General features: G+C 39.0%; 1 protein-coding gene and 1 long non-coding RNA gene across 5 annotated transcripts; one reads left to right on the top strand and one right to left on the bottom strand.

The window, feature by feature from the left end:
• The first annotated feature begins 50,258 nt into the window (after positions 1-50,258).
• On the top strand, positions 50,259-96,378 carry SLC28A3 (solute carrier family 28 member 3). Of its 4 annotated transcripts, XM_080574721.1 has the most exons (19): positions 50,259-50,620; positions 56,692-56,866; positions 57,731-57,832; positions 62,475-62,557; positions 66,768-66,859; positions 68,333-68,522; positions 71,064-71,208; positions 72,861-72,974; positions 74,467-74,544; positions 79,982-80,062; positions 81,138-81,218; positions 82,276-82,401; positions 83,582-83,712; positions 85,040-85,208; positions 86,990-87,187; positions 89,927-90,008; positions 90,820-90,918; positions 92,647-92,770; positions 94,511-96,378. In XM_080574721.1, the coding sequence occupies exons 2-19, from the start codon at positions 56,756-56,758 to the stop codon at positions 94,623-94,625; spliced, it is 2,121 nt and encodes a 706-aa protein (XP_080430847.1). In that variant the 5' UTR covers positions 50,259-50,620; positions 56,692-56,755; the 3' UTR covers positions 94,626-96,378. The 4 variants fall into 4 exon arrangements, with proteins under 4 accessions (XP_080430847.1, XP_080430849.1, XP_080430848.1 ...); XM_080574722.1 differs by lacking the exon at positions 56,692-56,866 and having other exon boundaries at positions 50,263-50,620; XM_080574723.1 differs by lacking the exons at positions 56,692-56,866; positions 57,731-57,832 and having other exon boundaries at positions 50,262-50,620.
• On the bottom strand, positions 72,981-74,293 carry LOC308185961. Its single transcript, XR_013943851.1, has 2 exons — positions 73,761-74,293; positions 72,981-73,605 (listed from the first exon to the last, which is right to left on the bottom strand). It is a non-coding gene; the product is annotated as an uncharacterized lncRNA (long non-coding RNA).
• Positions 96,379-103,003: the final 6,625 nt, after the last annotated feature.

Below are 103,003 nucleotides of genomic sequence, written 5' to 3'. Positions count from 1 at the left end.
AAAAAGAAAAGAAAAAGAAAAAGAAAAAGAAAAGAAAAAGAAAAAGAAAAAGAAAAAGAAAAAGAAAAAGAAAAAGAGAAAGAGAAAGAGAAAGAGAAAGAGGAAAGAGAAAGAGAAAGAGAAAGAGAAAGAGAAAGAGAAAGAGAAAGAGAAAGAGAAAGAGAAAGAGAAAGAGAAAGAGAAAGAGGAAAGAGAAAGAGAAAGAGAAAGAGAAAGAGAAAGAGAAAAGAAAAAGAAAAAGAAAAAGAAAAAGAAAAAGAAAAAGAAAAAGAAAAAGAAAAAGAAAAAGAAAAAGAAAAAGAAAAAGAAAAAGAAAAAGAAAAAGAAAAAGAAAAAGAAAAAGAAAAAGAAAAAGAAAAAGAAAAAGAAAAAGAAAAAGAAAAAGAAAAAGAAAAAGAAAAAGAAAAAGAAAAAAGAAAAGAAAAAGAAAAAGAAAATTATATTGCTTAAAGTATATTTGTGAAACTCAGCAGCTCAGCAACAACAGACATAGTTAGTGAAGAAAATTTACTGCAAGGGATAACTAAACCACTAGCACCTCTTTGCCCTTAATCTTTGCCTTTTGCTCTTAGCAAGAAGCTTATAGAAACTTTCCAAGCTTTTGTCAGATCTCACTTTGAGATAACGAAGGAGAGAATACTTTCTCTCTTTTTGTGTAAATTATGATTTTTATTCTCTCAGATACAAAGAAAAAGTAAAGGTAGGTTGTATGCCTCCAGTTGAACATCTTCCTTCTGACAAAATTTAAAATAAACTCATGCTCAGAATTCAGTAAACAGTCAAGTGAGCTATATTCAAGCCTAAGTGTCCTTAACAGGTTGTATTTTTTCTGGAAGAGCACAGCAGGTATGCTTGGCTGGAAGTGACAGGACCCAATAATTGTTTCTCTTTGTTCATACATGCACACCCAATGAAGGCAGAAACACAAGTGAAGGTTTCTGGGTCCAAGATTGCTCTGCATTACAGACCAGGATGCAATCCAACCTTAAAATGAAATTGAGCAAATTAAGTCCAAAGGACCTCAAAGATCATCAACTTCCAACCCCTCTGCCATAGACAGGGATGTCACCCACTAGATAAGGTTGCTCAGAGCCTCTTCCAACCTGGCCTTGAACACCTCCAGGGATGGGGCATCCACAACCTCTCTGGAAAACCTGTTCCAGTGCCTCACCACCTTCTGAGTGAAGAATTTTCTCCTAATCTCTAATCTAAATCTCCCTTATTTTAGCTTGAAACCATTCCCCCTTGTCCTGTCACTATCTTTTTGAGCAAAGAGTTGCTCTCCATCTATTTTATAAGCCCCCTTTAAGTAACGAAAGGTTACAATGAGGTCACTCCAGAACCTCTCCTCTGTAGGCTGAACATCACCAGCTCTCTCAGCCTTTCCTCACAGGAGAGGTGCTCCAGTCCCTCGATCATCTTTGTGGCCCTCCTCTGGACCCACTCTAACAGCCCCACATCCTTCTTGTGCTGGGGGCTCCAGACCTGGATGCAGCACTCCAAGTGGGGCCTCACAAGGACAAAGTAGAGGGGGACAATCACCTCCCTCCACCTGCTGGCCACTCCTCTGCTGATGCAGCCCAGGATGCAGTTGGCCTTCTGGGCTGCAAGCACACACTGCTGGCTCATGTCAAGCTTTTCACCCACCAGAACCCCAAGACTCTCTTTGTAGGGCTGCTCTCAATGAGTTCTTCTATACTCATGTCTGGGATTGCACTTTGCACTTGCACTTGCACTTTGATTTGTTGAACCTCATTAGGTTTATGTCTCAAGTTTGTCCACGTCCCTTTGGATGGCATCCCTTCCTTCTGTTGTATCAATCACACAACTCAGCTTGATGTCATCTGCAAATTTGCTGAGGGTGCACTCGATCCCACTGGTTATGTCACTGATGAAGATATTAAACAGCACCAGTCCCAGAACAGATCTCTGAGGTACACCACTTGTCACCAGCCTCCACTTGGACATAGAGCCATTGACCACCACTCTCTGGGTGCGGCCTTCAAACCAGTTCCTTGTCCATGAACAGTCCACCCATCAAGTTCATATCTCTCCAATTTGGAGATCAGGATGTCATGTGGGACTCTGCGAAAGACCTTACAGAACTCCAGGTAGATGACATTAGTCAGTCTTCCTTTGTCAACTGATGCAGTCACATCATCATAGAAGGCTACCAGATTGGTCAGGCATGAATTGCCCTTGGTGAAGCCATGCTGGCTATCTCAGATCACCTCTTTGTTTTTCATGTGCCTTGACATTGCTTCCAGGATCTTGCCAGGCACAGAGGTGAGGCTCACCAATCTGTTTAGTTCCCTGGGTCCTCCTTTCAACCCTTTTTTAAAATGGGAGTGATGTTTCCCTTTTCCCCTTGATCAGGAGACCCCAACAACAACTTGTCCTTTATTGATGTGTTTTTTAACTCTCACCCATAAGCTCTCAAGCTGTCTGTGCTTCTTTCTCAGAGGCAACTCTTCACAATCAATCCCTTCGCTAATGTAAAGGGCAACATCCCCTCCTTTCCTTTTGTCTATCCCTTCTGAAGAGTTTGTAGCCCTCTATTTCAATGTTCCAGTTATGTGATTCATCCCACCACATTTCCGTGACAGCAATCAGGTCATATCTGCCTAATTGCACCATGGTTTCCAATTCCTTTTGCTTGTTTCCCATGCTGCATGCGCTGGTGTAGAGGCACTTCAGCTGGGTTATCAGTCATATCACATTTCCAGAACCCTTCCTGATTGCATTGGGACAATTCACAAGTATTTTCCTGTTGTTACTTAGGGTGACAGTGTTCTCAGGTATGCTTTCTCCACTCAGAGATACATCCCCTTCCCCCACTGCACCCAGTTTAAAGCCCTCCTGATATGCCAGCCAGCTTACTGCCCAGAACATTCTTGCCCAAACTGGTCAGCTGCACTCCATCTGACATCAGCATGCCCAGTCCTTCAAAAGTGTGTCCAAGACTGTAGAACCCAAAGCCTTGGGCATGGCACCAGCCTCACAGCCAATCATTCATTCAGCCCGTTTGTCTCCTTCTTCCTGGGTCCCAATTATCAACTGGGAGGACAGAGGAGAACACTACTTGCACTCCTGATCCCTTCAACATCTTTCCAGGGGACATAAAATCCTTTTTGCTATTTTGGAGTTTCCTTATGAGAGCATCGTTTGATCCTACTTGACAAAGTAGGAAGGGGTAGTAGTCTTTGGAACCCACCAGACTTGGTAGCCTTTTCATAATACCATGAATATGAGCCCCAGACAAGCAGCAAACCTCTCTGTAGAGATTGTCCAGATGGCAAATGGGAGCCTCAGTGCCTCTCAGAGAGGAGTCTCCAATGACTAACACCTTTTGTGCCTTCTTTGTGCAACTCGTTTTGATGCAGTTGGGAGACTGAGCCAACTTTGTGTGGTCAGCCTCTCTGAGTTCCTATGGTTGGTCTTTCTGAGGTCTTTACTAGTTCTCCCGGAGTCTCCTCTCTCTTATTTTAGAACACCATATCTATTGTGCAAGGGCACTTCCAGGGCAGGGGGAGACTCCTCCTCTGGCTCCTATCAGAGAAAAGGGTCCACTCTCCCTCATCCTGTGAGTCTTTCAGAAGTGCTCACTCTTGGCTGCAAGTTTGTTTACTTACCCCTGGTCTGGACTTAAGGCAGGGCTGTTGCTCAGAATGTGTCATCACTACATATTCTCATTGAACCCATACCAGTGGATATATCACTTTATAAAAATTGCTTTCAATATGGGACCTTCTTTATTGGCAAACCATTGATCATGCCCATAAGATCATGTCTTGATCTTAAGAGTGTTGTCACTGCTTTCTGCTGTGATGTTTCCTTGTTGTCCCTTGTCAAGAATAAGACAAAGAAAAGGACAGGCGGTGGAGGATTAATTCCTAGTTTGGGCATGGTTGAAATGTGGTTTCTGAGTAGCATAGTAAGCAATTGAATGTCAAAGCAGATACCCTGAAAACAAGACATAATCTTGTTTGATCATGTAAGAAATACGAAAAGATATGTCCTCCCAAAGCAACATCAATTGTTTTAATGGTGAGCTCAGTAATTCAACAAAATGCCTTATATATCTAAACATTTGGCTCTGTCATTCTTAGTTATACTGAGATCTTTTAGGAAGTATCCTGTCACTGGAATCAACAAGAAGACAAATGAAAAAAGGTATCATTTCTGCAGTTCCCACCACCCATAACAAATTTTCCATAGGAATGGAAGATACCACCCTTTTGTTTAGACTCATCTGCTAAATATATTTGTGCTTGTTAGGTTATGTTATTTCTAAAATATCTGAGACCTGTCTAGGAAGAATAAGAGATTCTATTTCTCCAAGAGCTGCATCTGTAATGGATTTAGGCAGCTTGTGAAAATATAATGTCAAATGAAGCTGCATACTTTCAGTGCTGAAGGATGATGAGAAATGACTTATAGCGACACATATTTGTTTAGAGCAACTTATGTCCATTTATTACTACAAAACATTCAGGCTGTTTTCTCTTGCTTAATTGTCATGCTTGATAAAAGGAGAACAGAGGCTGATGAGACAAGATGTGACCACAGAAGAAAATTTCATAAAAATACTAAAATATTAAATAAAAATTGATGGAACCAAATTCAAGTATAAAAGATTCAAGATTTTCAAGAATGGTGGCCAAGAAGGTGTTTGCAGTACCTTGCAGTCAGGTATCCATCTATCATCTATACAACATGATTTTAAAATCTTTTGACTATCTAGATACTCTAGAAGATCTCAGAAATTATCTCTAGACATTTTGAAACTTTGCTACTAGCTTTTCATATTTCTACCTACACTGTAAGAATGCATTCCCGTTAGAAACATCTTCAAAGCCTTAGTAATACAAACGGGACAAGCATATGAACTAATCAGTGTAATACCAAACTGCATGAACTATCCTCTCACCACAAACTGTTCCTAGGTGAATATATTATCCAGCTCAGGCAAGGTACCAGAAACTATACAATGGACAACAGTATCCAAAGCATTAATAACACGACACCACATTTGTTGCTGAAACAGTTTTACATCAGTCTGCTTTGTTAGAGATTATGGGGTCAAGTTACTTGATGAGACAAGGGAAGCAGTTGCTTCCAAACACCAAAACACCACTGTTTGACAGAAAGGAAAAGAGGGATAAAGTATTAACTAACATGACATTGGGCAGAATGGAGCAGATGCTATGTTGACCATATACAATTTTATGGACCTCACAAAAAGAAAGAACTTGTACTATAGGTTCACACAGTTAATAGCTACACGAAGTTAACGGTATGTAAAATAAAGCAAGTGAACTCGCGACAGGAAGTAAAGTCATCTAGAAGCAGTTTTCATTGCTTTGTAGTTCCAGCAATGCTGCTGGCGTGAGAATAATGTTTATACTTTAAATCCTCACAGTCTACTTTTATTTTATGGTCTTTTTTAACTTTCTGTTTTCAGATTGTTTTATTGCAGATGGAATTATGTCATATTTTTACCAACTGTTGAGGCATAAATTATTAGCTGGGAATGTTCTTGTTTTAAATGTTTCTGTTTAATGCAAGAAAGCAGATATTGTTGCAGATTTCAATATGCTTCTCCTTGCGGATGCTCGGTTTCCTCAACTTTTAGTGTTGAACACATCATTTTTTCTGAAAATTTAGTGTTTGTTCAGACAAAAATATTTTGCTTTATAGACTTGAACTCTCTACTCTTGCTTAGGCAGCTCTTTATGCCATCTGATCAAGTTCTTATCTACCTTTCTTTTATAATGATCTCATTAGCCTCGCTGGAGTTGTTAATGAGATTTAGACCAGAAGGTTGTCACTGCATTATGGTTGTTCACATTCAAAAACACCCATGAATCTTTTCTGTTTTCATTCCCATGTGCATACATGTAGGGTATTTCATGCAACAAATGATATTCATTGACCAGAAACTAGTCTTTTGCACTTCAGCTGGCAAGTACATCTAACCCTTCATGTCATCTGACCTTCTGTCTTCATCCCACAGCAGAATGGCCTGGGTCACCCAGATCACACTAGCTTATCAGGCCCTTCTTTGGGGCTGTCATGGCACCCACGTCCACCCCTGTCCTCTTCTGTTGTGCTTTGCCTAAAACTGATGCTGGGAAAAAAAAAAAAAAGGCAGCTCAGGAGAGGCCACACAAGGCAGATCAGCTAATAGTTAAAATAATGGATATCTCTAACCAGAGACAAAGCAGTGCACCATCGTTTTGAAAGAAATGGAAAAAGTGTACAAAATTGTTTAACAATTGCTGACACAATGTGTTAAGATATGCAGTGGCTTTTTTTTGGAGGGAGAGGGGGGTCGCTACAACCACTAAGACGATAAATAATACAGAATTCTGTCAGGAAAAAAAATAAATCTTCTGATCAGATAAATTTATCAATTCAGAATAAACACATTTACAGCAGCAACCACCACCAGGAACAATGCATAGCGTTACTTCTCCCACACCTGTCAGCATCCTGAAAATGAATTAGAAAAAAAAAAAAATTAACTTTTCTAACAAGCAAAGTAAGTCACTGCTAATTAGCAACACATATTCTTTAACGGTAAATCTACAGGTGGTAAACCAATGTATTCAACAGAGTACATGTAATAAAATTGTTTATCATGCTAGCTAAAAGCAAAGCACAAAACTAGAGCCTAAGATAGGAAGGCAGAGGAATTTCAAAGTCACTTATGAGCCCTTATATAACACGTTATTTGCATGCAAGTCAGTTTGTGACAAGAAAAAAGGTAGATAAGGGAAGTGTTCTGTGTTGTAGCAGCCCTTTCTTCTTCACTTCAATAAAACGTTATCTCACATAGTGGGCCAGATGCCAACAGCATCTTGTGACATGGCTGTTGGTGAGTCTCCTCCACTGTCATGGTTGTGATGGTGACAGGATCCCCTGTGGAAAATTCCTGCCATGAGGAGCAGTTCAGGGCCTTAAAGCAGCCTAATCCATTCTGGATTCCTTCAGCGTTTGATGTACACAACTGACTTTGCAGTTGCTAAATTTATGCTTCTGCTGGTATTTTTACAAGTATTCCTGCATCTTTGTTGTTCAAATTAAATATGAATATTCTCACATTGTCCAGAAAGCATTTGCCAAAAATTCTAATTGCGAGTGTTAAAGTAGTTCTGAAGAGATTAAACTTGCAGCCACTTTACTGCAGGCCACAGAAATGACCCTAGTGTTTGACTTTTGTCTTCCAGGTTAGAAATTCAAAGGAGAAGGAAATTCCAGATAAAATACTGGAACTGAAGGGATGATCTGGCATTTTCAGTACTGAAAGCAATCATGTTTACTGGATATCCCAACTGTTTAAATTCTATACGATTTCTGAAGGTAGAGAACCTTAAGAATTTAACCATCCACAGCAAGTCATGCATGGTTCAGAAGATAAATGAACAGTTTTTCTGTGCTCATCAGAACTTCTTGAAAGACCATTAAAAATAAAATAGTTTCCAAAAACAGTCCCAGCTCAGCTCTTGCAGATAAAAGTTTTCGAATTTTCTTGGCTCCTCCTACTGTGTAGGGCACACAGATGGTATTTAAGAATGACACAGCTTTGTGAAAAAAGAAATTCCAGCCCTCACCTAAATACTAACATCAAGTACTTTACAATAATCACATGAATATGTTTGATCATAACTGTTTAAATAGAGAAAAATCACTGCTTCACAACGCAAGAACTAAAAATCGATTGTCAGAAATTAGGTGGCCAATTAGGTAACATCATCAATCCTCCTCCTTCCATGCAGACCAAAGCAAACTCTTCTAGTCAACAGTGAGAAAAATAGTGCTTTATGAAGACCTCATACTGAGCTATTATAATGGCTTTGGTAATTGAACTGACACCAAAATAATCACCTAAATAATACACCCTCCCTACATATAAGCTGCCAAACTTCCTCCACCTCTAGGTTTAAAAAGGCTGTATTTTCAGAATGACACATTAGTTCCCAGAGATCTGTTTTCTGCGTAGCCCTCCTTAACTGGCATTCAAAAGACTAACAAAGCACCTGTTAAGTTACATTATGTATAGTAGGGTAACCATGCCTATTTTATCTGATTGCCTTCCAAGGGTGATGTTGGTAAAGTAGCTGACATTAACTCATTCTCTAACTGGAACACAGATAACCTATTTGGCCTGTAGCTATTCATTTAGAAAACCAGCATTGGAAAAGCAGAGATTCCTGTTTTCTGAATCCTCATAAGGGTTAAGAATGTGCTGAACACATCCAACTTTTCACTCAACAGAACATCACTAGTGGGAGACTGGTGGTTGCAGCACTGTGGGATGGGAGTTCATTTCTTGCTGTGAATGGTGACATACAACCTGAAGCCAAACAGAGTGGAGCCACAGCCTGGAGCAGGGAGCAGGCTAGGTGAAAAATGGCTTAGTTTGTTCATTATTGTCATCTAATGAAAATTAGTTCTGCTCATGACAACTTCCACAGAAATCTGGATCCTGGCAGGCACTTGTATTAGTCCTAGCCAGGCTGGACTGGAGGTGGGTTGAAAAAACTGCCTTCAAAAATGTAACATGAAGTTTGATTTCTTCTGGGAGCAAGAAGTCTTCTCCCGGCTTGCTACCACAGCTGGTTAATAGCAATTCAATGCACATCAATGGCTTGAAATGGCTGTGAAGGTATTTTGCTAATTTGTTAGTAGATAATGCTAAAGTAGCAAGATCTTCAGGGCCATTTGATTATAGCAGTGGTTCCATGACAGTTAACTTGATGCAGTTTAAGGTTTATATTTGGCAGTTAATAAAAACAATTGACCATCTTTGACAGCAGATTGTTTCCTTAAGGGTATATAAACAATCTTTTAGCAGAGTCATCCAATTCAGCCTTGGTAGCTTTCCTATATGTGATGAAAATAAACGTGACAAAAATACCATAATGAATCACTGACTGAGTATCCTACTTTACAGAACTATGTAAAGCACTGGATGTGAATTCCTTTGCATGAAGTTAGGAAAAGGTCAGCACATCATAAGTATCTCTTCAATATACTTAAAAGTAAAATCATAAGAATCACATTTTTGATGTTTTGTAGGGTTTTAGTATCTCCTGGAATGGCTTGACCATCAAAGGACCTTTTGGTAGCTACCATCCACTTAAAAAACAACATCTGGAAAACAGTTTTCTTTTTCTTATTAATGCTTCCATGATTTTCCATGGAAATAATTATCTAGTTGTGTTTCAAGAACAAACTGCTTCTTTACACAGTGAATTTCTTGCCACCACATTGGTATTATAGAATTCACATGAATTATAATCTCAATTCGCCTGAGGCTTTTTAATATTAGTATTAGTATTGATATTAATAACAACAACCACCAAACTTATATGAGAGCTTAATGCCTGTGATTTCAATAAGGAAACACTTAATATGACCACCTGAAAACAAAAATTGCTTAGCATTCCTAAGTGATAAGTGATTTTCAGTTTGCAGTCAAAACTATCTTCCCATACTCTGTCTCCAAGACACTGTTAGAGAAAGTTCTTTCATTTTACATTATACTTATGAAAAACTGAAATACCTCTTTCTGTACATTGCAGTTAATCAGCATCTTTTATTTTGCTTTTTGATGCTTGCAGTGGAGAGTCTTTTGATTAGTCAATCAATTGATCCCTAGGAGCCCCATATGATTTTAGGATGATTTTTCAGGAAGACTTTAATATGGTGTCTTCCTAGCCTGTTACCCAAATATACCACTGCTTTCTATCAGTTACGCATGAATGTTCTAGTAGAACTTACTGACGAATCTTGGCACTTTCAAATAAAATGGGTTCAAGATTTCAGCTTTCTCAAGAGCTAGGTCTATATAGCCAATTGTCTTTCATTACAAAAAGCTTTCAACAAATCCAACTTTTTAATGGTTAGTACAGAAAAACACATCAAAGTGTGGAGAACTTTGTGGGTGTTTCACTTAACTTCTATAAAAGAATAAAACTGCCAAGAACATGTCTTGTTTTATCCAGAAGGTTTTGACTTTCAAACCATGAGCTCTCAAGAAAAACCCACCCTGTTGTTTGTTGATAATATCATAAACATTGTTGCTAAAACACATTCCGTTCATTTTCAGTGTTTGTCAGTGGTATTTCAATTGCATGCATATGAGTGATTCTTAGACGTGTTTCAAGAATTCATCTAATCCATGCAAAATTCTTTGGAATGAGTACTGTTACACTTTAAACACTAAGCTTGCAGAACTAGGGTCTATACTTAAGTGATTCCCAGAATTTGAAACTCCCTCTAGACATAAGAACAATGTATTCTAATGAAGAAACAGATTGTTAATGTTTTTGTTATTTCAGAGGTACTGATAGCTGCACTCTGAGGACGAGAGAATTCTAAAGTAGGGAGAAAAATGAAAACACGGAAAGATTAGTCTTACGCAAATTATCCATTCACTTTACTGTGAGTCAAGAGCTGTATGTATATCAAGAACTATAGATGCTTTAAGGTAGTAAAAAGAGTAGAATTATTCATATGACCTTCTGGTGTTGTTAAGCACTTAACCATAGTATTATCAATTACTTGCTGTAAGAACATAACTTCATTGTTGCTGAAAGAAATAGTATATTACATAAGATAACATCAGACTCCAATTTCACCATTTACCTTGATTTTTCACTACTCCCTCACTAAAATAAAGTTAGGTTTTATGTTGAACATATACTTGCTGTGTATAGTATTCTCTGTTACAATACTATGAAACCTATTTTCAGCTTCCAGTGTAATACCTATACAATGAAATATATATATTCTGTGTGTTATCACCATGTACAGTGATGATGTGTGAATAAATCTTAAATTCCTGGGGGAAATATAGCTTTTAAAATTCAGATAACTGAAAGGTCTGTATTCAAGAATGCTAACACATTTCTCAAAAATATGGTGGTATGTTTGAACCTTTGCTAAATATTCTGCATCTGGGAGTGAAGACAAAATCAAACCATTTTGACTGCTACATTTAGGAATCTCAAAGGACAGCAGTTCTACCACTAATGCAAGTAGAGACAGCCAAAGCTTTGGTCAGGTGTATGAGCAATTAGGCAGACTGGATCAGGTAGCTCCAAACCACTCAATGCAGTTAATGTTATCACCAGTTTGCTGTCTCATCTCTTTCCTCCTCCACTGTTATACAAAGGCACTCTCCAACATGGTTTTCTATCACCAAGAAAGAATTTGGATGTTTCACCATTTACACACAGAGTGACATGAAGAATATTTAGGACAATAAATAAATGCTGCAACAACAAGCAGAATGGAGACATCCTGAGACGCAGTGACATATGCTTACACAGTCAACAAGGGACAGAAAACTGTTCCCATCCCTTTCAGTACTTCCTAAGTCTGCTAAAGTTCTCGGTGTTCCCCAAATGACAAACATTTCATTTTCAACAAAAAAACTATGGAAATATTTAGCTATGAAATCATATTTCTTGAAGAGGATATTTCACCTGCTTCTACCTTTGAACAGTGATACATCCATTCTGTACATCCAAAGCTTTTTTTTCTTTTTCTTTTTTTCTTTTTTTTTTTCTTTTTTTACTTAAGTGAGTTTTGTAACACAGAGTATGTGAGATATATGTTAAACAGAGGATGTACCCACCTTATAATACATCATCAATGTATGTCAAATGAATTGCCCTTCCCACAGCTGCCTTGAAGTGTAGAACCATCGCCTTTAAAATGTTCAACAGTGAGATTAAAGGCTAGTTTCTCAGTTGCACAAAGCACGAAAAATGAAGGATAACTGGGTTTTGGCCCAGTTCAGTGCATTTGCTGACTGGAAGTTGCCACATCTGCATATAGATGTTTCTTCCTATAGTTGTCATTGCAATAGTAATTGTACTGGCTGTAGTAGGCTTCAGTGGCAGTATCTGGGAGGACAACAAGATCATCTAGTTAATGAACTTTCATATCCTACCACTCAGAGCACAAAGTGGATAAAACAACCCTTTGGAAATGTCTCCATTTTCACCACACTTTTATTTTATAAACTTAAAATCACCTCCTGTGTTTTGATGTTGCTTTAGATAGTATATTTTCAAGCCTCTGTTTTACTTTCAGAGGTAAACTTAGGGTTTCATATGCCTTATCACAAAGATATAACATGTGTGTGTTTTCATCCACCCTCTTGGAAACTGATGGAACTGAGCACTGACTCTAGTACTTAATTGCATACTGAATTACAGCACTTAAGTCATAGAAAAAAATGGAACAAAAACAGACATATCAATCGTGTTTGGAAAATATGTAGGTGGGAAAAAGTAACAAAATAAAAAGATTCATTAAGAGAGACACACTAGTTTAAGATTTTTCAGAATTCATTTCTCTATCAGACCACATTCTTTTTAGTGTTTCATAGAATAAAGCTAATTCTGGTTAAATACTAAGTAATGGTATTTTGGTGCATCTTGGAGTGATTTGTAACTTCTTATAGAATCACAGCTCTCTGTAGTTTCCAAATATTGGTGTTCAACGACTCAAATATTTTTAATTTCTGTGGAAAAGTGTTTAAGATGTAGTTACGAAATTAATTTCTGGCCTAAGAAGTCACATTACTCAGGGCATTGAACTTAGTTCCTCACTTCATGTAAAAATGTATGTGTAAATACAATAGGAGTGAAAATAGAGCCTGAATCCAGTTTTTAAATGCAAAACATGACAATTATTTCCATGCTTTTATAGATAGATTTTATCATAGGAATAGATGCAGTAACTGAAGTTATGAAGTTATCTAGGTTATCTGTCTAAGTTATCTATCTGCAGTTATCTAAGTTACCTATCTATATTACACTATCTATGAAGTTACGTCTACTTTCACAGTCACTATGTTGCTACTTATTCATATGTCCTCGTTTTATTTCATGTTCCATATTTAGTAAAAGATCTTCCTAATAATTCCTTCATAAGTGAGAATGGAGACATTTGATTTGTCACATTAGCAAACTATAAGAATCCAAAACCATGTCACAGTGCTGTCCCAGCCCAGGTTCCCTCACACCAAGTGTCTGACTTGTACATAAATCCCGTGCTTCTTGACAAAGAGAAAAACCCTGAGGTTTCATGCACACACATGCAACTTGGTGTGATAGCACTTTATCACTTTATTTGGTGTTATTCTCTACTACAGTACTAAACTACTTTCTAAGTGCAGCAGTTATGTCTTCGTGGAAATTGCAGTTAAAACTTGGGAATGGGGAGCAAGAAACTTTCCTTAGTTCTTAATTTAATTTATCAAGATCAATTAATTTTTTACAAAGGAGGGCAAATATTTTATCTATATCACATCTCTTTTCGTCCCTTAAAAAGATGGCTCAGGACATCTTCAAATACAGGAATGGAATGTATCTCACATAGACAAATATGCTTACTTCTGCAAAAAGAGGGTGGGAACTAGTGCAAAGGCTTCACATTTTCCTGAGTTTACTTATCAGCCATAATTACCCATTTCCTCTGTTGATTTTTTATTTTTTTTCAGAAAGTTCCCTATAATCTCTCTTTGATAGAATCAAGATCTACTCAGCTGTCTCAGGACTTTTCATTGATACAGTCCAGCCAAAGAGAGAAAAGAAACAGTGGCTTGCAATTTAGGCTATCAATCAGAGCAATCATTTCACAGGATGGGACTTTTTAAGAAGAACATGGTACTTCTGATTATTAATGCCTTTGCCTTTCAACTATAGGTGAATACAATAAAATTTCACTAACAAGGAATGAGATATGGCAGACAGATAATAGCAGATGATGATTGCAGTTCAGACATCAAACGCATACACAATGTGTGAGAGAAAGGGATCAGGGCAGAATTACCTCAGTTCTGAACAATATCACGTTGGAAGATACAGAAAATACTGCAGCTATTTCAGTTACATGGGAAATGCTCCAAGTTGATATTATGACTTAGCTTGCTTCTGCTATCTAAGGGAAAAACAACAACACCTGAAGCACTATACTTCCTGCCATTAGTTTAGCAAAAAGATTGATGCTTCTCTCACTACAGCAAGTACATATCTGGGCCTAAAGCAGGATATCAAGACTTCCAGCTATCTGGGTGCACCTTAATTTTGCTTAGAATATGAAACAACACACCTGAAGATACATTTTATGTGCTACAGTTCACAAAATCTAAGCAAAAAGTACATTTGTGGAGGGCCTGAAAGCAAAGAGGAACCCATCTGGTGTTGCAGTGGTCAGGACAGATTTCCTCTCTAACCCACCATGCACACTCCCCCCATTCCCAAGAACTTGTAAGGATTTAAGTGGGAGGTTACCCTACATCTTTTGTAGTGAGGGGGTATCCCATGGGGACAATTCCCTTCTGCTCTGGATGGAAGGAGAGAGAGAATCTCCGAAGTCGGTCATTGTTTCAAGAGGCGCTTAAAGGGTTCAGCCACAGCATTTCTTATGAAAACCCTGGAATGCAGATGTAATAGCTAAAGGATTAGTGAACCCCTGAGCATCTGGTAATCTAATGCTGGGGTTAGGCCTTTATGGATTGCTGGGAGCACGACTGCATCATGAAGGTGCTCTGCATTTCCTCCCTGTTCATAATGCCACAGCATTTGTCTAAACAAAGCAAATCACCCTTTGGGCTGATTTGCAAGTTTACCCCCACTAAATGGCGTAAGGCCTCTTTCCTTGCCTGTTGGGACACTTTGCACCAGCTGTAACTTGCACAGGAGCTTCAGGGTTAACTCCATGTGGAGGATATTACAATAATCCCATCGGGAAGTAGGTGCTCTGAGCCTCGAACATCAGCTCTGAGTACTAATTTTGTTTTGCTTCCTCCTGTATGGAGTCTTTACTCTCATGAGCTGACTTCTCATTGCAGCCGGTCTGGAAGATCAACTTGTAGTGTGTGAAACCAAAAGCCACTAAAGCTGGTTGGTCTTTAATGTTCAGGTCAGCAGTGAGGTCTGCCTGATGCATGCAGTACCGCTGGCTTGGAAGCTCTTGCCTTCCAACTGGCACTATTATGGGGCTTGGGGGTATTTGTTAACAATGCTGGTGTTTCATGTGGCACCTCCTGGCTGCTCTCTGAGGGCCAGGAGCCACAGGGAGAGGCAGAGCAGGGCCTCACCCTAGGTCAGCCCCACCACCCCAGCCAGGCAGAGGAGCAGCCAGGGGGCACTGGGGCAGCGCCAGCCCCCAGCATCAGATTAAGCTGACCCAGAAAACAGGGGTGGGCTTCTACCAATGCCTGCCCACAGGGCGTCTGGGAATCTCTTCCCATATCATTATGGGCTCTGAGCTAGCCCCGGGCCCCAGCAGCCAAAACTCCTAGGGGCAGGGGTCTGATCTTTGTAGGATCTGGCATTAAGAACGAGGGGTGTAAATCTCTTAGGCCCAGTCTTTGAACTGAACAGAGGAATCAGTGGCATCCCAATCCTCTGTTCAGGTATCCTCCAGAAATCCATTTCTCTTTCAAAAAAATATTCTATGTGCTCATACACAGATCCTAAGTATTATGCAAATCCGACTCTATACTTCTTGGGCAAAAGCTTGTGTTTTTTTTTTTTAATACTAATCAGAACATACTTTGTGTTTGACTAAGATAAAAGATGAGTAATAAAGCCAGTTTTTCTCCCAAAATTTTCAGGATCTTTCTAATTGTCAATGTTCCAAGAAAAAAGAAAAAAAAAAAAAAAAAGGAAAGAAAAAGTGCTATTTTAAAATCTTTTCTCAGAAATCTAATAAGCAGAAAACTGAACAAATACTCTCTGAAGGTTTTAAACTTTCAGAAGCAAAACTTTTACCTACCTTGTCCTATGCATTGCAAGGGAATTGAAAAAGAAATTTATCTTATTGGCTTCAGTGCAGCTAAGACAAGTTTAAATCAGTGAAGACGTGGGAGAATCAGACCATGTTCTCATAGCTAAACAAGCTTGTACACAAAGTTTGATGGTAAGTAAAAACAAAAAATGGACTACTTCCTGAAGAACATGCATACAGATCTTGATTGTTAGTGTCCTAAATATAAAGAAGATTCCAGATGCAGTATTATATACCAACAGGCTTCTGTTATAAAATTTACACAGTTTGCAGTCCATGAGAGTTTGTTTTTACTCAGTTTGTAGAATAGGCTAAAACTCCTAGCATGTAGCACATAGGCTCAGTTAACTATGGAAAGATACACCTGACTCCTCCAGAGTCCTGCTCAATGCCTTCTCATGAAAGTGAGAAATATACTAGACGGAAAATTATGTTGAAGACCAGATTCAGCAATTCTGCTCCCATCTGACTCCTGAGCAGTGTAAATATTAGCTTTCTGGACTGCACTGCCGAGCTTTAAACCGCTCTGCACTGTGACTCTGAAAATGGTCTTCAAGCACCTTGATACTTTGCATCTGTTATGCATTTACTTTTCAAGACTACTCAGGAAAATAAAAATGTCAGTTTTCATCTTGTGCACCATATGGCTCAGGCATTTTAGATCTGGCAGCTTAATCTCACAGATCTGGCAGTTTAAGTGTCACTGTGTTTTTTTTTACTTTTAAAACAAAAAAACTCCCCTCTAATACATAGCACAGTATTAAATGAAAACCTCCATGTACTGTCTAGTATGGTCCCAATTATAAATGTTGGCACAGGGGTTTGTGCTGAAGAAAAGGACTTCTGGGTTCTTAGGCAGAAGACAAGCTTAATTCACACATGGAGTTCATATCATAAGGGATGCATCTCAACACAGTTCTATATCATTCTCCTCAGTCAACAGCATACCCTCTTAACCTGTAAACTACTGGGATGCTTTTGTATTATGGATTCAGACACAGCTTTGCAGAACTGACCCCTGAGCTACATTGGGCACCATGAATGCAGTATTAACAACAATCTTATATTTTCAGCTCCAGTGCTATCAATGGCTTTCCCTTAGGTGTTGCACACTCTGTTAAGTGAAAACTTTGCCTGTTTGGATATTAGCTGATGTGTATGATGAGCTGTGTACTCACCTGAACCAGGTCTATCTGGGAAGATGATTAACTCTCTGTTGTGTCTGAACTCATAAGCTCCATAGAACAGCAAGATGGGGATGTGTACTTAGATGCACTTTCTCAGCTGCATTTTATTATGTAGCTATTCTCTGACTCATAGAAATAACAAAGGCCAAAAGTCACATTTCCTTATTTTGTCTCTATATCACAAGCCTATAGGTAAATGTAAACACAAAGCTGTAGTTTTCATCTGCCACTTGTTAGCTGATGTGGTAAACTTACTGCCTTTGTAATATGATAAATCTTCTGTCTGGTTTATTATTGTTAGTGTCTGCTATCAATTATTCATAAGCATCAGAAATAGAAAATTCTGTTTATTGTAATTGCATAACAAATTACAATCCACCATGTATGAGACAAGATAATTTGGAGTTTGTTTCCTACGTATTAGCCATCTTCACTCAGAAGTAAATTATTTGTATTTTACAAAGCAGCCAACAAAATCAATTCCAAGTCTAAAAACACAGTAAGGCAAGAGAGGGAAGTTGGGCAATTTGATTACTGCTGAGGTATAATAGGCCAGGGCACTTGCATGAGGCTGCAGAGCTGGATTATCATTTTAAAATGATAAGAACTGTTTCACAGTGAGACCTGCAATCCCTCTAATCCAGCTTTCCATTTCTGAATCTGACCAGCAATGCTTCTGAGGAACATACAAGAATGCCACAGAAGAGGCAATGTATCAAAAGTCCTCTACAGCTGTATTCATCTAAGCTCTAACAGAACTCAGCTTAAAATCTAGAGCCTCTATTTAACAAATCTGTTCCTTTCTAAATGCCCACAGTTGTGACGACTCCAAATTTTGAGGTCTTAACTTCCTAGTCTCATTTTTAAACATGCTGAATTACTACCCTCAGTTACTTCAGGTAGTGATGAATTCCATGAGCTCATTATATTGCACCTGTGGAAAAGAGAAGTCTTTACCAGTTAGGAATTTGATACCGACCAAAACTGTGACAGAAAGTGTAGAAACTACTGCTAGATGCAGGTGAAGATATACGACTATACAGATCAGTATTATTGTGCTTCCTATTCCGATCCTCACATTTTTTCTGTCTTGCTTTTTCCTTTGTGTTTTGTTGGGCTCTCCAAACAGATGCTCTGTTCCTTGACCCATGTCTATAAAGAAGTTAGTAAAATATAGGAGCTAAAATATGGAAGTTAAGTGTTTTCCTTTGACGGTTATGCATTTGTCAACACTGAATTCTGAATTCTGTCTGCCTTCTTCCCGCTACAGAGGGAAGGTGACAGCCCCTCAGCATGTGAATCTGATCCTTGTTTGAGTTTCTCAGTTCAAAGGCAGAGCAGGGCTCAACACAGCAAATCAGTTCAGGGAAGCAAAAGTGATGTCTTCTTCCATTTACCTGTACTTCTTCTGCCTTAGAAAAAAGATGGCTAATTTGTATTCTGTTGAATTTCAAAAACTTCCACTGTCTTCCAATCCATTAAAAGCCACACTTACTTGAAAGTCTGGTGGTTCTGCTTGAGCTGTCATTTGAAACACCTCACCTCCTTTCTACGTGATGTAGAAGAAGGGATCATGCCAGTGCACTACTGCAGTAACATAGCTCTTACTCATTTCCAAAATAGTAACGTATATTTATATTGTATTACAAAGCAGGTGCTTAAGAAAACTCCTGCAAAGCACAATGCATGTGTAACTATTAATACTTTTTTTTTCCATTTTTAAATTATGAACTCTATAACTGTGTTCAAATTGCTGTATTAAAAAAAATAAAAATACAAAGCTATGCAGTGCCTCAGTTTAAAAGCCTTGTCAATTTGTCATCTTGGGATTTCATGTCCATCAATCTTATCACTGAAACATGTTATGTTCAGAACAATCAATGAAGAGTCCTGTCCATAAGAGAGTAATAGCTTCTAGAAATCTGAGACCAGTACTACAGATAGTGGTTACAATAAACTAATAGAAAATAAATGGAAGGGTACAAGAAACCCAGGAGAGCCCATAGGAAAAGGATAAAATAAAATAAAAATTATCTTGTCAAGCATAAAGTAAAGATGAAATAGTGTTAGTAAGGACAGGAAAAAAAGAGAAAAAAAAAAAAAAGAAAAAAGGTAAATGCAGGATGACAGTAAAGCATACAATTAAAAGAAAATGTGAAATATATAGAGCCAAAGGAACAGTATGCAGTCTTCTTGCAGGTGCTTTAGAGATTAGGCTTCATTGTCACTGCAAATGAATCAAGTCTGCAACATAATCACACGTGAAAGCATCTTATCTTCCATCTTATTTCTCAGACAGCTTTGAGAGTGCAATAGACAAAAGACCGGAAAAAGGAGAAAGGAATCTTGTTCTGCAAACGCTGCTTCTTTAGAGCACTGTTTTGACTAATATTAGTATCTGGCTAAACTTTGTGCCTATGAACTGTAATGGATAGAAAACTGGAGTCATCTTACCTACTAATAAGATGGTATGAGTGTTTTTCTGTAGGAATATGTCTCAGACCTGCTCTGGAAGCAGAACTGCTATGGAAGAGATAAGTCAGTGATGAACAATAGCCAGTCCTCGTGGGTTTTGTTAATTGTTAAAGAAGCAGCTGATTATACAGATTATAGGTAGGTCAACAGTCAGTAACTCTAAAAAAAGTCCTGCAAATAACAACAAACATTAATATAATGCTTCTGGTGATCTCTCTTTACCAAGCACAGCTGGCATTAAGTTTGCAAGGAGGCTATCAGAAATACGATTTGCTTTTCATCAGTGAGCTGAATTGGTGATCATACAGGAAGGTCCTGTCCCTATCAGGTACCTACTTCTCCCGCAGTTGAAGAAAAAAGATTTTTACCAACACATCTGCTATTTAGAAGCCTAATTGCTGTTCACCTTCTCTAGAAATTATTTTTTTAATAAACTTCCGCGTCTTGAAAGTTTAATTTCTATCAAAAAGATTATGGTGGTGTGGAATAATTGCTTGAGATGACTTAGAAATAAAGCTTATATTCACATTTTAAAGAAAAGGTACGGCATTGGACAAGCTTCCAGGGCAGAGTGTAGCTGCATTCTACAGAAATTCCCAGTGCCTCCAACCTTAGATGTCGACCACACGGGGGAAATTTAGTGTGCTGACTCTAAGAGGAACTAGGAGGGTAGAGAGGAGTAGAGACACAACAACCAGGCTCTGTAACACGACGGGAACTTACAGGTACATCGGAATCAATAAGCTGCATATTTGCTACCCTGGGCCAACCGCCAGCCATGTTTTTGCTGCGAAAAAATGCTGTCCTTTTGGTAAACTTGTTTATTATAATATCATCATAATATCAAAATACACCTCCATCCCAAAGGCTATCCACCTCCAAGGTGTAACAATGCCTCATTGAGCTTGCGTTTTTATTTTTTTCTAGTCTATACCTTTACAAGCAAAGCAAGAGAATTTAGCACCAATCGTAATAACGGTATGTTTGACTAGAGTCACTCAAGCTTCACCTGACTGATAAAAAATGATATATATTTGCTTAAGGGAGAGAGGATGTTAGGGAAGATATCATCAGGAAAGTGAAGATACCATCTCAAAAGATATCTTCTGCCTTCTGGGATCAGTTGATGGGCTGAGCCTCTCTTCCCCCAACATTGGGATGTCTTTGGGTAAGATTTGAACACTTGATTGTACCAAATGCCTCCCCGGGAATCTTAGAAATCTCGATAGAGTTGCTTCATATCTTTTAACATATTTGTAGCCAGGCTGTATTACTCATACCTTTGGTATTTGCACATGCTTTGTAGACAGTGGATTTATCACCAGCAATCCAAAGAACCTATGTATCTGTTGCTTTAATAAATTGCACTGCTCATTAGTCTAGCCATGGTAGTTTTCATTGAACACAAAAAAACTGCATGGTAGTTCATGGAACACGACTAGACTGAGGGTGTGTGTTACGTTATTTGTGCATCCGTAATCGTGATAGTTCAGTACATGGAACAGGACTGGAGTTACAATGGCTATTTGGGCATCACTCCCAATTACTTTAACCTTTAATGCAACCTAATTTAACCTTTAATGGCCTCCTAAATCCCACCATTACTCTTGCAAAACATCTCCTGGAGTCTGAAAATAACACTTTTACATTTAATACAGTGTGTATAAACTGTTGAGGATTTATGCATCTATTTTATCTTTTATGCATTAACAACTGATAAAATCTGATGTTTGTGAACACTGTTAGCTAGGATCCTCTAAAACAGAAATGCTGTAAAATGTGAATCCCCTTTGGCTTTCATTAATTCAATACAAATCTGAAATTTGCAGATTCAGCAAGGTTTCCTGGGGTAATTTAACTGGCCTTGCATTGATTTGTTTCACTTGGACAAAGACAGAAACACCACAATTGCAAGTATTGTGCTTGGAGGTCACTGACATCCTGTCAAAAGGTGGCGTGCAATGAGATACTATTCTCATCATGTTTGGAAATAAAGACAGTTGACCAATATGCACAAAATGATCTCTCTGACTGTTATGTTCTTACCAGTTGATGTTACAAAGTCAGCAAAAGTATTCACGAACACTTTGAAAGAGTGCAACTTGCAGAATCTGCAAACAATGTGCCTAACTAGCAATATGCCAAATAAAAACTAATTTCCAGCTGTGAAAGACCTGACAATTGTTTTCAGATAGTAAAGAGATCAGCATCTTTGTACCTCATCATATAAATAATTATATCAAGGCAGTGCAAGTAGCTCTGTAAAAAAAAAAAAAAAAAAAAAAACATGCAAAGAGCCTTCAAGCTCTTCAAGCAAGTCTTTGGCCTGAATTATCAGTGATACTTGAGTAAAGCAGTAACTGCTGAACCTGATTCACCAACTCTCTAACTATTCTACATGGCAGAGTTATGTACAGTCTTAGTTTGCCTATTACTTTTTAAATGCAATTGTTTTGATATCTTTTTGCCTAATACTGAATGAAAGACCCGTGTGCTTCCAGCATTGTGTTGTGTGGCTGTCCCTGGACCTTCATCCTTTGAGTGGCAGCAGAGAAAACTCTCCCTAAAGGAGACGTCTATAATAAAGCAGCAACTATGATACTGGTCTACTAGGGACCATGAACATGTTTTCAGATTTCTAGCAGCTGCTCAAGTTTCAGCTGACACATTATGTTGCTGCTACGCAAATTTAGATCTAGAATGGCTGCATCCCCTCCAATAATAGCACACCTTCTTTTAGAAAGTAGTCACACCCTCAGATAAGAAGGGAAAATATCTGTGTGCCCACAACTAAAAGAACTGCAAAGGGAGGCAAAGAAAGAGGATTTGGGGTTTAAGTGTATCCTGTAAAGCACAAGAATGAAATTTGTGGGTCTTAGCTGTTTCTCCATAGCCATTTTTATGTTAATAAAAATTCTTTGCAGAAATCTCATGACTTCTTTGACTGACTCATCTTTGCATGTATCCAAAAAGCAGTTTTTGACTCAAAGGCAAAAATTCTTGTAACACTGCTATTACTGGTTAGGAACACACCTTGTCCTTTGGTTTCCTTCCTGAGGGGGGAGGAAAAAAAAAAAAAAAGTGAGGGATTTTTTTAAAGAGCTTTGTCTACTCATTGTGAGGAAATGACTGTTCTGTAATTTGCTCACTAATTCACACTGCCTGGCTGAGGTATAGAGGTTACTGTTACCAATTTTAAAGAAAAATACAAATGAACCCGTGAATGGGAGCAGTCTTTTAATGCACAGTCTGTTATAAAGACAAGATGCTCTGTGATTCTATGAAATCTATGATTCTAAGATTTACTCTTGGTATTAGTTCATCTATGAACAAATATATATGTATATATTATTTTCCACTTATCAGATATTGAGAGCTAGAAGAAAGGAATAAGGAGATACTAGGCACAAACAGTTTGTTCTCTTCTCCTTCACAGTGGGGTAATGCAGCTTTATTGACTGACAGGCTCTCCTCACTTGCAACCTAACTCTCCTACTTGTTACAGAAGTCTGTACATTAGATCCCCAGCTGGTGCAAAACAGTGATCTGATGTCTTCATTGGAAATGCATCAATCTGCACCCTTTAAGAGTCAAACTATTCTATTTCCTATATTAAATGGCAAAACTGAAGCCAGTGAAATTCATATTTGTCTTACCATCAGCAGCATGAGGGTCTTGATGTTCCCGCACTCAAGAAATTGAGATTTTGGGCTAAATCTTATCCCATTTACAAATAATTTTACAACATGTGAGATTACATTTAAAAATAACCTCCATGTATTAGATGAGATTCTGATTTAAAGGTGAATTCATGATTGTGCCACTCTGTTTTCAGTATTATTCATTGCCGTATTTCAATGGCAGCTAATTTCCTCTCAGTGACAACATGCTGAATATATGCAAATTACTTCACAAATTAGGACTTTGCCAAGATAATTCTTCACTTAAAACATTAACTTTCTTAGCTTTCTTTAAAACGTTTTAATCTCATACCATTTTTCTTATTGATTCAAAGATAGTAAAAATTAAACACAGCATTGCTTTTATTGGTGTATGTGGTTCAATTTCTAATGTGGTTATTAAGGAAATGCTTTGTTAAAGAGCTTGCATTATTTATCTGAAAGAATAATGAAATCATAATTAATGTACACTTGTGGTACCAGATGAATTTCAAACAGAGAAATCCTCCTGTTCTTCCCTGAACTACAGGAGGCATTTCACTATCAGTGAGCTAAGTAACCTGCATTATCGCATTAGTAAGTTACCCTCCAATTAAAGAAACCAGACACAGATAAAATTTCAGCAAAAAATAACACAGTATCTGCAAAGTTCACTATCGTCTTTCACTGACCCCTAGATTTCCAGCAATTCCAGTCTCAGTATAAGTGAATTTACATCTGTTCCTGATAGGTGCAATTCCAGAAGATGCTAAAATCTAAAGTTCACCTTCCTCAATCCAGTCAGAGGTGATACAATATGACATTAAGACTACTATCTTAAAAGTTTCTGAAATCCAAGTATGAAGCCTTTGCCAGGGAGAGGGAAATAGATTATTTAGCCAGAGCTTTCTTCAGAAAGCATTAGGGACACTGAGCTTCATTTCTCATTTTACCAACATTCGACATACTTAGCTCCCCTCATGATCTGAAGTTTAATTGTTTGAAATTCATCTTGCTGCTGATGGTGTATTGTAGCTTTTTTTTTTTTTTTTTCCTGAGCAAATACAAAAGGGATGCCATAGACTAAAGTTGCCTTTTCAGTGGATATTTCAACACTGGCAAAGGTTGAAGACATCAGAATTGCTTTTTGCTTTATTACTTTACAGATTAGATTCTCTCCCTTTCTATTCCTTCCATATGATTTACAGTTTTAGGATATAAAAACAGCTCAAGACTTTGCCCTTCAAGACCTACAAATAGCATACAATTGCAAAGCCTAAGAAGCATTTACAGCTCTGTATCAGAGGCTGTGCTGTGAGCCCTCTGAGTATTTCTACTTTCCACCCTAACTGCAAAGATGATCTCAGCTTCTCCTGGAGCAGCAGCCAACCCACTGGAAATTACAGCTTCCATAACAACAACAACAAGGGAAGGAAGGGAAGGGAGGGAAGGGAGGGAAGGGAGGGAAGGGAGGGAAGGGAGGGAAGGGAGGAGGGAAGGAAGGAAGGAAGGAAGGAAGGAAGGAAGGAAGGAAGGAAGGAAGGAAGGAAGGAAGGAAGGAAGGAAGGAAGGAAGGAAGGAAGGAAGGAAGGAAGGAAGGAAGGAAGGAAGGAAGGAAGGAAGGAAGGAAGGAAGGAAGGAAGGAAGGAAGGAAGGAAGGAAGGAAGGAAGGAAGGAGGGAAGGAAGGAGGGAAGGAGGGAAGGAGGGAAGGAGGGAAGGAGGGAAGGAGGGAAGGAGGGAAGGAGGGAAGGGAGGAATTTTCTCTTCTAAATGAAAAGTATTTAGGACACATTGGCCCTGATTCATCAAAGCACTTCAGCAAGCATTAAAAATCCATTCATTTCAAAAGCATAATTGTTAACACATTTAAAATACTAAGGCTCAAGCAAGTGAGTTCTACACACCAAATCTAGAAATTTGTTCTTTCTAAAAAACTGAATTTTTTTTCACAGATTTTCAATACATAATCAATTTATAATGAAGGAAAATGACAACTGATGGAACATCTTCTGTAAACACAGGCTATCCATAAATTTCTGGCTATTCCCAAATTCTGTTAATTAATTTAGTTTTCATGATTCGTAAATCAGTGTGTAACCAAACTTTCATCTCTTTTGACACAGCTCTTTTAGAGAGTTTGACATATTCTATTTCAGTTCTAAGAAGGCAACTACACCTGTCTATATTTCATATAAGCTTCATAAAGAGAAATAGTTTTGTCATACATGATTTCTAAAGCATTCTGTTAAGCTTCCACTTTACAGATTACTGGCTAGCTTTCTTAGATCAAATTAAACTGCTGTTATGGAACATAATGTGGTATCTGCAGAGATACAAGTATAATTTATTTCTGTCTTGTGACTGCAGACTGCTGGGATTTCTATATAGAGGGGATTTGATAGTGCTCTCACAAAACTTATCCTTCTTTAAAATTTTAAAAAACTTATTTGTTAAAAGTTCTCCAGTTTCAATTGTTTTTTTCTCATGTTCATTCACAGAAGTAACACAATGATTAGGAATATTTTTCCCCTTCAACACTTAAGAAACTGTTCATATTGTTTTTAAGATAGTGACATTATAACCATTGCCAGCCATTGAAAAAAAAATAAAGCCTGAAATTGTACCTCCCTTTTAAAGAATAAATAGTTGTTCATACATTCTTCACTTTTGCACATCTACAATTGGAGCCAAATGAAAAAAAAAAAAAAGCTTTCCCATGGAAAATGTGAAAAACTGCTAGCATTTTTTTTTTTAAACATTGCCTCCTCCTAAATCTAGCATTATTGCCATCCACAGCTATATTAGTAGAGTTCAGCATCAGAGACCTTCGCTATGCCCCATTTCCTATTATAACAGCTCTCCCACTTTAGTCAGAGCAGTCTGGTGCTGATTTCTTATGAAACAAGCAATTCTTCACACCTCATATTCCACATGGTAAGCATTTGGTCCTTTGTGCTATTCAAGTAATATATAGTACTTGATCTGGATTAGTATGCTTTTAACCTTTTCAGGGGTCCAAAGTAAGCAGAGTGGACCTGTCAGGCTTTTGTTTGTTTCAGCACTTAGTTAACTAAGAAAAGTCCTACCAATAACTGATACAGAGAAAAGAAGAGATGACATAGCCCTGGATCAGAGACGTGAGAGTGCTGGTGCCTGGGTGGAAGTAAACCCTACACATCAGTGCCAGCTAAGAACAAGAATGCAGCAACACCAAATAAATTCAGATTAACCTGTCAAGAACCAGCACTCTTTCCAGAGCTAGCTAACCCCAGTCCCAGATATTTCTGCCAGCAGTAGTCATGACCTTCCCTTCCTGCTAGGATTAGCCCACCAGCAACTGCAGAGCCAGATGAGGGATCAAAATTGTTTTCCAGCGGTGCTTTTTAGTAGTACTAGATCTTCATTCTGGCTGTGCAGATAGATGTGTGCTTTAACCAGCTGCCCAGAAGATGAACTGACCCTTCTGGAGGCAAATGAGAGTTAGACCAAGATGTGCAGAAAGTAACACACTTTGGACACTCCTGTTTCCCACGGTCTACCATGCTGACTTTGCAGCTCAGGCTGCAGCTGCTGTTCATAGGCTTTTGCCACTCTTTGGGAATTCAGTATAACTTCCCCTACACCTTCTGTTTTGGTCTTCATATATTTCTGAAAGCAATGTATCTATTATAGATTGAAATCTAGATCCGTGCAGAGGACCAGCACAAGATTTTTGCACAGCTGTAGTCCAACTATGAGAAACTACCAAAACAAGATATGTATGGCAATGGCCAAAAAACACTGCTCAAATTCAACAGGACTTCAGCAATACACAGTTTTGGTCACCTATTGCTACTTTTCTCTGTGTATGTCTATAGCTCCACAAATAACCCTGCTAGAAGTCTTAGCTGCAGTCTTTTTTCCTTGTGGCAAATAAGTAATTGTCTCTAGATGAAGAAACCATAGTTTTTTTACAAAAGGCTAGTATCCTATTAATGTCTAATTATAGAAGAACGCATCCTATTCCCACTTGAGTCAGGAAGAATTGTATCACCCATTTCAGCAGAAGTATTCTAACACAATACTGATTTGCAAATTATGTCTTTATTATACACTGGCTAAATCTGAGTTTCTAAACTAGGAATAATTATTTTTGTAAATACGGAAACAGAAATTTGGAGCTCTTCTCTCTATTTAGAATAAAACAGAATAGTTCAGTTGGAAGGCACCTACAAAGACCATGAAGTCCAACTGACTGACCACTTCAGGGCTAACAAAACATTGCAACACATTATTGAGGGCGTTGTCCAAATGCCTCTTGAACACTGACAGGGACAGGGCATCAACCACCTCCCTAGGAAGCCTGTCCTAGTGTCTGACCACCACTATGGTAAAGAAATCTTCCCTGATGCTCGGTCTGATCCTCCCCTGGCACAGCTCCGAGCCATTCTCCTGCGTTCCATCCCTGGTTCCCAGGAAGCAGAGACCAGCACCTCCCTCTGCACTTCCCCTCCTCAGGGAGTTGTGGAGCCATGAGGCCACCTCTCAGCCTCCTTTTCTACAGACTAGACAAACCAAGTGTCCTCAGCCTCTCCTCGTAGACTATACCCTCCAGCCTGTTCCAGTGTTTGACCACCCTCACAGAAAAGAAATTTTTCCTAAAATCTAGTCTGATCTTCCCTTGGAACATATTTGTGCCATTACTGTGCATCCTCTCATTGGTCACCAAGAGCAGAGACAAGCACCTCCTTCTCTGCTTCTCCTCCTCAGGAAGTTGCAGAGAGCAAAGAGGTCACCTCTCAGCCTCCTTTTCTCTAAACTGGACAAGCCAAGTTTCCTCAGCCTCTCCACATAGGACATGCCTTCCAGCCCCTTTACCAGCTCTGCTGCCCTCCTCTGATGCATTCAAGGACCTTTCTTTTTATATTGTGTAATACTCAAGGTGAGGATGCACCAGTGCTAAATATAGCAGGAGAATTACCTCATTTGACCAGCTGGCTATGCTGTGTTTAACGCACCCCAAAATGTGTTTTGCTGTCTTGGCTGCCAGGGCACACTGCTGGCTCATGCTGAACCTTCTGCCACCAGCACCCCCAGATTCCTTCCTGCTGAGCTGCTCTCCAGTCACTCACCTCCCAGTCTGAACTTGTGCCTATCATTACTCCATCCCAGGGGCAGCAACCAGCCCTTCACCTTTGTTGAACTTTAGACCGTTAATGATTGCCCAGTGCTCCAGTCTATCTAGACACCTCTGCAAGGCCTCTCATCCCTCCAGGAAGTCAAGAGCACTTCCCAGGTCAGTATCATCAGCAAACTTGCTGAGGATGCACTCCACTCCTGCATCCAGATCATTGACGAAAATGATCTGAACAGAACCAGACCTAGAACTGGGACCTGCAGAACACCACTAGTGACTGACCATCAGCCAGATGTAGCCCCATTCACTACAACCTACCATCAAGCTAGTTCATCACCCAGCATAGCATGAACCTGTTTATCTCACAGGCAGACAATTCGTCCAGAAAGATGTCATGAGGGACAGTATCAAAGGCCTTATTAAAATACAGAAATATTATATCCACTGACTTCCCTTCATTCGCTAAGTGGGTGATCTTATCATAGAAGGAGAACAAATTACTAAGGAGATCAAATTACTATTATAAACCAAACTTTAAAACGCAGACATCGAAATGCTTAAAACCACATTAGTCTTCCTATATAGTCAATCTTATAGATGCTGAAGGTCATAGAGTCTACAGACTTAATTAGTTTAGAAAAGAAATATGGAAAACATACAAGAAGTTAAGGCATATATATATATAATGTATTTTAATTCTCTTGGCATATATTTTAAATATCTTAATTTGGCTAAATTACAGTCTTACTGAAATAAAAGCAAAATCCCCACTGATTTCAACTGAGTCATGTTTTGGTTGAATTATTATTTTGATCTTTTGAATTTATATTATACGTGCCCATTTTCTTTTATGTGAAGTATTTGTATATTAACATGTGTTACTTATTTACCCTTTTGGTCATTTGAACATCTAATAAATACAAGGTACAATTGTCATTATTAAGTTTCATTTATTCTTGATCTGAATAAGTGCGAATAAACCTAGGGTTACATTTTCTTCTTCAAGACTTCCATAAATACCAGTTTTCCCATTAACTTCCATGGTATAGTATCATTTTGATTGATTGAATGTAGGTATCAGATCTGTAAGCTTTTATTAAGACTATTTTAGAGAAATTCTTTAGTTTTATGTAGGCACTCTGTGGCATATTTGTGAGCACAGTTTAGAGGTGAAGGCGTATATGGGGAGGAATAAGCAATGTGATAGCTTAAAAAATAATCAGAAGTAGTCCAACACTGCATTAATACTTTCCGTTTCATGCATTTGTAGGAAGCAGATGACAGCCATGTAAGTTCCTAAAAGAATCCAATGTCATCAAGCTTTTATCACAGCTGAGATATGATCCAGAGGTTAAATGGTCAATTATGTGTCTGCAGCAGCCCATTGGGCAATTTTCCAGTCAGATACATCTACAGTCATCATTGCTGAAGTTCAGTGGTATCTGAAAATTTACACCATGTTCACAGAATATAAAATGACTGTAGGAAATCTCATGCTGAAGAAAACAAAAATGGGGCTATCTGACTAAGATTTTTTGCAGAGCCTTGTGTCACTTATTTTATCCAAACTTACAGCTGAATGATATCATGTGCTTGCTGTAAACAACTTTGTTCCTTCTAGCAGCTCTGTATTTTGGTGTATCATGGCACAAAGCACCTGCTAATATCCCACTTAGAGCCATTACAAAATAATCAGAGGGGCAAATGGGATATTGCCTGTAGCACTGCCTGGCATTGTGCAAATGGCCCAGGCAATGGGGTTGTGCTCTTCTGCATTCTCCCAGCTCTTACATCAGGATTCAATATTCATGTGAAGAGGGTAAGCCACCTTACCTGGTTGCTCCCATCCCTCTTCCCCACACCAGCCCTCTTGTTTTCATCCCAGCTCTACCAGTTGTGCTCTTCCAGCACAAGCAACTGTGTGGCAAACCAGATCAGGCAATCAACTTGACAGAAAAATAATTTCTTATTCTAACAGAGTTAATTTTTGGTTTACCACACCACCAAACACTACACTGAGATGGCAACGAGCGGCCAAGTAAACAAATAGAATCATAGACTCATTAAGATTGGAAGAGACCTCCAAGACCATCTGGTCCAACCATCACCCTACTACCAATGTTACCCACTAAACCATGTCCATAAGCACCATGTCCAACCTTTCCTTAAACAACCCCAGGGACAGTGATGCCCCCAAGTTCCAATGCCTGACTGCTTTTTCTGAGAAGAAATATCTCCTAATTTCCAAACTAAACCTCCCCTGGGGCAACTTGAAGCCATTCCCTCTAGTCCTATCACTAGTTACCTGCAAGAAGAGGCCTACACCCAGCTCCCCACAACCTCCTTTCAGGTAGCTGTAGAGAGCAATAAGGTCTCCCCTGAGTTTCCTCTTCTCCAGACCTGACCCAGCCCTGAGTTATGTGAGGCACTGCAGCTGCTGCTGCAGGAGAAGTTGCACACAACCACTTTCCTCAGCCCCTGAGGCACCAGCTGGGAAGAACGGACAGCAACATAGGCTGCCAGAAACTTTCCATACAACTGCTGCAGGCTGTTCAGTGAGAGTTATGCATTAGACTACCTCCTTCCTGGAAATTCTGATGTTACTGCTTCAGGAAGCACAACATGTGATTTAATACTCACATGCACCAGTAGGGAAGTTAACCGCTAGTACGTATTTCTTATCTTTGACATGTCAGAGCAATCAAAGAGAGCCTGTATTACACAGACCTATATAAGAAAGAAACTAATTTGTTCAGAAAATCCACTCTATTTTCCATAAATAATAACATCTCATGCTGTGCACAACTCACTTCCAAGCTCCTGTTGCTCTGTCATGTGTAACTTTTATCCTGCGGTCATGTTTATGCCAAAAGTGGCATCATCTCTACTGTCACCACACAACACACAGGTACACCAAGCATTTACAGAGGTGACATATCTCCATCATAACTTTGTCTTCACCCCAGCTGAATACATTCCCATACAGTGTATGTATTCAGCTATCAGCTTATAGGCTGGTGTTACCTTGTAAGGTGAAATCTGTGTCATCTTGACTTGGCCCTTCTATATACAGTATCAATTTTGACTAAAATAATACCTCTAAGGAAAAGGGGGAGAGGGGGGAGGAATTAATTAGAGGTAATTTGGGATTTCTTTTTTCTTAAAGGTCACACAAACCAGTGAATGAAACGAATTCAGAAACTCAAAGTCAGTTTATCTGTTTGGTTAGAAGAAGAATATGGTGCTGGAGTCTCTGAGCTTGCAAGTGTTTTTACTTTCATGTTTTATGTTTTGTTCTCCTGAGCCTCCATAAATAAGACTCTAGAAGCCCATTTGCTTCATTTGAGACATTTTAACAGAATATTGAACAAAGCATTAGCTCCTCAAAGAGAACTACTACATAATACATTTATGGATTTAAAAACTGGTATATGCTCAGATTGTAAAGATTTATGTGCTTGAGGAAAGAAGGACCTAATGGATGTAATTTATATTAAGCATGTGAGATTGATACCCTAGTTTATTGATGGCAATAATCTATTAATAATTGAAATACAGTTCCTTCCCTATTATTTATACATACTCTACAACATTATTCATATTTATTTTGCAATGGTTTATCAGTATCATCTGCACATCTCTAGTAATTATGTTTTTGTAAAGATATATTTTTAGGGCTGTAATGAATTTGCCTCCAACTTTGAAAACTACTGGCAAACATAAATTTAGAAGTTTAAGGCAGTGTTTTTTTTTTTTTTTTTTGAGACCAGAAATGGTGTAGATATGGACAATATACAACTATAAAAAATGCAAATAAATATCAAATGAGAAACCAGTGGACTAAAAATCAAACGAGAGAGGCCCATGGGAAGAAAATTAAAAAAAAAAAAAAAAAAAAAAAGAAGGTTAGCAGCAAGTCTATCTTTGGGACAAGATACCCACACACTAGAATAAGGTGACATTAAACTCCTTGCTGGGTTATCTGTCTTATAGATACGCTTAAGCATGATTTGTATCCAGGGTCTGGAGTGAATATATTCAGCTTGCAGTTGGAAAAATGAGATGAAGAAATGTATATCAACCAGTCATCTCCTGTTTGACCTGAGACTTTGCAAAACACCAGTGGTTCTGTTTCTAAACTTGATCAGAAATATTTAGACTGAATAGACAGGTGTTTAATTCCCCTAAAGGGATAAAAGAAGTGAAGCAATATTTAAGTTCTTTTATGAGCCCTACACAGTAGGATGCTGTGAGTACATTTCTTACAAACAGACTCTGAACAAAGTTTGCTAACTGCTTTCTTTCAAAAAAGAGGTCCCTTCATATTATGTAATATCACAGTGAATAAAGCAGTCACGTAGGTGAGACAGCTTGAGTTTCTAGCTCTCCTCAGTCTGAGAAGGTTCAAGCCACAAAAACACTAACCACCAGGTCAACAGAAAACATAAAGAGAAGCCTAAAAGTATGGACCCTTCTCCTACCATTTTAACAAGTAAGTTGTCTCTTTCTGACCCAAGAAATTTTATACTTTTCTACTCAGTCACAAACTGTGATCAGGAGACAAGATTTCTTTGCATGTAGACAGCCACGTAGTCTAGGCACACATGTTAAGGACCTATATAACCCAAGCTTTCCCTGTTGAAGAATCTTTAAACAGCACTGAGTAATGTCTAAGTAAGATGGCTCTCAGCAATTCCTCCAGTAACAGGAAAAAAGATTGCAGCACACTCCTGTTTTCAGGTATTTCCTATTGGCTGCTAGGTATACAAACTTTCTGGAGCACTGCTCTGAAGCAGGAATTGTCCTTATGGACTACAAAAGGAAACAGGAGCTTCAGCTCTGGGTTTGATATTCCATTCGTGCACCACACCTTTGACTTCCAGGTGTTTATGTTTATTGATTTGAATTCTCAATCAATTCAAATCTCTTGAACTCTTCAAGTGGCATCAGATCAGCTCTTCAACATCCTCCTATATACTATGCCAAGAAGAGCACTAAAAAAAAACTATTCTTCAAGAACAATTTGATGTGAACATTGCAGTAATTACTCTACTATCTCATTTCAGACATACTCAGTTTTAGCTCACTTACAACATGATTTTAATGAGGTGCTAAGTCTTTCAATTAAAGACAATGGCTGGGGAGAGACCCTTGCTCTTCACAGATGTGCTACTTGGATATTTCCCCTTCTCTACTCCCCAGCTGTTAGCAACTGCTTGTCTGATGGAGGTTGCCACCCTGGCAGAAAAATGTGTGTGTGACTGATGCTTAATCCACTCCCCGCAAATCCAGCTGCACTAATTTAAACAGTTCATACAATGGTTTGAATTAACTTAGTTTATTTTGCATGATATGGATTAGGGGGTATTCCAGCATCCCTTTAACCAACCACGACTGTAGGAGGTGGAAATTTCAAACCAGCCAAGAAAGACAACCAGAGGGAGCAAGCAGTAATGTCTTCAGCTGATGCTTGTGCACACAAAAGTGATCATCTCTTCATAAAATCAAATGAAGTTTCAGAGGCAGTAAAACTGAAGATTTTCACTACTGAATTACCAGATATTATGCATTTGATTTGAATCAGGTGTGTACACATAATCACATTTTTATCAGATTAATGATGATAAGCAATCTTGATCCAACAGAAAGTTAGAGAAGTATGATAAATTATACTTGATCCAAAATAAAATTGGTCCTTAACACCCCAGACAATATGCATTAAAATCACTTTGTACAAGGTAAGTGAATTTATATTGTTTCAGTGCTTTGTGTTAAAAAATGCATTATTTTTTGACTTGTGTATAAGAACTCAAAGTATTATTTACCAGCTTATGGAACCACAGCTGGACAGAAGCTTATTCTGGGGTATTGTTATTTTTTCACAATTTGTTGTAGAACAATCCATGCTTCTTATGTTTTTGAAGAGTTCAGAGAATCTCTTCTACGAGAACAAGGGCAACTCCATAGAACCAACAGGGATGAAGCAGCCCCTCTTTTACAGTGAAGCTATGGAAACAGTAAAGCAGATTATGGCCCTAATTGCAGGAAAATCTGGAACAATCTTGCTAGTATGAAACAGCCTTACTTCATAAGTAAACCCATGATAACTAAACACATCAAGATCACTGAGACTTCAGCTGGAATAAGAAGCATCTCATAATAGGTGAAGGAACCAAAACCCAACACAACACTCATATTTCAATACAATTACCTATTTACCCTGTATAGAAAGACTTGCATATTTCTTTGATTTTAATATCTGAAATATTCTGTCTTACTATCTGTAGCTCCTCCCTCTCAAATCTAAGCCAAGAGTAAACATTTTTATTGTTGATGTCTTTATGAGCTCCATTATTGATCATATGCATAAATAAACTGGTGGATTGAGTACAGATTCAATAACCTCTTTTTAAAATTACTTATTGAAGATTAAAAATTTCAAAACTTTCATCATCAAAAATAATGCTGCTTGGGGCAGATGATGGCAGCGAAGACTTGAATTTACCTTAAGTATTGCTTACCTTAACTATTATCATTGGACTAAAATACACAACCAGAGCCAAAAACAAACTTACAGAGCCAATCATTCTTGACCTGGAATAGAAATCAAATCCATATCTAAATTTTAAAATGATCACTGTAAAATTCAAAAAAGCAAACAGAAAACAAAAGCAACAGAAAAGTCTGGTAAGAAAGTCTCTTGAACTATGTACGATTAATCCTTAGTCCTCTTTCAGATCAGAATTTTACAGTTTAGGAACATCTCCACATTTGGGGCAGACTTTCAACCACACTACAGCTCTTTTAAACACCTAATATTAAAGAAAATCTACAAAACTCAATTTTATAGTATTATTTCTGTATTTCCTAGAGTTACTACAGACAAACTGAGCATGAATAAATCAAGTTATTCAAATACACAGGAGAACACAACTCCATCCCCCCCAAATATTTGAAAAGTTGCAGTCAGCAAGCTTCACTTTTGATGTCTGAGTTTTGCAGCTTTAGATTAAATTAATGGGAGCTCCATATCATGAGCATCTTTGCAACTCAAATCATCATCTTTGTACTCAGGGAGATAATGGGACGTTCCCTCTAAGTATCTGTTCCTAACACATAAAAGTGAAAGATCTTTCTGCTCTAGCAAGCTGAAAATAGCTTTGCATACTCTGGAGCACCACCTACTGGTCTGTCCTCTAGCTACTAGAACAGTTGATTTTTTAATTTTTATTTTTTCTTCATTGAGGAGGTTTGGATTTTCTTTGATCAGAAGTCTTTTTTTTTTTTAGTTAGTTAAATAAACAGATTGATACTTTAAGAGAAATGAAGGAGTTGAATAATTTTTTTAAAATCACTAAAATATTAACAGAATTTATAGCCACCCTCAACATACACATTACCCAGCTATCCCTATCACCCCCCACCCACCCCCCTTTATTTTTTTTCCGATCCTTACAATGTACCTTTATCTCAGAATCTGCAGGCCAGCTCAGAAGTTGTAGTAGCACACAACTTAGCTTTAAACGTAGCCCACTGCAACACAGGTTTGGTTTATCACTTGGAAGGATAGCAAGAAAAGATTGAATGAGATACCAGAGAATAAATGTGGAATGGGTTCTTAGTAAACTACAGAGGTTTGTCTCGCAGTGACCACTGTCATTAAAGCTCCAGTATGAAGCAATAATCCACTCTCCAAAAACGGTGCGCAGGGAAACAATGGGGGCTGCTGTTATTATATTGTCCTTCCAGTGCCTCCAATATTTGACGTGCCTATTGAACACAGCTGTTTAGAAGCTTCTATTTGAAATGGATCTTCATAAAATATTTTAAAATGTACTTGTGAAAACTGAAATATTCCATGATCACAGTCCAACAAAAGAGGCAGGGTTTTATACTTCCCAGGCTATTGTCACCTAGGTCAGGGGACAACCTGCTATGCTGGAGCTGCCACGAGCTGCAGTTCTGGGGTTGCATATGATTATTTTTCTAGGTAATGGGAGATGGACAATCATAGGTTTTGAGAAGAACAGCTAACCTTATTCCTGGTAGAGACATAGCCAAGCCAAGAGCTTCAGAACTTAGATTCCAAAGGGAAAATAAAAATTAAAGAAACAAAGGAAGGAAGGAAAGAAGGAAGAAAGAGAGAAGGAAAGAAGAAAAGAAGGAAAGAAAGTAAACTATACCCTAAATAAATTACTTCTCTTCTAAATAAAGGTCCTCAAATTCTTTATCCCACTGGAAATGCTGGAAAGTCTATTTACTTTTTCCAAGCACAGAGAACAGTTTTAGACATTTCCTTGGAGAAGAATTTCAGTTTTCAAAGGGTTCTGCTGCAGCCCAAGTCTACTCTGTGCATTGCTGTCTTCCTAAATCCTGTCATTGCTAGTCATTCCTTTGGGAAGGTAAAAGGGGCTAAAGCTCTCCTCTCTCTCCCCAAACACACGCACACGCATGCACATCTTAATATCTCCTGGAGCCATAGTGATTTCAGAAAATGTTTTCAATGGGGCCCACAACTTCTGAATTTTGATTAGTTCAACTCTAAACTCCCAACAGTATTACTTCACTTAGCATAAATTATTAATTTATTACAGACCATTTCAAGGGAACAGAGGAATAATTCAGCTAGATAAAGACATCAACTGCAACAAGGAGAGGGAGTCTCCCACACAGTGAGAGAGGGAAAGCTCTGTTCTCAGCTTTTCAAATGAAAACAGGTGGAAAGATGGATCAACTGGACATGAATATTCCCTATCTTCATCCTTACAGTAAGTACTCAGTGGATCAGACCACAGTCACTAAAAATAAGCAATGTCACAGCTACACTGATTTACACCATCTTAGGAACTCTTTTAGCATTTGACATGGATTGAGCTTTATCTTGTGTGATTTTCCTCCAGTTTCTAAAATTTTTTAGGAAAAAAAACAATAATTATGAGCAACATGAGGGAAGCCATACTATAACATGGTATCATTGCACACTTAAGGCTGTGAAAACGATCTCATGAAACCAAAGGATGAGTTTCAACATAACAAACAGGACAGAAGCAAAATTTTGAAGAAAAATAAAGAAAACACAACCATTATTCTTGTTCTTGTTGTAACTCACTGAAGCAAAATTGCATTAAGAAAGCAAATATTTTCCCCAAATAAATGCTTGGCGTTACACATTTTTACCAGACCACCAGAATGTATATTTTGCTATTTGCACCACAAACATTTGCATCTGCTGCTCAAATGTATTTAAAATATATATAAAAATAAAGTATTTATTTAAAATATTTATAAAAATAAAGTATTTCCACCAGTCTTATTTGATATTAGGGTAGGGCTGAAAATATGCCACAGCCTACAGGTTTCAGAACACAGAAGGGATTGAATATAAATATTGTTATATGTATGCCATAATGTACATATTCTTCATGGTCTCAGTCCTTAGTTCTGAGCTAGGGTGCATCTGCAACCCCTCAAATGGCTCATTGCCACATTTATCTCTGCCACCTGTGTGCAGTATTAGCAAGGGATTATTTCAGTTATCTGCACAGGCCTGGCATCCCCAGGGAACCATTTCCAAAGGTATCACCAGCAGCAGGTCAGCTGTACAGGAGGCTGCCCCTCATTGCACTTGGGGACCACTCCCACCTATTCATCTGCTCAGAGATATTTTGCAGCACCAGCAAGCGGCCAAACATTCCAGCTGCTGCTGAAGCATTGTACCACCTGGAAGGCAATCATTATTGGAGGATAATGCTGTCACAAGAACCCTATGTTAATTTGTAATCAATATAACCCCAAACAATATTATCAGCTGCACTATGATAGATTTCAAAGAACAATTCGCATAACTTATGTCTTGAGATTTAGCAGAAAGGGTCAATAAGAGTTCCTGAGATAGCAAGTCAACAAATGGAAAAAAAAAAAAAAAAAAAGGACTATTTAAAGCAAATATGTGTATGAAGACAATGGCAGTAGGAAAAATAATGAATCATATTTACTGTCCTTCTCCTCCTCTTCTGTAATTCTCTCTTTTCCTTTCTTTTCCTTCACTCAGCCAAAAATGCCCACAGCTCTTCCCAGGCTGCAGCGGAAACTGCATGGCTAATGGAGTTACTGGTGCAAAAACCCAATGCAAATACTGCCACCAAGTGCCCAACACATCTGTTCGCAGTGCAGACTCGTGTCTGCAGCTTCATGCAGAGATGTGCACGTTAATGTACATCAGTCATGGATGCTCACATACGAGTCTCTCTGGTACCGTGTCAAAAAGTTAAAGAATCTGAATGCACAGGCAAATGCAGCTATCCTCCAAGAAATAGCAGAGCTGCATGAGATATAAACAAGTGCACCCAGGATGGGAGTGGCATCCTCCTCATGCTGTTGCTTGTGTGACTGTGAGGCCTATTCCATTTCCTGGCATGCCCCAAAATTAAACCTGAACCCTCTCTCTTTATTCAGCACTTAGTTGTGCTGGCAAGGTCTTCAGAAGAAAGCACATTTAAAGGTGTGGGGACGTTTCCAGTAGCCCAAAGGGCTGGCATTAATTTGGATAATGCCCTGACCACAGTGCAACATGGTCCTACAACACCTGGAGCGTGGAGGAGCCCCCTGTTTGCCAGCGACCACTCTAAGGCAGGACCAGTTCCTGGGGCTTAGCACATCTTTCCTCTGCGCTTGCCATGGGAGTGAGACTCTGCTGCTTGCCTGGCCCTCCAGCTCACTGGCACCAAACACCTTTCCCCTCCTCAGCGTTTGGGCTCACAGGCCAGTTTCAACTAGCTCTAACTGAACCCACGCTTTTTTCTCAAAAATCTGTGATTTTCAGTGAAGAAAACCCTTCAATCAGACAGCTGACTTTTTTTTTTTTTTTTTTTTTTTTATCACCCTTCTGACCTGACCCATCTCATACATAATAAGGACCCAGATTGGATGTCTTCTCATTTTCAATATTTCTACTTGCATTTTCACTGTGTTATTTTAAGCAGTTAAAGAAGTGCAAGGAATAAAATAAAACAAAATAAAACAAACTAAAATAAATAGGCACATCCTGTAGCTATGTTAAATGTTATACTGTAAATGCCTGTATCAGCAGCATAAATAAATATCATGAGAGAACTGAGGGCAAATGATTGTCAGCAAGAAAAAAAGGTGCAGGGAAGTTTTCTGTCCAAACAGTCACGAGAGAGATTTGAAGGGAACTGCTTGTGGAGAGAAACAGTGTGATTTTTGGAAGCTTAGAAGGCTTCAGGGAAGGATATAGGAAGTTGATAGGCAGAGAAAGAGATGAAAGAAAGGACTAAAGGAAAACATTAGTAAAACCAAAGGAATGTAGGGGAAAATTATACTAAATTAAACTGGAGATTAAAGAAGACACTCAGACATAGTAAGGATGAGTTCATAAAATAAATAGCTTGAATACTGTGTGAGGCTTAAAGGTGAAAACTAAAAGCCTCAGTATGGTGTGGAAGTTAATGAATAAGGTGATTCAAGACACTAAACAAGGAGATAATTTTATAGGCAGGTGTGGGTTAGATTATTCTCTGTGCATAAAATACTAGTACTACAGCAATTGGCATTACTGGCCTTGGCTGAGCTTGCTGATCCTTATACTGCCAAAGACAGAAAATCCTTACTTGGGAAGACTAGACATATAAACAAGCTAAGGATTAGTTTAATATAAGTGCTGGTGAGGGGACAATTACAGTTATCCCAACTAGGAGACGCCAGGACCTTGCAGCAGGGGCATTTCAGTGCCAGCAGTACAGGAGGTGGTCAGGGAGTTGGCTGCTGCTGTGCCTTGGCAGAGGCACCAGGACTAGGGATGACCTCTCCATCTGGGTGCCCTCCCAGGCAGCAGGAGAAGCCAGCACTGTCAAAGCCAGCAAGTCAGACTTCGATTCTTGGCAGGAAAGCTGATTTAAATGTGCACTAACCATTATATCTATTCATACGCATAGACAAGATATTTTTGTTCTGTTACTTGGTCAGAGTGAGGGCATATGTATGAGTAATGGCATACAAGTAATAGTAAAGATAATGCTTATATTCATTTTTCAAACCTCAAGGACAGCTCGAAATATCAGTGCTTACTAACAATGTCACTTTAGGATAAACAGAGGCTTCCTGCTCTGACAGTCTCTGGTGTGTGGCCTCTCTGGCATGCACCACACATACACTGTATTTCTGCTACCAGCAAATATTATTCCACTGCTTAGAATGAGATAATTTATTGGAGTTTTTTCTCCCTTCCAAGAAAGAAAGGAGGGTAAGGGGGGGGGGGAGTGCACCTGACCTTTCATAGTTCTTTACATCAATCACTGCAGGGACTGTAATACAATTCCCACACACTGTGGTCTGGTGCTGCCTAACAATTAATCTCGTGTACAGCTGGTGCACGGCAGCTCTGCAAGGTAATTTGCTTCCAGTGGAATTTTCAAATATGCTTTAAAGTACTTAAGTGTAAAGCTTTGTAAAATGAATAATCCATCACAAATAATTAGAGCTGCCCCTAGAGGAGTTAGACAGAAATTCAGAAACAGATGTGTCATGCATTTAGCTTACTGGTTATGTGTGGCCAGAAGAGTCAGCTTTTCTGATGAAGGCATTGACTTAGATGGTAGTTAGCTACTCCAGAGGGTGTCAATTGGCAATTTGCTCCTGTGAGGAAAGGCCAAAAATGAAAGCAAGAATGGAAAAGGAATGAACAAGTACTTTTACAGTGTTTCTAGCATGGAGCCAGGAGTTGGACTTGATGATCCTTGTGGGTCCCTTCCAACTCGGGATATAATGTGATTCTGTGATTTTCTTCATGATTTTTTGTTTGTTTGTTTGTGATGTGGAATTCACTATCCAAGTATCATTTGATACTCTTCTGGCACAAAATATATTTTATTTCATTATGTTCTACACCCAATTCCATATTTAACAAGAACATCTTGCTCAGCTGCATGGTTATGATTCCTTCACACTTTTAAATTATTCCTTTATTTTTAGTCCAACGGCAAATAATTCCGTTTTTCCCCCAATACTTATTTTAAGCAGCATATTACTCCAAAATATGTCCCCAGCTTTCTCTGTGGTATGTTTCGATACAAGATTCAGGCTTGGAAATAGTGCCTGCAAGGATTTGAGCCTTTCTTCCAGTACTCTCCTTCCTCTCTCAATTCTTCAAAATGACTTTTTTATTATCAGTAATCCTCAAGGATACCAGTAGATTTATACAGCCCAAAACACTGAATTTAAAGACATGCAAAGAAACTGCAACCTGCAAGGAGACATGCCAAAATTAAAAGTAACTACATGAGGATGTGGGATCAGAAGACTAAAATGAACTAAAACGAACAGGAGATTTTCCTATCTAGAGGTTTTGTGCGATATGTGTCAGCAAATTACAAAAGTGTTTCCTGTGTAAGTTAGATCAGAAAGGACTAGCTAATTCTTGTGCAGCAATAGTGTCATGCACCATCAATCCTTGAATCTAGGTAGCATAAATCAGCTAGAGGGAGCTCTGTTGTTGAAAAAGCTGGCAGAAAAATTACATGTAATATGGTGAAGTGGGAGAGATGATGGTTTTGTCTGTCAGGAACATAAGGAAAAAATGTCAGGTTATGTTGTGTCCATTTTATGAAATAGATTTTTTAAATATACTGCTAGCAAAAGCAATTCAAAAAAATCACTAGGCCAGCAAATATTTAGCTGAAGGGGTACTAATGAGCCATCAGTACACATGCCCTGCAGTATTGAAACATTACAATAAACATGGAAGGCAGGAGCTTTGGATATTTTTTGAAGCAGAGTAAAACAAAATCTGCAAAAAAGGGACTTCAAATCTAAAATACCCATGAACAGATTAGCTGTGGTAACACAGGATCTGTTGCCAAAAGGAGGAATCCTCAGGGTGATTATAATGTTGGTTGTCCAAATGCACTTATGTTCTGCTAAATCCTTTGCCTTGACAGGCAAGCTGTAGTTTTGTGTCTCTTGGAGCTTAAAGATGTATATCCTGAAATACTTAACAGAGAGGGGGTTGCAACTCCTTATAGTAAACTATGCTTGGAATAGATATGCTTTTAGTCTTAGGCATAATTCCAGATTTGGTGTCTTGGAAAACAGGCTTAACTATTTCCCAGACAAAAACGGGATACAGGTGAAAGTGTCCTGCAGGGATAATGCACGGCATGCACAGCCTCCCGTCTCCAATAAAAGTTTCATTTCAGCTGGCAGAACTGGTCTAGGTAGCACTGCTGTGATGCTAGGGCAACCTGCAGCTTTCCCAAACTGTGCTCTAGGCCAAACCCTTCCCGAAAGGCCAAACCCATCCTATTATCTGGTTGATAATAGCTTCAGCTGTGTTAACAGCAGTATGTTAACAGTGGTGTTTAGCCATTGCTGGCCTTTTTATCTCAGCTGTGGCAAAGGCCTGAACTTCTAAATATCCATTAAAAATTCAAAAGAACATTTTAAGTGGTGCCTCTCTCCCCCCAGGCATCTGAGTTTTAAAAAAATACTCCCTGGAGTTCAAACTGAGTGCATATGTTGCCCTTGGCTGGTGTAGTATTCCACAACCTAGGGAATTATTTTCTTTCTGAAGGATATTTCACTTCAAGTTTTGCATCTGGTCAAAAAATGTAAAATACACAAATATGGAAAACACTAAAGGATGTTTAATCGTGTAAGAATTTCAGTGAATCGACTTCCTGATATTCAAAGAGGAGGGTTCTTTCTTTTAAAAGGTTTTGATGTTTCTATTCCTTTTAAGTTGCCTTCAGCACTCAGGAGATGACCTTTAATAGAATCACACTTTGTGATTCCATTGCATCAAGCAGAGAGACACTACATCATCTCTGGTTCGCCTGGGGAACCAACATGGGGCACAGATTTAGCCCAGTCACTTCAAGCAAATAGGTGATATTCAACCCCATTTGTCTTCAAGACTTGATGTCCACACAAGGCTCATTTTTGAAGTTTTGTTCTTGCTGTAGACCTACAGAATATTTATTCAAAACCACAGTATATGCTTGTTCTGTTTCAAATTAGTTCATTCCACCAAGTCTGTGGTACATAATTAAAGCAGGATTGCTTAATGAAAATCTATGGGGAGGAAAACAAAAAACAAAACAACAACAACAAAAAGCCCTCAACAACTACAACAAAATAACACACACAGCTAGTGGGTAAGTAATTTGCCCCAAAAGAGCTTGCATTATTGTGGTCCTTTAGCCTGATTAAGCCCAAAATCTTTCTCTACTTCCTCTTGAAAGCACACACACACCATTCCTGTCCTTGCATAGGCCTAGTTAGATGCCCTAGATGGAAAGTATTTATCATAGTAGTATAGTAGATGAAAAATAGTTAGGGTATAATGCATCCCAACACCCTTTTTCCTACCACATTTGTTATGCTAGAAAAGAGGCTCTGAGGCTGGAGGAATGGAAGTTGGGCATCCTGGTCTGAGCAGCAAATTAGGGCACAATCCAGAGCTTTGGCATTTTGAAAACATAAGCCTGTTGAACTGAGAGTAAGAAAAAATAGGTGGACCAATACATGGATAAAAAAAGATTCACCGACAGAGTGCTAATTAAAAATACATACATTGGAATCTTTTACATAGGATATTGCTCATGTGGAGATCTAAATCTCCCGAAAAGGGCTGTCAGTAACTGCACAGATGATGCAGGGCTCCACACTGCAAGTGTTGCAATAGCATTGTCACTGGATCAGATGAGAGTCCCCATAAGGTAGCTCAGGTGGGATCTTACAGCTCTAGTAATCCTTCTAGGATTGTAAGTGTCGTGCTAGGTCCTGCTAACAGGATGACTACTTCAGCAAGTGCATGATCCTTTGCTATCGTTTATTTTAAACTATCTGCAGAGCATAGCCTATCTTATTCATGCACAAAATACTATCTTACATTACCATTCCTGTAGTTACCATTCCTGCAAATGCAAGTACAGTTTCTACTGACTTTACATTCTTTTATCTATGCAAATTGTGGTCAGCTCCTTCCTCTGCAGCAGGAACTGCCTGGGGGAAGCCCACAGAATCATTCAGTTTCTCCAGTCAGGGTGTTGGCTAATGCACCCCAACAGGCTCATAGTGCTTATCCACTGGTCTCTGCCCAACAGGATCTGCCAGAAGTCCTGACCCAAATGGGAACCCAGCATATGGATAGCAGCAGGACCAATTAAGCAGGTGCTTTGTAAGAAATCAAAGTAGGAGTTCAGTCAAGTAATTTGTTGCAAACAGTTCACCATCTGTTTTATACAAAGACAATCTGGGGAGTTCCCCTGACGAAGCACTCCAGGTATGCACAAAGGCACAGCCCTTGTATTCACAGCCCTTGCACATCCCAGCTACACCACAACAACTGTTACTACAAGAAAAAAAATCTTCCTTATACCACAATTATAAATTAATTTCCATGGGTTTTGCCACACCTGCCTTCACAAAGAGTGCAACATGCTTGCACTACTTACCTTTAATACACTTTCTACCTCAGAGGTCTAATTTTCGTAACAGCAGTGACCGGCCCATTCATCAATTCTCTGCAGTGTTTCATTTCACTGAACACAAAACCTAAATTATTACAAAGCAAATATCTACCAGTGAGTCTGCACACATGCCTATTTGAAAAGATAGCATTTCCTATTTAAGTGTATAGATTTTTTTTTCAATTTACATTCTGTATTCACATGTCACATGAATGTCCTGCGAAAGTATCTATGTAATGTTACTCTCTTTTACTTAACCCATGTTTCTTGATTAATATGTCACACACAATGACCTTTTTCTGTTTCTCTGAAAGCCCACTCTTTTTGGGGTTATGTCCTTGAGTTCTCTTTAAGTTGCTGTTAACCTCTGAGAATCAACAGCTGTAGGATTCCTGCCATTTAGACTTACATAGGTATTTGTCACAACGTAAAAAAAAAAAAAAAAAAAAAAAAAAAAAAAAAAAAAGTCTTCAAAATACCTTTAATTTCCTCCCAAGTAATCTTTCCTCACAGATTCATTAATTTAGCTAAACATGAATTTCCTTTACATTACTCTTCATCTTTTGTAATGGGGAGTTTTAGGACAAGTGGGAAACATGAAAATGTTGCATTTCTACTTTTAGGGTTTTAGAAACCCTAAACCTAGGAACTAAATCATTTTCTCAAGAGTTATTCTGCCCAAGTATTCACACCATTCAAAAATATCTCAAAGGGAGAGGTGGGAGACGGAGCTGGAGTGAAGAATTATATGCCATGAAGCTGTGACTAGTGTGGGCCAAAGACTGACCTCCCAGCACAAGCTGGGAGAGGAGAAGGTTGTACCTGGCCATCCAGCCACTGCACAACTGTGGGAGTAGCATATTTTCATAAAGTCCATCCAACAAAAAGTTAAAATTATTCTGAAAAAGCTGGTGCTTTTACCCTACCATTTATCTACCAAGCAAACACATTCAAAGTATTCCAGACAGTCCAGATGTCACGTCTCAGAAGTTAGACACTCTGGACTGTCCAGCCTTTATCTTGTGGTTTTCCTCATTCTTCTGTTTTCCAGGACAGAATGGTAAATTTGCTGCTTTTTCTGGGTAAAAAAGTTCACAGTTTCTAGATCAAAAATTCACTTTTCCTCATCTAAATTCAGATTTCAGAAATATGTTCTGTCATTTTCCAAAAAGTTTAGTAATTTCTTTTCTTCCTTAGCAAAAGATTTCAGATGAAGCAACATAACGCTTCCATCAATACCAATTCTTTCTGAGGTATGAATAATGTACACTTTTACAGAATTGGCTGCAAAAAAACATAGTGTTTCTTCAATATCAGGTATTGTTACTTTGTATAGATGTAAAAGATTTTTTCTTTAAATGGCTTTTCTTTAGTGTAAACACTTCAATAAACTTGACACTGTTCTGATTTTTTGAAAACTATTTTTATATTGGAAAGAACTTTTTACTTTCTAACTTTCCCCAAAGAATGCAGGACCAATAGCTGGCAATTTTTAAAAGAATGTTCCCCTTTAATGAGTCCCAAAGTCAGGTTGTCCAGGAAAAGCATGTGTTGAGGTAAGATTTTACACATATAATATTGTGTTCCTTTCCCAGACAACAGTCATTACTTCATCCATTATTGTCATTATATTGTTGATATTTTTACATTGGTAACCTAAATGAACATGTTTATAATAATTGAGTTGGCCACAGTGCAAACACCAGCAACTTGGAGATTGTAAATATTAGCATAGAGTGTATTTTTGTCCAAGTCTTTCCAAATGTGGAAAAGACCTTTTTCACTCAGAGAAGTTAGTACGGTGATAAGCAGGACTGCTTTAATAAAAGTTGGGATATACAAGAAAAAGTAAAGCAATTCATTTTCTACTTGCCAACCATTTATGTGTGAAAGTATTTATGTGTGAAACATTTATTGGTTCATTTATCCTTCCTTTGAGAGGCAAAACCTATAAAGCAATATGGAATAATCTTAAAAATACTTGTCTGTCTACAGTTCCACTCTGACTCTTCCCCAAAGTCTTCCTCAAACTATTTTGATTTTTTCTGTCTTTTGTCACAGAGATTTCAACAGCCTTGTCAAAGACTTTGCACAGACAATCATGGTCATTGATTGCCAGAATAACAGCATATCTGGAAAATCTACCTGGGTTTTGTCATTAGATCAAGACTGAAGCTGCTCTGCCCACCTCATGATCTAGCCCATTTTTGGTTTGAAGTTACATACTGCTCACTCAGGACAGTAAAAGATATTATTTGAAATTGAATTATCCCAAAGTTTTTGAAATCTTGGGGGAATATTCTAGAAAATACAGCTAAATAAATTTAGTGCAGTTATCAATATGGTCAAGTATGTAGAAATTATTTTTTTGAAAAATTGTATGTCCTATCTATGAATTTGTTTCCTGTAGTTCAGCAGTGAAAAAAACAACAGAATGATGCCACTCTTTTTAGATATCTCACCCATTTCTTCATACTCCTGCTCATCCTATTTATATATCTAGCAAATAATTAAGAGTCATATTTCTATGTATTTTCCTGCTGTATATACACTAAGCTGTGCTGTTGATTAAGGTTCTTATATATTACCCAAAAAACCCTGCCTGGTGTAGCCAGGCTTCATAACAGTTTCAGAGTAGATTGAGCATTGCTGTGTTCTTATGTGAAGCATGACAAAGCTAAAGTTATGCCTGCTATTCCTTATGACTAGGATTTCATGGCAGTTGTTTAGCACTGGGGCTACAAGATTTCCTCTTTTTAACTGAAAGTTTTATTTATTTGCCATAATACTCCCTTTTTTTTTTTTTTTACTAATCAAATGTCTGTATATGGGAAATATGGGAAACATTGATGTCTGCTGTCAGCACAGCTACCACTGCCTGTAGGGTATCCATTTATATCAACCTTTATTACATTATGCTACTGAGAAGTACATTCTTCTGTATTACAAAGTATAAAGCTCAGCTGAAAGCCTGTCCTGCTAGGAAGGCCTCTGCTTTTCTTTACCTGTATTAGAACTCAAGGATTCAAGGAAAAGCTTTTTTTTTTTTTGTGGGGGGTGGGGGGTGGGGGGAAGAGGTGAGCTGGTGGTGGAAGAGCAGAGGGAGTGCACATAGGGCATGGAGAAGTTCATGCTATCTGCTTCCTTAATAAGCTTTCATGTAATGACTGAAAATCTCTCATGTTTTGAGGAAAGGATCTACAAAATTTTCAACAATATAATTTTTTTTCTCAAGCTTTTTTTCTGGGTTTCAGTCATATGTGTGAAAAAGTAACAGCAGCCCATTGTGCCTGCTGCTTGTAAAGTTATAAAGACACAATTCATTGAAATGAAAGTTTTCTCATTCCACATACAAATTCTACTTTCCGTTATGTAAATTGTGCAACTGAGCTCCTTTTTCAGACCATTTTTTAACACAACCAAATGCTTTTATTTCCTAATTTCTGAGGCCTGCTAAGCAAAAGAGAAGCATTATTTCAATAAATTCACAAATTTCTACCGCTAAAAATGAAGTGAGAAGCATCAAAGAAAATTACGTTTATGTCTTCACAGGAGAATGAACTTCCTCCATGTATTAGCCAAGTAGGAAAAAACGTAAGTCCCGTTTATATGTAACACTGAGCAAGGTTAGGCTTTTTGATTGGTCTCCCTATAAGTAAGAGAAATGGAGTCTTGAATACAAACTATGTTAGAATGTATTTCTATTGCCTGTAATCTACACAGAAGTATATGGTCTGAACTTGAAGTTTCTTAGTGCTGTTTTTAAAAAGCAGTTCCTCAGACGTAAATGTTTCTATTACTAGTGGGTATAATTTTGGCAACATGGATTACAAGGATAGAGCTGTTTGTCTAATGCTGTATAACACCCTAAAATTTAAGAATCCAGGTCTTCAATGCCATCTTTTATCTGGACGAATCACATGAGTTTGGAAAACAGATGTTCAAGCTCAATGTTATCAACTGAAATGGCAGGATGTGATTTCCTTCAGACAGTTCTTGAAAGTCCATGTCTTCATTTAAGTATTTAAACTAATCAGAAATGGGAAAGAGTTTGCTATAAGCCTAATATTTAGTAGACTGCATGCTGATCTTAGCAAAAGGTGCCCATCAGTTCCCACCTTGTGTTTAAGACACAGTGCTTTGTGTACAGCAACACTGCTTTCAGTATCCTGTGAGTTCACTAATATAAAATATATTTCAGAGGAGGAAACTATGCACTGAAATGATCAAGTCAGTTTGTGTCTTGGTATAGATACTTCTGTAGAACTTTCTTCCAATCATGCAAGTGCAGAATAAAAATTCTAGGACTGAAGGGTCTGGATCTGAAAATGACTCAATGTCATGTTTCCTCTGGCATTTTCCCTCTGACAGTAAAAGTACTTCCAAAACTGGCAGGAAGATAGAAGGCAGAAAGGAAGAGAGAAACAGCTGAGGTACATGGTAATCAGCAAGCAATTATACCAAACTTGTTAAAGATATTTGCAGCTATTTTTGCTGGCAGATAGTGTGCAAACAGAGAGGCAATTAGTCACAGAAATTGCTGTATTCACAGAGCAAATACAAATAGGAACAAACGTGATGATTTCAAAATCTGAGACATCAGAAAAAAATCTTAATTATATGTTCTGTTTTTCAGTGTTCAAAGTTATGCATTTCATACTGAAGCACAGAAAAAAAAAGTCTTCTTCTTAAGCAGTACTTAGATTCAGAGACCATATACTGCAAGTATATGATACATAATGTAATTAAAACATGATTAGATGATTCCTCAGAAAGATGCATCACCTTATTTTCAGACAACTGTTCTTTCCCAAAAATATATTTATTCATGCTAGTCAATTGTGTCTTTATTCCTAAAACAGGACATCATTTTTTGCTTTTTCACAGGAAAAGGAAAAACTCAACATTTTCAATGTCCATGCAGAAAGTTAGGAATTTAGGAACCTAATGAGTACATAAATATATGTTGCTGCATTTCAAAGAAAAAATTGTTTTTCTCAAAATTTTGTCAGAGATTAGTGTCAGTAATAGCTCTACTATTTTCAGTCTACTTGTAGAGAATGAGCTGTCGAGAAGCCCATAGGTGACTAAAAACACGTTTAGGAGACCCATCTAGCAGTTCTAAGAGCGTAACTTTTCCATACTGGAACTAACAATCCTGAAAACCTGTAAAAAAAAAGTAAACTTCAGTTAAAGGTGAGTAATGTCAGGACAGATAACCAAATGACCCTGTGCCTTAAGATTTGGCATGCAAACTAAAAGTGCATAACAGATACTTGTTGAAGGTCATGGAGTTGCTGCTCCTTTCCTCATGTTTTCTGTTGCTAGATGAAATACGTAACCACTATGAAAACAGAGCCATAATAACATCAAAAAAGTTGACTTGAAAATAGCTCTTAAAAAACAAACAAACAAACAAACAAACAAACAAAAAAACTGTGCTGACGTCTCAAAGACCTGGGTGGAGAAAATTTTCCATTCACTTTTTACTCCCCCAAGCAAACAAGGAAAGCCAGAAGTCATGTAATATATATTTGCTTTGGGGAATCACCCAGAAAGATAACAGCTTTTGGGGGCATGCAGAAATCCTCCCTTCTGGTCCCAAGAAACTTTGAATTGAGTTTCTCACACAGGTCAGAAGGGGCAGTCCAAGGGAGCAAGAAGGTGGAGCTAGCGACCCGAGAGTCCCTCCAGTCAACCAGACTTCGAGTGGCAGTAGAACACCTCGTGGATGGATTAACCGGATGGTGGCTGCTGTTGCCCCGTGCTACAAGTAGCTTTCAGCACACACCTTGAATTCTCCTGTCCATGCTAGGCACATGGAGCTGAAGGAGACCACCCGTGATCACACAGGAATGCGCAATTTGGCCTTCCAGGTAAGCGTGGTTTCCTTTGCTTTGCAGGGAAGAGAAAGGACTTAAAAACAATGAACAAGGCTTACCTCAGAGTAAAGAAAGAGCAATTTCTGCTCTCTGCCTGCAGATAGTCTACAACACCTTATATGCTTTGCACTGATATCCTGCCAAAGTACAATGCTCTTATACAAAAAGCCACAATTGACACATTCAGGAATAAGCTCGTCTCACTCCCTTCATCTGCTATCTGGTATACTGATATCTCTGAAAAGTCTCCCTACTCAGTAATATTTGGTAAGCTGACAGGTCTCACAACTAACTCATCCTGTTTTCCTATCTGTTGTATCAATTGCTGCTTTTTCCTGAGGATACTTAATTTACAGTTCTGTTGAAGAGGAGATCAAAATTATGTAGCAGACATACATCTCATCAAAGCAATGTATATACATAACATGGGAAAAATAATCATACTATCAGAGTGGGGCATATCTTCTTTCTTCCACAATTAAGATAAGTGTAACTGTGTGTTCTGCTCTGGAGAAGAACACAGAGTGGAGGTAAGGAGCCAACACAGAAGGTTCTTCATATTATGTGCATGAGGGAATGTTAACAAATATTTAAACATTGCAGATTTCAAAAGCTGAAGCACCAAAAAGCAAACAAACAAACAAAAACCTATTAACCAGTCAGTTATTGTTTCTCAGTGCTTGGCATCCCTGCACCTTCAAAGGAATCAGAGTAGGAACAAACAACACGAATCCACAGCCTGGCCAGTTTGCCATGCTTTGTTAGTGAAAGCAGGATGGGCAGGGGAGAGCCTGGTGCTCTGATGCATGCTCCAGTGGTAATGCATCCCTTAATGTCATCCTGCAGCCTTCAATCCTTACACTGTCACAGAGCTCAGCTAACAGGAAGGACAGCACATATGAATATCAGCCAATGCTATTCAAATAATGCAGAAAAATGTTTGCAGAAGCTAAGCATGCAGAATATTTTCTAACACCAATAAATATACCAGCACTCTGTCCTAATAATTAAATATTCATTGGGCTATAGAGACACACATACAAGAGACTGATTTGATAACCTGCCAGCTGGGGAATATTTGCGGAATGTAAAGGAGCTAGGGTCAAGTCCCTACTCCAGTCAATAGTTAATAATTCACGCTAAGTGGGACAGCTTCAAGAGGAGACAGAGTGATAACTCTCTTAAAACGTGATAGCCCAGTGGTTAGGGCATTCTCCTGGGTAATCACAGTGCCCTCGTTACATCTCTGATTCAGAGCAGATATACAAGCAATATGAACTTGTGTCTCTTTCAGTGCAAATGATTGAGTTAAGTGAGAACTTCATCCAGGCTTTGCTTGCACACAAAGCAGGTGCCTAAGTCAGCTTCCGAAATCTGTGCATACAGATTCACAGAGGAGAGAAGCATCCCCTCCAGCTGCAGAAGCTCAGTGCCAAATGCTCTTGAATGGCACAAACTGGAAAACATCTAATTCCTCAGCAGTCTCTGTGGAGCACAGAGCAGTGACTGGTTAATTTCCTGCCTTGGACAGCTGCCTCACCTGGACAATATGCAGAGACCCCAGGAGTTCCTCTCCCGCTTGCAGCAGAGGTTTGCAGGAGCATGGACATCTCATTTGATTTAAATAATCTAAACGTAAAATTACTGAGACTAGCCATTAATGAAATCTGGGACTTGAGTCAGGTTTTCTGGTTATTTTTTATTTTTTTATTGGAACACCAGAAGAAGTTAACATTTACATTTATGCTATCTCTGACTCAACATATAAATCACTCTCTTGGCAAAATAAGCACAGAAGAAAATAGATAACTTCCTCCATAAAGAAAAACAAAAGCAAATGAACAAACAAAAAACACTTCACAGTAGAAGCCACTGTGTAGAAGAAACACATCTATTTTTTTTCCTGTTTTCTTGTATTTGATCTTTTCTTGGACAAGCAGTACTTTTCTTCCTCCTTGATATAGTATCTTCTAGTATTAAGTATCTTCCCTACAGCACAAAACCAAAAAGTGTTCTCAAAATAAACTCATTTAAGCCATTTTTAAGTACCAATGAGGGGTTGCACTCCAAAAGTACCTTCAGATGTACCTGAGCTGTTTAATGATTAACTTGCAAAGTGATAGAAAAAATCAGGGACAAAGTAAACCCCAGTTAGGTAGTTTGTTTTATAAAGTAAATATGTTAAGAAAACAGCTCTTGATGTTATTACAAAGCGGTTAAATACTAACAAGTGCTGTCGAATGGATTATATTTGAGCTTTATTATGCCAAGAATGATTGGCCTTTTGCCTGATGATGTAGGGGGACTCTTAACGGGATGAAGAGGTTGTTAACATAAAGTAATGTGTCTTTCAACTAGGCATGCAAATGTTCAAAGGGGATAACTATTTGAGCTTTTTTTAATTTTACATTGGCTCTTGATATTTAAATATACATCCTTTAATGTTATAATTGAATTTCCACTACATTACAGGAGTGTAAAACTTTTTCAACCAAACTACAGTAGACCTTAAAAATCAGTTATCTAATGTTAACCTTCAGAGATGCATCCGTGTAGCATAAAGTTCTACTAATTCCATCAATTACATTTCTTACAATGCTTGATCCTGCAAAATATCAGCTATCTCTTCTGTATGCTTCATGGATTCCACTGGAACCATAGGTATAGCTGCAAAAACTGCAGTTCCTATTTTATTGCCTTGTGATATAGCCAGTACGTGGGAGACTCAGAAGCAACTTTCTTTCCTCATTCATGTGAGAAACTAAGTTGTGTTTTTGCAGTAGAGAATTACTTTTCTATATTCTAAGCTAGCTGTGTAGTCATAATAAGGAGAAATGCTAAGTAGATAAGTGGACAGTAGAAGGCCTCACTGTTCCAAAATAAGGTGGAAGCTTGAGAAAAACAGGATGAGCAGTGTGGGAACAGTAAAACAAAGATCACAGGTTCTCAAAACATAAGAAAGGGGAAAAAAAGGGGGGGAAAGGGAGAAATTAAAGGCTTGAAAAAAAAAGAAAAATTGTACATATATGGTATAGAGGAACGTCGAGTAGCTTGTGAACCTGTAGTACTCAGCCAGTGAGGAAACAGGGGAGGTGATCAGGTGTCGGGTAATAGGGAATAAAAGGTTATGATTTGTTTACTGTAATGCGCTCCTAATTGGCAGGACGCCCACCATTGCAATCGTGAATAAAATAGCTTCACAGAAGATCCTGTCTGAAGAAAATTATTTGAGATTTTTCTCACATTCACAACTTGTAATGCTCTCAAAGGAAAACAGACGGCAAATCCCAAATGTACAGCTCCACTGTATCTCTCCCTCTCACTGATTTTAGGGCTCATTTACTAGCAGCCATTTGGGTGCATTACAATGTGTAAGTTTCTTGTATTGATTTTAAGAAGACACATAGCTCTAGCCACACTATCAGTCTGCCCAAACACTCCAAGGCAATGTACCCAGGATAAAACCCCAGTGCAAACATTAGGCCTACATGGAAAAGTTACCTGCATTGGATGCAAACTCATAGCTAGAATAAACAGATTGCTGCATTGTTTAAACCATCAGATTCAGGTTTTTAATTGTTTTGTTCCCTTAAATATGTCATGCAATTTAAGGAACCTGAATCATCAACAGATACATTATCCTCATAGTCTCATTATTATCCAGAAGACTGTCCATGCTAAGCGTGTACACATCAATGTAATATATTGTGTCTATATCTACAATAATGTCATAATGTACATAGACGCTACAGTGTCTCTTGCTTTCAATCTGATTCAGTTAACTTCCCTCTGATGGCACTGGCTAAAGGTTCACTGCAACTTCCCACTGGATTTTCTGCTCACAAATCCAGCTACACCGACAGTAACGTTAACACTCAGATGTTAGCATTTGCCTAGCTTGTGTTTAGCCTGCATTTAAGATGCAATGGTTTTATTTGTTTAGTTCTGATGATTCAGATCTCTGCTAATAATGACATTAAACAAGAAGTCACACAACCCTCAAGGGATGAAAAGAGATGGCTCATAAAGGAATGGTAAGAGGAAGTGGGACAAAAAAAATGCCCTGACTCAGGGAGGAATTGGGAGTTAAAAAAATAAACTAAATACAATGCAAAGGGCAGATAACAGGTAATAAATATTTATTGTTCACTAGCCTCTGACTGACAGTGTTATGATGCATTAAGCAGTCAGAACCAGTTTTTGTAGCCTACCACACCATGCTGTTAAGGAGCTCACCTGAGGAAGGATCTCAGATATAACTCTGCCTTTTATGCATGCTGCATAAGGTGCTGCCCTAACAAATGCAGCTTTCATACTCCATTCCATTCAAACAATATATCTATAAAAATGACGTTTATTTCTCTTAGTATTTATCAGCATTCTCCACAGCATCCTAGATACTCAAGTCTGGTTGCCTAACAAAGAGTATATGCGCTGTGAAGAATATCCTATTTTATGGGCATCCCTGTTATAATTTTCCTTGAAAATTATGAAGGCATTGCACTGTATAACATCATCAGACACAGGCAGGAAACTATGTGGTCCTTTCTCACATTTTCTAAATTTGTTTCCAAAGCCATGCTTGCATTTATTTATTTATTTATTTTAAAAAGTGTTTTCCTACTATGATATACCACCCTGTTTCTTGCAGGAAATAGTAAAAGCCAGTCATACCTCTACCGTCTTTTGTACTGAGGCTAAGTAAATATATTTAAGATTCTTGTCTTTGTCATCCTCTTTGTGTTCCTGCTTGCCATCAACAGATGTTTTGAATGCCATAGCTACAGGGGCTATGTATACTTTGTTATCTTCACTCTTTCAGTTTTTCTGAATTTTGCTTTCTGGTCCTCATACACTTACTTGTTCTATTTCTTTTGTACAGCCAGCTTCTGCCAGTCTATCATTGTAACTTTTTTATACTGCATTTCAAATACCATCTGACTGTCCTACTGGTAGAAGACAGACAACTTAAGCTTTTAAAGAAAACTAACATACTAAGAGGTTGGTGAGCCTAATTTACAGCCCGTTTAAAAATATCTCATGAAAATTTAGCCAGTTAAATTTAAATCTGGCACTACACATTTTTTATTTTGTCTTTTATTTATCTTATCTCCTGTCTTTGCGATTTGTTTAACCTCAGTTTAAGGCATGGTTAATGGATATTCATCATTCTGGGATAACACTTTCGATCCTGTATGCTGAATTTCATAATCTGACAGAAAATTATGAAAACTATGATTATGGATCAAAAAAATTCCCCCTTTTATTTCAGTATTTAACATTCATTTAAACGTCTTCAGAATGATGACACTGGTTAATCAGACAGTAGATGTTGGAACAGCTCAGATTAATGGTCTTAAGCTGCACTGAATATTAAAAGAATTTAAAAGTTTTGAACTATAAATCATGTGACTTCATTTCAATTGACTGAAAGCAATCCACAAAATCCACCTAATCCAACATGGTAAATTAAAATGTTTGCTTTTGAAGCATCTGTTTTGCACTGAGTTGCTTAAGCGCCCTAATCTCCAGAGCGGAAGTAATGATCCACCCTTAAATGTAAAACAGTTAAAGCATCTGTTTGGATTCTCTGACAACCATTTTGTTTAAATCACTACCTGGAAGGGTGGAAAACAATCTACTCTTGAGTGGATGCCTTTGTTAAAAGTGCAACCAAAAGCAAGTGCTAGAAGTACTCTCTATAAAACCAATTATCCCTCAAAACCCCAGGAGAAGGTAGGAGGGAAGCTCAAAGAATGCAGTTATTCAAAAAGACTAGTCGAATAAACAGCTTGTCTACAGGGAAGCAAACAGACATTGAAGGAGCACAAGTACAAGATAAATCCATGCCCTTGCCATTTAATCAAATATTTTGCAAACAGGAAACTCCAATGAGTAAAGTACAACAGAATGTGCAAGTTGTATAACACTGTTCTTATTTGCCAACATTCAAAGTAAATGGATCAAGTCTGTAACCTTTTCAGCGTAGCCTAGAGGGAAGAGGATTTTCCCATCCAACTTGTTCTAATTTGTTTTTAACTTCCTTCTTCCTTATGTCAATGCAGATTGACTAAGTTCAGAATTGACTTGGCATGTTGCTGGATCTGTGGTCATAACAGGCTACAGAAGATGTGGCCTGTGGCCACGAAGACAAAGTTCGGGAGCACCTCTTATGAAGACAGGCTGAGAGAGTTGGGGTCATTCTGTCTGGAGAAGAGAAGTCTCCAGGAAAACCTGAAGGTCTTCCAGTACCTAAAACGGGCCTTCCAGTATCTAAAAGGGGCCTGCAGGAAAGCTGGGGAGGGACTCTTTGTCAGAGAGTGGAGTCTCAGGACAAGGAGTAGTGGTTTTAAACTAAAAAAAAGGGTAGATTTAGATTAGATATTGGGAAGAAGTTCTTTACTCTGAGGCTGGTGAGGAACAGGTTGCCCAGAGAAGCTGTGGATGCCCCATCCCTGGAGGTGTTTGAGGCCAGGCTGGATGGGGCTTTGGGCAACCTGGTCTGGTGGGAGGTGTCCCTGCCCATGGCAGGGGATGGAACTGGGTGATCTTTAAGGTCCCTTCCAACACAAACTATTCTATGATTCTATAAAAGGCATACCACAGAGAACTTATGTAGTAAATCTAACTGCTGTCTATAAAGACACTCCGAGAGTTTATTTCAGAAACAATAATAATACATGTTAAAACAACGTACACATTTACTACATATAGATTACCAGATGGCATTGTCTTGAACAAAGGTACTAACATCAGGGGGAGGCCCAAATAGGCCATTTTAGAATTGGTGGGAAGAATGGACAAATCTTTGTAAGCCTTCTAAACCACTCCTAGGGCAAAGGGCAGCACTGTCAGAAGATGTTAGTTTCAATCAAGAAAACAGCAGATTCACATTAGCCAAGCTCCACCCATGACCAACAAAGCTTTGTGCAGCAGTGTGGGGGCTTGAACACATTAGTTTTGTACACTGAGTTTTGGGCTCTTCTGTAAGACTAAAGTAAAACACAGAAGTGCAAGCATCAGGATAAATCAGTTCTCACTCTACAAAAGAAAAGCTTTCAGCTTTTGATGTGAACTGAGATGATTTCCGGTCTTGTATCCCAGAATAACACCGAAGACATGGACATTATCAATCAGGACAGTATTGGAGACAGTTCACAGAAAATCAAGAATTCACAAAGGGACAAAAGTGTACTTAATAATAAGGTATGTTTTTTACTTTTTTCTTCTTTTTCCTTTGAGAGGTAAAATAAACACAGGTACTAGAACAACCTTATGTAAATTCATAAACCACAAATTCAATGTGAGTTGCTGTGATAGCACATCCAATACAGATATTTTAACAAAACATTAATTTGATTTAAAATTCATAAACTTACAGGGAAGCCAGTTCTGTTCTCAGAAATAAATTAACAACAAATATACAAACAAAATAGAAAATCGATAAGGACATGTAGGATCCAAGAAAAAAAAAAGTTTTCTAATGCCAAAATGGCTTCATACAAAATATACAACTGGCATCAGAAATGGTAGTCAGAGGGAATACTGGAGAGAAGATGCTGAACTGGAAGTATTTTCTCCTGAGATGTTGAAAGAGACTACCTGGAAACACTGTTTTTAGTGATACTATCTTTCAGTCATATAGGGTGTCATAGATATTGTTAAATACCTACTCATCCAAAATAAGGGAAATTTTAGAAAAAGGGGAAATTTCAAAAAAACTCAAACTGGAGGCAACAGCTCTGACTTGTGATAGACCAAAGAAAATCAACCAACCAAACAAACAAAAAGATGAGAATACAATAGAAATGACTTCAAAAACATGTCTATTTTGACTTCTTTTACTAGTAGGTTTGTCTAAGCCCACATTGTATGTGGGCCACACTATAAAGGCTGGAGTAACGTTAAAAAAAAAAAAAACAAACACATAGAGCTTTTTTGCCAAAATCAGGTATTTTTCTAGTGTCATATACTAGTATTTCCACATCCACACTTAGAAAATAATCTGCTATTCTGAATTTTTTGTTAAAAACATTAAGTAACTGTGTTGTAATCATACCTACTTATCAAGTTTGTTTATGGTACTTGAAGCCACACATAAGAAGCAAAGGTTTCCTGATGCTGGGTATTAATCTTCCACTGGGTTTTTCATATGAACAGAGGCAGCAAAGGCATGTTTTCCTCCTCTGTGCTCCTCAAAGCTTTAGTGATTCCAAATTTACAGTGATGGAAGGGATCACTCATGCAATTCTGATATGCAGACCTGGAAACTGGATCCTAGGAGAGGAATGTGGTAGACAATCTGCCTCTTCAAAAAAGTCATCAAGAAGGAAATTATCAAAAGAAAAGAGGACTTTCAGAACTGTTGGAAACTGCTGAAAATTTCAGAAAATTTGTGGCAGTCAATGAAAGCTCAATTTTAAGTCAAAAAAAGCTGCTTTCCAACTGAAAAGGTTCAGCTGGAAACATTCAGCCAGTACTTTGTACAAATATACTACATATACACATACCCTCACTGACACGTTCTCAAGACACACCATGCCTTGAGGCAGAAGAGTTTATCTGGGGACTCTGCAGACTGACTTTGCTATGCCCCTGGTGGTTGAAGTCTATATCCTCCATACAGCGCTTTGGTGAGCCTCAACAAGGACCAACACCTCCCCAGGAGCCAGATCTGGCTTTATGTTTGGCCAAAGAAAAAGAAAGAAAATGGTTTGGATCCATTCTCCCTTTTCCTCGTGCATTTGCATGGAGTTAGATACAAAGTGGTTTGATTTCAGATTTTCTAAATACTTTGATTTTTTTTTCTAAACTTCTTTGATTTCAGATTTTCGTAACACTTTTTAATGTAGACTTAGGAAATAATTTGTGACAATAAAGTAATAACATAATAATATTCTAGACCTATTTAAATACCTTGTAAACAACATGAAAAGATATGGATTGATGCTTTTTACAATGAAACAAAATTAAAAAATATTGAATCAATAGTAGAAAAAAATAGGTGACATTCTCAAGACAAATACTCCTTCCCAGCTTTCATCGCCCGGAAACTTTATGGCACCAGTGTATTCCACAGATTTAAAGGGCCAGGGTGTAGGTAGTATGTGATCCTCCTTGCCTGGGGAGGACAACACGGCATGGGGAAAAGGGACAAGGGAGCACAGTCTGGCCTGGATAACACAAAGCAGGTAGGTTGGTGATGGTGGTAGGGATGGAGGAGGGACATGTGGAACATCAGCATCATGCTACAGCTTGGAGAGTGGACAAGGTGCCATGGGGAGTGCAGTCATCTGCAAAACTGGATGCACAGCTCCTCAACCCAGAGGACAATTCACTCCTGATCTATAACATAGGCCTGAGCTTTTTCTATTTACATAATCAAAAATCTGTGAGAAGCATTGGCATGCAATATAACTTGAAGCCCAGGGAAAAATCAATCCACCAATCAACCGATACCCTCTGCACTCACTGTCCCTCAGGTGAGAAGTCCATCTTCTATAGCTACCGGGAGGAGTGCTCCCAGCTACCAAAACAATAGCAATTCAGCAGGCAGCAACATCTGCATTTTCAGATTTGCTCTATTTCATAGTTGATACCAAAGAGAGAAAGAAATTAATGTAACTTAAGGGTGCAGCTCCACACAGTTACGAGTCCCACCCATCCTGCCCTAGAAATTTCAGTTAAGAGGACCGAGAGATTCCTATCTGTGTTTCAGTGGGATTTGTTGTAAGGGAATTAATAGCAATTTCAACATATGTACTCCTACATACCATTTTAATTACAGGCCATGCATCTGTCCTTTGTCTTGTGCCCGTGAGCTGTTTTGCTTCAAGTTTCTTGCTGGAAACAGTGGGCTTGCCAGGACTCTCAATGGAGGCCCCAGCATGGGCAGAAAAGCCAGGCCAAAGGCAGGGTCATGCTCCAGAGCATGCTCTGGTATACAAAAAGCAGCCTGGGGAACAGGGCTGGCATAAATAATTGTGACATAGGAAAGGTAAATTTCCACGCAGCCTGCCACTGCTCCAAGCTGCATTGGATTTTTTCCTCCCTAGAGGGTAGCACATCACCCAGCATGGAAGGAAAGCACTGCTTGCTTTTGTGGTAGTCTCCAGCGTGGAGCACATGACTGGTCATGCTGCTCTGACTGGGTGTTAAAACCAGAAGCAGGACAGCAGCAAGGCACACAGCAATGGAGTTGCTGTGCCGCCTTCAAATGCTCCAGGGCTCACCTGGGACCCCGCTGACTGCAGGCCCCACCACAGAGCCTGAACGTGGCCTGCCGTGAGCACCGAGGTACACACGGGTGGGACTGGCACCTGGTGCGCCTCCGAGCAGCATAGTGCCACTGCCCAGCAGCCATGTAGGGAACATCAGGGAAGCCATGTAGCTCCCAGATGCCATGAGGACAGCCACCAAGCATGACAGAGAGAGCCCTATGCTTGGCGCAGCACTGGAACAAAATTTGCTGTGGTTTTGGCAGAGAAATGGGAACTATGCAGAAGATGCAAGTGCTCAAAATGAGAGATTAAGAGAAGAGCTTTGTAGTGTTCCTGATAAGAAACTGCCATGTTAGACTGCAAATATATACTTCAAGGTAAGATTAGTAACCTAAAGTAATTAATTAAGGATAGGGGGAAAAATGGATGTTTTCCTACAAAGGGAGATCCAGGTACGAAACAGGAATACATCCTGGAGTTTATGCTAGGCCCACTGGCCGTAGTGAAATAAGCTTCAAGGCGAAGGCAAGGTATCAGTACAAGTGCCTGTTTTTGCAAGCCATGTGAATCCAGACTGCCACAGGCACCATGCTTGCCTGCGCGTGGGCCTGGAAACAGCAGGCCCCCAGCATCTCAGGCCATGCCAGGACACAGAGCCCCAGGCTACCCTGCATGCAAAAGCTGTGAGACCCCGCCGGCCTGCCCCATGCACAGCACAGCTAGCCAAAAGCAAAACATGCAAAATTTATTGAATTTGTAGCTGAGATCACACTGTGGTTGTTCAAAATATGTATGTTATTAGGAGACAGACTTACATGGAGCAAAAAGGTGTATCTCTGATGAGATTGTGCTGTCAGGACAAATTTCAAGTTTCTGTTGCTTTTCTAAGGAGTAAATTAATTGGCTTAGCTAATTGTTTTAAATGCTAACCCCTAAAATTTAACCATTCTCCATAAATAAAATTTCCATTCAACTATATTAAGGTTTGGCAAATAGAGAAGTAACAAAAACAAGCAGTCACTAATGGGAAGTGTTGAGCGATCTCAGCACTTGAGGGTGACAGAGCACTGTCACAGGTTGTCCAGAGAAGTTGTGGCATCACCTTCTCTGAAGATACCCAAAACCCTCCTGGGTGCCATCCTTAGAAATATGCTGTAGGTCATCCTGCTTGGCGGGAGGATTGGACTAGATGATCTTCAGAGGTCCCTTCTCCCTTCCAACCTCAGCCATTCTGCGATTCTGTGATCTGGTTAGTAGGCAACCATACTATCTCCACCCCTAGCATTCACTCTTCAGTAGGTATGCAACACAATTTGTACAGGTGCCTCTTTAACTCCAAGTAACACTAGAGGGTTTTTGTCCTTTATTTCTTCTTTCAAAATTGTGTGAAAGTCTTGGAAAAGTTTGTAACTCAGAACACTGGTGAGTTGGCAGTCATGGTCTAACTAGTGCATTTGCCTGCTAGTTATCACAGCGTTGGTGGCAGAAAGGAGAGTTGGAGCTGTGCTCACAATGCAGAAGGAAGTCTTGTGACTGCTTCAGCCATCTGCCTGCGGGGATTTGTGTTTTTCACGTTACTTAACAAGCATGCACCCTTCTCACAGCATTGGTACTGATCTGTTTTCCAGAAGGATGAACACATCAATATTGAGAGTGATCTGCATGAAAACAAACACGACTCAGCAGCTGAGGAACAACCACACTTAAAAGGGTAATGTCTTTTGGATGAGTAAGTGTTCTATTCACTTTATTCCAGCCTAAGCAGTCAGCAGCCATTGTTTCTGCATCTGGAGCAACAGCTCAAAATTTTACAGCTGTGTCCCTGTGCAACACAGACTTTTGTATCACAATTTGGGTAATACAGAAACACATTGTATTTTAAAAGATTATACCTTTCAACTGACATGATTATGGAACACTTCTAAAACCTTGCAAATTAAAGGAGCAATTTTATTTCTTTTTAAAATTAGCTGTATGTCCAATATTTCTGTAAGGGCATTTTTAAAAGAGGCCTTAAACAGTATGCTCTTGCAGGAAGTGGAAGATTCACTATTGTCAGATTCACTACTTCAGTTTACATAGCTATTTACCTATTTACTCCACTGCAAATTATGAGTAGAATAGATGTTAAAAAAAAAAAAAAGACATTTTGATCTGTTAGAAATTTTACACTTCATTAGCAGTAACACTAAATGACTACATAGTGAAAGTACACATTTTACTTGGGGATTAGTATTTTGTCAAAAACTACAAACCCTGTATAAGAAACTCAAAAATTTAAGATAGAATACATAAAATTTTACTTTAACATTTTAATATTTTTCTGTCGTATTGAAACTTCATATAAATCCTCATAGAAGTCATACTTAATTTTTCTGCTGATTTCTATTTCTGCACTCTATTATACATTACGCCATTTCAGCTTTGAACCTATGTTTCTATCAGCATATTCTAGGAACTGACTTGCTGGATATCCTAAATAGGAGTTTGTCTAACTCACACTGAACTACTTGAAATGATCTCATGCTTGTAGAAATGATACACTTATATACAGAAGCAGTAATTTTGGTGACTTCATTTATGCTTCTGAGTTGTACTGAGAGAACTTTAAAGACTTCTTAATACAATAAGGTTTGCTGTTGACATCATATTATTAAAATACTGCTTCAAAGAGCCAGCAAAAGTCTTTAGATATCACTTGAATTTTCTCTCGTTTCTATTCTATGTTATTTGGCGATTTTGCCATTCCTGTAGCAGTACATAACATGAAACAATTTCTTGTTTAAAACACTTTGGGTCTTCTCTACCAAAACAAAAGGTGATATTTAGTAGATCAAACACCAGAACGACTTACTAAGAGTCACCAGTGGCAAGTATCTGGTGTCTATCCAGAAGTAAATTAATTGCACAGGCAAATGTTGGCACAGAAGTGCATGTACAAGGTCTGCCCTCTTCAGACCTCAGCCTCTGCCTTGAGAGAGGCAGAGGTGGGTAAGAGATGAAATAGTCATTTTCATAGAATGGCTCAGGTTGGAAGGGACCTTAAAGATAATCAACTTCCAACTCCCCTGCCATGGGCAGAGATGCCACCCAGTAGATCAGGTTGCCCAGGGCCTCATCCAAGGTCTTGAACACTTCCAGGGATGGGGCATCCACAGCTTCTCTGGGCAACCTTTTCCAGTGCCTCACCATCCTCTGAGTGAAAAATTTCCTCCTAACCTCTAATCTAAATCTCCCCTCTTTTAGTTTAAAACCATTTAAAACCTTGTCCCGTCATTATCTGACTGAGCAAAAAGTTCCTCTCCATCATTTTATAAGCCCCCTTTCGTTACTGAAAAGCTGCAATAAGGTCACCGCCTTCTCTTCTTCAGACTGAACACCCCCAGATCTATCAGCCTTCCTTCACAGGAGAGGTGCTCCAGCCCTCTGACAAATACTGTATGTTTGTCATTTATTTTGGTTTATTTGTACTCCTGTGGAGACCCAAGGGCTAACAGGTTTAACTCACAGGGTTTTATTGTTTCCTAGGTCCCCTTGTTCTTCCAATAGTAGAAGGTATCATGGCCTTGAGCTGCAAAAGCTTTTTGCATACTGGAAGCTGAAGAGCACTTTGCTCTATTTTAATTATATTCAGGCTACTGCTTGTCCTGTGTTGTTGGATTTGTTCTTGGGGTTTAAGTTTATTTTTACATTGAGCACCTGACAAGGGCAAGGTAGCTCTAAAAGCATGCCCTAATGTGATTTAATGTATTCCTTGTGTCTGGTTAAAAGAAGTATTCACAAAGTGCCCCTTAATTTCAAATGCATCCATTTCTTTCAACTGAACAGCTTGTGATCCGAGACACAAAACCTTTGAAAGATCAGTCTGGATAACAATGATATGCAATATGCACAAGGTGGTAGCATTCACTTGGAGAGTATGTGCAGACCAGAACAAGGACTTCTGAGATGCAAAATGAAAGCCAAAATAGTTTTGGTATACAAAAATGTTTCACATTAAAGTTCTCTTTTAAATGTGCTTAAATGACATCTGCTTTTTCAACATCTTCTATTAAGTAAAAGCCAACAGCAGTGTGCTGCACTTTAAGCCCCTAGGGTCAGTCTTTAACAAACAGTGTTTATTTAGTAAAGTAACCAAACTTCATTAAGAAGATGATTTTTTCTGTCCCCGTTCAGAACAGAGCTGTATATTTATAACATATATGCCTGAATTTTTAAGATATGCTGATACCAACATGATAACCACTAAAAACTAAAATAACGAAGGAGGGAAAGATGTTAGATTAAATAAGAAATTATAAAGAATTGTAATCTTAAAATAATGATTTTAAATGCCTTTTATGTCTTTTAAAGGACTCAAAAGACATAGTAACAGATAATAGCAACTATTTTTTCCTTTCTTTTTTTCTTTTTTTTTTCTTGACGGAAGAACAATAAACTTGATAAAGTCACTCTGGCTTTTTTATGCCAGTGTCTTTCATTTCTACTTTTTTTTTTTCTTTTCCTGTTATATCTAATCTCTGCTGAGATTGAGTGGCTAACCTAATGTTCTAAAAAGTAAAAGCAAAGAATTATTATTTGTGAAGTAACAGGAATTCCTAGGAAAACAAACAAACAAATAAACAAAGAAAACCCGAAATATAAAAAGCTATCAAGATATCTCAGAGGTCCTGTTACTCTTTGAACTGAACACATATTTTCATTCTCTACTGAGTGCTAATGTAAATTAAGTTAATGTTCCTTGTTTTTCTCCTTTTTTTTTTTTTTTCTTGAAGTGCAGAAAAGTAGGGTATTCATGCTGAATTTCAGCATGCATCTGACTCCAGCTACAATTAGTTTCCCAACAAGTACAGTCTGGATTATTAGCTACTCTAAACACATCACCGTCTTTGTAGACGTTAAGGCTATGAGGCACCACTTTAGAGAGACATAAGCTATAGCTGTGATTTCTTTTTCAGCTTGAACAATACTGAGGCACTTATTTAGCTAAAGCTTATGTAACTAAAATACACCCACATCATCAGTGTATTTAACATTGGAAATCTGTGCTGAATTAATTCCCTTAACTGCTATTTCCCTAAATCTCAGCCTTTCTCATGAAATCACTTTGTGTTACTCTTGGTGAAATGAGAAAAAAATAAGAAAAAAATAAGAAAAAAAAAGAAGTATTTTATAAGGGGAAGAATAGACACTAGGAAAGGACATTCAAATATTAAAAAATATTTTACCTTCTATGAACTGATGAGTCTTAGATTAAAGGTTAGTGTAAATAAATTTTCAAATCCAGAAGCATCTGTGAACACTATAATGTTTTAGATTGATACTGGTTTTTGCATCCACAAGTGCAGATTGAAGCTACATGCTTTAAGACACACAAACTCTTTAAAATTATTTATTTCTAGGAATGTTATATTTTCATAGGAATGTCACACAATTATTTTTTCAGCCTTCCTTCAAACCTCCTCTAACCTATTACCTTGGGCCTTTGCAACTATAGCAACACTTCTCCTCCACACAGCAGTGCTGGGCTGACTGTACTAACAACTTTTGTGGGTCTAGTAATGGACACAGAATCTTTATCTACCTACCTAGTCTGCACTAACCTTGTAAAACAGGCCTCCTCACAGAAGAACTGTACTATGGAGGCTGGCAGAACTGGCCTGCTGACTTTGGCCCTTCAGATACCTGCCAAATTTTCCTTTTTACTTGTTTAACATCAAACGAGAATTCCCTCCCAAAAAAGTTTTGCAGATATCAAAATGATTTTATTTGGCACTTAGGGTTCCAAATTTATTTCTTACTCTGGTGAAGAATAGTCCAGCAGAGAAATTTTTGTCAATTTAACCTGATGTTCCTGTGGAAACTACTTTTTTAATCTATAGCTCAAGTTTCTGTTCTGTTTGTTTTTCACATTTTCCTAGGCCTTTAGAAAAGAAATATGATAAAGCCTGTGATTTTTACAAGAAACATAAAACCAGAATCAACTATGTGATCTATGGAATATTAATATCAGGTACAGTATATTTCACTTAGTGTTGCTGAAGCCTTACTTATTTACCTGTACAAGGTTGTAGATTATGATTTTCTTCTATTTGATACAAAAACTCTTGACTATCTTAAAAAATGCATTCGAAAAGAGGTAAAAGTGAATTTAGTCCCAGAGGAAGTTCCAGATTTCAAACCTCCACTCGTTCCCGAACACAACAAAACCACAAACTTTGCTACACTGCTCCTCTAGCATGTTTTAACTCTGACTAACTGTTTTTCAGGGGATAAAAGGGTAGTTCAATCTCCATGTCTACTCAATTAATATCCCTCTTCAAGAAGCTAGTTAAATTACAGTGTTAGAAACTTGCTCAAATCGATGAAATCACTGTAAAAAGAGTCAGGGAACAACCTGGATGGAACGTAAGTCAGCAGGCTACAAATGAAAGCTTTCTGCTCTGACCCATATCACTCAATACCTACAGCAAATGTCTGCTTTAAGCAATGTTGTCTTGTATGTCAGCATGTAGTGCAATGTCATTCAATTATTCTTGTTTGTTACTTTCCTAATTATCCAGTAGGTTGGTTTGTTTTCTTCCACTTCACAAAGTTTATTTTTAAGATCTTCCTTTTGAACACTTAGTGAGAACATGTAGACCTAAAACATGCCCATTTGATAGGTATCAGCATAATGTAAAGTGGTTATATAAGAGACTCACGTACAGAATATCCTTTCCAACTAGCATCAGCTCTTCTTGCTTTGTAATAGTACAGAAGTATCCTGGCTCAAGAAAGGAGGTGAGTTCTAAGAATATGTCAGGGGTTCATACATTAATTCCATAAAAAAAAACTTGCCTTAAAAAAATCAGTAGTTCGTTCTTATTTGTCATAGACAAAATCAGATTAGTATTTAAAAGCACTTTTTCCATAGCCAGCATGTATAAGCATTGAAACTGCCAAATAACAAATGATTAATAACTACTTTATGAAATAAATACATAAACTGCTTTTAAGCTTCCCAGTTACTTCAGAGGGCCATCAAATCAGGCAACTGGCAAATGTTTTTAAATGTTTCTTCAAGTTTTATTGGATAAACTCGTCCTCTTGTGAAAGAGGAAACAAGATCTATTTTCTTCAATTCACTATTTTTACACAGGAAAAAAGCGTCTATATAGATGTGTTTGATTTTCCAAAATGATTAATGTAATTTATATGAAGTTGACCTGGCTGAGGTATGTATATTCTGCTTCCACAAAAGAAAGTTACCAAAGAACAATTCCACCATTTTCCAGCAATGCAGTTTCATATCAATGAACATAAGTAACAACACTATTTATGAAAGCTGAATTTCTCAATAGTTAGGCCAAGAGTCAGAAAAGCACTCAAGGCACTCAAAAGATAAGCAGAGGCCTGAGTTTAACCACGTCCTTAACACTGAATTTAAGATCTGATTGTGTTTCAAAAGAGACCAGACTGACGTGTGTTTTTGTTTCCGTGACAGCTTACTTGGCAGTAGTTATTGCGGCCTGCAGCTTGAATTTTCAGAGGGCCCTTCCTCTCCTCATCATTACTGTCCTAGCTGTCGTCTTCATCTGCTGGGATTTTTTAGTAGCAAAGTATGAAGACAGAGTTGCTGCATTTTTTTCCCCTGGAGAAAGATATTTGGAGAAACAGTGGTTTTGGCTGAAATGGTAAATATGAATGACTACCTATTTATATAAAAGAATAAAGTGTTAGTCAATTTACCTTTAAATCTTTCTTTAAGCTTTTGGCCCATAAGCCATGGGATGGATCATAAGCTCATAAGCCAAGATGGATCAGTCATAAAGAAAATGCAATAATACCAAATGATACTTACAGGTTTTTTTGTTTATTTATTTATTTTTTTTTCCAGTTTGGAGATGTCAGGCACACCCTTAATATTTTAATGCAGTAGTCAGGTGTCAAGAATCTTTACAGAAAAATAATGTCTGCTGCATTCATTCTACAAGCCAAAATGTGCCATTGTCGGCTGTTCAGAGAACTGAAGTTTGTTATCTAAGCACTACTTGTTCACATACCCCCATAGCATTGACCTCTAAGCTTTTTTACTTTAATCTTCAGGAGTCAAAACAGCTACATTTGGTGTTGTAATAAGGTCATACAATCTTATTTGGGATTGTAGACATTTATCCAGTTAGACAAATGGTAGATATTTAGATATGGTTGCTTTTTATTCCAAATATTCCTTAGCAGTTATCAGGAATATTTAACTTATTCCTGGGTAAATGGAGTGTGAAAGGAGGCCCACAGAGTTTCCATAGGCCAAAAAAAAATTCCTTAAAAAGAAAATGAAAGTGGTCAGTCACCTTCACTCTCAACTACATCACTTTCTCTCAGAGGGAGAAAAAGCTCTAAGGAGGAGTCATTCTGGGTTCAGGAAAATGAACCTGAATGAATCGTTTTCTTAAGATTTTTATATGGTTTTAACCCAGGAGCAGGAATTTCAAAGAAAGATGCTATAAAGATTGTAGTGCTTCTGCTTCCAAGTCACATTAGAGAGCAATTGCACACTAGTACCTACGTTAGACAATTTGGCAGCATCTCTGGGGAGAGGAGGAGCACAAAGACCAGGAGAACTCTGATGGGCAGATGGAACAAGTCAGGGTCAGTAAGTGCTGTATTATTATGCAGGCTGCAATCTGTAAATGGCGTGTGTCAGATTAAGTGCTTAACTGTAGGTCACAGATTCCAACAGGAGACAGAAAATCTCTCGGGTGCAGAAAGTGTTATTTAGCATTGCAATGGACAAAACGTTTTGTGAAGCTAGTTTGCAGTGTTTTTGATCTAGGTCTAAAACCAAAATTTGGGTATCTAGGTACCACTGGTATCACTGGAAGCTAAACAACAGCTAGACATAGGTAACATGAAAGAACTGGGACCCTGTTTAATCTTCCTCTCTGTAAACGGGATGATGTATTTCCTTGTCTCTCAGACTGTCATTGGGATAGTTACCCTAATACAGAAGTGTTGTGGTTTAACGCGGTCGGCAGCTAAACACCACGCAGCCGTTTGCTCACCCTCCCCACTCCCTCTCTGGGATGGGGGAGAGAAACAGGAAAGTGAAGCCTGTGAGTTGAGATAAAGACAGTTTATTAAGACAGGAAAATAATAACAACAACAACAAAACAACAACAACAATAAAACAACAACAACAATAAAACAACAACAAAACAACAATGATAACAGTACTACTAATAATAATGTGTAAGAAAACAAGTGATGCACAACGCAATTGCTCACCACCCGCTGACCGATGCCCAGCCTATCCCCGAGCAGCCGGCCCCCCACCCCGGCCAGCCACCCCTATATATTGTTTAGCATGATGTTAGATGGTATGGAATACCCCTTTGGCCAGTTTGGGTCAGCTGTCCTGGGTCTGTCCCCTCCCAGCTCCTGCTGCACCCCCAGCCTGCTCGCTGGCAGGACAGAGCGAGAAGCCGAAAAGTCCTTGGCCTGGTGTAAACACTGCTCTGCAACAATTAAAACATCAGCATGTTATCAGCGCTCTTCTCATCCTAATCCAAAACATAGCACCCTACCAGCTACTAGGAGGAAAATTAACTCTGTCCTAACTGAAACCAGGACAGGAAGCCAGACACAGTTCTATGTTAGTGGGGACCATAGAAACACTGAACACAGATGTGGCCAGTGCTCTTGTTATTTCTAAGATGGTTAAAATTGCTATGACTAAAAGTTATTTTTTAAACAGATTACAGCCAGTTGCAAAGTAAGCGAATTTCATAGGCCCATCAGTTAAATTGCACAATTCATTTTGAAATGAAATGAAATGAAAACCACACGATCAGGCTGACCTGCCCAGATCTAAGAAATGAATCAAGAGAGATGACATGAAGGGAAAAGGAGGATAGAGTGAGAAGAAATTTTAATTTCATTTAACAGAAATAATGCTCAGACAAAAGTCACTTGTGTTTTATTGTTTTTTCCCCACACTTTGACTTTGGGGACAGGGTCGGAGAACAATTCTAGATGCCAGCAAGGGATGTTGCTGTTAGAGTAGCATGAGTAGCACAAGTAAATATGGTTTCCTGCTTATGTACTGCTAAACATTTCAGCTTAAAACGTGCTCAGAGTTCTCGTTCACAGACAGCTGTAAATGTACAGGGGACAAGGGGAGCAGGAATGTCTGGTCTCCTTCACAATGTCACGCCTGACACTTTTTTCTCTTGCAGGGTGCTGTGTGCAGCTCTTATCATAACTATCATCCTCTGGCTCATCTTTGACACAGCGAAACAGGGATCCCGCCAGATGATCTCCTTTGGTGGGCTTGTGATGTATGTTGTCTTGATGTTTATCTTCTCCAAATACCCAACCAGGGTGAGTATCTAGTCTATTTTATAACTTTTGTATTTTGAGTTTAATGTCTCAAAATTATTTCCCTACCCTAATGCCGAGTTCAGTAAAAGTATCTTAAATCCTATGAACATCAAAATTTAAACTTGTCAGAGCACAGTGACATGTTTTACTTCTGAAAAAAGCCATTCTGATCTGACATCTTGGGAAGCACACACAGGGCTGTACCGGCAGCTGGCTCTCACTTTTCTGGGAGGCTACATCCTGTCCTTTGTACTAGCACTTCTGTGGATGGGGATGCATTTGCTCCCAGAGCATCATGGCAAGGCTAGGCATTTTACTCCATGCCTCAGCCAGAGCAGGCTCACCACAGCTCCCAAGATGTCACAGGAGCTTGTATGAATACATTATTGTCATATCAACTCAAATTGAGTGGAACTGGAGATGGGCTCCTCTTCTGTGGTTCTTACTGCCTCGTAAGTTTGATTCCCACTGCAAATGCCAAGCTCAGTCCCTCAGATTTCATTAACGTGTTCCCATAGGCTTGTTGATGCCATTTATTTTAATTTTCCAGCTGAGATGTCCACCTTAATACTCTGCACTGATTTGATACTACAACGGGGTTAATTCAGCCACCACACCTCTCACCTCAGCTTTTATCCCTGTGTGTATGCCAACCATATAGTGTCTGCTTTTACTGGTTGTGTATTAATCTACTATCCGGGTCATCACGTTTCACCATTTTTTTAACACTCCTACATTTGTGCTGAGGATTTGCTTCACAGATATAGCTCCCTCAGCATGGACTGGTGGCCCTGCCACTCCCCATCCTTTACAACTGCTACTGCCTCCAGCTGATGTTAAAACTTGTATGGTCCAAATGCTTTGTGCTTTCCCAGGGGTTCTTGTTACACCTAATTGGCTTGTGTTATTCAAATATCATCTGACTAAATTAGTAAGTGCCATCTCAGCTCTTTGCCTTGTAAGTTATCAGATATAGATTCGGTGTTCATAAAACAAAGATGTTTACTGAGGCAGCAGAACAGAAATCTGAAGTATAGTAAGGAGGGACTGGTCACATACTGCCACAGTTTTTCAATCAAACTATCTTTATACCATATGAGTTGCAATAGCCAACACTAAGTAGCTCTCAACTAGCCAAGCTGTTTAAAGCTGGGGAAGATGAATATGGTTGAAATTACTTTAAAAATAGTAAAATCACTTTATTCCCAGTCCAGATATGTGAAGATTCCCTATGGTTAGTTACTTTTTTTTTCTGATGTTTCCACTCCAGATAAAAAAAAAAAAAAAAAAGAAGAATCATGTCAAAGTAACACTTGTCTGCTGCCATCATGTATATTTCATACATCTTTAAGCTGTAACACAGGAAGAACAGTTTCTCCTTTTCTTTCTCCTTGTTTACTTGCACTCTGTAATTGTGAAATGGACATGTTCTTACTTATCTAGACAGGTTTTCAGCATCTAGCTCAGATAGAGACAACCACATCTCAGACCCTTTGAGCCCCCTTGAACATGTTTTGGCAGCTGCTGCTACCCTGAAGTAAGCCAGACAATCCTTACATTATTTTAACAAACATCTAAAGTATATTATATATTTAAATAACAAGTGGTTTTTCTCTTTCTTTTTTATTATTTTTATTTTTCTGTCCATCTAGGTTGCTTGGAGACCTGTATTTTCGGGAATAGCAATGCAGTTTATTCTTGGAATTCTTATTCTGAGGACCAAAGTGGGGTTTGATGTATTTAACTGGCTAGGAATTCAGATCCAGGTAAACTACTTGACAAAAACATTTATTTTTTTATATCATTTTCTGTCTTAAGATTCTTACATAGCAGTCAGGCAATGCAATGATCCATTTGCCCTGGGATGTTTCCCCAGATGATAAAAACTGAGATCTCAGAGTGGTAATTAACAACCTGAATTCAATCTTCTCACTTCTGTTTTGCCCAATTAGCACAAGACCTTGTGGGACAGCTTTATAAGTAATGACCAGAGTAACTCTGTTAGTGTCTCTACTTTCCTTGGATTAAAATCATAACTTGCATCCCTCCAAACACACAGAAAAACTATTCTTCTGTGACACTTATAGAAACTCTTAGACTTAGTCCAACTCCAAAACATTCTTCTGATAATAATGCTGTGATTAAAAGCCTTGGGATTTAGCAAGGCAGAACAATCATTATCCTCAGAATAGCACAGGTCGTGGTCACAGTGGCATTTCATAGTTCTCACAACACGTAAAAAACTAAATTCAAGTAGAAGTGGCAAAATCCACAGTTGGGACCAGACAAAACAGCTCGCTGCATGCAGTAAGGGATCTTTAGGGAGGTGACAAGATCCTGCCACAGGTGTCTCTACAGCAGTCTGCAGGCACAATTTCTTGTTTAAAACGTCCATTGCTGAAAGGTAATAATTAAGATAAATCCAAAAAGCAGGTCAGAGCGTACCCACTGAAGGACATTCAGACTTTCCACCCCAGGGATACTACTCACACAACTGTTCTTCACAGTACAGATAATTAAGTGCATTTAAATCAAGACAGTGCAGAATGTACCGTTTCTGTGAGAGAGTGAAGGCACAGGTCTGACGTCTGTCTGACTGCTAATCTGTAAGCAGCAGGAGTCATCCGGGCTTTGTCACCACATTCTCAGCCTCCCCTTCCAATTTCGACTGAAGTGGGTCTAGTGCCCCCTTTTGTTAGCTCCGTATCGTTTACAGCTGCTCCTCGCATAACTCGTTACTCTGGCTATTACATTTCCATTTTAAACAGAATCATTAATAGCATATGTTGTCATCAGGAATATAAAACTGCACCACAATACCAAAATTAAAAAGAAAAAGCTTCTTTTATGACAGCTTTTGGCTACTATTTTTACAACTCATTAGTTCAACCATTAAATTTAAACTGTAATTTATTGTACATATTAACATTAAGGGAGTGTAGAAATACACCACAATATCAGGATTAAAAAATACATTTTTATTTTATTGTAGTTTATTGCCTTTATTTTGTTGGGTACGACAGGAAAGCTTGCCCTGTGCTTTTCATCTACACAGTTTGAAATAATCTGCATTCATAGAGGAACAGAGCAGAGACCCCTGATTCAGCCAGACACAGTCAGTTAAGCCTGGACTCATAAAGAGCAGAGCACAAGCTCCTCAGACCTCACCAGATAGCTGCAGGAAGACTAGCAATATTTGCATATTTTTTATCATGGACATGGAGCCTATGACTAATTTCCTTTGCTTTCTGGTTGTAGACTTTTCTGGAGTACTCTGACACAGGTGCTAAGTTTGTGTTCGGTGAAAAGTATACAGATCATTTATTTGCTTTTAAGGTAAGGAAGCTTTTATATATACTGTACAGACGGATAGGCAACAGAGAAAGGAGGAGTATGCTTGGGAAATATATATCTTGTGATACCAGTGCAGTAACCAAACAGATCAGCTAAGAGGAAAACTCTTCCTTATTCTACTCTGAATAGAAATTTTGGAAACCTCGCATATCAGGGATTGTAGTGATAGGAGAAGGAGTAATGGTTTTAAACTAAAACAGGGTAGATTTAGAACAGATATTTGGAAGAAATTCTTTAATCTGAGGGTGGTGAGGCACAGGAACAGGTTGCCCAGAGAAGCTGATGATGTCCCACCCCTGGGAGTGTTTAAAGCCAGATTAGAAGGGGCTTTGAGAAAGCTGGTCTAGTAGGAGGTGTCCCTGCCCATGGCAGCGGGGTTGGAACTGGATGATCTTTATGGTCCCTTCCAACCCAAACCATTCTGTGATTTTGTGATTGTGTGATAAAGCCCTTCATTTATTGCCAGGCGCTGAGTGAGGTTACACTTGTTTAGTCCAGTTACAGCAACATATATCACAAGTATACAAGACTTTGGGATATGTTTCTACAAGGAATAGGTTAAAAGGCTCCTCCCTGGTCCTGCTGAAACAAATATTATCTCAAGCCTATCTTTCCCACCCCTCCACAAGTAAAGGTGCTATATTATGTTATGTTGTTATGTTGTCCTATTCTAAAGTGCTGCGTAGACCACTGCCTCTCAGACATTGCCCCTGTAGAAGTGGAGAGCCTAGTTTTATCCTTATACCTAGTAGAAGGGGCCCATGCATAAGCACAAAGAATTGCATTGAGTCATGTCTGGCATTCATGTGATCCCATGGAGATTCCCCTGCTCTCCCTTAGAATTTGTAGGGAAACTGTTGTAATACAGCTCTATGTTCTTTAACATGTAACAGCATGCTGTCTGGTTTTGTTCCCACATAGAGTCCGTGCCATGACACTTACTAGTCTGGAATCAAGAACATTTATATGTTCAAAACAACATCAACAACAACAAAAACAATGCAAAATGTATAAGGACTCTATTAGGGACCATTCCTCTGATCAGACAGAGACTACTGTCAGGAACTTCAGACATCTGACCATGGGCTTACAAAATTTTTATCTTCTTTCTTGCCTGAATGTGGTATTCCAAACTAGATACATTTCACACTTAGCACTATCACTTCTTAAAAATAAAAAATAAAAATAAAAATAAAAAAGGTGTTACCTATAAAATATGCTGTTACTAAGAATACTCATAATAATTTAACAGGGAAAAAAAAAAAGCATTTCAGCAAGGAATAGAAATTACATTTTAATTACAGTATTTTCTCTTCCTTCTGGTTCCCTTTTCGGTCTTCTCTCACCTGTACTCTATTAAACACTCAAATGGCAACTTGCATTCAAGGTTACATATTTTGGGGGTGAAATGATTTTATCCCTAACCCCATCCCAAATGCTATTTTTCCTGTGTTTCTGCATGGTGCATTCTGAATATGATTTTTCAAGTTAATTTTATAACACTTCTGAGATGATGCAAAACATTTTGCTGACTAAAGCCATAACTATTGACCAGACTGTCAAAAGTTTGCTTCCATGCACACAAACAGCAACCAGTTTTACTGTATGTGGAATTTCTAGAAGATGATAACAAGCACAAAAAAGGCATTTTCACACTGAAAAACAAACAAACAAACAAAAACAAAAAAAAAAAACACAATGATTTTCAGAGCTGCATATGTCTTGGTATAGGAATATATACAGTAAACATAGTGGCAGATAAGCACACAGCATGACAAAACATCCTCCATCCACTACTTCTGTAGAAAGAGATTTCTGTCTTTCTACAATGTTCATGAGTGACAGCCAGCCTATTATCTCTTGAAACACGTGTCAGTTTTTTAGACATTAAGATGGTCAAAAATACATTTGTGTCTTTCAAATATTTTGTCAAATCTGCATATAGTGCTGAGCTGACCAGATTTTGACCCATGATTATTCCGAAGTGTCTTCAAAAAATGAAACCTCTCAATCTTGGCTTAGCTCAAGAGAGAGAGAGTAAACAAGTAATAGTACAGTCTTTGCAGAAAGCTATCAGAGCCCAATCATATCCATACTGCATCCTTAGGAATATGCAGGGACACCTCAGTTTTCTGCTGTCTTAGATGCATGCAGTTCCCAGAGTAGACACATCTCCCACGGGCATCCATTGGGCATTCTGACAAGTTCCTCTACAGCCTTTGAGCCTTTTAGTCACAAAAACACTAATAGTCACAAAGGCATGCATTTGCATGCATAAACTGGGTTATTTCAAATGCATGTTTGCGTATGCAGATGCAGAGTTTCAGAGTTCTGAAAAAAACTTGCCCATATAAACAAGCTAATGCACATTGTTTTACTGTAAGAAAAGATACTTTGAACTAGCAGAAACACTCTTTTAGATCTATTACTAAGTCTGATGAGTGCGATCACACAAAGTTTCTCTTAACTTTAGCACACCTGAGTAGTCAAGTAGTTGGACAATACCTTGAGTCATCTACTCTGTTGACTACAAAAGGCAAGGTTTGCTTCAAGAAGCAGGGAGTTAGATTTCTAAGCCTAGATTTCTAGTTAGATTAGTAAGCCATATAAATGTAATTCTAAAGAGCTCTTTCATATCAGTTCTCAATGGAAATATAATGGGATTTTTCAGGGTGGTCATTAAATTTACTCATTAAATACATTTCTCATTTAACCAACAAATGAAACACAGCTAATTACAAATGATATTGCACCACTGCCTCCCCTTGCCATACAGGTATTCCCACATACACAATGTGTGTAGATGTCCCATAGTTAGAGAGGGAAGTTGTTCTTAGATTCCATGCCTCCTTGTGGAGGCTGCTCAATCCCTAAGGCCATGAGAAGGAACCATCTGATGTTATTGATGCCGTGACTTTTATTCTCCTTGTTTGGGCACTGCAACAAAGAGGAGGGGTTCGGCCTCCTCTCACAGATATCTTGCTATAGGACAAGAAGGAATGGGCTCAAGTTGCTCCAGGGGAGGTTTAGGTTGGAAATTAGGAAACATTTCTTCTCAGAAAGGGCAGTCAGGCATTGGAATAGGTTGCCCAGGGAGGTGGTGATGTCACCATCCCTGGGGGTGTTTAAGGAAAGGTTGGACATGGTGCTTAGGGACATGGTTTAATGGGTAATATTAGTGGTAGGTGGACAGTTGGACTAGATGATCTTGGAGGTTTTTTCCAACCTCAATGATTCTATGATGCTATGAGGGAGAGGATGTTCCTGCCCTCTCCATTCTCCCACTCTCATCCAACCTGCAATATGCAGTCCCACATAGGTCCAGACTGAAAGTGACATTTCTCCTTCTCTCACTCTCAGGGAGATAGGAACCATACAGACATGGGACCAGAGGAGTTTTCTTGAGGTTCTTCTGTCCTTTCTCCCAAGTTTCAAAACCACTGACTTAACATTTCAGTGTATTAGTACTGCAGGGTGCCTTTCTGCAAAACAGTTCAGGTGGTTTGTTTTTTTGTTCTTTTTGTTTTGTTTTCAGTTGTTAAATTTTTAAGTGTTTTTCATTGCGTTCATGTCTGCAGACAGTGCAATTGAAAACCCACTGCTATGCAATGGGTTGCGAGTAGTTTATTTCCATTCTGCTTATTTTAGAGTAATGGTTTGAGGATACTTTTTTCCTTGTGACTTTGTTATGACCTAGATAAATGCTAGCCTGGTTGTGACAGAACATTGCAACAATTATTTACCTGTTAAATAGGTGCTACTATTTTCTGATGAAGACATAACATAATAGGTACCACATTAAGTCATTGCGAATTCAGGCAGGAGAGTTTACTTACAAAGTAGTCCCCAATTTCTTTATGCAGTGAAGGCAGATATTATCAAAACTGGAAAAAAAATTCCCTGTTTCATAAAGACTAATGGTACATCCAGAACTGCCTTTAACTCAAAAATGGAAAAGCATGTTTTAGAGTTATCTAAGTTATTTTCTTAGGAAAGTGCACAAGAAGTGAGGCAGAGGGATGCTGGCTGTCACCCAGCACAGGCAGAACATTGTCTCCTCACTCCTTCAGCTAGAAATGTGCATACCATGGTAGCCACTGAGAGCACTTCTCATCCATTCAGAGTGAAAGACACTTGACTTATGATTTTACCATCCAATATATACAGCTGACATTTGATCATCTAAGCTGAGTCTCCAGAGTTTTATCAAAATTGTTGTTGGTATTAACTCTCTTCTAGAAAGGAACAGCATTAATTTACCAGAAAGTTCTGAACAAACAATGCATTTTGTTCTTTCTCGTTCTGTTCACTTCTTTTGTTTATGATTATTATGACCTTGGTTGAACATACATAAAAGCATATTATTTCTAATGGTGCTGTTTTAGCTATAACAAACTTGTATGCCTAATTCTGGACCTTTCTGGGGGATTTTTCTTCCTGTTATATACAATCATAGAAATGCTGAGATCCTGCATGCTTAACATACTTGAAAATCAAGTGATACTAGTTTTATTCAGTATGAAAAACTAACACAGTTAATAACCTGTCACACAATGGGTTAGGCATTGTTGGAATTCTTTTAAGTCATATTTAAGGAAAATATTCTTCCTTCAGTCTCAACTGAAGGAGAGATACTTATAGACTCCCTGTATTTAAAAAGTGTACACCTGTGAATTTGTTTTTAGGTAGACTGTGTCTGCATTTACAATTACAGAGTTCTTGAATGTGCCCCATTGTCATTACACTGTCATATAATGTTATCAATAGCACCGAGTAACAAAGGAAACAGGATTTTGCTATAGTGTGTTATTAGGAAGCAGCTACATTGTTTGAGCTTTATAAGGAAGCTGTCCTTGATCCTGGGAAATAAGTCAGTTACAATCTCCATCAGAATCTCTCCATGTTCTGAGGGATTTCTGTCCCAATGCTTATATAGCACTCTAAAAAAGTTTTATGTTTTTTTTTTGTTGTTGTTGTTTTTTGTTTTTAAACACACACACAGAAGATGAGTTCTGAATTCTATGCTACAGTCCCACTGTACATATTTCATGGTTTTCAAAGTCTGCAGATGTACTTATCCAAGTCTTTGTAGATGCCAGTGCCCACTAATTGTTTGAGCTGTCTCAAACATGGCCATAAACAAATGTGTATCATGTTAAATCAGACAGTTTCAAAACTGTTGCAGTCCTATCAGAGAACTACTCAGATACATTAAAAAACAATTCCAGCACAAACATACACAACAAGTCTAGAAGGTCAAAATTTTTACAGCATAAGTGTAAGCTTAATGATGAGTTTTCAAGACCTCTAAGTGTATCTTAAAAAACATGAGCCTCTTTTTCAAAAATTAAATGGCCTACAGAATCAAGGACAGGAAAACCACTCTCGAAGTGTTAATGATTTTGTGTTTCTAAATCAGGTCCTGCCAATTGTGGTTTTCTTCAGCACAGTAATGTCTATGCTATATCACCTCAGAATCATGCAGTGGCTCGTTGGAAAGGTAGGAATTGTCACCAGTAGGTTCTCATTTGCCTAGTACAGGACACCTCTTAAACACATGTAACGCTGGCTCTGTCCAAGCTGTTCAGGGATGGACATATGGGAGGTAGTTTATTTTTAACCTGGAAATAGTTTTGAATGTTACAACCACAAAATCCTAACTGACATCACCTAGCACACTTTCCTCCCCCAGCCTGGTCTTATTGTTTATATCACAGTAGTTGTTAGGCTTGCATGGCTAACTTTGGCATTCCTCTGATGCCGTACTTGCCTAAATCCTCCTTTCCACCTGCCCCATGTCCACCCCCCAAAATGCAAGATTGAAGTTAGATCACAGCCGGTGGATTGCTGCCTGCTGCTAAGCATTGCAGTAGGAACTGCAAGCAGTTCCCTGTCACAGATCCCTGGAGGACTTGTGTCTCTGAATAAGATCAGAAGATGTTTCCTCACCTCATTCTTGAAGTGTTCATTTCAGTCAGGTCCTAGATCCAGTGTCAGCGTCCAATAGCATAATAGCAAGTCTACAAGTAGTCTTTCTGCCCTGTCTGCCCAAAGAACTTAGCAGATGAGGGAAAAGATCTTTTTGTATGGTGGTGGTTAAAGCATATTTTTAGATAAACTTCAAAAGTCCTTTGACCTTCTCATTCCCAGGATTGTTACATTATCACCACAAACCTAACCTAGCTGAAATACCATGTGCTAAAATTTCTAAGATGTATTTTTAGCCTTAAAATTTTACATTTTACATTTTTTCCCTGTATATGATCAAAGTCCCTTTGGACAGGTACATAAATAATAAGGACACGTTAAAATATCTGCTTCTAGTAACTTAGTGTAAGTGCCAAGGAGGAACCTGGGGTCTTTCAGTATTGTACTCTCAATTCTGTTAAATTATTCCTCCTCTGTCTTATTTAAGCACGCTACTATTACATGAATGGACAATATCTTGGTGTTGGAATCATTAACTCAGGAAGTATTTTAAGGTGTCTCTGAACTCTGACATTGACATGATTAATTCAAGAAGTACATGGATTAGGCAGACCAATGTCTCCTTTTTTCTATTTTAATCATTTTAGGTTGGCTGGATAATGCACGTTTTTATGGGGACAACTCCTGTTGAGTCTTTTGTAGCTGCTGGTAACATATTTGTGGGACAGGTGAGTTGAAGCATGGAGAAACATGGCAGCACAGGAGAACTGAATATTGTGAAATATGGCTGCTCAGCAAGCATCTTTGTGTAAAAATAATCCTCACTTCATATGAAGTAAGGACTCCAGTACAGAAGGAATGGTGGCTGATTTCCAGAAGGACTGAATTCCGCTAAGTGTTGGCAGTGATACCCAGTGGGGCAGGTGTGGGGAATCTGTTCCCAACAGAAATTTAAGCTTAAATCTAGGTGATAGATCTCCCTTGAAATGACTACAAGACTACTCCAAGGCTATGAAAAAAAAATATTTTTTTTTCAAATAAGGAGAAGGCAAATAGGATGAAAAGAGTATACATGAGGTAGGCAAAGGCAGAGAGACAGATAATTCAGAAAAACTAAGATCCAGGCTTGGCTTTGCAAGGCCTTAGACAGGAAAGCATGGGACAGTCTAATTTCCCACTTAATGGGAAAATCCAGTAAAACAACACTACAGCGGTGTCTGTCCCCGTCTTCAAAGCAATGGGAAAAGATCACCGAGTAGTGTCCAAGTACAGAAACAACGCTAACACATGATAGTTATTTTGCAGCAGTGCCTCACTGTTTTGTACTTCTTCCAGACTTAAACTAGTACGTCCATACAATATTGCCCTCAGAATGTGCTCACACGCATGCCAGAGGGATTCAGAGCTTTAACCTGCCCATAAATACTGGCTGGTATGCATGTTTCACATGACGTACAGGTTTAACTGCAGCTCAGACCCATGGCTGTTTCTAACTCACTCAAAACTGGGTTGGGATTTCCTGGCAATTTCACTAGGTTTGGGGGGAGACATTAAAACAGCAAGAACTGTCTTCAGACAAGATGGATGTTGGTACAATTTTCCCTCTCGGGGAAAAAAAATCAAAATCTTATCAATATTCACAGCATTCATTAGCACAAAGATTAACTCACCAGAAACACCTAGGAATGTGCAAGGCAGCCACCAATTTTCCTGACCTGTTAGTAAGAGAAACCTCTGAAGATTTATTAGGATGTTCTTCATTTGTTGGTTGTTTTTCACTTCCAGACAGAGTCTCCTCTCCTGGTACGGCCCTATTTACCATACATCACCAAATCTGAACTCCATGCAGTCATGACCGCAGGATTCTCCACTATTGCTGGAAGTGTCTTAGGAGCATATATTTCTTTTGGGGTAAGAAAGGGAAGAAGAACTGAAAAATACATTGTCTTAAATCATGCAAGTATAGAAGCCTAACTAAAATGCTGGCAGGTATCCACGAGTCATTCCTGGATTATTATTTTATTTATTTATTTTTTTAAGGAATTAACCACAAAAAATTCCCTGTCTCCTGATGGTAGAAAAAGACACCAAGACCTGATCTTAAGTATCATGAACTTCTGCCTAAGTAGTACAGAGCCTTCTTGCCATAGCTGCAAGGAGATTACTGATTTGTGTACTTTACTACAGTCCAGGTGAACCAGCATGGAATGTGCTAACTGATCAATGCCTGCAGCAGTGATATCGATTATGTTCTTCAGGAATGGATGCTAGGCATACAAGCCTAAAGAGTCCACTTGTGACTGAGGTTCTAGTAAAGCTGTGCAAACACAAGTAGTAAATGTCTTGTCTGCCAAAGGGCTGATAGCACAAGGTTAGACAGAAAAACAGAGTTGAATATATGATTTATGATCAGAGTCATCAGGAGATGGTTAATAAACATTCAATATCTGCATAAAATACAGTGGAGAGGCAGAGGCAAGAAAGGCAGGGTTGGCTGAAAAGACAAAGTAAAACAAGATGAGGAGAGATGGAAATACTGCAAAAGTTAGCAAAGAGGGAGTTTTGTGTAAAAACTTGTGGATAAAGAGGTGAAAGAGTAGTAGAGGAATTTATGTTAGGTCCTGTATTTTTTTTTTTTAATAAATCACAACTTCAAGAGACAAAAACAAATTTCTGCCATCTAGGGGCATAACTTAGGGGTGTCCGTAGGTGGAAGGCTGGCTCTCAGTCATCTGCTCTGCTATTGTTACACCCCAGACCTGGCTTTTTTTTTGGTCTACTCCATGGATCTGTTTTTTTTTGTTTGCTTGTTTCTTTCTTTTGATTTTTGCTTTGCCATTAGACAGGGGAGAAGCAGCTTAACTCTTGGAGCAATTACTCCTTACTTTCAACTTCTTAGATTCTTCCTTTCTCCCATTAGCTCTGTCCTATATCGATCATTTTCTTTTTTCCCTTTGAGTAATGTGATCTTTTTAATGACCCCCTGTAGAAAATTATCCAAACTTTTAATGATTTTTATTGCTTTTTATGTTTGCTTATGATGTTCATGATGCAGTTACCACAGCATATTTTCTGTCGCCTGAAATTCTAGATTTCTGCCTCCCACCTACTGACTGCTTCCGTCATGTCAGCACCAGCATCATTAGCCACCTCCAAACTATTCTGGCCAGAAACTGAAAAGCCTCAAGTAACTTTGAAGAGTGATCTTAAAATGGCAAAAAGGTAAGCTGATCTAGACTCTAGTTAATAGTGATACTCATGCAAGAATGAGATTCAGAAGAATAACTAAGGTTTGGGGGCAGCATATGGTAGGTGTGCAGGTAATTAATGACACACCACTGTACACTAAGCTAATTGTTTCTGTATTCAAGTGCAGCATGCCCTGCTACACCTGTATGAAGGGACCAGCATTCACTGGGACAGGCATAGAGCTGTCATGGAACAGGGCTGGACAATAAACTCTTCAAAGAGCAAAAGAAATTCCTGCCCAATGTGAACCACCAAAAGATTTTCCTAGTTGCTCCTTGCTTTGCAACAAATCTGTAAATACAAGCAAACAAAAACAAAGGTGGAGAAACTGATGCTTTCAGTGATGACAGCAGCAAATATTGCTCATCTGCAGGGAGACTTGCTTGCGTCAGAAATGACAGACAAAGTAGAAAGGCTTGTGAGAAGCTGCTCCTGATCAGCCTGGGGCATCTCTGCAAGGGCTGCCTGAAGAAGAGCAGTGCCCACTCCCCCATCCCAGCAGTGTGTCAGGCAGTTGCAGCACAGGGGTCTGATCCAGAGCCTGCCTGACCGCTCCATCCCTGCCCCAACTGTGCCAGAATTTGTCCTCAGGGAACTAAAGGCACACCCTCCTAGTGGCTCCCAAGAGTATACAGGCCAGAACCTACTCCACCTGGTCATTAGAGAGTAGATTTAGATTAGATATTCAGAATAAATTCTTTACTATGGGAGTGGTAATATGGGAGAGGCACTGGAACAGTTTGCCTAGAGAAGCAGTGATTCCCCATCCCTTGAAGTGTTTAAAGCTAGGTTGGATGGGGCTTTTAGCAACCTTGTCTAGTGGAAGGCGTCCCTGAAGGGGAGTTGGAACTGGATGATCTTTAGGGTCCCGTCCAACCCAAACCATTCTGTGATTCTATGGTTATGGAATTTCTAATCACATCAATGTTACCTTTAGTTCCATTATTTATTCTCGAATTACAAACTGTTCATATTTTGTAACAAAATGTCACAAAACAAATGTTTTTAGGACAAGAGTGAATGGCCTCAAGTTGTGCCAGGCCAGGGGAGGTTCAGGTTGGATATTAGGAGAACTTTCTTCTCAGAAAGGGTAGTCAGGCATTGGAATGGGTTGCCCAGAGGGGTGGTGGAGTCACCGTCCCTGGGGGTGTTTAAGGAAATGTTGGACCTGGTGCTTAGGGACATGGTTTAGTGGGTGATATTGGTGGTTGGGGGAAGGTTGGACTAGATGATCTTGGAGGTCTTTTCCAAACTTAATGATTCTATGATTCACACACTGGTTTTGTTTTCACTGATAAAGTGAATCAAAGAACCTGCTGGAGGCAGCCAGTCAAGGTGCATCTAGCTCCATTCTTCTGGTGGCAAACATCGCTGTGAACCTGATCTCCTTCCTTGCCCTGCTGGCTTTCATTGATTCAGCCCTCTCTTGGGTGGGCAATCTGTTTGACTATCCACAGCTGAATTTCGAGGTATGGTCTTCAGGTCCTTAATTCAGCCTATATGCATACATAACTTGCCTTTCTCAAATCAAGCATCTGCATGGTTTGCTGTTGTTGTTTGTCTATTTTTTTCTTTTAAATATGATCTAAAACTCTATGTTTTTGTGTGCATGTACTTTAAAAAAATGTCTTCACAGCCATTTACAGCCAAAGTTTACTTACATGTTGCCATGTAAGTATTTCTGTATCCATTAGTCCAGGTACAGTTTCCCTCTGGGTTGTTCTTGATAACCAGCAGAGTACTTTTTCCAAGCATTGTATGTTAATGCCCACCTCCTCTGACTTGGCAACATCTCAGATCTGACACTTGCTAAGCCATTAACATCTCTTTCCTCTTTCTGCTAAACATTAAAGTGTCTTTAGCTTCAGATAGCCACATCAAGTCCTTAATGCTCACTAACTTCATCTAGATAAGGACAATGGGACAAGGCTGAACTTGTCTGAACCCATGCTTACTCAATATTGCTCAGTTTTCAGCACAATTAAATTTTAAATCTGCACCCAAATCACTCAGCTGAGCAAACAGCTTTAAACAGAACTTGTTTTTTACCTTAGGTTAATACATCATTTTTGACCCAATCAAACAATCTTGTTTCAGTGGATTTGAGCTGTTTGTTTTGCAACCTCCTGATAAAAGGGCAGTGTGAAACACGGCTATAACACTGTAATGCAGGTGTTGGAGAAGTGTATAAACACTCATAGAAGATATGGATTCAGCAATATTAAGATGCTACCCTACTCAGCTGCCACCACACGAGACACCTACAGCAGAGGAAAGGCACATTTATGCATACCTCAGCCATATTCACTGAAAGGGTGGTATTTTGATAACTGCTAGATGGAACAGGATTTGGTTGAATTGGTAACCCACAAGGAGATGCAACCCAAAGACATGTTGCATTCAGCCATTCCTTTTGAGAAACACTAACATCTGTTGTGTTTGGTTCCATTGTTGGAGTAGGTCCAGCTGGGGACCTTAAGTTTGGGCTGATTTTGTGGGACTGTGTTGTGGGCATACTGACTTGCTGAGTATTTCTGTGCTGAACAGGAAAGGAAAAAGTTTGTGTGGGATCATTCTTTCTGGGGGCAGAGAAAACAATGAGGAATAGTAATTGCTCAAACACTTCAGTTAAATTCACAAGAGACCATCTGATCAAACCTTTTCACCACTGGATGTATTTTCTTTCATATATAAAAATAGCCTATAGTGGGATATGCTATTTATTTATCTTGCATAAGTTTTATGCTAGGAAAAAAAAACATATAGCTCTAATTATCTTAGGAATACAGCTTTTCTGCAGAGTCAAGCCCTTTGTTTACATCAGTTGCAGTCCAATAACATGATTGTTAAAGCCTGGTCATTGATACACTTGATTTAATTAGCACATGAACTGGATTTCTCTTTTCTCTTATCGCTCTTTTAACTCAATCCTCAGTTTGCTTCAAACACTCTGTCCAATCTGAAGGAAAAAAGGCAAGGAAACTTTTGTTTTCTTTTAAGTGTAAAATTCAGAATATACTGGACTACTTTGTTAGATCTAGATTTTCTGTTGGTCCTTTTCAAATTGCTCAGGCATACCTGCCTGTTAAAAATTCCCAGTCTCACGGATGTGTTGGCAGTAAGAGGTCAAGACCAAAGTTCCTGTGCTGAAATAAAACTATCCTTATTTTAAATTTAAAGAGTTTATCAAATGCCATTGTTCTTTGACCAATCATCTCGTTTGACCAGCTTTACCTTATATATTTTGCAGAGCATTTGTTCATATATCTTCATGCCATTCTCCTTCATGATGGGAGTAGATTGGGAAGACAGCTTTATTGTTGGTGGACTTCTAGGTTACAAAACTTTCTTCAATGAATTTGTGGCTTACGAACGCCTCTCAAAACTGATTAACAACCGAGAAAAGGGTGGGAGCATGTACATTAATAATGTGAAACAGTATATGACTGTAAGTAACATTTTTTATTCTGGAGACTTTTTGGATCTAATTCTTTTCTGTGACTCAGCTGGCATTATAATATGGTCACAGAGGGATAATGGCAGCATATGAAAATGTATCTTTCAGCAACAGTTTTCAGCAAGAGTTTAATTATTAAAATACAGCATTGCCTTGTGAGGCTGCCGTGACTGTCATCACCCTAGATATCTCTAACAAACATAGCAAAGAAAGATACAGACTTCGGTAAGGGGAGTTTTGAGGAACATGCACCGTCCCGCAGAACACTGCACTAATGACCAAGGCTGTCTTCAAATTTAGTTTCTTCTTAACTCATTCTTAGCTAGAACTTCCCTATGAGATACTCTCCTATGAAAATCCTGGGCAAGAACTGGCAGATACTGCTGTCCACAGAGGTTTACCCAAGCCTCATATTTCTGGAAAGGCATCCAGGTAGCTCTAGCTTTTAAGATATTATTTAAGATATCTTTTAAGATATTATTGACACTCCGTTGTCCATGGCACACTTGTGATGGAGGTTATAGTCCTCTGTGCAGAAGGCAAAATATGTATTACATGGCATACACCTCCCCTGCCACACTGAGTCCAGCCACTTTGTTTCAATTGCCAATGAAGGTTAGTATACACAAGGACTTCCATCTGAAGCCTGAGCCCAGCTGTCCTTCACACATCCACCTGGATTCATCCAACAGGATACCTAATTTCTACTACAGTTCAGTGAGGAAGAAAGCTCACTGAGGATGGCAACACAAAGGGCATCTCAGGTGTGTGCATGAGGGCAAAGAACACACAGTGATCAAGGCTGACTTTTTCAGCTGTGACTCTTGCATCTCCGCTTGGCAGTCCTGGTTTCTACCCCATCTGGCCTCCCCATGCAGACTCTGTGCCAAATTTGTTCTCACTCTAAGCACCATGATACTTAGATTTGTAACTGCATTGGCCTTTGCTATTCAAATCAAGAAAAGTTGTCATTATAGAGGACCCCTACTTAGGAAGCATCCTTATGTGCAGCCTGTAATCTTCATTTTATCTAGTATGATGATGTGGATACCTGCCCTATGTACAAACCAAAACAGTGTTCCTGACCACTTGCATTCCTTACTACTGAAATATATTTTACAAATGGAGGTAGAAAGACAGGAAGTCTGTTCAAATACACTCTTGCAAAAGTACCCATTGCTAGTGATAGGACCTTGAGCTAGACAGATCTTTGATCAGCTCCGCTATAGTCATGTCATGTTCTACGAGGGGAATATGGCTCTCAACTAAATAAATGCTTAGATATTTTTTTTTAATCTTGAAGTCAGCTTTTCTGAGTCAGATCTCATCACCTGTATTTTAACTTTTTTTCATCAGTGAAATGTAGTATAGGACTTCTTTGCTCACTTTCAATACCTACAAAGAGCTGTATTAGCTTGTGTGGTAAAAAGCTCTGAGATGCAAAAATAATTTTGATTCATAACACTCGTTAAAATTGCCAAATAACCATTTTAGCTATGGCACAAGAGTCCATCTGAGAGTAGCCTGGCTTCCATTTTTAATGTCTGTTCGGTTCCAGAACTCTCTAATACATCCAGTCACAGATATTCCATCAGAGAAAACAATCAGCTTCTCAGCTACCTCACCTGAGTCAGTAATAACAAGTATTCTTGTTTTCTGAGCTAGGAGAATCCAAGTGAAAGCAGGGAAATCATCATACACAAAGCCTTTTCTAGGAAAAGCAGGTAGAGTGCACACTTGAAAAGCATTTTCCTGCATATGTACAGACTGATTGAAAAAGTCTGCAAATTGGTTTTCATAAAACAGGAAGGGAAACAGAGAAATGTCTGATAAATAGGAAACCTACCAGAACACTCACTCAGCTGTGTTCAGTTTGCACCTAAAATACAGAAAGTAGGAGTTCAAGCTGCCTGGGGGCAAAAATCCATTTGCTGAGAGATGTTGCATCTCTTCCCAAAATGTCTGAACTACATCTGTCTCTAGGTTTATAACCTGATTTCACCCAAAGCCATTCTGTGTCCTGTGGGGGGTAGGGATGTCCCTCCATGGGGGCAGATGAAGGGTAACCCATATTGTGCTCTGAGGTCCAGAATAAGTTGGTGTTGCCCAATGGAAGGAAAGTGGCTGAAATCAGGAAGCAAATATACTGCTACTGGGGATTCCAAAATCATAAACTCCCTCTGCCTGTTATCACACCAAAGCACCCACTCCAGAGGAGACACATTTCCCTTTTCTTTTTCTGTGCACAGAGTGGAGCATGCACAGAGCAGCTGGGCACATGGAACCCTCTGCTTGTTCTAGGGACAAGGAATTCAGGAATACATACAAAAACTTGAGGTTTGAACAGAGTGTTATAAAGGCAGGCCAGCTATGAACAGCAAGCTGAGTTAAAGCTCTGGCTCACACCCTGAAAAAAAACAATAGCTGAATTGCCACTAGTGAGATAAGAAATTTTTTTTGTCTTTAATTACTAGTACTCAATTCAGCAAGGCACAGCAATGTACATGAAAAATAAAACTGTCACACAGTCTGAGTCCTTGGGTATGAAAGCATGGACACCTTCAAGAGGAGAATGAGCTTACTTTGCTCAAAGCTACACACTGGGGTAGCAACCAAGCGAAACGGAGTGATTTCATTACTCAGAGCAGTGGGCCACAATGCCATGCTTCCAGACCTCTAAAACAGCATGGGTTGTCTCAATTCACTCAACCATGTGTGTTTGCTTTTCAGGTCCACTCTGAAACAATTGCCACCTATGCGCTTTGTGGATTTGCCAACTTTGGCTCTCTGGGACTGGTAATAGGAAGCCTGAGTAAGAATACCTCTCACAAATAATTTATTTAGCAAGCAGAAGGACAGGCTGTGGGTGAAGCTTAGCAACACTGGGGGCTGAGCAGCAGCTTTGCCAAGACTCAGTACCTAGCTGGGCATGGGAGGGCTCCCGAGGGGATACAAGCATTGGGGCACAGGTACTGGGAGATGGGCTGAGAGCAAGGGGAGGGGACCAAGCCCTGACCACAGGTCTTCCTGTCCAGATCTCGTGCTGCCAACTGCTGCAGCTATGGCAAATCTTGGGCTTTGGGGTAAGCAAACCATCGCTGTAGCCCACTAGTTTGAAAGATAAAATAAGCTGTTTTCTCTAGAAATGCTACATGTATGAAAAAAAAATAATAATTTAAAATAGACTTTTCGGATCTCTAGGAAAATTAAAAAGTCATTTGGGTTTCTCACCAGACAGACAGAATTGGTGTCAGATCCCTTTACCCTGGGATACCAGGTGGGTTCTGCAGTTCCAGTAGCAGGGCAGTGTGGAAGAGCCACAAGGCCAGACCCCAGTGCCTTGCCTGGGTTTCACTTCTGAAAGCTGCTTTGAGCTGGCACAGACCTGTGAATTGCCAAGGGAAACAGAAATTACCTTTTGGCACACGCCATCTTAATGGAGCAAGCAAACCTTGCCACGAGGCTTTCAAATGCCTCACTAAAATGTCTCATTTTCCATCCTTGTTTCTCATGGTTAGAGCTACAGGTTGGGGCTTTCCTCTCATGAAGGGAGAATTGTCAGGCTCATTTTCTTTATATCTATATGTATTTATGGATTATAAACATTTTATTTTTCTTCCTAGCAAGCCTTGCTCCCTCAAAAAGAAAGGAAATAGCCGGTGGTGCTTTCAGGGCTTTGATTGCTGGAACTGTTGCCTGTTTCATGACAGCCTGTATTGCAGGTACTGTGAAGTTTAGCATGTCATAGTGTGAGTGTCCACACGGTGGCAGTGTATCTGTGTGATAAATGCAGCAGAGAAAATCCTGTTACATAAAACTAGTATTTTTGGTTTGACAAGATTAAAAGCCAGTATTCAAAAAGTTGCTGAAAATTGGAATATATATTCAAAATCATATTATTTCTTCCTTTCTATCTTTTTTGTTAGTCTATGTATAATGCCTGACGTGCAAAGAAGAGATAATTGCAAGTTATAGATGTGACACAGTCCCTCTTACACACTGCTGGCTACAGAAATATTGAAGTAATTACAGAGCAGAAATGAAGTAGAATGAAAGTAGAATGCAAGACAGAAGGAGTAAGGGGGAAGCTGAACAGTTTTTGGCCTTAGTGATAAAAGGATATTTTATGCTGACAGTATTCCCACAGTGCATTTCAGTTAATGAAACTATCTTAAAGTGGAACTCAGCAGCAGATCCTTGATTTCAAAGTCTCACCTTCAAGCTGAATGAAGAAGCACAAGGAAACAGCCGTTTTAGGGAGGAAATGAAAAAGAACATAGTCATTCAGGAGATATGCTCAGATATGATTCAGCAGGCAAAATTTACCCCCAGTATTTAACTTTCCCAGCTTTCTTTTTGGAGCACATGATATGCAGGATTGTATGACAAAAGTGCAAACACTGATATTCCTCCAGTGAAAAATGAACTTGGTACTTTATGTAGCTAAAAAAAAGTGACTGTATGAACCCCAGCTTCCCTATCCCTTTGTATTCACTGCAGCAACAAAAACATACATGTTGTAATGATAATCCTGCACTATTTTCTGAAGGTTATAGATCTAGCAAACTTGAAAGTTTGTTGGTCACACAGCCCTCCATAATAATTTAATGCATTACACTATTCTGTATAACTGAAAAGTCAGGAAGTGTTCCTAAAAGGTGTCATTTCACAACCTTGGCCTTAAGAATAAAATCATGAATAGCCACTGGGAAATCTTTACAAAACAATAAAATCTGCCGTGGAAAGACAATTACATTCCACCCACTCCTGGCATGGCAAATGCTTTCATCTTACCCAGAAGAAGTTAAAAGATCAAAGCAATGTCTACTATCATGTTTAAGATACAAACATATTAAAAATGTGGCCAAGCTTCCCAACACTAAGTACAAGAGGGGCCTGTCATTTTGATGTGTTTGTGTCTCCATCCCTATAATGAATAGTGATATTAAAATTTGTAGGAGAATTTGGAGAACATCTAGCAAAACAGAGATAAGACCTTAACTGTATTGATTTAAGACAGAAGATAAGCTCATGTGTTTACTTGCACTACTATAAATGTACCATACTTCCATTTTATTTATCATTTTATTTATTGAAGGAACACTGGCCCAGCAGTGAGAAAGGCATTAGCATACCTTTTTAGAAGCATTAAAAGAGGTAAGAAGTCAAAATTGTCTGAGTGTAGTGGATTACCACAGTTTAACTTCTATAGGTTAAAAAAAAAAAAAAAAAGGTGATAATTCCTTAATCCGATTCTATAAAATGATTCAGATTTTTTTTTTTTCAAAGCCCACATTTTGAGGGTTTTAATCTTGCACCATTTTACAGAAACATCTCAGAGGGTGATTTCAAATCCACCGGAATGTTTCATCCAACCTTGCCCCAGCAACCGATATCCCAAAACTTATCTTACTCATTGCTCATTAGAAAAATTGTTACTTACTCCACAGGAATGCTGACTGTCCCTGGTGTGGAAGTTCCCTGCCACATTTTATTACCAAATGCCTTCAACGCCACAAGTTTTCCGGCCAACAGCACAGAGGTAGTCAAATGCTGCCAGCAGCTCTTCACCAGGTAATGAGTGTCCTTAGTGCCCCCCACAAGCAGGGCAGGCTGTGCTGCAGGTGGTTGTCAGCCCTGCTCCTGTCCTGTACCACTGCCCCCTGCCAATACCCCCTTCCATTCCCATCTCCCAGACACGAGCCCTGCGGGGCTGAGAAAAAGGGGGCCAGGGGAGTTGAGACCCCTCTGTCCCAGTGCCAAGAGGACGTAATGAGGAACTTTTTACCCTTTTTCAGTCTAATTCTAAAAGCCTTTTTTTAAAAAAAAATCTCTAGTAGGTATTTTCTGTGACCTCACACCTTTTAAAGAAAAGAATATTTTAGTGCTGTTCGAAAAGCTTTCATTTTCTTTGGCATTTGTCTCTGCTACATGGAAAATACAAACAGAACCTACTGAGAACTCAAAATATCTTTCTCCAAATCTGCTAAACCCAGCTAAAGCTAGTAACAATGGTGACTGTTTATGCAGAAAAATTTGTACACATTTGAAGTAGAAAAATATTCAAATTATATTTTATAATTGTCTATCCAGATATATGGAGAAGAAATAAGAGTATTAAATAAGGAATATATTCAGACATACTTTACACTGTCTCACAAAGAAGCAAATGTCTTTGTCTTTAGTTTATGGCAAGAACCTTTTAAATTTCAGATAATATGTGGTGGTTTTTTTCCACACATAACTGCTTTAGGAAAAAAATACTATATTTGATCTCTTTTCCATTCTACTGAAAATCAAAGGAATTAATCCTTCTTTTCACATTTTGAGAGCAAAGACAATGCTCTAAGATTAAACATTTGTCTACAATAAAAAGGTATAATATAAACATAATAGTGAGGTTGCTGCAATCTAACCTGCAAGAATTCTCTAAACAAAATCCCCAGATGGGGCGATTTCACTAGATCTTCCTTCACTTCCCACAGTGGCTACTTTAAATTCCTTATGATGTTAAATACAGTAGGAATCAAAATTACAATTCTAACTGCAGGTGATTTTTTTGCTGTATTATTCTTTTGAAACATATTTCTTCCTTGACATAAAATGTAGCTTTGAATATGGGTATATACAATATTTAAGGTGGCCTTATTTTTGTGGAAACATTTCAGATTTCAAATATTCGTAAAAAGTCAATTAACAAAAATTCTTCATATTGGTATCAATATTACCACCTTGTGTCTGAACATCAGCACATGCCTGTCACAGCAAGGAAATGTATATTCTTGCAACTTGATGTTTCAAATGAGTTTAACTTAACTTGTACCACAGTGACACAAACTTTTCTGCAGAGTGAACATCATGCATGATCCTGGATATGTACCTTCATTCAGGTTTCTTCATCCATCATACTTTTTCTCATCACACACATTTTAACGTTGCCAGGGTACAATGAAGATTATAGCTTGCTCTGTTTTCACCAGAATCAATGTCGAGCAAATGCTTTGAAAATACAAAAACCTTGAGTATTGAAATGAAGCCCTCGATCATTTCAGTTATCTAGGAAGATACACCTGAGGCACAAGGACTTCACACAGAAAACCAAATATCAGCCCAGTAAAATCAGAGAACACCTGGTGATGCCACTTGGCTGGCATTCAGAAAGGTGTCTCTAAGTTTCACTTCTCGTGATAGTTTTAACACATTTACAGTTGCTTTGGAAAAAAGGGTATGTTCATATGTATATATACATACATATACCCACAGACAAAAGAGAAAAGGAGTAAATCTGAATTCTGCTTTCCCCTTTCTTCCCAGTGCAAACAATACTCAAGAGAACTTCCTTGGAGGAAACTACCACCTGAGTTCCTGGGAAGGATGTTGCGAAATACTGAATCAACCTGCTTTTAATTGCACTTGGATTAAACCTTGACTTGGGGTGGGATAAATCATAACTAAGAGCTTTGTTTCTTGGCAGAAAAGTAATTAAAAACTTCCTTTTCCACAACAAGTACAAAAAAAAAACACGAAACAAAACAAAAAAATTGACCTCTGTTTCCTGTCTCTTGCAAGCCCAATTCCTATGATGTGCATGGAATTACTTCAAATTTAAACTGGCATAAAAGCAAGAGACCTCTTGCTGCAGATCTCTTCTCCTGTTAGAGATCAGAAAGGTGGAGAAAATTTCTGAGCCTGCATCTTCTGCTTTCATTTTCACCTTGAAACAGATGACTCCATGGGATAAAGCTGCTCTAGGCAAGAAGGAAATCAGATTCAGGATTTGACTTCCAATTACAGAAAGTTATGAAGTGGAAATAATGTTTAGAATTGCCATCCTACTAGTATTTCTGCTCTTTTTGATACCTAAGAAATGATTTTACAGCACCAAGATAAATGACTGTTCTCAGAAATCTCTGTATATTTCTTCTGGTAACTATGGCTACACGTGAACTGAGCTGCTAACATGCAGTGAACCTCACCACCTTGGTTACCAAAGTACACAGATCAGGGACGAGCCGCCATGTGCTTCAGACCCCCTCTTTCCGCACCCAGGCAGAGGGGAGAACTAATGCATGCCCTAAGGGCAGGAGGTGTCCACTCTGTACCTGGATTCAGGGTGTTGGTCCCTGTTGAGAGGTAACTCATCAGAATCAAAATGTCCAAATTCCAAGGAAAGTTTCCCCTACCAACTCATCTCAGTCTTTGTTGCTAACAATTCTGAAGGTTGATCCTGTAGCCACCAAGTGGGTACTCACTGCAGTATTCCTACCAGAAACAACAGAGCTGTGCTGCTAACTGAACATGGCTAAAATCTGGTCAGAGTCTGACTGCTCCCTGTGAAAGCAACATTTGGGGATCACGAATACCAGACCATGAATAGAAGGATGTGCTATCAAACAAAGTAAGTCTGTTGAGCAGTGTCTTATTTTTTTGTTATCCAGTTACGTCTTCTGCAACAGGGTAGAGGATACAGGTTTGTTTCCAACTCTCAGTAACATAGGTCCTGCAACAAATTGCATAATGGAACAGCTGTTTTAATAAGATAGGGAAACAAACAAACAAACAGGAATATTGGTAGAGAGTAAATCTTACGTCCCTTCAGATGCTGGGAACCCTGGTTTCATGCAGCACTGGATGGACCCCAGGTGAGTTTTCCCATAGCAGGCTGCATGGTTCCCATCCATGGAGAGGTTCACCTGGGGTCTTTCTGATGCTGTCTGAAAGGAGAGTTCCCACCATCTGAAGGAACGTAAGATTTACTCATTATATTCTTTATTATTATTATTATAGGACATAAGATTTACTTGTTATACCCCTCTTTTCTTTTTTTGTTCTGTCTTTAAACAGCTGAACTATCCTCTTTACTTCTTTCCATGCAGAGCACAGTGTTTTTGTGTAAATATCACAAAAAAAAAAAAAAAGAGAAAGATAAGCTGTATGTAGGTAATAAAATATGTTTTGAGTTTTCATAATAATGTGTTTTTGAGATCCATCTGTTGAATGAAGTGTTAATTGGTCCCATGTGAAGAATTTCCGTCAAAAAGGAAAGTCTGTTAATTTTCTAATCTCTAATCCTTTCATGAACTTAAAAACTGAAAAGTTTTATGTAGATTGTTTTGCAAAATATTGTGATATGTATTCCTATCCTATAACATTGTTAATGCCATAGGCTTGAAAAAAAACAAGCTAAGAACTAAAGTACAGGAATGTCAGAAAGTCCTGACATACCCTCCAGAGTAAAACTGGTATAGAAGAAGACAAACCAGTCTATTCTGATAAAACAATAACTACTTTCTCACCCTTCCATTAATTATTGCAGAGTCTGTTCTGGGAAAACCAGACTGATAAACTTAGCTATCAATGTAGCTATTTTCAGTGGGCATTTATTTGGATTTATCATTAAAGATGCTTGTTTCCTGTAAAACTTGTTTTATTAATTTAATCATCCAAAAATTATAAATGCCAATATTACTACTACTTCTGAATTTTAATACTGATTTCATATTGTTAGGTGCTTTTCTTTGGCTTCATTAGGAGACTGCATGACAACTTTAGTTTTCAATGCTTTTATAGAAAATTTCCAACCCTGATTATTGCAGATTATGCTCAAATTGATGCAAGCCTGTCGTAAAGACACCACGTGGTTTTGGTCCTTTCAATGAGCATCATTAATATAGCAGGGCATAGCTTTCAAATCACTTTAAAGCTATCTGATCTGAAATACAGAAATATATTCTTTCAGGAGAAATGAATCAGAAATATTAACTCTCACTGTTGGGCAGAATTCCCCCATTTATGAGACATCACTGGCAGTCTCCCTCCTTGCTTCTCCCCAGCATGCTCTATTTCATATTAGCCTTTTGAAATAGCTGCTCTTCCTATTCTTGGAACTGTAAGCTGTTTAAAAGGCGTTCTCTCAGGAGTAAAGGTTACCATGCATGAAATTCTAAAAAAGCCTCTCATGGCTTGGGGCAGCAGCCTTCCTACTACAGGAGAGATGTGGTGTGTTTCTGTTCTTTTTAATGACTCCTCTGTAGTAGGATTACATGGAAGGTAATTTCAGCAGAGGATATGTGACATTGCTCTACCTACATCTGGTCAAACAGATTGCCTACTTGTTTTGCTGATGGCTTAGTCAGAAGATGATACAGATGTCATGTTGCATCCTAAATGTAGCAAAGGAAGCAGAGAGAGCAGAGCAGGACTCGTAAGTACCACCGTGCTTTCAGGTGGCTATTTTCCCTCCTTCCTTGTGATGGTGTTTGGAATTCAGCCTCTGTCGGCACAAAAAGAGAGCTATACATTTCACTGGTCCTGGGTTAACCTGGCACCTTGGACCCTGGGCTATCAGTGCCCAGGAATATATTTCCAACAACAAAATTTGCTAGCACTGTATGCTTGTATAGATACAAAGACCTGCATGAAATTTCAGGAAATATTAGATTAAGCAATGGACAAGCAATGTAGTGACATCCCTGTTTCCAAGGTCTTGAAAAAAAAAAAAAAAAGGAGAGCTTAATCTGCTTTGCGGTTACTGACATGGCAGTATACAATTCCCTGTAGCTAATGCAGATGACAAGCCGAAGAAGCACAGGTGATGTGACTCAATCTGTCTCTCTCAGAAGCTCCCCACTGGATGTCACTGTGTATCCAAAAGCCTTTGTACAGAACTTTGTACTGAAGCATTCACAGGGTGTTAGCTAGTCACTAAAAATTACAGGTAATAATTCCAGGAAATGTTTTATGCATAATTCTGGGAACACCATGTAGCCATGAAAACGCTCAGAGCATATACAATCAAAGAAAGCTTGTTTATCAAAAGACAAATCTTCTCTGGCCTCAAACTAGGAAAGTATTGAAATATGTAAATGGAGCAAGGCCAGTGTGGAACAGGAGTATTTCTATTTTCTTTGGTTGAAAGGCTGTTGGAAAAAACAAGAACACTTTTAGAAACAAAAGCTTTCTCAAACTCTAACGTCACAACAGCACTTACAACCTACATTTGTTTGTGAACATGTGAATAATTGTGTCAAAGAGGCAAATCACAGGGCAGCAAATAATGGAGACTAGCAGGTGTTCTCCAGAGGAGGTCCAGCATTATCACCACCTCTTTCTGAGAAAAGGTAGGAGTAGAGAGAGAGAAATTTCCTAAAGAGGCAGAATATTAATTCTAGTTCTTTTTTTCAACAGAATGAGTGCACCCTCAGCAAGTTTGTGGATGACACCACTGATAGTCTAGCTAGATAGTCCAGAGTATCTAGCTGACAGCCTAGAGGAAGTACAGACTGGGTGACGGGTGGATTGAGAGCAGCCCTGTAGAGAAGGATTTGGAAGTGCTAGTGGTTGAGAAACTCTGCTTCAGCTGACAGTGAATGAATGCAGCCCAGAAAGCCAACTGTATCCTGGGCTGCATCAAAATAAGTGTAGCTAGCAGGCTGAGGGAGGTGATTCTCCTCATCTCTTCCACTCTCATGAGACCAGCCGTGGAGTGCTGCGTTCAGTTCTGGGGCCCCAGCATAAGAAAGACATGGACCTGCTGGAATGAGTTCAGAGTAGGTCCAGGAAGGTGATCAGAGGGCTGGAGCACCTCTCCTATGAAGACAGGCTGAGGGAGTTGGGGTTGTTCAGCCTGGAGAAGAGAAGGCTCCGGGAGACCTTATAGCGGCCTTCCAGTACCTAAAGGGAACCTACAGAAAAGCTGGGGAGGGACTCTTCATCAGGATGTGTATTGACAGGGTACGAGCTCATGGTTTTAATATAAAAGAGGGTAGATTCAGATTAGATGTGACCTATGAGGGTGATGAAGCATGGGAACAGGCTGCCCAGAGAGGTTCTGGATGCCCCATCCCTGGAGGTGTTCAAGGCCAGGCTGGATGGGGCTTTGGGCAACCTGGTCTGGTGGGAGGTGTCCCTGCCCATGGTAGGGGGGTTGGAACTGGGTAATCTTTAAGGTCCCTTCCAACCCAAACCACTCTGTGATTCTATGAAACAGGATTTCCTATACAGATTAGACTGCTTCCCACTAAGCAGAGCCATAAATCCATGGTTTCCACATTTTGGGAATGGATCGCCTGCAAATCTGGCATAGACACAGGTAACTTTAAAGCCACATAAGCAAGATGCACTGTTTACCATGTGCGTGTAGCCAGTGGCAACTCTGAACCTTAGCCCCAACAGCAATGCTAGAAGACAAACCTGTGTCCAAGGCAAGAGGAGCTCCCTACCCTGGCATGGGCAGCACAGAGCCCTACCTGGCAGCTGGTGGCACAGGTGGGTGTGCTCAGGGGAAGCTGGACTGAGGCCCCAGCCTCACAGAGGGTTTGGGAGCACTGTTAATCCATGTAGCACTGCTCCTGCTTTGCAAGCAGATGCATGGAATAAATAAGCCTGCTAGCATTCTCAGCTGTTACCTGATATCAAACATAAAAACAAATGGCAGAGTACAAACCTTTAACATTTGAGATGCTGAATCAAATTCTTCTCTCATTTATATCAGTCTAAGCTTGAGGGATCTTCACTGAAATTTGCTATACATTTATACCAATGTAAACAAGGCAGTAATTTGTTTCCTGGGATTTGGTTCTGATTTCAAGCTAGTTTCAAAGTTGTATCCATTCACAGGCTGATGGAAGTACTTCAATTATGACAGCATTGTGATAGTGATCAGTGCATCTGTACCCATGCTTCTGTTTGCTTCATGGAGCTCTGATTCTGAAACCTGAGAATATTCAGGAAAACAAACTGGGGAAAACCTTCTTACTCTTTAGTTCAAAACTACTTCATGATCGACTTACAGAAAAAAAAAATCAAAACATTTTCTCGTTGCTATGGCATAGAGATTCACTATAGCAACCAGTGTACTAGCTCAAAAGGCATTGATCAGAACGGATGGGTTGCCATAGTGAAAACAGATATTTTCTTTTTGTTATATTCATTTCTGCCTTTGGTTTCAGGTGGCTAGAAACGTCAGGGAGGGTTGAGAACCCTTCACGAGATTGCTGTATGTTCCCTGGTGGCAAGTGAGGGCTGGAGTTCAGGACCAGGCTGGTCCAGGTGAAATGAGAAAATCTTGTGCATTTACTTGCATAAACTTGCATGTTGCCAGGATTAACTCTATTTAAGAAATATTATACCTGTGTCCTGTCTGTTTTCTAAATCCTAGGGAAATGTTCCTACCTCAGCAGCGTAACAACACCTGGAGTCTCCCTGATAGGGAGAGCAGACCTATGCTTAGGGGAATAAATGTGGATTTGTGTCCAGCTGCCAGTTCTGCCACAAGCACCATGTGTCCTTGGAAAAGTTTCTCAACTCTGTAATGTCTCTGTTCCTGATCTGCAAAATGAAACAGCAGCCTCGGGCTGTTCTTAGCAAACACTACAGGAAAAATGGTCAGATAGCAGAAATGGGAGAGCAGAACCTTTGCAGCTGTGGGACAACACACCCAGGATCTCTCTACAGTGTTTCTGTGCTGGAAACTATACACTACTTGGCTGGTTTCTGTTAGAGGTTCTTACGTATGGATCGAAACAACTACAACTCTACCAATCTGATGCTTTTCCTAAGCAGAACAGCTTTGGTTAAAGTAAATGAGGAATACTGTGGATAAGTCCACACTAATGTCATTTTCCCCTTCTAAAGAAACACTAAAGGTCATATAGCAGGGACACAAACAAATTGGTGCCCATACCAACTGACTGTTCTTACATCACACTGTCCCAGCTAACATCCCTAGCGGCTTTATTACATCTATAATCCCCTTTATTCTAAGTATCCGTAAGTGCTAGCCTGAATTTTCCTAAAAAACTCCCACTGGACAATAATTCATTCTAATTGGCTATTTTACACTAATTATTACACATGAAAAAAACTCAAATGCCTCTTTTTATCTTGAGTGATTTATATGTTTCATGTACTTCCCCATGAAGGAAGAAGAATTTGTCAATGCAGTTAAACACTATTCTTGTGAACAACTCAAGCTGAGGTCAAATGAGGTACTCTGTACTATATATGTACCTCATGTAACTCACTGCATATCTGGCTTAACCTGAAATCACCTAGGAAAACTTGCAGAACTGCCTGAGAGCAAAACCAGCACTATCAGCTCTCTCCTTGTGCTAACTTAGCTACCAAGATAAAACCACGTCAGAGCCCAGACTGAGATTTCAGGTCAGACTGCTTACATGCTCATCCAGCTATTTTTATTCCCAAGCCTCTTGCTTCTCTCCTTTCATTCTTTCTTCTCTGACTTCTCCATGGCTTTACAATAACGCCTTTCACATAGTGCTTTGTGCACCTGCTGGTTTAACTCTTGGTCACCTTTCTTTTTATTTCCAACAACACCACAGAGGACACTTGAATTTTTCACTTCTCAGATCACTAGGTGGCAGAAAGCAATCAGTGAAAGCCCTTCACAAAAACAAAACAAAACAAAACAAAAACCACCCACCATGTGAGGGTACAAATATCTAGCATTTTCATTTGGACATATAGGGTGCAATTGTTGTTTCTTGCTCAAAATGGCAGAATAAATATTTTAATTAGCTGCACTCCATTTGGGGGTAATATAAAAATACGGCGCATTTTGGCTGAGGTAGTTTGTTTTTAGGGGGCCACTGTGGGCACCTTGAATAGCTCTCTGAAAATTATCTTTTCCTAAAATGCTGCTTGCTGATCCCCTCAAATCTCGTTATGTTGTGGTGGAAGGTGTTAATGACTGTTGACAGTAACCTTAATGAAAGTAGCAGAATGAATTACAGAGTAAGTGAAGAAATAGGTGCTGCAAAAACTTGCAAGTGATGATGTTGTGGGGATGTTAGATGTGCACCCTGCTCCAATATCCCCATGCTACTTAGCTGCAGATAATATGGAGGCTAAAGGCTTCTGACTGTCTACACATCTCATGCATAACCCAGAATAGTAGCACCAATAACTCTACCACCAGCACTGCTCCTCCACCACCAGCCTAGCTCTCAGCATGTCATCTGCCTTGGGGCTTGCTAAACTGCTCTCACAAGAAGGCTTTTCACACGCTCCACGAGGTGGACATTTCCTTAGATGCAGTGTAGGGGCCAGGGGGAGCAGAAGGAGTCAGCTCACTGCCGTGAGGTGGGTTAAGGAAAAAGGCATGAAACATGGTATGCTCCGTGATTAGCGGCCCTAGAAAATCGTGCCCTTGGAAGGGAGAGAGAAATGATGTACTGTGGAGAAAGCAATTACAAGATGTGTTCTTATGAGTTGTAACTCAAGTGAATGGCTGCTTCTGGAGTGCCATTGGTTGCAATGCCTGGCACACTCTTATTTACAGGGAAGAGGGAAGCACAAAGAGCCTTCCTTGCCTTCCAGAGATACTAGAACCACTACTCAAGAGCTTAAAACTCACTGCTAAATATGGCGAAGTAATCCACTTTGTGGAAGAGTAGCCTGCTCGCAGTGAGCTGCAAGAGCTTGTACAGCATTTAAGAGTCTGCTTAAAAGAAACTGGATGGGTATAGTCTTCTCAAAAGCCACATCAGGAGGGTCTCTCCATTACTTTCACTCCAGTTGAGAAATGTTTCATCAAATAATACGAGACAGCAAAGCACGTGCTACTTACTTTGGGCTGTTCTCATCTCTCAGAGCTGTGACAGTGTTAACAGGAACACTGAGGAAAGGCAAGGGAATGTGATCACACAGCCTTCAGAAACATCAACGGAACCCTCCACAGAACACTCCTGAAAAAAATGAAAGGCTCAAAGCCAAAAACAGCATGCTGTTGAGACAAGCCAAGTTTTTTGGCTTTCTTACATCAGCTTATCTTCATTTACAGGCATT

This window comes from Anser brachyrhynchus, assembly GCF_964034855.1.
Source record: "Anser brachyrhynchus genome assembly, chromosome: Z".
NCBI lineage: Eukaryota > Metazoa > Chordata > Aves > Anseriformes > Anatidae > Anser > Anser brachyrhynchus.
The sequence above is the reverse complement of the archived record's forward strand: the minus strand, read 5'-3'. Positions and strand labels throughout refer to the sequence as shown.

Bases quoted from the DNA above. Each gene is read 5' to 3' on its own strand.
- SLC28A3 (XM_080574721.1), top strand. From the start codon at position 56,756: ATGTGGCCTGTGGCCACGAAGACAAAGTTCGGGAGCACCTCTTATGAA. The intron at 57,833-62,474 runs GTATGTTTTTTA...TCTGTTTTCCAG, and splicing joins AAAGTGTACTTAATAATAAG to AAGGATGAACACATCAATAT. The intron at 81,219-82,275 runs GTGAGTTGAAGC...TTTCACTTCCAG, and splicing joins GTAACATATTTGTGGGACAG to ACAGAGTCTCCTCTCCTGGT.